We start from the raw sequence: 126,955 nt of genomic DNA, 5'->3' as shown, positions 1-126,955 counted from the left end.
GGAAACGTGCCCAAAGGAGAAGAAACCATTATTCAGCATATAAAGTTTCTAAGCTACATAGCAGGGAAATTGGGACTGAGTATGCTGCAGTCCAGTACTCAGTTTGCAGAAGGGGTTGCATGCCATGGTAGGAATTTCTAGGAGACAGAAAACTCAGTTTGTGTTATGAATCCTTGAATATACGATTTGCTTGGTTCACACACCATGGGGGCATGAAAGAATACTAGAACAGTGTTAACTTTCACTACATTTATGGTCTTAATCCTGTATTGGTTGATTATAGGAGGCCGCAATGTAGTTGTTGGTGTTGTCTGCCTCTGAAACACTGGAGACTGGCCCCATGTGTAGACAGCATGTATGCAGGATGTCGTTCCTAGAAATGTTAAAACTGTGAGGTGCCTGCTTGGTGTGTCCCATCCCGTGCTCGGGGCTAATACAGTCACAGGGACCAAGAGGGGATTTTCTTTCTCCCAGGTCTACCTCATAATTTGACTGCTTCCCCCAGCACCCTATGTTTAGAAAGGGCAATGGTGCCCTTTCCATGATGATTTGGGAGATTTACAGTTTTACCACAGTTCCTGAGAATCCCAGGCCCTGTTTTCTTCCTGTGACTCTTGGTCTTTTGCTCTGCAGGTTCAGACTGAGGATGTAGCAGCCTTAGGAGGCATTTTGCAGCTAACGGGGTGCTGACTCCTCCTAATCCTATCCCCTTTTTCCCAGCTAGGGTGACTATATACTTACCTATTGCCATGCCTAGGATTTGCAAAATATATTTAAGGACATGGAAAGTGGCAGGAAGTCACTGTGTTGAAATTGGTCCCTTCCCCTCTGCTGGACACAGAACTTGCTTGGGGGATGCAAAACACTATGTCAATATAAGGCCTAGTAACCTCTCATAAAGCTTTGTGTTGCTACAGCTAGATCTGCCTCTGCTGGTGCACCAGAAATACCCTCCAGAGAGACAAGCAGTTGGTGCTTTTGGATCTGCTACTTCCAAAGGTCTTGCAAATGACCAAGTCAGCATCGAATGTAGCTGCAAGGTCTGAGATCTAAGGGGGCCAAGTGAGGCAACTTCCTGCAAATGGATTGGGGTCCCCACCAGATGACCGAATGAGCTACAGGGAGGTTGCTCTCATTACTCAGAGACAGAAATTCTTTGAGCAGGGTTTGGCACAAACAGGCTGTCAGGTCCGAGGAAGTTACATGCATTCCCAGCTGCAGGAAATACTTGGAGGATATCTGGCAGCCTCAAAAATGCTAACTCAAATGGTAATGATCTCATTCTCCTCTGGTCTGATGAATCATAACAGGCAGAATAACATAATCTGCTATAGGAAGATTTATGATGATTACTTTAAAATACAAATTAATAATTAATTTAGAAGAACAATGTTAAAACCTCCATCTGTTGTACTTTGTATTGATTCAGGTGAAATTTACTCAATGCTTGTGTATTCATGGTTCAAGAGTTTCTTTTTTTTTTCAATCCCAGCTCAATTGTGCAGTTTTTTTGTTTTACTTTTCAGTTTGGGAAAAAATTCCAAGAACTCACATGGAAAGGAGTAGGGAATTATGTGCTAGAATGATTTGTTGCTAGATAATTTCAGTTACGCCAGAGATTTTAGTTTTCTGCCAGGCCAAAAGACTATTAGCCAACTGTAAAATTTAATTTGGGTTGTTCCAACTGGTTGGATTTTTTTTTCCCCAGATTTTCTGAAAAAGGTGTTTGGTTTGTTTAGCCCTTCTTTAGAAGTGGGACAAAGCTATTACTCTGAAACCTGGAATATTTCCACAGGATGGAAATTCCAGAAAGCCTTACTAAAAAATGCAAAGCATCAGCCTGTGAACAGTTTAAGCAATAAAAGCAACTAGATGAATTGCCACGTTTTATTTCACTCAGTGAGCCTGGTCTCTTCTATCAACCATTAGAGAGAAAGATAAATGCCTTTGCCCCCTTCTAGCTTTGATTTGGGACTTCAATTACCTTGGAGTGCAGAGGTATGTTACAGGCACAGAGCTTGAGCGACTGCAAATCTGCTCAGCTGTTACAAATAGGATATTTTTCTTTCCACCCTTTCTTGCATGTACAGGTTGTCTGGCTTATTCATCTGACACTCTCGAGATTTAGGTGATACTGTGTCATGGTCAATGTTATTCAGATCTATATAGCTAATGGACTGTGCTAAATACCATTAACGAGCTCATGGATTATATATATATTTTTTTTCAGGATATTTTGAATGTTCATTCATGTTGAATGTGTTTTTTAGAAATGATTCTTATGGAAGGAAATAATTTCATGTAATTAATTGCAAAGTGAGTGCTAAAGTAAAGGTTTAATACAGGCTCCAGAATATTTTCCACTGCAAAATACTTTGCATGAATACCATATTCATTTCATGCCAAGAAGACTTCAAAATTACTCTTCTCTAATATCAGCTTTTCCCCACAGCCCAGTTCTCATTGTACTAATATTTATAGAGACATTAGCATACATTTTAAAATACATTTATGCAGCATAAATACAATGGAGCCTTAAGAGCAGTGGCTCTTGACATTTAATGCACCTACAGAATTACTGAGACTAATCCTAAAAACAATAGCACAGTGGCATAGCCAACTGGAAAAGGAAAACACTCTTTCAGGGCATCCCACCATAGACTCATCCTGTCTGCAGACCTGCTAGAGCCCTGGTCAGCTCCACGTTGCATCAGCTATTGGATATTTGTCAGCCTGGCCAGTCAAATAATAGGTGTTTAATGTCTCCTTATGCATTCCTATGCTATTGTCTGTAACCTCACCATTTATGACAGTTACATCACCTTTTATTTCTGAACAAGGTTGTCATAGGGATCTCGGTATACTGGGGCAGCCAGGCTTGGCAAGCACCAGCATTTTAGAGCTCAGACTTCAACAACTTTCCATCTGAAAAGGTCAGATTTTGGCACCCAGGAGCTGCAATCCAACACAAGCTGTTAAGCCCTCCTTGTTCCCCATGCCCAAGTCTGCCCATGGGATTCACGATTTACAGTGTGAGGCAGTTGCTGTCTCCTGCTGGCAAGATGTTTCGTCAAGAAAGCTGTAAATCAGCTCTGTGACCTCCCCCTCTCTTCACCTTCCCAAAAGCGTGGTGGGAGCCCCAGCGCTTCCTGCCTGTCGGCAGCTCTGCTGGTGGTACAGGAATTTGCACAAACGCAGGTTCAGCATGAGTGCACGGGGGCGGCACCGCCATCCTCTGCCCCAGCTGCGACAGCCTCCACAGTGGTCCTGGGAGACCAGAAGCTGGAGAAATTCCTGCGGCAGTCTGGATACTGACTGCTGTCATGTGGCAGGGATATTGAGTCCTCTCACCTCATCTCCCATTGCTTGGCTGTGGTCTGAAAAGAAAAGTTCTGTGGTGCACTCATTCCCCGTTTACTCCACATACTGATATACCTAGTGTCCCTTGGCACTTGCTGAGTATTTTGACACAGGTTGCAACTTCATGGCAGCAAGGAGGCAAAACAGCTGTGAACTGGATAGCACCCAGATCTGAGTCTGGTAGAGCAGTAGTGGCCTTATAGTACCTGAGACAAGGAGAGCTGATTGAAAACACTGGGGAATAAGTAGCTATTTCAGTAATGGCCTGTTTTCCTTAGGAAAATATTTTTTCATCATAAATGATGTTTGTGTTGCCAAGTCATGTTCTTTCTGTCTGTGGTTTGGAAGCCTGGTTTCTTAACCAGCTGGTGTTTAAAACAAGCACTCACAACCCCCCGACAAAAATAGATGTCAGTTCCCACTTTGTCCCTGTTGCTCACCAGAGACCAGAGTCTGTTTGGTTTGTATGGGACCCAAAGAGAGCTGGTCATTGAACTTTCAGTACCGCAATTAAATATTGCCCCATCTTGACAAGGGGAATTTGGGCATGGCTCTCCTTACGAAGTGCAGTCAGGTCCCTTTGAGTGTCTCTGAACTCTGCAGTTACTGCTGCTACTCACAGAGACAGGGAAGACAGGAGGAGAAGCTGGAGGCTGTACTGTAAGCTAGGTACACAAGGGAGGAGTGGTTCCTCCCAACTGCCTGCCTCATCACAGGGGTTATAATACCCTGGTCCAGGGGAGTCATCATGTTAGCTTTTGGATCTACAATGATCAGTGGTAGGATGCTAATTTCTGGATGCAAAAGGCCACCCATGCAGCACTGGCACTGGAAAACAACATCCAAATATGAATGGCCACTGCCCTATGGAAACTCCCTGTGCCAGATGCCCATGAATCTGTGGCACAACAGCTCAGTCCTGGTAAGTTCACTGTTACCATAATAAGATGCAAGGCCATGCCCTCACTGGTGTCCCTTGAGGTGCCTGAGACATTGAGACATCTGCACCAGCATCTGCCAGCATCTGGCATTCAGGAGGCAGAGCCTTACCAGATGTGTTGAGATCATCTACAGACACATATGTACAAGCCCAGACCACAGGTACTGCGACCAGATGAGACCTCATTCCCTCATGCTACAAGGCCTCACCCATAGCCCCAAGCAATTCACCTGCACCAGCATCAGCTACTCCAGCTGTGCGCCTGTTGTCTGCATGGAGAGCGCTGGTCTCTGCCACCCATGCCAGTGGGTGAGACATCACCCTCCTTCTACCACATATCATGGACAAGCTGCTGGATACAAAACTTGGCCTGCAAGGCAGGACCAGGGACATCCTACCTAAGTGGACATCTGTGATTTGCTTTTGTGCCTCTTCTCTTCACCTTCTCCCATTGCTGAAGTCATGCTCAGCTCTCTGCTATGCCCTCAGCTGACAACGGAGAGAGGGGGCGGGGGTAGATCCTGGATTGCCAGAGATAGCATATACTTCACCCAGGCTTGTCAGTGTTTTGTTTGGGTAGATTTTGGCTCTCCAGGGAAGAATCTCACTTGTATACACACAAGCATATATGAGCAAAGCTATGCTCAGTAAGAAAAAGAGCTAGAGAAAGGATTTGCTCTGTGGTGATACCTCCTGTGCTGTGCTGACATGCTGTGCAGTGTGGAGGGACGCCTCAGCACCGGAGATGAGTGGTCCCCCACACCATGGGCAGTGGAGAGATTCGCCAACCTTCCCCCTGGAGGACACCAGAGCTCCCCACAGCTTTGAGAGCAATATGGAAGACCAGTGAGGAAGTTGGAAACAGCAGAACTTCTTCACTTGGGAAAGGTGCTGAAGACAAAGCAGTACCAGAAGTCTGGGCTCTTCTGCTTTTATCCTCAGATAGCTTATTTTCATTTATTTTTCTTATCATTCAGTGTTCTTATCTGGTTGGATTCTCTTGTAGGCTTCTCCCTCTACTGGAAAAACTGAACACAGCATCCTCAACATACGCTTTTGCTGAGTTTGTTTCTTTTCTTTTTTTCTTTAGCTCAAGGAATTTAGGTGATTAATAGTGCTGACAGTTAACTGTATCTCTTCACATTAATCCTCTGCATGGAAGCAGGAAAAAGCTTCTTGTGTTATCCCATGTCTGCTTAATCAGCTGGACTGCAGAACAAATCCTGCCGTAATTCTTCTATAAGATCCAGACATTCCTTGTGCTAAATGTTTTTGTGTGCACATCATGCTTTTCATTAATATTCATCTCCTTTTGAAATTGTTGGCAGTGCATTTCGATTTAATATGGAAGAGTTGCAAAGTTCAACAGTATGCAGGCAGTGACAGACTTGAGGAATGGGATAAAACAAACTACCCTAGAACTATAGCTTAAGCAATTCAATGTTGAATAAAGCAGAAGTGGAAAGTTAGTAAAGATGAAATAACCATAGCAAAAAAAAAGATGAATATAAAAAAAAAATAATTACTGAACTCAGTCGAGTTAATATTCTTAAAAGCTCAGTTCAAAAACAAAAACAATTTTGATTATCTACTTCAGGTAATTGTATTTTATTAGGTCTACAAACTTTTGTGGCATGATAAATGGGTTCTGAAAAGCCCACAAACACACTTTAAGAATAAGATGTTTGAAAAAAGATATTAAAGATGAGAAAAAGCCCTATAGAAAAAGGAATAGGTGTGTAAATTTGACTCAGGATTCATGAGATTAGAGAGGAACTGGGTGTTACATGTAGACATAAGTCAATCATAGGAAGGCTCTACACAGAGAGCAGTAAAAAGGTTATTGTGACAGAATAGAAGAGGAAAAAGGAATAATGAGCTTTTCTTTGGTGAGGGGGAATGAGGGGGAAAAAGAAGAAAAGAAGAGCAAAGGAAAGATGAATGCTAATTTTTCAGGTCTTAACACCTCTTCTGGAGGTCCCTCTGCCAGCTCAGAGAGCAGGCAATGGGAAACACTGTCCTTTTCCCCGAGACCCTTGCAGCTGCAGCCATGCCACCTCCCTCTTGGCACCTTCAGACTCGACCTATTTCAGGCTGTTCTCCCCAGTCATCTCCCTGTGACAGCTTTACCAAGAGGGTGGCCATCCAAAACACGATCGCCGGGGCAACGGTGCAGCAGGGGTGTCCCTGCTGTCCTGAGTGGGGAAGGAGCTGCCCCACGCCATACCCCTGGTCCCCGGCCCAGCCATCCTCCCGATAGGGGCCTTGGGCACCCACGCGGTCTGAGCTGTTCTTTCTTTCATGGCTGAGAACTGTGGGACCTTTTCGGGGGCCTTTGGCAGGTAGCTCAGCCCTAGGTAGGTACAATTAGCTAGCACAAAAGTCTTTTTGATAGACTACAGCTCCATGGGGGTGGCAGCAGCAGGCAGGCAGAGGAGGTCAGTCAGGAGACAACAGAAAGAAAAGGGGCAGCCCCTGGTGAATCCACCCCATTTTCCAGGGTGAGAGGTGGAGATAACCCAGAACATCGTAAATGTGTAAAGATACAGGTACTTCTTTGTACTTGCCCACTTCTGTTGCATGCTTTTGTAATGTTGAATACTCTTTTTAATTTTCCTCCTTTTAAGCAGGGAAGGGAAGGCAAAAGACTTCTTATTTAAAGTTCAGTCCTTTTGGAGGCAACCTTGCCTGGAAATACAGCTGTTTTCACCCTATAAATCTCAGGTTAGTGGTACCTGTGTCTTCTTTAAATTTACATTTCCAAGGCAGGTAAAAGTCATCAGCCACATTAGGACCTAAGTGATATTCATTCCTAGCTTTCAGAGCAGAAAGATCTTAACTTATTCCTCAAAGTCAGTGTCTATTTACCCTGCTGGACTAGGTATTGAAAACAGAAATTGGCAAGAAAAATTAACTGTGGTTTTAGTCACTTGGGTGTTTAAATTTTCCAGACTCTTTTCTGCAAAACATCCTGTCAAACACATTTACTTCATCTGTTTAAAAAAGTGCACACGCAGCCCCAAAACTACAGATGCTGAAGTACATTCTTGTGACATTTATGAGCTTAACTGCTCTCTTTTTCCATGCAGCAGTTCTTTCAGTGGGGTATGTTTACTGAACTTCTGCAGCTCAAAAAATAACAAACTGAAACCGCTTTCTTGATTAAAGAGCGCTAGCTGTTCAGAGCCAGGCAGATACTCCACAGACTCCTGAGAACCTCAAAGCTGTTAGCAGTTCCTGCAAGGCTCAGCCCAGCGTGCTTGTCAGAGCAGCGGTTTCAGGATACAAGCTTGCATGGCAATGGCATCATGTTTGTATCATTATCTCACTCATAAACAGTTCTTGGCACCGGATGAGGACTCCCAGGTAACCTCTGAGCACAAGGCGTGGCAGAAGAGGGATAACCCTGTTTTTTAAAGCATGTGTCAGCCCCGCCTGGCTATTTATCTAGGCAGCAGCCTGGAGATGGGGATGTCACGCTATGAAGGTTTGATAGCAACGACTGAGACAGTAACGTAATAAAAAATATGTTTGTTTCCTCACGCAAGCTCTTGGATTAGTAACATCCATTCAAATAATGCGATTACTAATTTAGAAAGGATAACCCCAAACTGTCATTTACTAATTTAGAAAGGATAACCCAAAACCATCAGTTACTGCGCTATTAATTGGAAGGACTGCTTATCCCTGCTTGAAAGCTTTCTTGTTCACTCTCCTAGTGAGAGGGCTCTCAACCTCGAGGAGTTACCTTAACCCAGCGTCCCAGGAAAAGGGGAGGGGGGGGATACTCACGGTCCAGCCGGCAAGGATGATCAGGTCACGTTCCCGTCCCTGCTCAAACTCTCCTAGCTCCCAAGTCTCTTTTTATATGGCTGGGGCTCTGGGCAAGCACTGCTTTTGCTGACCTCTGCGAGTTGCACAATCACAGGACTGTCTGTTTGTCTGCTTGGGAGGACCCTGCTAGCGAGGCAAGACCACAACACCTCCATATCGCTTCTTCCCTCCCTGCGTGTCCATGCAGATTCCCTGGCCTTGTCAGGCGGCAGAGTTCTTCAGTCCTGTTAGCTCTTCTATTCCACAGCCTTGAGCATATCAGTCCTTGTGCATATCAGTTGGCAGACTTCTTCAGTCCTGCTAACTCTTCACTCGCTCGTCAGGGGTTGTCCTTGCTGGGGGATGGACAGAGTGGAAAGGTCCATGGGAGAGCCCAGGGCAAGGCTGGTGGGAGATGGCACGAAGCAGGTTATCTTCTTTATGCAGGGCAGCAGAGGTGGGCCCCGAGTAGGCATGTTGCAGCAGCTGTGCTGGAAGAGCCTTCCTAGGAAAGCTGTGAGGGCCATGGAGGCTGTGCAACCACTTGCCCAGACATCACATCTGTCCCGTATGCAGGGCAGATGCACGTGAGGTCGCCCTGGCTGGCAATGCTGAGGCAGGAAAGGCACTCCTGGCTGTGATAACCTCACTAGAAGAGCCCTCAGGAGAAATCTCACATACATATGGCTATGCAGGTCTCACTGTGTGTTAGTCTGGAGAATTTTAGTTATTCTCTTCCTAGGCAGCTAATGACTTAATGAACATGTTACAAACAGCCCTGACAGATTTGGTGTATCTTTAGGACTCCAATATGTCTATAAAAAAGCATTAATGGCACTGTAATATTCCTCCTCTTCTCCTTCCTCTGAGGGGTCCCATTGTATCTGTGGGAAATTATGGAGCTGAAGAAGAGTATCAGGTAAAAGTACTGCTTTGACCACCCACTTCTCATGACAACAAACTCCTCATTTCCTGGCAAGTTCCTCCAAGTGGTTCTGTACCTCCCTCTAACTGCATGAGTACAGAGGAGACTCTCTGTAGCTCTCTTTTCAGAATGGCTTTAGGCAGCGCCCCTGGGTCACCCACTGTGTGCCTGTGATGGGGCTGCTGGCCAGCACCAAAGCCCCTGAGAGAAGCACTGCCGGGTATAGCCTCCTCCAAAGGGCTGGTGACATGCAATGGGCTTCCCAGTTGCTGTGAGACCTGACACCATGCTGCTGGCTGAAAATCCAGAGGCTGCAGCTGGGGGCAATGTCAAGTGCATGCTCTTCCCTGGACACCAGCTCTTTTTGTTCTGCTGCGAGACGAGGGCACTCAGCTGCTGGCTGCAACATGTTCTGCAGGGCCTGGGCCTTGCTGTGCTGCTCCCAGGTGCGCAGGTCGTGTGGTTTTATGCCTCTCGCTGCCACACATACTGCACTTTCACATCACCACTGTATAAGAGTCACTGGCTATCCCCACTCAACACCCTCAGGGACTTCATGTTGGATGCCACCTCCAAGGTGCCAGTGGGAGCCATTACCAGAACGCAGCTCACAGCCGTCTGGCTGCAGCTTTCAGGCGCTCTCTGCAAGGACACATAACCTAGGACAGTCCAAGGCAAAGCAGGCCTACAGAGTAAAGCCAGAAAGTGACCTCATCTACATTTAAATTCTCAGCAAACCAATTTAATACATTTTTTCTTTAAGGAGAACAGAGATTGAAGAATGCTTGAAAAATCAAGCCCTTTGAGGCACTGAAATGCTATTTTGACCTGTCAGTGCTGGGACATCTCTATAATAAGTTCCTTGGAAATACCCTGCAAAGCTTAGACAGCATATATTGACTTTGCTTTTAATTTGTAAGACTGAAGAGTCTGCATGTCAATAAATCACAGGTCCCATGAGCAATGCTATCATTCAGCTATTTCCTGACTCCTTTTTGCTAAAGACTGGTTCAGCAGACAACAGCCAGGAAGGACACCTGGGCTGAATCTTGTCCTGCATCACCATAGCTTGCCTCTGACAGCATGTGTGACCTGTGCTGTAACTGGCAGAGATTCTTGCTTGGTTTCCACTGAGCTTGGCTAAATATGCTTGCTCTCATATGTCTACAATCCCTGCTCAAACACAGGCTGAGCTTTCTTTTAGCTGGCTTCAGAAAGGGCTCCCTGCATGAGTAAATTCCTGTCAGCGAGATTTCCACCTACTTCTCTTTCTGTTTGTTTCTGTTTTCCACTACTTATAACACTTCCCCCAACCCGCTTTATTTATCCTCCACTCCCCCTGCTTCTGTCAGAAATTCTCACTTCTTCATATGTACCGTCCTAGGACTTGCAATTAACTTTATCACAGAATCACAGAATGGTTGAGGTTGGAAGGGACCTCTGGAGATCATCTAGTCCAACCCCCCTGCTCAAGCAGGGTCACCTAGAGCATGTTGCACAGGATCGCGTCCAGGCGGGTTTTGAATATCTCCAGAGAAGGAGACTCCACAGCTTCTCTGGGCAACCTGTTCCAGTGCTCTGTCACCCTCACAGTGAAGAAGTTTTTTCTCATGTTGGAAGCGTCTGTGTTTCAGTTTGTGCCCGTTGCCTCGTGTCCTGTCGCTGGGCACCACTGAAAAGAGTCTGGCCCCATCCTCTTGACACCCTCCCTTCAGATACTTGTACACGTTGATAAGATCCCCTCTCAGCCTTCTCTTCTCCAGGCTGAACAGGCCCAGCTCTCTCAGCCTTTCCTCATAAGAGAGATGCTCCAGTCCCCTAATCATCTTTGTAGCCCTTCGCTGGACTTGCTCCAGCAGTGCCACATCCCTCTTGTACTGGGGAGCCCAGAACTGGACGCAGTACTCCAGATGTGGCCTCACCAGGGCTGAGGAGAGGGGGAGAATCACCTCCCTCGACCTGCTGGCAACACTCTTCCTGATGCAGCCCAGGATACCATTGGCCTTCTTGGCCACAAGGGCACATTGCTGCCTCATGCTTAACTTGGTGTCCACCAGCACTCCCAGGTCCTTCTCTGCAGAGCTGCTTTCCAGCAGGTCAACCCCCAACCTCTACTGGTGCATGGGGTTATTCCTCCCCAGGTGCAGGACCCTGCACTTGCCTTTGTTGAACTTCATGAGGTTCCTCTCCGCCCACCTCTCCAGCCTGTCCAAGTCTCTCTGAATGGCAGCACAGCCCTCTGGTGTATCAGCCACTCCTCCCAGTTTTGTATCGTCAGCAAACTTGCTGAGGGTGCACTGTCCCTTCCTCCAGGTCATTGATGAAGAAGTTGAACAAGACTGGACCCAGTACGGACCCCTGGGGGACACCACTAGCTACAGGCCTCCAACTAGACTCTGTGCCAGTGATCACAACCCTCTGAGCTCTGCCATTCAGCCAGTTCTCAATCCACCTCACTGTCCACTCATCTAACCCACACTTCCTGAGCTTGTCTATGAGGATGTTATGGGAGACAGTGTCAAAAGCCTTGCTGAAGTCTAGGTAGACAACATCCACTGCTCTCCCCTCATCTACCCAGCCAGTCATTCCATCATAGAAGGCTATCAGATTGGTTAAGCATGATTTCCCCTTGGTGAAGCCCTGCTGACTACTCCTGGTCACCTTCTTGTCCTCCACATGCTTGGAGATGGCTTCCAGGATGAGCTGCTCCATCACCTTTCCAGGGATGGAGGTGAGGCTGACTGGCCTGTAGTTCCCTGGGTCCTCCTCCTTGCCCTTTTTGAAGACTGGGGTGACATTGGCTCTCTTCCAGTCTTCAGGCACCTCTCCTGTCCTCCATGACCTTTCAAAGATGATGGAGAGTGGCTTAGCAATAAGGTCCGCCAGCTCCCTCAGCACTCGTGGGTGCATCCCATCAGGGCCCATGGATTTGTGGGTGTCAAGTTTGCTTAAATGATCTCTAACCAGATCCTCCCCCACCAAGGGAAAGTCTTCCTTTTTCCAGACTTTCTCTCTTGCCTCCAGGGTCTGGCGTTCCTGAGGGCTGGCCTGAGCAGTAAAGAATGAGGCAAAGAAGGCATTCAGTAACTCGGCCTTCTCTGCATCCTTCGTCACCAGGGCACCCACCCCATTCAGCAGCAGGCCCACATTTTCCCTAGTCTTCCTCTTGCTACTGATGTATTTGAAGAGGCCCTTCTTGTTGTCCTTGACATCTCTTGCCAGATTTAATTCCAAACGGGCCTTAGCCTTCCTCGTCACATCCCTGCATATTTTAACAACATTCCTATATTCCTTCCAAGTGGCCTGTCCCCCTTTCCACTTTCTGTATGCTTCCTTCTTCTGGTTGAGTTTTGCCAGGAGCTCCTTGCTCATCCATGCAGGTCTCCTACCTCCTTTGCTTGACTTCCTACTCATAGGGATGCACCGCTCCTGAGCTTGGAGGAAGTGATGCTTGAATATTAACCAGCTCTCTTGGACCCCCCTTCCTTCTAGGGCCCTAACCCATGGGATTCCTCCAAGTAGGTCCCTGAAGAGGCCAAAGTTTGCTCTCCTGAAGTCCAGGGTTGCGATCCTACTTATTGCCCTGCTTCCTCCTCACAGGATCCTGAACTCCACCATCTCATAGTCACTGCAGCCAAGGCTGCCCCTGACCTTCACATCTTCCACCAGTCCTTCTTTGTTTGTTAGTACGAGGTCCAGCAGCACACCTCTCCTTGTTGGCTCCTCCACCACCTGTGTCAAGAAGCTGTCACCAATGCTCTGCAGGAACCTCCAGGACTGTTTGTGCCTAGCTGTGTTGTCTTTCTAGCAGATGTCAGGGTGGTTGAAGTCCCCCATGAGAACCAGGGCCTGGGATCGTGAGGCTACTTCCAGCTGTCTGTAGAAGGCCTCATCGACTTCCTATCATCAAAAACAGCCCTCTCCACCTTATATAAGCTCTATCTGCCTTCACTGGAATGCTCCAGGGCTTCAGCTTGGCTCATTTGTTTTCTTCAAACACTGCATTAAAGAAAAGCTGTTATGATTCCTCTTTTGGCATGATTAATGTAACCAAGAAAAGGTACTTGTTTCCCCTGGCTCCCCTCAAACAACCTTCTAAGTTGACTCCAATTAAATACCCACATCATATTCTTCAAATGTCTCTCCCTACCCCTCTTGGTTTTTTTTTGCTGGAAGGGAGAAAGGATGGAGGAGCAATCGCAGCTCTGTGGGGTGTCCTTTCTTTGTCCTTTCCTCCTGAGTTGAGTTGTTGAATCTAAAACTCATATCACGGTTAGGTTTTGTGGGAACTGGATTTGCAAATGGGAATGAGCAGACCCAAGCAAGGCCTAAACTAGTTGCTTAAAAGAACATTTGCTTTTTCTAGATGCTTCTGTTAATACCAGTTTTTATGCTGCACTGATGAATCCAATGGTTTCCAGCTGAGTTCAGCACCACGTAGCCCTCAAAGAATAAGGTCCTCAGGTGTATTTAGGTAACTAAATATTTTTGTACATTTGGGTCTGCTCCACTTAAAGTTAGTCGCATGGGTATTGGTTTAACCACCTTCCATGGGGCCTTTCAGCAAAGGGGAACGATGTAAATCCAGCCAAATATCTGAGGAAACAAGAAGAAACCAGTCTGGGATGAGGCCTGACTGGAGGCTGGTGAGGACTTGCAGTTACTGTCAGTAAGAGGTTTGCAGTTGGAGATGTAGTTTGATCGAAGGTCTTTTCCTTCCCATGAGGCTCAGTGGAAGCAAGCGTGACAGCCCCACACTAACAGGAACCATCTAGTCTTGCTTCTTGAAAATAGCCATGTTTTGAAAAAGAGTAGGAACAAACAGAAACAAGAAGGGATCAGCAGACAACAAGGAGATGTGCTGCAAGGGAGCAGGAAAGGTGCTGCTGTGGAAGTCGATCTGGCCTTGCACTGATGCTGTGCCCCAAAGCAAATATAAGGGCCATATCAGCAGCCAAGTCCATTCAGATGGCACCTCTATTACTAAAGCAGTGAGCCTTCCTGGGACTAGAGACACCCAGACCATCCTAGCACAGTTTAGAGCACTGTTTGCTTCAGAAGCAAACAAGCCTTACTAGGGAGTGGGCAAGTGCCCTACTTTAACACCTTTCTTTCAATCCAGTTAAGCAGGGCTGAATACTTTCTGCCTCCTCCATACAATGCTGGGGTGACGAAGCCGTCATGCAAGTCTGTTCCCATTGCACATCTGGGAACTCCACCTTTCTCCATGGAGATGATACTTCAGATCTGTTCCCTCCTCACTAATGATTGGTTACTCATCTGCAACACTTTCAAAGCCTTGCATGAGTGCTGTGAAGTGCTACTTCACGGGGGTTTTGTCACTACCCATTTGTTTTGCTAGGGTTTTCCTGTGTCCTTGTTGTTCAATTGCAGCTGGAGTACTTTGCTCATCTCAGTGTAAGGTGGAGAGAGATCAGCTTTCCTTCAAAGAGAGGGAAGAACTGCTTATTGAAGCCATTTTTACATAAGCATCCTCCCTCACTCTGTGCCACAGCCACTTTTCTTCGCTGACCCCCCAAGGAGGAGCGTGTCACCCTTCAGGCAAGGGCTGGCTTCTCCAGCTCAGAGCAAAACCCTGCGGTCTTCGGGGAGCAGCCTCCAGCCTCCCAAACCTCCCTCCAGCTCCTGCAGCCTCCTTCCTGGCCAGTAACAGTTCCCTCAGCAGGACTCAACACAGTACAGCCCAGTGCACACTCTCTCGCAGCATTTTACATGCCCAGCTGCAGGCCTGCACCAGACTGCCTGCTGAGGCGATACAGGGTTTGCAATTGTTCCACATGAGGCCTGGCTGCAGTGTTGGATGCACCCAAGGAACTTTTGCAGGAGGAGGCACAGCTGAAGGACTCAGGCTGCATGTGAAGCACGAAGCGTTTCTGGGACAACCATTTCCCACGATCTCCCTCCAGGAACATTGTGAGATGTGCCACACTCCATGTCAAACTGCGCTAGGATGGTCTGGGAGCCCCTAGTCCCAGCAAGGCTTGCTGCTTTACTAATACAGGTGCCGTCTGAGTGGACCTGGCAGCTGATACTTCAGCAGAGACTCCAGCCAGCCACGATTCCCTCCCCTGAGTGCCTTCCAGACACCTTGCAGGAGGGGGACATCTGAAGTCTTCCTCCATTCCTCAATATAACCATTGCTGCAAGTGTTTATCTCCGTTTACCCAGGAGGATTTGCATTTCCACTTGAAAGGTAGCATTATCCTTACTTGTGGTGGCTGCAGTATAAGAGAAGAGAGAGTGGAGGATTTTATTGGTTGATAATTGAATGATTGATTTCCAGGGTACAGATGCACTGATAAGTATCTTTCTCGTTCCAAATAATAGGCTGGTGTATGTCACACAAAAGGACTACTTGTGAAAGGCAAGGAACAGCATCACTACAACTTAAATTTTGGCCGGGCCTGGCAGTCGATCCTCATATGCAACAGATTCACTCTTCCCCAGCTCAGTGTTTGTGAGGATCACTGAGAACATGTAAAATATCTAATACTATATGAGCAAATCAGTCCTGGATTTAAGTTACTCCCAGGATTTGACTTCCAGGATACATCCTCAGAAATGAAGGTCCTTCCATGTTCAGTGTAGTCTGCCCTCCAGATGTCACTGCTGCAGCACAAATCCCCACAAAGCAGTCCGGTCCAGGCAGTTTGCATTAATGGAGACTTTGATGAAGTAGCTTCACGTCCATCTCTTTTTCTTTCATTAATTTTTCCTGCTGCCAGACTCTGGACTGGAACAAGGCCTGAGACAATTCCAGCTCTTGGTGGCACACCATGCTTAATTTACTATAGAAGATGACACATGCCTAGGTCTGAGATTAGAAGCTCTCATATTAATATGTGATTTAATGCTTCTTGTAACAGGTCTGTTCCTGGAGACCCAATTTGTAAGCCAATGGGATACACTACCAATTAATCAGGGTTCAGTCAAAGCTAGCAGCAGACCCTGAGATCCGAATGGCATTTTAGGGTTTTTCTGTTGCTGCTGAGGTCTGGGGTTTTCTTTTTGTTTGTTTGATTTCATCCCTGGTGCTATTGCACATGTGATAATATAGCTCCTGCCCTGTGGTCTTTTGTTGCATGCAAGACTGGGATATTGCCTGCCTTTTAACTTGGGGAGGAGTGCAGGGCTCGACCCTTCCTTGGTGACACATGCCCATTGCTAAGAGCTTCCCAGACTGCCAAGCCTAGTCAATTTAACAATTAGAATGTAATTGAAAGTAATCTTTAGAGTTAATGGCCGTGTTAATATTTGTAGCTTTAGTCATGCCCTGCCCTGTCCTTCCTCTGCTGGAGCGCCTCTGGGGCGAAAGGCAAGGGGACACGATTGCTTGGCCACCTGCTTCAAGAGTTAGCACTGACTTTTGTCCGCAGGGCTGGGGAGGAAACACTTGCCACTCTTTCACCTCCAGACCTGAAAATTTTGGGCTGTTTTACCACTGCTCCCTCTGGGCGTTTAGGCCAAGTCTCAGGTCCTTGGATGCCTTCCCAAAAGCTGTTATGGGGCATGCACTAGCCGATGGGAGAGGCATGGTCAGCCTCCCCTCTGCCTGTCCTGTCCCAACCTCCCGGAACAACTCCACAGCGCACCAAATGCTCTCCCGCTTTCTACAGTGGTTTAATCAATCCAGTCTCTGGAGAGGAAGGAGGAGAAACAGGGCAGAGCTGTGATTTCACAGACCCTTAGCCTCTCTGTTTGCTTTCCCAATGTGGTGAATTAGAGACAGTGTTATAGCAAGTCAGCCACTAATGAAGAAGAAAATAATCAAAAATCAAAAAATAAATCTTTTTTTGCTGTGTTGCAGTTCTGTAAGGTCTAATCTGGTGGCTTTCCTTTGGAACACGCAGCAGTTTTTCCAGCGGCTTTCCAGAGTGTGACCCGTGAGCTACCGGTGTGGTGCACTTCTCACCCACTTCTGATGGGCCAGAAATTACAATATGCCTGGGGAGTGACCAGCTGTGTCCCCCCTTCTGAGCATGACCTGCAAAGGTACTCCATGCTGCGCCCAAAGAAACACATGCGTGCAAAATTTTGCTCAGTTCAGGATGTCTGTGTACAACTTCTCGTTTGAATTAGTCAGTTAAAATAAGCCCAAGTGACTGGTGGTGGTTGTTTTTGCTTTTCTCACCACTGGCCACAGACACACCTGAGCAAGGCTAATTGTTCATGAAAAAACCTCAACATTCACCTCTACCAGAGCTGAGAATTGTGGTCACGGAGGTTTATTAGGTTATATTAACTGCCTGGCCATAGTTGGATTAAATATGCCTAAAACATTCCAGACATGAATTTTTCTAAATATTCATAAAGTATCCCAGGTCCACCCTGCCCCCCCCCCCCCAAAAAAAAAGGCTTGGGTTTTAATGGATGTTCCTGTGACTCTGTTGGTCAGTGCAAAGGCAGGGTGGGATAGTCTCACCTTTTATGCGACTGCCCCAGAAACGATGGCTGAAACGATTCTTTTTTACTGCTTGACTTCTTTGCCAAAATACTCTAAAGCTTCGCAAGTGCCATTTGGCTGAACAATGGGGTGACAGAGAATATTAGATGTTCCAAGTGCTTGTTATTAAAATAAATATTAACAGCTCGTAACAACAGAATTTGTTGTGAAAATTTCCGAGCTGCTTGAACTGCCTGATGTTATGGTGTCAGTTTTACAATGTCTAAATGTGCTCCCCCTCAGAGGTATGATTTCTGCTTTTATTTCTCAGAAAATTCAAAGGGATTTCTCCAGCAGGAATATCCTTTGCCACTATGGATCAGTTAAGTCCTTGAAGCAATCTCCTTAGCACACCATAGGGACAGGGAGATGAAAGTAGAAAGTCTTTCCTAGATCATGTGTTGAAGAGATAATAACAACTTTCTATGCATATATACAGAGCCTAGAACGGATGGATAAAGGCTTGTTTTCTGACTTCTGGCTGTATTCACTAACAAGGAAGGAAAGCCACGTGTGACTTGTCTCTGCAGGCATTTCTGATGCAGTGTGCACCAGGGAAATAGGAAGGAGGGCTCGTGTTAAAGGGAGCGTGACTGAAATGCTGCATTTGGGCCCTGCCAGCTCCCACTGAAATCGCTGGTTGTCCTCAGCCTCAGTCCCGCAGAAGAAGAGCGAAAACCTGGGGAGAAGACCAACCGCTCTGACAGCGGGCACAGCAGCCACCGTTTCCCTCCCCTCTGCTGCTGGCAGGGATGCACCTTCCTTCTCCCCGGGGCTCCCCCCGCAGCTGCAGCACCCAGACCACCTCCCGGGGCTGGCGGTCGGCGCTGCCTCGACGCACTGCAGCAGCGTGAAGGAACAGCCGTCTTCATAGAAACACAACACAGGTTTCTGTTTTAATGAGAAAATAATTATATACTTGCATTGTAGGCCTCACAGTCACTAAAAAACAGAAGCAGGATAACATTGAAGTGGTTAACATATACAGAAAGCCAGGTATTGTTGAACTGGTCATGACAAGGATGCCATCTTTTGGTTGCCGAACAAATCAATGTTATTGTATTTTCTGTCAAATTATGTCAATACGGAGCAACATGAAGCCAAAACTGGCGCCTTTTAAAACTAGAATTGTTCAGAAAACCTGCACCATATCCCCAAACTGATTACAATCACAAAAGCTAATGCTTAACTATTTTTCAATACACAGTTTCATTAAAACCAGTCATTGACATGGGAAAGAATTGAGTGTTTCTTTTGTGGAGACAAACTTAATTCTGCAATAGTGCTCCTTTGTTGCATTTGATATATGTATATATAGATAGATATGTATTACTGGCATATACTTATAAACACCTAAGCTTGGTAGCATGCAAATGAAATAACAAAGAGGCGAGTAAACTGCATAGCACTCCCGTTACCACAGCACCGAATGTGTGCTGCTGACAATGAGTCTCCATAATTTCTGGAAGAGAAAAACACTGCTGGGTGGAAAGCTCAGCTGTCCTGAATTGGTCCATGCAAATACTCTTATTGCAGGGGGTGAAGGCAAATGCTTCTAGTGCAAAGGGTTCCCACGTGGCCTCTCCCCACCACCCCATCTGCTTCTGAGGACAGAGATTTAATTCTCACCTCAAACACCGAGCGGCAATGGTGGTGGGAGAGGAGGATGTGGCAAAGCATGAGGAGATGCACCGTGATTAATGATTAACATTAGTGACTTTCAATGAGAGAACGAAAGAAAGAGCAGATCTCCAGGCTAAAGAAAATTAAGAAGAAAGATGCATGTTCCCTACAAGGCAGCCCAGAGCAGCCCCATTTCAGGGAGCAAGGGCCAGGACAAACTGAGGAGAGCATGGTTTGATGCAAGACCATCTCACCATGAATACATGGGCCATCCCCAGCAGGATGCTAGAAGATATTGCTCAAAAAACCCCCCCTTCTCCAGGCTCGCCCATGTCCTTCCCAAGCGTGGAGGGAGCCAGGCTCCTCCTGACACAGATGTGTGAAGCTCATGAATGCTGCTACATGTCAGATGATCCTACTGGACTGCTGCATTGGTGGCATTGCTTTTCCTACAGTTTTATGGTAACATCTACCCAGCTTACAGACATGAATCACAGTTTACTGTTGATCGCCATGTCTTGAACAACGAGCCCCCTTCTTTAGGTAGATAATTCTGCCATATATGTGGTGCACTCCAGTGCACCGTGGTTTAAAGAGTATTCATGAGACAAGCTCGCTGTTTTTTTTCACAGTGAACTCTCATTTCAAAAGGGTTTTCTTTTGTTAAATAGCACTTAGAGAGAAAATTCATGGAACTGTGTCAACAGGTACTTCTAATCACATCTGCTACAGTTCCCTGAAAATAGGCCTCAAATGATAGTGTCAACTGACAGAGAAAAAGGAACATGAAAGATATTCTGCATGTGTGAAAGCACATGCTGGAGGAAACAGGGGTGGGGGGACCCAAGGATCATTTGGTTGCAAGCTCTGACTTGGTTAAGAAAAGCACCAGAAATATGTTCACAGTATTGGTACTCATTTTAAATGAGCTCACTGTTTCAGAATAAACAGCATAGCAGGTCATGAAACCAAGGAAAGGCTTAACAGAGGACCAGCATCTTAGCTGATTTTTAAAAAGAAGTCAAAATAATAATTATTTGTTTATAAAAAAAGATAGAGCATTATATATAGAAAAAGCTCAGTATCTTTTTTTTTCTTGTTCCCTCCCAAACTTGATCATTTCTAGTCCAGAAATTATGATTCCTAGTGTAAAATATTCTTATTGTATTGCTTTGCATGAAAAGAAAGAGTAAACCCACAGCCTCTACACTACATACAAATACAAAGCACAAGAATAAATACCACATTTTTTTTTCTAATTGTCAGGTTACAAAACTGGTGAATACTTTGCAATTGTGACTCATGCAAATACCACGTTGGGTCAAATTTTAATATCACAAATACTGCATCAACTCAGTGCTTTTTTTTTTTAATATCCCCTTTCAGAAAAAAAGAAATTCTCACTCACCCCTACAGCTGGCAAACAGCTTTGGAGAAAATAATCTGTACAACCACCTCCGTACTCTTTCTAGTATGCCAGTCTCACACACCCTCACACCCTCTCACACCTGCTCACACACGAGCACACGCGCACACACACCCACACCCACACTCACACACAGACTCACACTAATCCTTCACTGCTGATCCCAAGCCTATGAAATAACTAAAGGCTCTACGGTTTGCTTGTAGCACTGAAAACACTGGTTGAATGGCAAAAATAATGCTTATTTTCTTCGTGTGCTCTTCCTTGCTCACTCTTTCTCACTCACTACCCCCTTCAACTTTTTTGTTGCCTGGAAACCTGAAGACTTCCATAAAACACTCTACATTAACTCCAAAGGCCTTTTACGTTGTATAAATATAGTTAAAGACGTAACTATCTTTCTTCTTTACTTCATACCTCTTTCTAGGCCAGAGTCTGGCTCAGTTCAATTATTGCCTCATTTAAAAATTAAATGTCCTTTATTTGCATTCATTTCCCACTACATTTCTACTTCAAATTATCCATCTTTATAGCTTTTATGCATACAGCCATGCTTTTCCCTCCCCACCATCAAAAAATAGCTGTCACCCACTAAATACAGATTTTCTATTTAGAAACTTTTCTATGTAAATATGCTCTGAGAACCTGGAGCTCAGGTGATATTGCAAGCATACAGGATCCTAAAGCTAAGGTAATCCATTTGGCTTGGCTCTCATCCCCATCTATTCCACTCCTAAATTATGATGGCTTGTGTTTGCAACACAAGGGACTATTTTACTGAGTCTACTGGATTGTACATTTGCAATAACTGCATCCCCATTTTTTTTTCCTCCTTTTAAACAGATAAATTACTAGAAAGGGGAGCAAAACTCCCATCCCCCCCCTCAAAAAGAACCAAAACAAAACACAGTCCCAAACCCCACCCTTCACTCCCCTAAAAGAAACAGCAACAGGAGGTAATATCGTGGTGCCTCACGGCTGGCTAGAGCACACCAAGGTCACACCGCTGCTCTTGGCGCGGCGCCGGCGGGAGACGAGGACGCGGTGGGCGAGCCCGTGCGCTCCCGCGCGTGCTGCCGCCCGGGGCCACCCCGCGGGCGTCCCGGCCACGCAGCCGCGCCGTAAATCCCCAGGGAAGCGCACGTGCGAGCCCCGGCCGGAGCCTCCGTGGCGCTCCGCGCTGGCCTCGCCGCTCGCCTGCGGCCTCTCCTCCCCGCGGGGACGATGCCTGCTCATCCCTCGCGTGGTCCCGCGCCGCGTGGCCTCCTGGCTGCCGCACTTCACAGGGGGGAAGGGAGGGGGGGGGGCAGGGCGTGTGTTTTCCAGGTGGGATTTCCTGTTGTTTTAGGATTGCTGGGAGATGGATCATTTCTGTGTCTATGTGCATCATTGAGTTTCTTGTATCTTTAATAAATATTGGATTAAAATGCTACTGCTTATTCTTATTCCTTTTTTTCTTTTTTTTTTTTTCCTTTTTTTTTTGGTTTTGCAGTCCCTAGCCGCCTTCTTCACGCTACAGCACGATTATTCGTTCTCCTCCCGGTTGGCATAAATGCCAGCTTCCCAGCGCAGCGCCAGAGCGCTCTTTCTCCGATTCACTCTGGTCGCCTCCAGGACCTGGTAAAGGAAGAAAAGCAGAAAACACCGTGTCACTCAGCTGCCCGCGGCCGCGGCTGCAGCCCCGGCCCAGGCCCCAGCGCTGGGGTGCGCCGTGCATCACGTCCATGTTCGGAGCAGAGAGCCTACCTGCGCCGGGCTCTGCATGCAAACGTGGGGCTGCAAACCGGGGCTGCTCACGTGATGACGTGCTTGCTGGTGGGAAGGCCCCCGAGAAAAGCCGTGGCACTGGGGGGGAGAGGAGGCAGATCGCCTGTCCCTGCACCCTAGGGGACCTTCGGGAGCCGTGGCCGCACAGCCCGGTGCTCGCTTCGGGGCGCCCCATGCTCCTGGTCTCTGGCTTGCGGCCATGCTGGGAGGGGGCCTCAACGCTGCGGCTGCAGCACGCTCAGAGCGAAAAGCCACCCCTGGTGCATGGAAAAGGGGGTTTGCACAAGGAGGGCCTCCGCTGTCTGCAGAGGCTGGTCCAAGGTGGGCACTCATGTACTCGTATGTTTTTCACACACACACACACATAAATATATACATATGTTTTGACACATACATGTATAAATATATACATATGTTTTGATACGTATATATATGTATATATACTTACACATATCTCTCTGTATAAACATACATACCATATATATACTATTCATACGTATACGATGCACACACAAAAACAACTAAAAAGAAAGTTGGAAACAGTTTAAATATATGTTTGAAGCAGGAAAAAGACATTCAGAGTAGAACAACAGGTGTGAGGGTGTGGAGTTTAGGCGTTGCACTCCTCTGCAAACAATGAATGGCAGTGGGGGCACGCACAGGGGCTTGGGACCTTGTCGAAGAAGCACATGGCAGTGGTATTTCCTGACCCACACTGAAGAACAGCCATCTGATCAAACTACCAAGCTGCACCAAAGTCCACTGCCTTAATGGGTTTTAAGCCAGTCCACTCAGAGGAGCAAACTTTGGAGATGTTTAAAGAGTCAAATTAAAAAAAAAAACAAACAACAGAAAACAAAGCTCACTATCTCAGACTGTTCACTGAACAAATGCCTGTCGTTTCAGGCCCCTAATGCTTTGTACAAGCTGCTCTGCAACCCATTTTGTATGACTCCAGATGAGTAACTGGCTTTTTGGGAAAGGATGATGCTATATTTCATGCCTGTGTGTAGAAAGCCAAATGCAGTGAGATCTTAAGTCTTGACTGGAATAAAAATAAAGAAAATAAATAACTTAAGTCTAAAGCTACCAGATCTAATGCACAGCTGAAGGGGGATGGGTGAGCAGAATTTGCCCTTTCAGCTTGTAATAAGCTACGGTTGAAAAAATAGACAGGTACTACAGGCTCTTACACAGGTAACATTGGGAAATCAGCTTTGAACAATATCGGCTCAAATTACAGGCCATAATTTTCCTTGGGAATACAAACATCCTTCTAGATCTAACTTAAGGCCCAAACCTCCATTCAGAAACTGAAGGTAAGGTGAAGTTTGGCAAGCTTTCTTACTTCTTTGCCTTTATTTTCTTTGTCCTCCTAGTTTCTTTCAACTACGGCCATGAAAAAAGACACAGAACTAAAGGTAAAATTCAGCCAACAGAGATAGTTTTGATCTGAAGCTCCAGCTGCTTTCCTACCACTGAGCAGGACTACAAAGCTGGTCCAGGTTACCCAGAGGACTAATTGCTGAAATTTTGCTCAAAATCGCATCTCCACATTTTGCAGAGCCACCACTGGAAAGTGGGAACAGGCTGGAGCAGTTTACATTTCATCCAGCAGAGGGCAAATATGCCTGCAAACCTAACACTTCACTAAAAAACAAGAACAACAACAAAACACTGAAAAAATCCATCTGAGACATCACCTGACAAGCAGTGTACTGAGGCTGCTCCAGGTGCAAGACCAAGGACTGATGGTTTAAATTAAGTATTTGGGATTCTGACTGCCAAAAACAAGAAATGGCAACAGGAACTGACCCTTTGAACAAGAGGCTCAATGGAGAAACAAAATTGGGATTGGACATCAGTGTATGTATCATCTTATTATCTTCTGCAGAAGAAGACAACAGGGTAGCTGCTCCAGGGTTAGCAATGAGCTGGAAAAACACAGTGACTTTTTTAGATGGCAAGCAGGCAAATATGGTTGGGCAGCAGAACAGCAAGGTCAGCATGACATAATGACTAAAGAAAATGAAGAAAATCCATTTTTCCCCTCCATTGGGAACTGAAACATACGTGAAAAAATACCAAATTCAGCACAAATTTCAGACTGAAATTACCGCTGTCACAGAGTAATGACATACTTAAATGTTGTCTGCTGAATTTGGCCTTTAGATTTAGGCTAGCTGAATATAAAATAAATTTTACATAATTTACAGTTTCTGACCACTGTCTACCTTGGTGGAAACCAACATGTTGCAAAGGTCTTTGATGCTGGTTTGAAACAGAAACTGTGCAGACTTCTGCTTTGGATCAGTCAGCATTTCTTTGTTTTAAAAGAGAGCGTGATGGGGAGAACACGCTTTCTTCCATTTATTACCTGTCTGCCCATGTGCCCAAAAGCTTGTCCACTCTGCAAACTTCACCAGTTGCTGCAAAAACAGCTGTTACTCCTCATCCCAACCTTTCCTCTCCCTTCTCCCTAGATCATGATGGCTAAAACACTGCTGTGATCATTTTAATGTTGTGAACATATTATACGGATTTACTTCCCTAAATTTTGTTACTTTCATGCTGAAGGTTCGGGTGAGGTCCACAAGCCCAGGGATGGTGCCACTGCCACCCAAGGGCAGTGCAGCTCGCCCCAGGATGCAGCACCCGTGGGCTGGGGGAGAGAGGCTGCCCACACACGTTGTGTTGCTGCCTGCACCATTTGTCCCCCTGGGCTCTGCGCAGCGCTGACAGCCCAGTGAGAGGGCACTGAACATGGACTTGGCCTTTGCATGAAAACAAGTATTCATATCTGACTTACTATTAAATATTAGAGCAGAGGCTTCTAAGCTAAAGATCCATTTACATTAGCTTCTTTAGCCATTAGCCAGAAGGCTTATTTTAATTTACTGAAAAGAGTTTTTGATCTAAAACAGCCCTCATTTTTACTCTTCCACTTCAGTTTTACATCTTGTACAGAATACAATGTGGTAATTGCAGTACAAGGCTGCAATGACTGAGTGGACGATCAGGTCTCCTCAGCGTAGCATTGCATTCATCATCCAAGAAGCCACTTGCTTACAATAGCACCCTTTGATTTCCCTTGTAAAATATTCTCAGCAGACACCAGGATCGGCTGTAGACCTACCATGAATCCAGCATTCGGTGATTCTCCAAGGCAGGCTGAAGGAAAGTCTTCTGCTTGTTTTGGAGGTCTGTAACATACTCCATTCTGGGCCATGTTGCAAAATGCTACCTCAAGACTTCCTAAATGCCCTCACCGATGATGCCCTGTGTCACCACGCTGAGCACACCAGCCCAGTAGGGCCCCTTCTGGGGTGAAGATTTCCAAATCTGAGCCCCCCCACACCCTGTGACAGCCCTAAGCAGCTTGCACCTTTCTGCCTGTGAGGTTACTGCGGTTTTCATTTGGCATCAACCGCAAAGGCCTGGCCTAAATTCAACACCTGCACGCTGGACCCAAAATCACCTACAGCTTTGTGCACTGTCTGGAGAGTAACACTGCTGCGCCCTGGCAAGGGGAGCAAACAGACTGGACTCACAGACCTGTACATGGAACAAGCGGCTGCCCAATACTCATGCAGCTGCTGAGTCCCAGCCCCTGGCATCAGCCGCACCTCCGCAGCCTCTTTGAAGATACCACCGAGTGGAGGTAGCTGACCACAAAATTATCCCCATCCTGTCAAACCATGGCTTGGGTGGCCAGAGCAACCTAAGGCAGTTAGGCACATAACCACATGCCAAAGGCGTATACTGAAGATCAGAAATGGGAATAGACACCTCATTTATTGCTGCTGTTCTCTGCATTTTATCACTTGTCTAGAATGACTACTAAAATTGGCTTTTAAGCTCAGGAAAGATCCTGAAGTGGATGCTTGACTCATGGTATCTCATAAAGGAAATACTATGTCAGTGAAAAAAGCAACGTGATATAAAATATGTCTCACACAGGAATAACAATTTGACCACCAGCTGCATTAAAAGAAGAATTTGGAGAGCAGAAATAAGTGTGAAGGAGAGACAAATATACCAAAATATACAGAGCTGTAAAAAATGTTCTTTGCCTTCCCCTTGTAAAAGAACTGATGTGTGGATCTCGTGGCTGCAGCTCTGAGTTCTTGCTAGGAATTACAGAGGGCTCTTTCTTGACAGATTTCATTTAAGATACCGAGGATTTGGAAAAAAAAAGAAGAAGACTGAAACAGCTACCATAGTCAGGCTCAAGATTAATCTATCCATTTGAGAGACAGAGACAGAGACCAGTCTTTCCTGAGTTAAGCCATTTCCCTCCAACAGATGCAACCATAGCTACTCTCTTACTAGTAACGAGTTATTAAGAAGCAAAGCAGGGATATGCTTTAGTCCAGAGCATATTTATCCCAAGCACCTGGTGCTCAATGGCACTTAGTACTATGCTGCACAGGCTCATTTTTATTTAATAGTAGCAGCAACACTGATGTGGAAGCAAAATGATGTTTCTGGTGCCTAATGTTTTACTGCTTCTTCCCATTTGGATCTGGAAGAAGCTTTAAGCAAAGAAAAAAAAATGCAAATGTTGGAGTCTCTAAATTCTACCAGTTCCATGCACAAAAACATTGCACAAGGCACCTTCATGGAAGCACACAGTGCACAAAAAAACAGAAACACAAATGCAGGAAGCAAGCTGACTGTTCCTGTAGACATGACCACTCCTTCCCAGTAACGAAAAGCTAAATGCTTTAACAGACAACTAAAACTACTGCAAGACAAATAGTATATATTCCTTCAGTATAAAGACATTTTCTTTACTGTACCTACATAGTGCTAATCCCTGGATATATCAGAAATTTAGTGAGCATAGTGAGGAGCAGGGAATCTGAAAAAAAAATTTATTTATGAAGAAAGAACCTGCTATTGCTACTGCTGGTCACTGTTAGAACATAAACCATGTGTCCTCTGCCACCAAATACGGTCTGTTGTTTTTCTATTTTGTAATCCTTAAATTTTTAGCGGCCACTTTCAAAAATCCCATAAATATCACTTTACTGTAATATCTCCTGCAGCATGGTGGGCATAAAGTAAACTCAGGATAATGCCTGGTAAATTTAAAAGACAAAAGTAGAAGACCTTAAGGATAAATGCAACGTGTACATGTGCGTGCATACAGGTTATCAGCCACCTCTTTAAAACAATAAAAGGATGCGCTTTTAACACGGGCTCTAAGATTTTTAAGGCGATAAACCACATCAGATGAATGAAATAGTAGCAAAGACTTATGCGGTTTGTGGGCATCCAGCTTAACTTCAGAGGCTGCTGTTCATTACTGCTGCTGGGTCACACATATGAGCGGAGCTGTATGAGACTGACCATACGAGAGTCCCTCCCTGCCCACCACCAGCCTCGGGGGCTGCCGACGGTGACTGTGACGAAGCTCGCTAAAACCTGCCTGCGCTGCAGGGGACCAGGGGGGCTCCCGCGAACGAACCAGTGCTCAACCACGGGGTCGATAACGGAGGGGAAGCGGCGGTGTCCTGAGCGTTGCCTCTATGTCTGAAATAACCATCTAACTTAGGTTTGCAGGGAATACTCCCTGTTTAAGAGTGGTAGTGGACTGCCGCAGTGCTGATAAGCCTTTTCTTTCCGGAGATTTCTGATTGCAGCTGAGAACCCTTATCAAAAGGATTGGGACTGAAAAACGGTTTCAGGAGACTGAGGCTTAATAATGGAGATTATGCAGGTGGCATATTTTCATCCCCGTACAAAATCACAGTTTTTTACAACAGCAGTTTTCATCTTTCACACCTTTCCCATTTACACCCATTCTTTTCCAGCTTACCAGTCCCTGTGTCAATATCCATTTTATAAGAAGACATGTAACCGTTCCCAGCAGAAGGGGCTGTGAGTTAGCCATGCAAAATCCACACCTGAGCTTCTGCCTCCTACACCACATCAGATGCTCTGGCCATTACTGACTACTCATAACTGTAACCCAGATTATTTCACAGATATTATGAGGGAGAAGAGGCTCAGCCTATGTTTAACACCAGGTCTCGGAAAATACACTGATCCTGGACTGACTGCAGATTTACTCTGTAGATGTTCTACACAAGATAAATCACTGGATTGTATCAGTGAGACAAACACACACTCACAAACAGGAAATGGGCTAGATTTTACTTTGCTTTACTTTTGAAGACATAAAATGTTCAGACACTTGTCTTGGAGCAGCTCATGTGATCAAAATATGTTAGGGAATTGGAGAAATAGCAGAAAGTATGTGTTTGTAATGAAACTGATTCTGGACAGATGAAAGTCAACATCAGGATCTGTTTGTGTCTCTTAGATGGGTCTGGATTTATGCACACATCTGCATAGATAGAAAATCACAGGTAATTCAAGTGTCCGCATTGTTGGACACATAATCCCTAAAAACATGGCAAAAATGTAGCTGGTATCAACTTCCTGCTCCTAAAGTTGAAGCATTTGGCAGAGTCCAGCTTTGCAGAGATAAAGACTGTGCAAGTTTCTGCCTCACACATTGTGGTAAAACACCAAAGTGTCAGTGAAAACACACTTTCTTTAGTAGGTCTGGGTCTCTTCTAAGCAGAGACCAACATTGGTGCTAAGCTGTGGGACTGTGATCAGTCATCATATGATAACGCACAGGGACAAGGACAAGTACACAAAATTCACCAAATGAAGACTGCAAGCTTGGATTTGACTGCGCTTCCAAAGATGAAAGGTTGGTGTGTTGATTTTCTTACAAAATGCTGTGTATTTTGATACTGTTATATACACTATAATTGCAGATAAAGGAAAGCCACAGCATTTTTCTTCAGCAACTGAGGGTGCTTGAGGTTTAGCTTTGCCAGCTAAATGACAGCAGGGATTAGAGAGCAGAAGAGTTCTCATTTCACATCCCAGGAATGTCCCAGTCCTGGGCAGCAGCTCCCATCCCTCTAATTACAATCCCTCCCACTCCAGAAATTGTAACAAGAATCCAAGGGTTAGAAAACCAGCCACACAAATATTTGTTTATGGGAGATAAGAAGGAATATCCCCCATTTGCATCGCGGTTTTGATATGAAACAGCACTGGCACACAGCATGAAAATGCAAATTGCAGCAACATGCATTTGGAATCACCATGCAAGAGGAAGCAAAAACAAACAAGCAGTTGAAAAGTACCTCAGAAGTAACCTTGCTAGACAGTAATTTACAGGTGTACTGGTAAAAAGGGAAAAGACCAGCATTAGTACATTGAACAAGCATGTTACAACTAGGAAACAAGAACAAAATAAAGAAATTGCAAGGACTGGCACATCCCAGAGTACAGGATTTCAAGCAGCTTGGTGTCATAAAAAAAAAAAGGATTAGTCAGTTCAGCGTTTTTTTAATGACATTGCTTGGCCAGTCTCAGTCTTGTTTACCATTGGTGATTGAACAGCTTTCTTGCTGCTGCTCTCTTATCTTTTTCCTCACCTGCCTTCACCTTTCCTGTAACACATCCTCTTCAGAAGAAATTGCCCCTGGTCTGAGCAGGAGGGCTCTTCCAAGAGCAGATGCAGTTGATTTGCCCTGTCTCTGAAAGGCAGACCCGGGACCCCAGCAGGCACTGCCATGTTGCAACTGCTGGAGCTGGGATGTATGACAGCAGCGGTGGTGTTTACAGCAGAGGCTGGGGTAGACGTCCTGCTGAAACTACTCTCCTGCTTTTTGCTGTGTTTTGTGTAGGAAGAAACCAAAGCTCTAAACGCCAGTACTACTGTTTTGCTCAGCATTTGCTGCAGAATTTCCATGTCAATGGACACTAAACCTCTGGACAATCCCATCTCCGTAACTGCGGCTGCTCACTTCTGCACCTGCAGTGCTGGCTCTGTCCAGCTTTGCATGGTTGCAAGGTGCGGCAGAGCACGGTGGCACAGCGACTGTCTCCTCCTGGTATCTGGGGAAGTCTCTGCTACTCCTCATGAACAAACAGCAATGCTGAGCCACAGTCCAGTTCTCAGGACTTAATGCCCAAAGTGGCGGCTGCCTATCAGGTTGTCAATTATGTTCCTTCCCACACTTTATTTCATACATTTTTAAAACAGGCCAGTGATGCGCTATTCTGTTTCATTTGATCCAGGGATCTTTTTCCTGAGCACATTGTCAAAAGGCCTCTGCTGACGAATCAAAACTACTTATTGTTTAAATAATTATTGCTTAGCCTGGCATGTAAAATACTAGGTTGGTGGTGCGAGTGCAGCAAGGCAAAGCACACTTCTAATTTGATTTCTCTTTTTCCTGTCCATGGTGGGAATTATTTACAAAAGGAGAGAAGAAAAAGACAGGGAAAAGAAAGCAAACATTGCAGCTAGTTTGAAGATGCTGTCCCTGAACTCTGCAGGATACTGTCCCTAATAAGGTTTTGGATAGGCAGCAGCAAGAGTGTCAGTCGTGTTTGGCTACACGTAATGGGCTTAGAGAACAAGAGAATGAAAACAAACTGCAACTCTACAGGATTTCAGTGGGGCTCTGTAAATTCAATGCAGCCTTGACAATTTGTTCCAGAAAATAATCTGGCCCACAAGTTGTCTGACTGGTACTAATGCTCTGGCAGTATACCCTTGGGTAGTTAAGTGCTTGAGTAGTTTTAGCAGCAGTGGACAGCTGAGCTGATACCCACAGCATGCCTTTTCTTCGAGACACTGCCCAGACTGGCATTCTCAGTCAAGACATCAGGGCACGCTTCAAATTGCAAGAAGAGACAAGGCAATTCTGGCCAACTTCTTTTCTAGGAGGCACATGTGCAACTTTGCAAACATCAGCGGAGTTGCACTCATGTAATGGAGAAGAGAGAGTTTAGCCTTTCACACTAATGACATCTTATAATGTCTCATATGTGCTAAAACACGTACAACAAACAGCATGTAACTACATCACAACTGCGCGAAAAGATTTCAACCACAAACCACTGCTTAGCGGGCTGGGTAAGGCACCTTCACTCATCATGACGGTCAAGAAAAAGCACATGATGAGTGTGCAGCTGAGCATTACCTCTTAAGCAAAGCAGCTTCTCCACCGTGCCAAGATATTAAACCAAAAGATTGACCAAAGTCAACTGCAGGGTTCTTGAGGACCAGTTTTTCTTTTGATTACCTAAGTCCTATGCCTCTTACTTTAAAAAAAGTTACTCCTAGTTTCTGCAAAGGGAATGAGAAGGAGCACATGACATGTCTCCCAAATGGCTCTGAGCCACATTCGGTGACACTTCAGGACAGCGGAAACCCAGGGAAATACTGGGGAGGTGTTAATAAAAACTGCCCTTACAGTAGGTGAAATTAGGTGATAGATGACAGAGTGCTCTGGAAAGAGAGGTGAAACTGGAGAGTAACTTATTCGCAAGACATGACCCCACTGTCAGGCAGAATAAGACAAGTTTCTTTGTGTAAGCTTCCTTCTATAGAGAGGCAGGGAGCCTGATCAACAATTTGATCTTGCTCCAGTGAAGCCAGTGGGAATTTTTTCAATTTTCAATTTTCTGGTGTAAGTCAGAAATTAATCTGTTTACACTTCAGATCAGCTCTTCTACTGTGTTTAAGTTAACCAGCAGAAATGCAATGTCATGTCATTCCTTCTGTTTTTAAGTATCTTATGCTACTGCATAATATTCATCAGCAGTGATTAAAAAGTGCCAGACTTATGTGTGCTAGTATTGACATTACACACTTTCACTTCTATAGACCTTGTAAGACTCCACCTCTAAATGAAAGTTATTAGAAAGCAGTTTGTTTGGAGTGTGAGCTCCTTGGAGCTGGGATTGTCATTCTGAAATGTCTGGGAGATACCTGGAAAATTGTGGCTGCTTCAACAAATGCTTAACAACTGTGTGTGTTCAAGGAATTTTATATTTCACTTACACATTCTGCATTCCTTGTCCACAGTATTAATGAGTCTGAATGAGAAACAGCTTGTGCTTTGCTGGGAAACAGGTTGTATAGCGTATGCACCTACATTTTGATACTTTCAGCTCTGAAATTCATAGCTGCTCTTATTATTGCCTCCAGTAAAGAACATCATAATTGGGTTAAACTCTATTACAGTAACCACTAAAATGCAGGCACCCATTTCATAAACTGAAAGCAGAACTTGGGCCAATTTTCCATTTCTGCTTGTGTGGAAGAAAGACAATATTTCCAGTGGGAAACAGCATGCTGTCCATTGAAGAATCCAAGTTAATTCTTGAAACATTCCCCATCCAATACCACCGCAGTGCGTGAGACCATTTGTGGGGAAATTATCCGCTTACACTGAAACCCTGAGCACACTGGGATTGGACTTTGGGAGTCAACAGGCACAGCAGGAACACATGCCTGATTCACAAAGGTCAAAGAACAGCTAAAATGGCTCACTGCAGGGTCTTCATGATGTGTGAATTATAGCAGCTGGCCAATTGCAGGGCAGCTACTCACTGCCCTTATTATTAACTCAAATAAAATCAATTAATTAAAATGAAAATTAATATGATTTGCCTTTTATATTTGCATTAACACTCTTTTTTCCTTCCCATTACCCCTTATCCTTCCATTAAACCCCTGCAAGATGATCTGAGCTGGTTCTAGGTAGCTATATATTTTATTTTCTGAATCTTGGTTCTCATGACCCGTGGTATCTACTGCACAGCAAAGAGTGAAAAGGAAAAGTGTACTTACACTGCTATCATCCATCCTTTCTCGCCTTTTAGTTTTGTGTGTTTCATAATCCTCCATGAGGGTCTGCATCAAATTCTTAGGTCGCTGGGCTCCTGCAGGCTCCTCGGGCAGCAGCTCGGACTGAGAGATGGGGCCCTCGGTGGTTGGAGATGGAGGAGGCTTGATCTTCTCTATCTTTCCTGCAATGACATGAAAAGGAATGATCCTTTCTAAATGAATGGCCTTGCAAGCTGCTTCTAAAAGAATACAACTGGAGAAATATTTTCATCAAGGTCTGAGTAAAGAAACAGTCTGGAATGAAGTTTATGAAGCAATCTGGTAAATCAGAATGGTCAACGGGTGTTTAAAAGGGGCCCCTTCTTCCTGAAATCCACTATATCAACAGATTACAAAATATTTTTATAAAACCTAGCAAAGTTACCAAATTATACCATGCAGATCTAACCTACGACTAGTGCTTACAGTAGTATCTGGCTCCCCGCTCCCTCCCACAGGACTCATGACCTGGAAAATTACAGGGTGATTTTCTTCTGGCTCAGACAATAAAATGCACAGGATCCTGAGCTGTACTTCAGGGAGCACTCATTCAAAAGTCCAAAGAAGGCAGTCTGGTTAAACCCTGCTGACTCTTTTTCTTCTTTTGGTATTCCTTATCTGCTTTTAAGAGCTAAACGGCTTTGGGTAGGTTCCCAGTATCACTATTCCTTGGAACTACTTTCTGCAAGTGCAGAGTGTACTCCGGAAGCGATGATGGAAGGAAAGGACCATGATGCAGAAAGGGATGTGACCTCTGTGCCCCCCCCCTCTGTTGAGACAGAAGAATCTGAGGACCCCCACTCTTCTGGCTGGGGAGAAAGTCATCTATTCACACCAGAATGAAACATACGCTATGATGAGGAAAAGAAATCCTGAAGTAAAATCAGGTTCCTTTTTCCATGACATGGAAGCTCTTGGAAATCAGATTGTCCAAGCAATGGGGAAGGAGGTGGGGGAGATAATGGAAAAAAAAACCATAAATAAGTAAAATAACCAGAAGGATTGTGGTGGATTTTCAATCAAACTTTGTTTTGCTGAGACAAATGAAAAATCCAGCTGCTCCTCAAGAAAGTGTCATAACCGTGGCAACCACTAGAGAGCAGTTTTGAAAGCTCTTGCAACGCTCAGACAGATTTATTTTTGAAGAAGCGAAACTTGAGTGAACACTACAGATGCCTTTTACAAGAAATCCCCTTGTCGGGTTTGTTTCATTTCTGACCAGTATGGAAAATCCCAGTATCATTAGTTTCTTGTTACAACCTTAGGTTAAACTGGCCCATGCAGGGATCAGGCTCGGATTTCATCCCCAAACCCAGCCTTGCTCTTCCAGAGCTGTGGGGTGCATTTCTACAGACCCAGGTTCTTCTTGGTTATACCAGCCTGGCCCCACATATATCTGAGAAGTACACTGCCAAAATAGGGACCAACAAGAGGTCCTGAGCCCTCCAGCTGCATCCATGCATGTTAGCTAAGACTATCCAAAAGAAAAAAGTAAGAACTTTCACGCTGCTGTTCAGATCCAGGGCAAAAAAATCTATTCAAAGTAAGGGGCCTGATTAGGGGCCAGATACATTGCTGCATTATTTTACTTTTACACTAATAAATAACTCTCTTGGACATATGCAGGCAATACGGGAAGAATCAAGCCTCTCAGTTGTCCACCTGCTTTTTTGTTTTCCCCCAAGGACTCAGGCATCATGTCACAGCTGCTCGGAGCCACAGACAAACCCCTCGCCTGAAAAGTGCTCATTCTACCCCTGTTCCCTCTGGAAAACACTGCAAAGTGTAGGCTTCGGGAATCTGCATTTCTGAAAGGGATCTCTCCAAGAGGATCCATCTGCCCTTGATTGGGGGTAGGGTGGGGGGTGGAGATCAATTTTTGTATTGCTACAGCAATCCTGCAGCACTGTGCGCCTGTTTGGGGCATGTTGTGCACAGCGTTGCACTGAACAGTGTCGCAGCTGTCTTTTCAGAAATTGAGAAGCCAAGACAGAAAAAAGATTCCCCCACAGCAAAATGGTAGTTTGTTGGCTTGGATCCAGAAGAAATGAAACTTACACAATCATTTTCTCTGCGTATGTATTTGTATTCCACTAAAAACTTGGCAACTCATGGCCTAATTTCAACTACATTCGACAGAAAAGTTAGTCTCTCTCCTAAGTTCCTAAAAATTTTGTGAAAGAAGGCAAGCAGGTGAAAGAGAGAGGTCCTACCAGTTAAAACACTGGCAGAAGTAACTGGCAAAACCCTTGATGAGGTTGTGGTTAGATGATGGGGTGGCTGAAGCTCCAGGGCTCTCAGAACCACCACAGAAAAACACTATGAAATTGAAGCACAGTTGTGATCCAGCAGAGACTTACTTTGCCAGTTCAGGCTGTGTTGTAAATATTGGTGGGTTAATATTCTTCTGGCAGGTTTGCAGCCAGAAAAGGTGCAGTAGATGTCCTTATGCATCTAGCAAAAAGGCATAAACCCATCATAAGATGCCATGCTAACAGGCTCTTTCTTTTTCTGCGGTCATACACTCACACCTGATCCACATAGACACTGCTGGTGATCCTTGCCCAAATCTAAAATGAATAAACATGGTGCTGCGGTCTAACTCAGAAGGAAATAGGATCACACTTGTGGGATACCAGCAAAACTGCAGCCTGCAAATCGTCATTGCAGTTTAACAGTAGTTATCAGTAGTACCTTCCTCTTCAGGTAGTCCCTTGAAGCCACTTTTAGAGCTATTGCAACATATTGAGTACAAGCTAAAACATCTGAAATCTTCACCTGTAATTTTCACCTTTTTTTTTTTTTCTCTTTTAAAGGGTCTCTGAAAAATGTTCTATGACCTCAGTTCTGGCGAGAGTTCCCTTCACTCTCTGGCCTCAAGAAACTAGGGAATTTGAATTTCCAGGAAGCTCCTGGAATTTGATTTCTCTGCATTTCCTGCCTCTTGTGCTATTTGGGGGCAGGGAACAGCTGTTTTTATAGAGAATGCTCTTCCTTAGCCCTGGGGAGGGGAAGAGAAAGAAGCTCAGAGAAGAGGGAACTCAGAGCTGCTGTTATGTCCCAGTTTGGTGGCTGGAAAACACCTCTGTGCAAAACGAAAGGTGTGGAAGGGCTAGGTCCAGACCAGTTTCGTCCTAAGCAAAACCTCCGCACAGTTCTGGGGAGCAAGAGGAGTTTTGAAGAAAGTGATTTATCCACCCCTTGGAGCCTGACAGGCATCCAAGTGCTCACTGCAATCTGAGGAGTGATAGGCTGTGCATGCCCAGATGGCTGGATGCAAAACCAAGGGCAAAGAAAAGTGGCTGAGGAGAGGCTCTGGGACAAAGGCACTCATCACCATGAAGTAACCTGCAGGTACCAAGTACAAGCATGTAGCAGTAACTACAGTACAGAGGAGAGGGGGGAAATGGGATTTCACACATCTAACAGTTGCAATTATTGTACAGACACTGTCTGCATTTTTAAGACAACTGTACAACAGTGAAAATACCTTAAAAATACCTTTCAAAAGAAGGTATTTCAGCAAGACAGGTTGTTTTAGGAAACTAGTCAGTGCTGGAGCCATGGGATGGTTAAAGTATGTGCAAAAAAACCCCTCTGGTAACGTGGAGCCTCATTACCACTTCAGGTGAAAGGTGGGCCTCTTTCATCTTCTTGAGCACCAAGTGAGCAGCACGAATATGCAAACACACCAGCAGAAGAAAACAACTCTGTTGCCCCACTCTAAGACCTTTCCATTTAATATACCTTTTCCACTAGGTAGGGAATAAGAGAATAACTGACAAATGAGCTGGGGTAGGACGTTGATCCAGCAGGACGCTCTCCTGTAGGTGCTCAGGGGGTAACAGATAAGCACCCTGGAAGAATCCTTGTAGAAGAGAATGAGGAACTTTGCTTTTTTCATACTAATGCTTATGAAGGGGTAAGGAAATGGTTCCTTCCATAAAATCAAAGGCTTCATTTCCTCTCTGTCCTTCCCCAAAATTCTCTTTTTAAAAAGGTGTTCACGCATGGGCATTATACTTGATTCTTATTCTTTACACCTATGCTGCGCATTAGAAATTTTGTACTGCCCACAGACAGTGAAAATACCTTGTCCCAAAGTCTCTGCTTCTCCTCTCACCCCGCAAAAAGTATCTTCAGGCTGTGGTAGAACCTGAGAAGTTTCCTTACAGTAGGCATTTACTGGTGAAAAATGAGAGCAGCAAATGGTTTCAGAAGCAAGTGGCTCTTCTGACAGAGACTTACATCTACAGCTGTTACTGAGGAGAAGAAAGCCAGCACGCACATATTCCTTAGGGAGGAATGGCTATCTGAAATTTAAAGATCAGTGATTACTTGCATCCATAAATTGCAACAACCCCCCCGGGCTTTTGCCATCCACTGAAATTCTCCCATCTAATTAATTAACTGGGAATGACAGAAGATGGCTGCTTGGCCACAAGTGCCCCCTGATGTGCATGCAGACAGTGCTGAGCTCCTGCCCACGAGTGCAGGGAGTGCAACAGGCCTTCTGCCTTGTGAGGCAGAGGTTTATTCACAAATGTCAAAAAAGAAGATGTGGCAGCTTCAGGAAGCTTCTACTAGGCATGGCTTCTCATGTTAGGGACTTCCCATGGCTGGTCACGAGACGGCAAATATTCACAAAGGGTTTCTCTCAAACAAAAAAGCCTTAACTGAACCAAAATCTTGCGTGTAATGATTTTCATAGCTCAAAAATACAGTTCCTATGATGAACAGGATTACCAGGGCCAGGTACTAACTATATCAAGTTAGATGCGAATTCTTCATAGTCTAAGTACTCATAATAAAGGGAACAAGGGACCACACCAGCAAATGTACACTGGAGCATCTCATGTCACATACTCACCATCCTGTTTAAATAAACTATTGAAGGGTCCCTGACATTCTGGCCTGGAGGCAATGTGTGCTGCCTTGCATATGGTAGAGGAAAACCACTGCATTGCTATTTGACTACTCAACACCTTGCCCAGTGCTGCAGGTGCTGCAGCAAAATAGCCTAGGAACTGCTCATATTTAAATACAGTTCCACAGAGTTTTTGGGATGCACAGTATCTCTATGTTTAAGCACCCTGAAGCAAATGTTTTTCCTTTTATTGGGTTTGCTCATGCAAATGTCACTTTTTGCGAAAAGTTCGCAAAGATTCTTTCTTTCTCCTTTCTCACATTACCTTGGAGAGAGGACTGTCCTGTGTATGCACAACACTTAGTCCTCATTCCAATGAAATTACAGTATGTCTTGCTCTGGTGGCTCAAGATGGGTTAAAAGGCTGCTTCTCAACAGCCCAAACAGTTTTAAAGGATGCTTGCTGTCTGATTGCTTTTTTCTCCCTTTGTGTTCCAGTCTTACACTGGTTATACATAAGCATTTTCCTCAATACTCATTGTACCTTCTGACCTTTACTATGGGAAATACCTAAAATGTCAACAGTAAAAAGGTTTATTACTGGGAGCCACCCTGGCTTGCACTGAGCAGTTGGCAGACACAAACTTCAGTGTCACTGTCTGTGATGGAAAGTTGTGTGTCAGGGTGGCAAAAACAGCTTGTTTGTTATCTGAAGTAATTAGCAGCTATTTCACACGTACGCCCACATGAATGCATTAATCCTCCACACTTCAGTCAAAATAGCAGCTCAGTTCACTGCAGTCCTTTTTCTGTGGTTCGCGTTTCTGTTATCCACAGAATGACAGTTCAAAGCAGTGAGATCGGATGGGAATAATAAACAACTGGGGACCACTAGGAGTCCTAGTAAAGCTGCTCTGCCCAGTCTACTGCAGAAAAGCAACCTGATAGGTAGGTCATTTCTAATGACATTAATCACTGCATCTTCTCAAAAGAGTTCTGGTAAATTTATGCCTCCCCATTTTAGGATTAGTTACAGATTTTTCAAATTTAGACATGACCCCTTAATCCCTTTTTGCCTAGGTACCCTGATGTTAAAAGAAGAGTGCTACTTCTTTCTTTAGGAAAGGCACTTTGGTGACAGAAACGCCTGTTTCTTCAATCATCGTTACTTTTTTCTCTGTGAATTTAGATATTACAACATCAGACATGTTTTACATCACACTCTTTATAGTAACTATCACAAGTAGATTTTCGTTTCTGCTCTATAAATCACCTTGTAACTGACAGTCAATGAAGCTTTACAGTCAGATTTTGCAACCTCCACTGAAGCAGCTTTTGCCCCTGCTTTTGTAAATATTAAAAAGGTACTGTAAATATGTATTAAAAAAAGTTGCTGCAGTCTTTAAGGATTACATGGTATCCTTTCTCCCTTTCTTTTATAAAGACTGCAACTTTAGCTGCCATGCAGCTGAATAAAGGGACAGCAAGGACAAGGTGAGCTGAGGCTATTCAATCTGGAAGACCAAGAGAGCCTGGCTAATTTACAACAGCTGAGAACTCTGCATCCACTGTTTAAAACAGCACCAGAAATAGCAGATTTAAGAGCAATGTTGGCAATGTTTATTTATTTATTTTTTTATGGATGCTATGCTTACAGATTGTCACAGACATATCTCCTTAAAAAGTAATTCTTTGAATTGTTACCAGCTGCAAATCGCAGTAGTTTGAGTCATCGGCCAAAGATCCACATTTATTTTCCTGAACATAGAACAATTGGACATTTAAAAGACACTGTCTGGAATGGTTCCTTATGAGTTTAACATTCTCATTAAAATGTAATTTATAATGAACATTTTAACATCAAACTCAAAGCAAATGCTTTGTTACCCAGAGAAATAAGAAGTAGCAGAGGTACACTGTCTTCCCAGATACTCCATTAAAGTAAGCACTGAAGACAAGCAGTCCTTCCAAAATTACTTGCAAGTCAAATGCAACCAATCTAAGTCTCATTTCAAACTAAAGATGAAGCATTTTTTGAAGGCAGGGTTGAGCTTACCTCACAACAAAGAACTATATTAGCTGAGGCCCATGGTCCTATGTCTCTCTCATCTTGCAAGACAACATTACTCAAAACAACCCATTTGTTACAATTTCCAGATATTCCCTTCCAAATATTTTTGTTCTATAGGCATAATAATAATAGCACTTCAAAGAAATTATCACATCTGTTACATGTCTTGGCAAGAAACACAGACTAAAATCATTCCCTTAACAGAAGAAACAAAACCAAGTGTTAGCTATTTATGCACTGCATAACACTCCGAGTTCAAAATCAGGTTGGGCAACAGACTAAACCCAGACCCAACTCAAGCTTGCCATGGCTTTCAAAAGAAAAGGCTCATCCCCCACATTTTCTTTCAAGCATCTCTGGCTCATATTTACATCACCAGAAATAAGGATGGACTTTAAGCACTCTGGCTAATTTTACATTTCTTCATGAAGATCACTGTTGACAAAATCTTTTAAGGACTTCTAAAGTATATGTAGATCTATCTTCACAATAATGACTACGAAGAAACAAGCTGGGCATTTGTCTTTTTCTGTTTTTTATGATGTATTTTTTATGATATATTAAGAAAGCATGAGATCTTGGTTTTATTTATTGAAAGGGACAAGGGAGAGCAATTTACTACTGATTTTTACACTGTAACTGTTGTGAATGCAAGCACATGAACACAACAGCTAATCAGTCAGAAGAAGAGGACTTCCAATGAATCTATTAAGCACTTTCTGATTAACTCCAGTACTCCTATTTAACTCCAGTACTGAATGGCATCTCACAGCTCTGGAGACCTTTTTACCAGAAGTTCATTAGAAAAAACAAGAAATATCAGATAACAGCAAAGCAAAATACAAAAAGAAATCTGATGCAACCCCCCCCCCCCAAATCTGTAGGTCTCAGCAAGCTTTACAGTTCCTTAATGACTTATAAGAGAATATAAAGCCTTAATAAAAAACGTCTTTGTATGCTCACCTTTCAAATAGTCACCTAGCTGTGAAAAATGTTGCTGTCTTTCCAGGTGATGATCCTAAATTTCAGTGGGTGATTTGACCAGCACGGTGACAAACATGACGTTATGAAATGGCATGAGATGAATAGCGCTAAGGTTTTTTATAGACTGATCAGTATAGTAGGTAAGTTCCTTATGTAATACATGTGGGAAAAAGCAAAAATGTCCATATGCATGCTCACAGACAGAAAGCTGGGATTGTCATGGGCCTTCCTCCAGAGGAAATACACCCTTCCCCCCACTCCCCAAATATTTCTGTTTCCAGGAAGAAAAAATCATGGCAACCCTTCTGCCCTTGGCAAAACAAACATGACAGATTCACCTGAAAAGGACAAAGAAAGAATCTGACCTGACCTTAGTGATGTTTCATTTCCCCTTCTACGCTTTGGGCTCTTACCTGGTGCAGTTTTGTAAGACACTGTTCTGGTGGGCAGGGGTGGTGCGCTCTTCACAAGAGGGCTCGGTGCGACCTGTAGACCTTGCCTCTGCCTCTTCAGCTCCTCTTCTCTTTCCTGGGCTGCTCTGATCTCTTCTTCTATCATCGACAATGTCCGCTGCTTCCTCGACCGTAACTTAAAAGGGCCCATGGTCACTTCCGGCTCTTGTGTGGCAAGGATGGAGGCGGTGCTCCTCAACTCAGCTGCCTCCGAATACTTGCTAAAATAGCTGACTTCTTGCCTATTTTCCTCCACAAGGAATGGCTGGCTGGTTGAGGATATGGGTGATGGCTGCAAAGTCTTCCGTTCCCTGAGTCCTGAGTCTTCCTCTTCTGAAGTCTTTGGTATTGTATCCCTTTTTTCTTGAACAGGAGAAGACACCTGGGGTGGCTCAAATGTGGGGCTCTGCTGTTCCTCAGAGCATGGCACTGGCCCAGTGGCTGGCTGCTCTTCGACTGAGATCTCCTGCTCTGCCATGATTTTCTCTTGCTTACGGCTTGTTTTGTCTGCCTGCTCAGCTATGGCTTGTTGGATCGCGTTTTGAACTAGCAGGCCAGCATGATACTCCAGCTGGTCATCGATCAGCATGGAGTCTGCCAAGGTGGAGGAAGGTGAGTCAAAGCCTGGGTCGCTGAATGACTTGGAAACGCCTTCCCCTCTGCACTCTGCGGGAGTGTCGGTCTGGGGGGTCTGTGGCAGGGAGAAATCTGCCAGCGAGCTTTCCTGGAGGGCGCTCATGGTCTCATTGGAGGCGCCACTGTCACTGATGTTGTCCATGCTGAAGTCATTGGAAAGGGTCTCCAAGACAGTGGTATCCTGAGACCTTACAGACAAGTCATCCAAGCCAGAGTCCAATTCCTCTGGAGGGGAAGAGGCGCTGGTTGACTTTGAGAATTGGTCTAGCACACCCTGTCCGTCATCCTTCACCATGGTGAAGACCGCTCTTGCACTCATGAATTCACCATCCTCTGACCACAGTTTTGAGGTCTGACCACCTCTGGAGCTGTCACTACATGGTAACTCTCTTACTGGGTCAGCAGTGTTAGTCTGAGCATTCATATCATCCTCTGAGGTACAGGAGACCTTTTGCGCTTTGACAACAGTGACATCATTATTCTCAAGCTGTCCTGTTTGTCCACAGACAGAAACAGGTCTTGCCATGGAGGACAGTGGCCTGTCTACATGTGAAGAACTGAGGCTCTTGTAAAAGGGTTTGATGGAGAACATTTTGGGTGTCCCTGATCGCCTTGGTGGGACCTGACCCTGAGATGGACCTGAATGCTCCATTAGCTGGAACTGCTTCCTGGCAGCTGAGAAATCAATTTGCTCTGTGACAATATCCTCTTTTTTGATACTGACCGGCTCCGATGGTACAAAGGAGCAGCTGACCTGTTTGGGGGATGTTGGTGTTGCACCTTGCTGCTGCTGCCTCTCCTTGCGCTCCTTGTACTTCTTGTGGGACTCCAGATGCTCTTCATCCAGTTGCTCTTCCAGGGTCTTCTCTTGGGGAGGGTTCCACCATTTGGCGGCAATGCTGGGGTTTTTCTTGACAGCCTGGCTTTTAATAAGTTCCCTTCTTTCCTTTTCAAGTTCCATCATTTCCTCTGATGGTCTCACTTTCCGGACCCTGTATTTTTCCTTCTCATCATCCTCTTCAAAGAGCTTAGATGGCTTTTTGTCTTCATGGAAGGCTCGTAGTTCAAACTTAGCCTCTTTCTTAAGGGTTGTAAAAGTTGTTTCTCCATCCTTAGAAGATCTTCTAGAACTGTTTGAAGAAGCGGGACTCCCTGGCACCCTCAGACTGTCCCTGGTGTCTTCTTTCAATCCCCCTGAAGAATGGCCATTAGATTTCAGATTCTCATCATTTATACTAGCTTCACTCTGTTCAACCACCAAGGGTGTCTGCTTGTCAGCGACATTTTCATCCCTTTCACTGGGTACTGAATCGTTGGTAACATTAACAGATGTTCCTGAACCATCTACAGCAGAGACCGCACTTGGTTCAGGGGAAGATGTCCCATTAAAGGTATTATCTGCAGCAGAATCACAACAATTTGCCTCCAGCACTTCATCTAGATATCTGATCTCTTTAGCAACTTCACTGTCCAGAGATTCATGCCTGTCCTTAAGTCCATTGTGGCTGGCAGCAGGGGAAAAGAAGTGGGTTTGATTGTCTACGGGATGTGGTGAAGCCACTGTGGTGATGCTTTTGTGTTCAGAAACTGGAACTTCAATTTCCATTTTCTCTTCCTTTGTAGCAAGCACACTAGCTGGCTCCAGGAAATTGGCACAGTTTTGGTCTCTGTTTTTTTTCAACCTGATGTCATCCTCAGGGATTCTGGAAGATTTCTAAAATGAAAGAGAACAAAATGATGATAAAGTCCTAAGAAGCAACATTTTATTTTATGCAGAGTAAACACCATCTGGAAAACAAATCCTAGCACTTCTTAAACTTGAAATTAAAGCAGCCCTTCACAGTGTGGGAAAGCAGGGCAAATCATTAATATTTTCTTACAAAAAATAGAAAGTTGCTTTACCTAACCTGGAAAATGCTCTAAAACAACAATAGTCTTTCATTTAAGTATCTCCCATCTGTTTATCATCCACCCTCTCACCTATGCTTGCATTCCGGTTTGCCACTAAAAAAATTAGCTTTGTATTTCCAAGTTATTAATGACTAGAGAGTTTAGGTTCTTCAAAGATTCACACATGCAGCATACCACACCTAGCATCCTGGTATTTAAAAAATGCTTTCCATATCCCAAGGAAATCTCATAATACTTCCACAGATGAAAAGTATTACTGCCCCTGTTTTACAGATACAGGAGCAGGAAGAGTAGGCGATTCATCCCACATTAGATAAAAAGACATGGCAACAGCAGGGGATGTTCATTTCTCAGTGGATCAGTCTTGGTCATTAAACAGGCGTGGAATTGCACCATGTCCTTCTGCAGCCCACACAGAAACCCACGCATAACAGGGCCTGGGAGACAGGATGTGTTCGCAACTCCCACAGCGTGAACAAAGCCACAGCACACACAGCGGGGACCAGCGTCATGGTCTCCTCCCTCCTACAGCTTCAATCTATGCTGCAGACACACTGGATCCATATTCCTCCCTGATGGGTCACCTTTGGTCTCAAGGAGGGTATTGTAACAAATACTGCTTCTGTTTTGGTATGGGGCAGATTTTACCTGTCAAGCAGCCTACTGAATTTCCTGGGAGTAAAGTTGGAAGAAATTTTTGATTAAGCTGATAACAAATTAGTGAATTTCTCAATAATTCTTAATTACTGAAAGGCAGGTAAGAAAGTACCAAAAGAAATGAAATCTCATTTTCTACATTGCTTTTGAAGGAGAACTTGGTGACTCCTCATCAGAACACAGTACAATATGAAAACAACTGAAAGCGGCAGGTCTGTTCGCTTTGCCTAACATTTTAAAACAGCAACTTGATACATTTGTTCCCCTGATTCCTTTTTCCACATGTGTTTTTATGTAGTATGACTGCTGAGGCACGGGTCTGGGAAGCAAACAACACTGAGCAAAACTGTAAAACACAGTGGATACCCAACAATGGCCACCACTGTCTGCTAGTCACACTCCCTTGCTGTCCTTTATTATGCATGTTATTAATAAACTCTACAGCAGAAAATGATCAGCTATGAGCAGAATGGCGTTTACCAGTGACCCGAGCAATCACACTGCCTCTGGGTTTACAAAGGCAATAAAATGCATTTGACAGAGAATTATAGCCAGACAGAAGAGCTCTATTTCTAAACACACTTTGAATGAGCTTTCTGTCAAATTATGCAGTTGTACATGCTTGAAGATAATGCTGGCCTCATCCATTAGACATTTTCCTCTTAATTGTTCTCACAGAGCAGGAAAAAACTTTCCAAACAAAAAAACAATCAATCAACCTGCTTTTGTCTATTTACTTTAGTTGACCTCTTACCTGGTTTCATTTCACTTTCTGTTGAATCTAACAGTTCTCTAACTTAAGTTTCTAGCAGTGCTTTTCTTAAAGGTTGTTATATTTTTCACTATTTAAACATCTAAATGTGGTCATTTTTTTCCTTAGTTCCACTAAGGATGTATGGGAGAAATCACATGTTCTGCAAACAAATATAGGAGAGTCAGTATAAGAAGTCCTGACTCTTGAGTGGGCACAGCAGGCATGAAAGAATAACCATTCTTTTAATGTGAAAGGGCAAAATTGCTCTTGATCAGCCTGCCGAACTCCTGGTGACATGACACAACAGGTACTCAGGTAACAGGACTAACACAGCGAGTCTGATATTAAGGTTTAAACCTGCTCTGGCTGCCTCAATGGTGCAGAACCACGGATGCTGTTACTTGGCGCAGTCTGTGTGAAGGGACATAACAACTGCTTCTAATCAGATGGATCAAAACCACTAGAGACATTTGAAACTACACATCCTCGGCAGCCATGTCTCCAATGGATGCAGAAAACGATGTAATGAAATTATGCATCCCAGACAATACACTCAATCACTAAATCACATCTCCTGCAGAGCTGAACTTGCAGCTGAACCAGACCTGAGGGACCACTGAATGCTGTACTTCTACGCTCCACTGTACAGTGGAGCTAGGAAAACATCTGACTGTCCCAGACACCCCAGGCAATAAAGCAGGTCAATTTTCATCACTGTATTAATGAATGAACCATTTCAGGTCATGTAACACTTGGCTATTCAAGTTACTTTCAGAGAACAGAACCAAAGGTGAAGTACTTTATCAGCCAATTTCTTAATGAGTAAGTCCATCCTCTTATCATGGCTGCAATCCGTAGCTCACAATCAAGGCATACAAGTAACTATCTAATCAGGGCATGCAATTATGACAGAACAAATTCTGAAAGCACATGTGTCTGTGTAATTAGTGTGGCACATGTAATAGAGCAAATATCTATTTAGACAGTAAAACATACCAGGAAAAATTAGTATTTATGGGAAGGAGAATTTTTTTGCCAGAGACTAGGAACGGGGAGCAGGGAGGAGGGCTCTCAGCAGCGGAGAGATGCTGGGGGAATGGTGGAAGAGGGAAAAATATTATTAAAAAAAATGCCAGTTTTTTCCTCAACACATTCTCATAGGATTTGGGGACACGTTCATGAGATCAAGATAACAAGGCAATACTCCATATATTCCTATGAAAAGCAGAAGCCAATCTATTGATTAGTTAGCAGGAGTAGATAACCAAGAAAATCATGAGGATGGGAATAGCTGACAAAACAAACTTTTTTTTAGCCAGTCCAGGCCACAGTTCAGGAGGGTCTAGAAGGGCCTGGGAAAATGGTGCATGTTGGGATGACACTACTGTGGGTGGGAGGAGGCCTGGAGGAGGAAGAAGGCAGCAAGAGGCACATGGACCCCCCGCCTTGGCTGTTTTGCAGAAGGAAGCCAGCCTGCCAGAGGACTGCTTTTGTTCCATGTGCAGTAAATATGTACCAACAGCTTTGTATTTGCTGCCTATAGGGAGGACGCTTTTCAGAGCCTGCATCACTACAAAGGCCTGTAAGTCGGGAAAAGGCCTGCACTCAATCTTAATTGTAGTGAGCAATACAGTGTTAACAGTGATTGGCATACACTGCTAATCTAGATCCAGGCTTTCCAGAAGTCACTGTTACATTTAAACAGTCTCTGAATGCGCATTCATCTCCCTCTGTTTAAGTCAAGATGCAACAGGGTAATTGGTGTCATTTCTATAATGCCACTGCACTTTGGTAAGCTGCAGTTATTAGCAGCTTAGAGAATGATTAGCATATTTCTTTGTGGGTAGAATTCTTCATTTACAAAAGTGTAAGTGTTTGGGCAATCAATTCTTTCAGGAGGAAAAAAATGTGGGTGTACTACGAGCAAGATCCAGCAAATACACTGCCAGTGCCTTCCTTTGTTTCATGCAACAGAAAAAGCATATGACAATAAGTGGGAGGCAGGCCTTCTGAGCTACATCCACATTCTTCTGAAGCAACAGCATGACAAAAAAAGAAAGGGAAAAAAAGAGATTTAATTAAACCCTTAATTAAAAACATTTTGTAGTTTAGGAAAACTAAAACATAGTCTCTTCATTGTGGGTTTCTACCAATTACTCCAGCCATGTTTCAGCACAGATTTTTAACACTGTTGATCTCCTGGCATCGTTAGCATTGTGCACTTCTCATTTTTTCAGATTTTGTTTTCTTCTGCAGAGGTCCTGTGCTGCCCTTGCTTCTCTTCTCACTGCCTGATCACTGTCAGTGCTTTGTTCAAGCCTTTCCCCTCAGTTCTTGGATCTACCCCTTGGGCCCACCATGTCTCTAGGAGTTCACAAGTGTAACGTAAAACCACATTTGTGTATGGTTGACTTGCTAATCTACACCTCCCTGCTGATGTGAATCATCTAATTTCTCCTCACCTACTATCTTGGCCTGCCTTTCCAATGTCCTCTTGCATAGGAGAAGGAACCAAATGATGTATTTGCTTGGGGGTTGACTCTGGCAAAACTTCAAGAAAGCGGCTGTTTTCATTCAACTTCTCCTTTTGAAGAAGGCAGTCACCATCTGCACCACAGATGGAGACAGTTCCAAGCACCGTGAAGATACTGAAGACATCGGCACTGCCATACTCCCAGACAGCCACCCTGTCTAGTGAGAAACTTCCTAGCCAAGTTGGGGGTTGTCCCACTCACTCTCTGAACAGCAAGTATCTCGTCACAGAAGTCTTTTCTGTAGAAGAACAGCACTACAGAAAAGTGCTGCAGTTCTTTACAAGGAAGGAAAGCAAAAGCAAAGTTGTACTAACTCTACCCCAGTGGTGGAGTCAAGGTGTTGGCACTCACAGCTACCATTTACTACTATGCAAAGGAGATGGAGGAAAACCTTTTCTGCAGCTTAGGTAACTTCAGCTACCTGTCTGTGCACCCCAGTCTCTCATCTCTCTGCTCTTCAGCCCAGGGCTCAGAAAGGTGCTGCCATCCCACCATTTCTAGATGAGAATCATGGTCTGAAGCACGGCAGTGCCCGGCCCTGCGGTGCCTCCTCCTCACACACTCCCACAGGGCGCAGCCACCCCATCCAGCTCCAGAAATGCAGTGGTCCCCCTCATCACTGCAGGAACAGGACCACTGCAGGTGGGAGTCTGTGCAGACACTAGTTTGGAGAAATGGGCCGAACACTTGTGTTTTGGAAAGCAGTTGCCGGGAGTTAAGAGAAGGCAGCAGCAAGGGAAAACTCCAATCCTGGAACTGGAAAAGAAAAGAGATGCTGACAGTGATGGGGGAATCAGGGAGAGGAATGGGATTGCTACTGACACTTCCAGCAAGAATCGTGTCTTTTCATTAAAAAGACCCCACAAAAACAAACAAAGTATTGTTTTCTTGCTCCTGTGTGAAAAACTTGCATTTTCTGTAGGACATTTTTATGCTGACTGACTCCTCAATACTTTTGAAAATACTATTGAAATGTTCTCCAAAAAACCCCTAAGATTTTTCACTTAATGAAATTGGATAAAATTCAAATTTCAGAAAAGAAAAATTCCGCAAAATCCTATGGCCAAACTTTTTTGATTTTAAAACATGTCAGACAGAGGCTGGCATTCCCTTGATTAGTAATACTCATAATCCTCCCACTTGCAAAGGAGCAAAACCTGGTCTGTCCCTCTCACAGAGCAGTACACAGTGTCTTCAATACACTGATGAAAACCATTTTGATGACTAAAACCCATTAGCTTTGAGTGTCAAAAGCAATGTTCTTTGTGAGCAACTGGCTACAGTCTGGAGTGACTTGACTGAGCTAGTGAGACAATACTACTGGCAAATTTTCTTTATGAAAAGCAGTTTCATCCCCTTCTAATCACCTCAGAAAAACACATGATACAGCCCCAAGTCAATGCAACCTCACACTATCTCCCAAAACAAAACGATCAGGGCATTCTTTTGGAACAGAGATAGTAATAAAGTATGTGGGGAGACAGGAAATAAGTTGCTACTTGGAGAACTTGCTGTGTGACATTTTCTGAGTGGTTTTCTATATGTCTGTTTTTTGTCTATGTTAGTGAAGAAGTTATGATTGCATTTGCTTGGAAAGCACGTGAAAGGCTTTGCAATATTATTTTTCATTCCAGCTGAGCCACAAACTCCAGCTTCCCCATGTGATACACAATAAGGCTCTTTTATCAAATCAAAATCCAATTTTCTTTTTCTGATGTAATAAATTAAGGATGGAGAAAAGTGGGTCAAAAGAGAAAAAAATGAATACTTTAATCATGAGCATATACTGTATGGCAGGCTATTTTAATGATGAGCATGCATTGAACAATATGCTATTTTTTAAACATTTCTCTATAGCTCAAATATATTCTGTGCCCTCAGTGACAAATGGCTGAAGCTTGTTCTATGCAGCCAGGTTTCCATCTCTGGAATAACCCCAATTACTTTCCACTAAAGCCAAGGTATGTAAATTGGAAGCAGTTTTCTCCAGGTATGAGGTGACCATATCTTTTAAGCCAGTTATTTTCTCTTACTCTAAAAATACAGACCTGGGTTCTGTGAAGAATTTGCAACCCTATCTGTTTGGATTTCCATTATTGCTGCTGGGAAAAGAACAATAGATACCTTCCCTGTTGCAATTAAATGCTTGTGCAGCTGTTGGAAAAAAAAAATTCTGAATGGCCAATTACTTTTTATTAAATACTTTCATTCCTGCAAAGAACTGTAATTGTAAGAAGCACCTGCATGGACAAAATGACTTACATGGAAATGAATATTTAGCAACCAAAAGGCTGCCAACTGCTAAACTAGAAGAAATATCTCCTCTGATTAAAAAAAAAAAGGGGGGTCATACAAGGCATTTAAATGTTTAAGTATGGCTGTTTTAAAGCTGGTGCTAGGCAACGCAGTATATATTCAGGTTGAATAGAGTAGGATTCTACAGTACGTGGGGCCGGTCAGCTTTAATGTGAAAGCCCTTTTTGGCTGTAAAGTAAACAAGATGCAAATCTGAAATTACAGGAAGCTGTGATTAAACTTTCATTCAGAAACTGCAGCACTGTTTCATAATGTCACATTCCACCACCCCCATTTTCTATCAGCACCAGATAACTGGATGCTTTGAAGAGCTCTAGAATAGTGCTTCACAAACTCTGAGGGAACGGAAGCTTCTGGTACACAAGAGATCAGTAAAATGGTGATAACATGATTTCAGATACAAGAACCTGTATTCAAAAGACCATTTTCTTGTTCTCTGTACTGCTCATTTCTTGTAACATAGGTCAGCCTGAAAGTGCAATTAAATTAGAGCAGTAAATGCAGCATAAGAAGGCTTTTCATACAGAAGAATGTTTTTCTCAACTGTCATCATTTTCATCAGTTAAAAATTCCAATGCTGATGCTCCTTTCACTTCCAAATTGATTTCCATCTCAAAAGTAGAACACAGCTAAATATTATCTCTTCGATTGCTTCACTCGCTTCCTCCCCAGAACAGAATAACCACACAGCACATCCTGTCTGAAGGCATGGGAAATAAACCAGTAGAAAAATATTAGCATATTAATTGACAACAGTGGTGTTGACTGGTTATTACTTTCTAGCTCTTACACGTTCTTCTGAAGTCTTACTTTTCATCACCTTGCCTCTAAAATCTGTCTGTGTTCAAACATGAACGAAAATTTCCAAGAGCTGGGATATTTCATTTACATAGCATGTGGTGCTAAGTCACCTACAATGGTAAATGTGATCTCCTGAAGCATATGGTTACCAAAGAAAGTATAACAGTTTGCTGGAAGAAATGAAGAAGCCATATCTTACTAACACATAGGGAGCATTACTCAGTTACTATATAGCAGGGAATACAAAGTATGATACAATTTTTAATGAACAGAAGGAGAATTTCCTCTTCACAATTAAAGGTCACAGATGAGACGTCTTTCACCATGAACTGTTACATTTGCTGAGGCCACTTGGATAGACTCCGCTCAGTCAGCACTAGTGGATCTGAGCTCAGAGCTCTGTTGTTAGGAGTATTCTTTTATGTTCGGCCACCGGTTTGATGTTAAGTGAAGAATGAGAAATCCCAGCTGAATAAGGATAGAAAGATATTCAACTTAATAGTGGGCCCAATACAGATATTGACTTGAGTAGAACATGTATGAATGGAAAATCACAGTTTCACACAATTCTGCAGCTGAAATATATGTAACATATGTCAAAGATGGAACAATTGCTCTGGTAAAGCACGATCTAAACTCAGCAGGGAGTGGAAAGGATGCTAAACTAAGCCTTGCTTTCTATACTCTCTAACACATCAATACAATGCCAGTGCAAGGAAGGGGTGACCTTTTACGGTCACTTGCACAAGAAACAATAAGACAATGGGATTTCCAAAATTCCTTAGTCTTTTGAATCAGGGGCTTCCCATTCCAACTAAAGAATGAAGCTATAACCCTCCTCTGTAAATGTGAGATCTTGAGAAAAATACGAGCTTGTTAATCATTTGGATACATGGGAAAGTCAGAGATGTCCTCAGGAAGGAATTTGGGTTAGGCAGAGGCAGGAGGAGGCACTAAATGGACATAAAAAGCAATACAGTTTTCTTATTTTCCTAGCAGATCTGATGGCTGCAGAGAAAACTGTTTTAATAAATTGGAGGAACAGAGATGAACGTGCAGTAAGTTTGCAAGGAGGCTTTTTGAGATGTATTAGTACAAAATTTAAGTCTTCTGATGATAAAGGTTCTTTCACTGGCGGATACAGTTCTGTAAATCTTTCATAAATGGCCTAAACTGTGTTATCTGAAAGATGATGTGTGAGCTCTCATATATCTGTGTTGAAGTGCTTTCACTGCTTACTTTCAAGGACAATATAGAAGGAACTGAATGTTTTAACTGAAGTAAGTACCCATGAACAATCATAAATGAGGCTAAAGATAGATGTATTTTTCACTTTTGTTCACTTCCCTACTTCATAAACCTGAACTGCTGAAGATCATAGTGCCTTTTACTTACTATTTCCTAAAGCCTAACTAATACTTACCGCACTTCTTAAGGGCAGGACTGTTCAAGACCTGCTGGAGTTTGATAGTAAGGAGTGAAGATGTAGAGAGGGATAAAGCAACAAATTATATTCATAAATGTGGGGAAAGAAGACTAATTCTGTATTTCTCTTTGAAAGTTGAAAAAGGTTTAGAATTATTATTAATGCTTTGGCTCTATCAGTAGGACTTGTTATGGCTGCTCTCACCCGCCAAGTAAGACCAGACACAGCAAAATCTCATCAGCAAAGACAAGCCAAAGTAACTGGTGTTGGACTGGTTGGCAGCCTGGTCTGCCCGGAAGATGAAGAGCAGGACAGTGTTTATTTTACTGCAGGCAGTGAGTCTTGGGAGAATTAGAGTACCAAAGCTGAACCACCCAGCAGGCTTGAGCACCCTGTGGATTACCTTCTCCCCAGCAGTTGAAGGAAATAGTTATCTTAAGGCTAAAGACCCCTAAAATTCTCTGTAATGAGTCATCAGTGCACGCAGCAGCTCAGAAAGGCTCAAATTTATAATTCATCTCTGTCCCAGATGTATTTTAAGCTGTTACCTCCAGACTCAGGCAAAACCAGATCACTAGTATGTTACTGAAGGAAAATTGAGAGGACATTAAGAAAGAACTTTAGCTTAAAAATCTTTTGAATTGGACAAGTGGAAAGTATGAATATATGTTGGTGATGGAATGACTGGCTGGGTAGATGAGGGGAGAGCAGTGGATGTTGCCTACCTTGACTTCAGCAAGGCTTTTGACACTGTCTCCCACAGCACCCTCATAGACAAGCTCAGGAAGTGAGTGGATGAGTGGACAGTGAGGTGGATTGAGAACTGGCTGAATGGCAGAGCTCAGAGGGTTGTGATCAGCAGCACAGAGTCTAGCTGGAGGCCTGTAGCTAGCGGTGTCCCCCAGGGGTCAGTACTGGGTCCAGTCTTGTTCAACTTCTTCATCAGTGACCTGGATGAAGGGACAGAGTGCACCCTCAGCAGGTTTGCTGATGATACCAAACTGGGAGGAGTGGCCGATACACCAGAGGGCTGTGCTGCCATTCAGAGAGACCTGGACAGGCTGGAGAACTGGGCGGAGAGGTCAACAAAGGCAAGTGCAGGGTCCTGCACCTGGGGAGGAATAACCCCATGCACCAGTACAGGTTGGGGGTTGACCTGCTGGAAAGCAGCCCTGCAGAGAAGGACCTGGGAGTGCTGGTGGACACCAAGTTAAGCATGAGGCAGCAATGTGCCCTTGTGGCCAAGAAGGCCAATGGTATCCTGGGCTGCATCAGGAAGAGTGTTGCCAGCAGGTGGAGGGAGGTGATCCTCCCCCTCTACTCAGCCCTGGTGAGGCCACATCTGGAGTACTGCGTCCAGTTCTGGGCTCTCCAGTACAAGAGGGATGTGGCACTACTGGAGCAAGTCCAGCAAAGGGTTACAAAGATGATTAGGGGACTGGAGCATCTCTCTTATGAGGAAAGGCTGAGAGAGCTGGGCCTGTTTAGCCTGGAGAAGAGAAGACGGACAGGGGATCTTATCAATGTGTACAAATATCTGAAGGGAGGGTGTCAAGAGGATGGGGCCAGACTCTTTTCAGTGGTGCCCAGCGACAGGACACGAGGCAATGGGCACAAACTGAAACACAGGAAGTTCCACTGAACATAAGGAAAAAACTTCTTCACTGTGAGGGTGACAGAGCACTGGCACAGGTTGCCCAGAGAGGTTGTGGAGTCTCCTTCTCTGGAGATATTCAAAACCCACCTGGATGCGATCCTGTGCAACGTGCTCTAGGTGACCCTGCTTGAGCAGGGGGGTTGGACTAGATAATCTCCAGAGGTCCCTTCCAACCTCAATCATTCTGTGATTCTGTGATCAAAGGAAATAACTGAAGTCTCAGTCAATAGCTGGGCTATGGAGGAGAAACCATTTCCAACAAGAGTCAGGAATTCCACCTCGCTTGAACCACATGCTCCAATGGGTTCCTGTGCTCCAGAGTGCCTCAGGAAAACAGCACCACACAAAAACACTTTCACTCTAGTGCCCTTTTCTAGAAACATGCAACAGTGAAAACAGCATTTGGGCTACAAGCTACAGACTTTACCAAAGAGCCAAAACCTTGTAACTCTGATGGAATGCAATCCGTGGAGCCCCTTCTTTAAGGGCATGTACATAATTTCACATTCCGGATCACACACACACAAAATACCCATTCAAAAACATACACCCACAAAATGAAAACTGCTATCATGTTAAATCAGTCCAAACTAGCCAAAATAATCAGTGGAGTTTAATGTACCATTTAAAAAAATGGCTAGCAAAAGAACAACATTTAACAGGAAAAGAAGTCAGATTATATAGGTTCTAGAGAACAGTTTTATTAGTAAGAGGCCAAAAGTCTACAGTTTCTTGTAAGGAGGATGTTGGTAAATTCTCCACATGCCATTGCTGTCCCCAGGCTATATAAATGACCTACCATGTGAGTCAGGCATTGTGAGCAGTTAGCAACTTCATCTAAGCTTTGTTCATAGCACAAACTATGCATTACAGTCATCTTACCATCTCCTGTAGAAGAATATTTAATTGGAAGTTCGATTTGGATTTTTTTTTCATAATTCCTTATTTGGAAAAATGACTTGAGAAACCCTGGGGAGGAAGACATTCCCTTTCAGCACCTACTGCTTCCCGTCCCTCTGCCCCTGCACCCCCTCCTCCTTTCAACCAAAGACTCATTATTCCTTCTTTTCCTGTTGAAAAGCCACTGATTAAATGACCTACAGCACATCTGGACTACATTAGGATATTATTTGATTAAGACATTCATCACTTGCTCTTTCAGCAAAGTGGAGAATTAAGATAATGGTGGAGAAAAATGCTGTGAACTGAACTGACTCTATTCCAGCTTAAACAGCTCAGTCTGAAGAGTGTAACTCTGCAATCCCTAAATTGAGTTTTTTTCTTTTTCCTTTATTAGAGAAAAATCAAATAAATAATAATTAATTCATTTAATGTTGAAAAGATCATTATAGTCATGTGAGCTGTTATATGAAGAGTTCATGTCATTAGTACTTTTCAGACTTTTAAACTGATCAGAAATGTTTGCTTGGAGTATTTTAAAACAGTCATAAAAAGGCTCCCCATTAAACAGTAAGCAACACCTCAGATTTCTGTACAAGCAGAAATCTGACACATTCTGGGTCAAGTTGCTTTAGAGGGGAAAGGGAACAGACAAAAATCATTTACCCAAGTAAGCTCAAAACCGCATTGTTTATTAGTCCACTCTTCCATCTGTAACCAAGTTTTCAACATTTGAAGTGATTAAATGACACTGGCACTATGGAGTCTGTGTACGTAAAAAAACCAAAGGAAAACTACAAGAAAAGATCATATTGTCTTGGCTTTCAGTTATTTTATTCTAAAATATCCTTCCTCATTTCTCAAGAGCTAAAGAATGGGCTATCCCGGTTCATGCACAGAGGTATCAACGAAAAGCCACAGTGTGTATCAAGTGCCATAGAAACCAGGAATGTCATCGCTGCTAAATGTGACTGCTCACAGTACTGTGCTGAATTTACCTCAGTACTAAACAGTTAAAAGATGAAGCTGAACAGATACTCTTGAAAGCGTATTTACCAACCAAAGCTTGATTTATGGTGTTAAAGATAATAACACATTTAACTAGTGGGAAACACCCAAACATCCCTCCAGAACAATTAAAGAATTCAGCTAAAAGATGTTGCTAGCAATGTCTAAAGAATACACACACTGAACATGTGGGTGGTTTTCGGTTGTCACATATACAGGAGATATAATAGTATTTCTTATCTCTAGAACCAATATTCTACTGTATTATGTGTAAGTAAAAAGAAAGCTGTAAATTTCAGTAAGCTCTGCCTACTGTCTATAGTGGACAGGCCAGCCAAAGAGCTATGAATTCCACAGCAGTCACAGGGAAAAATGACTGATATTTAAAATATTCCTCCCTCTTTCAAATGATAAAGGCTTAATGAAGATACAAGTTCTTAGGTCAGAAAACTTAGCTTACCCTTTCTCTCTCTTTCTCTCTCTCTCTCTCTCTCTCTCTTCCGGTAAGCTCTGAAGCAAAACCCAAAAGTGTCCTTTCCCACAAAAGCCTTCACTTTTTTTGGCTCGTCAAGTCAAACTCCTTCTCCAGCTCCTTACATGACTGTGATGTCACGGACTGAGGGAGGGCTGGTTTCAAAAAATGAGGCGGCCCACTCCCTTAGCCCATTCACACAAAGAGGCTGTTCTAAGAAGAAAATGCCACTTCGGGCTACTCAAACAGTGCATGACTTCATTTTACCTGTGCAGAGCTACCTCATCAGAGTTCCCTTCAAAAATATCATGTAGATCAGACCCAAAGGCATGTTTTCAACAAGCAGAAGTAAGAGTTTACATTTTTAAGCGTGTGTGTGTGTGGGGGGGAACAACCCAACAACGCAGCATGCGGCTGGCTGCCTTTGTGTGAGCAAAGGAGCAATTACAAGAACGGCTGCTGTGAAAGACACAAGCTCCAAGCAGTAATTTTTACTTACTAGGAGACAAGAAAGAATTGACTATATTCTTTCCATAGGTGAGGCTTAAATGTTAACTGAAATGTTTAGGGCAACTTTGGTAACCTTATGCTTTCAGAAGACCCAGATTAGGGCAATGGTCTTCAGACCTGGAGGAAATATATCAGCCACATGTAACGTATCTGAAGATGAAGATAATTAGGAAATTAGAATAGAGGGTGACAGAAAGTACAATATTTTCTATAGCACAGTATTTGTTCATTACTGCTGCCTGTAGGCTAGTGATATTTGAGTATCCATGGATTAGGTTTCCTGGAGGCTTGATAGTTAAAACTAAAAACACGAGCTTGTTGACCAGACATCCTCTGCCAGCAATGATTAAAAAGAACAGCAGTGGGAATTTCTTCCTTGAGAACCCTTGAAGAACCTGGTAGCTCACTTCATCCTACGCTTGACCACCTATCCAAACCATGGTAAAGGAGGCAAGTCTGACCAACCCTCAGTCTTTACAGTCTTAAAATTGGTAAGTAAGAAGTTTCTTGTCATCTGCTGAATAATTCTATGAAAACAGAATGGAAATAATGTTCTCACAGGAAAAAACAAAAACAAAAACAAAAACCCCACCTGTTCTCATTCAAAATGCCCGTCCTAACATAAAAACAAAACTGTCCTTGGTGAGCTCAGAATGACAGGAAATACTGGGTACTTTCATATACCACACCTCATGCAGAAATATCAGCTATCTGGGCAAGGAACCAAAATCATAATACACAATGACAATTTTTCCATACAGTTTTTTTTTTCCTTTGATCACTCAAGAATTCTACAGAATAATGAGGGATAAATACCTTACAGAGAAACTGAATTCTCTATTCAATTTTACAGGTTTTTAATGCAATTTCTGCAGCTCCATATTGATTTGTTCACTGCTAAATTATGTGACATTTTTCCTCAGAGACAAGGAGAACCAGCTGAGAGTAAAGAAGGGGCATTAAAACTCTACCTAATTTGGTCTGCATGCCCTGTCATTAGGCAAGTGACTATCAGTCACTTTCTACCACCCAAAAAATACAGAGTTCAAGTAAGCCCACTCCACCTTTGGTCACTGAAGGAGCAGAAGGTCACAAGATACATATCTTATATACTGTCCCTGCCACAGACTGTCCAAAGCCCTGTGTGCTCTGGAGGTCATTGGAGGACACTGCTGTAATCGGAGCACTGTCTAGGTATGCAGGAGACAGTACTTAAGTCACTAGTTTGCTATAGACTCCACAAGAGTTGCCCACTTGACATGCAGATACTCAGTTTTCATTAAAATCTACAAGAGCTGCTTTGGGAAATAGTTTTTTTAAAACAGCTGTTACTCATACAACTTAATTCTGTAAAACAAGAATAACAACATTTCCTTAACATATTGGTATGTTGCAAGAATGGACTGGTTATTGATAATGAACACCTTATATATATGGCGGTGTAGCTTAGTAGCTAAGACAGCAGATAAACAATACTCAACCCTCTTTTGCTATAGCTGGCTTCAAAACCAACCAACCAAGCAAAACAGATCATCCAACCACATTTTTCCTCAGGAATTCAGACCCACCATTACTGTCAATTTTAAATAGGTTGCTTTTTGATGTTTTTTTTTTCCCTTTAAAGCCCTAGTCCCCTCCAAGAGAACCTCAGGTTTCTTTCTAATATTATTTCTAGTTCTCTTGGTTGAAGTGAAAAGCTTAGACATAAACTTGAAAAATCTGAATGATAAGGAAACAAATAAAAATACTAAAAGTCTATCTCAGAGTAGTCCAAAAATACTTTAAAATGATCCTTTTTGACTTATTAGAAGTGCAAAGATTCTTGACATGTCCTAGAATCACAGGGCCCTCTAACCACACCTTATTGAAAGGTGGCAAGGGTACGAAGATTAAACTCCAGTAGAGAGTCTACGTAAGTATCACAGATTCACAGAACAATCAACAAGTATTGCCTTCTGGAGATATCAAGGACAAAATTATTAAGGACAGAGTGATGCTGGCCCCAGTGTCTGGGAAAAAAGGAGTATACCTGTATCTTAGTCCCACACTGTGTCATTATGTGTTTTCAAACACTGATCTTTAAACCTGTACCACAAAAGAGGTAGTGTGTTGCTTTCCTTTTGGCAGAAGCAGTTTATACTGCAATGAAATCTCTAACTTACCACATTCTGAGTAAGTGATTCTGTTCTATGTAATGTTTTTGACCTGCATTAACACAGACATTTAAAATAATTAAATGTGGAATATATGTTAAATCAGCCAAGAATAGAGAGTTCCTACATATTGCTGTAATAATAATAAAACTGCAATGCAAAGTGATTTACCAGTTTCAGGCCTCTAGGTCTTCCAAATTTGGATCACAAATGCATATTAAAGCAAGGGATACTCAATTTTGCAGCTGAATCTATGTATACTAAAAACTAACGTGGGACAGGCAGATCCTATTTTTGGCTGCAGATCTGAGGATGCTCGGGTCTGTAGCCAAAAGTGTCTCTCAGCACGGCAGGTCATGTGTAGTTTTAGTGCTCATCTAAAACTTTTCAATGAGAAAGGCTTAAAGATCTCTACCTGGCTGCACAGCTGCCCCTGTCAAGGCCAGGACGAAACCTGTACAGCCAGAAGAAACAAGTAAGCAAGAGGACAACTGATCAAAGAATAAGATGCAGGGCCACGTTCTCTGCAAAGACCCCCTAAACTTGCGGTGCTCCTCTGGGTCACAGCAACCCTCACTGGTGAATCTTCAAGGTACTCCATGAGGCACAAACTATGCTAAGAGTATTTCTGGGAGAAATACTGGTTATAGTTTGTGTTTATGGCTAGGCAAGCTGGGGCCATAAAGTTTTGTAAAATCTGGCAGAAGCAGAGATTTGCACTGTTATACATCCTCATTAAGCAGCACCAAATCTACAGTGCTCACATACACCCAAGATCTTATAGTCATAGGGACACACGTCCTTGGCACCAGTGTAGTTTCTCATGTTCTTTCTCACCAGCTCAAACACCTTTCTACAGGAGAGATACCATGGCATTTGAATTACACTGATAGAGTTACAACCTGTTGCAAAGGGTTAATTCTTAAAACAAACTCGGAACAAAAAAAAAGAGGTGCACCTCTTTACGGAAATTGTATAAAAGCTTAATGTAAACTAAATAAATCCTATTGCAGGTTCCTTTCCTGTTCAGGAAATAAATGCTCTGCGTGACTTTGTGAGACCACTTATTTGACCACTAAATTCAAAATGCACAACAGTGGATGAAAACAAATACCAGAAGTATTGCCTTCCTTTTTTCTGTATCAACAACCTTTTCAGGACATGCATCTCATTAGAGAAGGTGTTATCGCTCTGTTCTGCATCACAACAAAATTGCTTGCACATGAAGGAAGTTCACCATTGCCACCATTGCAGCTTGTTATCTTCAAACTATATCATCTCCACAAATTTCTGTCACAGCCAAATTTTACTGGGGCTATAAAACGAAAAGTGCCCCAGATGGCAGGCTCCTGTAAGTAAGACTGTGGCTTGAGCGTACAACTGCTGAAGATTACTAAACATTTTAAAGATCTCCTTCTCATTTTTCATACCTGCTCTACAAATCCACCTCACCAAGCCAGCAGAGAAGCAAATATGGGTTATGTAGGTCACAGAATATCAGGTCCAAGGGATCCAGAGTGAAAACACAAAGCTACAGGAAATACAGTAAGGTTTCTCCATATTAATGCCATCTCTGTCACTGATAGTTCTGTGGTCTTCCACTGTTCAGGTAATTGCCCCATTCTTTGGGCTTCTCTCCACGTAAAACAGAAATAACCCTGCAGTCCTCCTCTGCCTCCCAGTCTTGGTGTAAGGACTGACAGGCCAATGTTGACATGAACCAGAACTCTGGACTTCTATATTTCTAAGGCTTGTGTCTGTAAGACAGACCTGGGAACCTGAATTTAATCCATGAGTGCCATTTCTAGCTACCACATCTAGCTCCAATTTCTAACTTTCCTGCATAACTAGAAAACAAGTCCCACAGAGTGTGAGGGATGGAGAAAGCACAAGTCAGGCAAGGGGAAACAGTCCTCTGTGCAGGTCTCAATTCATCTGTGATTCTGGTCAGGTCAGGCCTGCTCATGAGCCAATTTTCAGTTTTCGGCAGAAAGCGCAACATATCTGCTTACAGCAGGCAGGGAAGCTAATCTGACAGAATTCTTTCTTGTAACAAATACTTTTCTAAAATAAATAGTTTTCTTGGATGATGCCTCATGTTTAAGTGGCTATTTTATAACCAGCAATTATAAGGAATTTAATCTGGTGAGCAATCTTAATTGTTCTTCCTTCTCCTGCCTCAGAAATCACACACTTTAAATCTAAAGGCCACTTCTATTTATTTTATGAGAACAAATTGGCTCTGTCAGTTTAATTTCCCCTGGTGCTGTAACCAGACCTGCTGTTCTTCTTACAAAGACAACTGGAATTAAGCAGAAATAAAAACAATTTCTGAGACTAGGCTGCATGGGCAGCTCACTTGCATTTCAAAATTCTCCTTTCCAGAACGGATCCCTCAGTGGACACTCATATTTCAGGAGTACGGTCTGTCAGAGGAACTGCACGAGAATAACTGCTCTGAATGAATTATCCCAGAATGGCCACTGAAATAAATTTCTAAGAGGAAGCTGTCACATTAAACCTTGATATGGGAGCACTGGGCTCTTACATTTCACTGGTGCTTTGCATTTGCTGAGCGACTTGAAGTGGGCAGGTGCAGCTCTTGCCGCTCTTGCTCTCACCCACGTTCACAGGGGAGGAGATCAGGGTCAGGTTTTGCCATTGCTTGCTGTCAGGGTTGTGTCTTATTGAGTCAGACAGGGACTGCGGCTCATCAGAAAGAAAATCCCTCCAGCAAGAGCATGTACTTGTGCAGGCAGCTGGGCTTGGTAGTAAAAGCAGCATGGACTCACGCAGCAGAAAACCTTTAATCCTGGCAAAAACTTGAGAGTTTGTGTTCAGCCTGACTCAAAGAATACCTGGAGGCCCTCTCTTAATGCTGTTTGGGTTGAAGTTTATTCCCAAGGGTAAAAAAGGTGTGCGATCACTCTTATTTCCCATGCTAAACAGGAAAAACTTCTTAAAAGATGTATTCACGCTTGACTGCCCTGAAAACTGGGGCTCAGGGGCATTCTGAATTCAGGCGGAAAGCATCACATGACACGGTTCCTACTCCTGCCACAGAAAATATGAAGTATCTTGTCAAAATTACTAGTGCTGGAATCATAAGTGCCAAAGTGCAAGATTTCATGAAAAGATGGTGCTAGAAAAACAAGCTTAGAAAGGCCATACTACATTCCACTTAAGTTGTTTTTCTCATATATTTACAGTAGATATTTGCCTGTTCATCTGTTTATCTAACCTTCTGAGAAAAAAACGAATATGAAGTGACAAACTGCTTATGTTTGTTATAAGCCATATATAGAGGGAGAGACTCCCCCCCTCATTTTTACCCCCCCTTTTTAGCTGCTCTCAAAAGCATTGGCTTATGTACACTCTTTTGCAGCGGGTACCGAGGTGGGTGAAAACTGTGCTCTGCAAGCAGTTACAACCGGCAAGCATTGCTACCCCGTGCAATTCCTGTGGCACACTGTAACAAGTGCTACAGCCACCTCAATCCAAGGTAAAATGTTCCCCTCCAGTCTTTAGAGATTTAAAAATCTTAAGCTTGTCTCAGCATCCCTCGCTAGAGAGGCAGGCAAATAGCTGGGTTTCTACCCTGTGGTACAGGCGAGGTAACTCAGGACAGCCTGGCTCACCCTCTCTGCAGAGGAGTGGGAAGCCGCTGTGCTCTGTGGCGAGGGAAGACCGCACATGCACGGTCACCGTAAAGCGGCAAACAGGCCATGCTGTGCTCACCCTGCTGAAGGAGCGCAGTCTTATCTCACAGCAAACACCAGCTGGCTAACCGCCCTTCCACCGACGGACAAGCCGCCTTCAGCTGCTCCGTGCTCCCGTGTCAGGTCTGCGCAAGGGCAGCGGCAGAGCCCTGTGGGAACCGTCCTCTGCAGGCCCTTGCCTCCTCGTTTTAAGAAGCTTACCGTGAACTGATTTAAATATTGTTAGTACTGGAGATGACTCGCCATCTTACATGCTGAGGCTGTTTTTCAAACGAGTACAAAAGAAAAGGGGGGGGAAAAAACACTAGTTTAAACAAGCTATTTATTATGGTAGCAAGGAGCACGTGCACAGAGTTTGTTTAGATTTGTTTAGATAGGGTGGCTGCAAACAAAGATTTGGGGAAGTTTGAAAAAGCTAGCAGAAAAATGCTTGTTTTCAAACAGAACAAAATGTTTAGGTAACTCCCAGTCTTGCAAGTCGGAGTAATGTCTGTTAATTTCTATTAATTTAATCGAAATCTGAGTGTTTAACTCTGATGCTTTGTTTAGGAGTTCCACATCCTGCACAGGCAGAGAGGGGACAGTTCAGGGTTATGGGAGTTCAGACTTTTTGCATGGAGTTAAACCTTCTTCCACATTTATCAAGAACCTACTGAGTTTATGGGGAGATAGATGTCTGAAGTCAGAGTGAAAATCCTTCAGGCTGTCTTCAGCCTAGCTATGCTTTCAGGACATGCATTTTAAGCCAGATATTACCAGGACACCCTGCCCTTACCCCCTGTTGAATAAATAAAACAGACCTAAGGCATGTTTCTCTAAGCAGAACAAGAGAATGTGTAGGGTTGTTTCAGATGCGGGGTTGCCTTAGCTTTGAACGAATACAGTACTTTAACAAAACGTATGCAGAGAAAATTAGAAAGAAGAAACCCCAGCGCTCGGTAAAGAAAGGAACACCTACTTGCAATAACAGCCCTTACTGCTATCTGCCATCTACTTAAGAAGCACCACTAGCAGTAGGAAGCACAGGGCAAATTACCAATATAAACTGGAGGTGGGTAACCTTTTACAGACAAAGAATCAACAGTACAAAATGTCAAACAGCCATAAGCTTAGAAAAAGTGCATATTTTAAAGTTTTATTTACTGCTTCTTTTACTGTAATTACTCAGCTGTCCTTTCTTCTATACTTAATACTGGTAAATGTCAAAACACACACACGTTTGGTATATTAAAATTGATTTGTTTTCTAATAGCATAGCTGTGCTTTTTATTAAATAACAACAGCAATACAAAATGACTTTCTATGGTAGAGAAAGAGGGTTTGGACTCCTTTTCCCTGGCCTTTCTTCCTCCTAGCACAAATCCTTAGTCCCTGCCCCGCACCATCACTCAGCCTGAGCAGGGTTAGGAGTTCAGTGGGCATCCTGCACAGCAGCAAAATGATGCTGATGGGTCGACTGGCAGTCGGACTGACAGTCTGACTGGCATTACGTCTCTCCTGTGTCAGGCAGCAGTTTCAGAGGCTCAGCGTCAGCCAGAACTCAAAGATTTGCATTTTCCTTGAAAAACAGCCGCATGCAGCTCAGGAGGTGCGGTTGGTTATTCCCAGTCTAAAAACCCAACTCACGATTTTTTAATAAAACCTCTCAGACATCCGTAATCTTGCATTCCTATGACTCCAGAAAGGTGTGGGGGCAAACAAACACAAGAGATAAGATACATGCTGTTTACAGCTTAAATCTGATTCATATTTCTAACCTCAGTGCAGGATGATGCCATCCAGCGAGATGTTAGGGTCCTGTTGAAGGGGACGACCACGGTATTCTTCAACTACAAGTTCCAGATAAAACAGACAGTATCAAGTGCGATGCTGCTTACCAAATCAGGAAGGGCATATCAGGGAAATGTTAAGGAATCTTTAACTGTAAAAGAAACACGAACCTATATTCCCTAGTTGCAATGATTTCCTAGTCTTTAGAGGCAATTATTTAAAATTTTCCAGCAATGCCTCACCGACGAGCTGGTATCAAGGCACTGGCATTTCTTCTGATGATTAGAAATTTCTTAATGCTCCCTGCTATAAAATTAAGCTCCACTAAATTGATGGCACTGTGCAAAAGGGCATAAACATGGTTCCAGTATGACATTCTACAGAAATGCAGTGTTAAAACATAATTAATTCTTAAACTAAGTAATCAATGCATTTTTTTTTCTCTAATCAGATGTAACTGTGGTGTAACATCAATTCCGGGGTTACACAGTCTCCCTGAAGTTCTATCATGTTCTGAGACACAAACTTTAACTACCAAACTGAGTAAGAGAAAACAGCAATGAGTATGCCAACAGTAAATACACTGAAACAAGCACCATGTTCCACTATAAGCATACTCCTCCTGATGCAATAATATTTTCTTATTAAAAAAATGCTGTGTTGGAAATATCTGAACTGCTTTTTGCACTTTGGAGACTGAGGTTAAGAAGAATGCGGAAGGAACATTTCCATTTTGGGGCAGAAGAGTCACACAAAGAAATGCCCAAGTGGCAAAACTTGTCCTAGAAAAAAAAAAAGACCTAGGTCCAGAGTCAGGAAATCATATGCTTAAAATTCAAATAATCGTAAAAAAATAGGCAAGATACTCTGAAAGTCAATATATGTGTAGAGATGCATACAGGTTTGCACATGCTTAATCCTGAAGTGTATCTGAGACCAAGGAAGTATGTGTATTTTAAAGGAAAAAACAACTGCAATAAAAAGATTCATAATCACAAAATCTTGTTAAAGAGAGGGCTACAGATATTTTTTATTGGTATGTGAAATGATTAATTCATGGTGCAAATAAACTTGAATACCTGAGAGAGCCTATTGTTATTACTTAAGAACATTACGACACGATGTCTTTATGACAGGATTTTTTATGAAATTATTCTTTTACAACTCTATTTCTCCTCATTTAAGGACCAAAGGTGAAGAGTTCTCTGTATATCCATATTCATGTGTGAAATGGAGAAAGCTTATGCAACTGTTTCCAATACCCTATTGGACTGTTTTGCCACATTTGTCAACTTCTTTTCACTACAAATTCGACTCAAATATCAAGAATTAGGTCCTAGATGTACAAATTACAAAGTGTTAGATATTGGCAGGCCTCAGCTGTCTCTATATAAATTCTGTGCTTTTGGTTAAAAAAATTTACTAACTCAAGAATTATTTGGGCAACTGTTTATCTTTCTTCCTTCTTTTTTCCAAAAGAGCTAATTCTCCTAAGACTAAGACTTGTCTGTATCACTGTGACAAGATAAAAAGACATTGCAGTGGTTGTGAACGCACTGGAACACTCATCGTGAACATAAAATATTAATTTGAAGACCCTTCACATTGCTTGAGTGGTGTGCTGGGGACATCATGTTTTGAAGAAGTGGTTACACAGAACTCAGCTTGGACATGCTCTTTCTTTAATACATTATAATGGAAAATCAGGGGATTCTGGCCTTACTGACACACAGAGAAGTTTCTTTAAAATGATCCATCAAAAATTCTCATGATGTCAATTTGCAGGGCCGAGCAGCTGCAGCTGCAACAGTTTAGTAGGTGTGACACCTGTGAAGAAACATGATGGCTCCTTAGCTGCTGAAAGCCATAGTCCAAGCACTCTGCTACATCTATGTTGGGCAGGAGTGTTGGATACACTGCGGTGGGTGGTGGTTTCTTCAAGCCATACTTTTTAATGAAGGTAATCACCACTGTCAGAAGACCTGCCAACCGCACAAGAGACTGTGAAACCACAGTTCGTGAAATGAGACCTCCCATCGTTCCTGTTTCTTAGAATAAGCTTTCTCTTGGGCAGTGGTGAGTGTAGTTCCATGGGGGAAGTTGGAGACCTTTGCTGCTCAATCGCTACGAACAAATAAACGGCAGCTGCTGCCTCTTGGGAGTTTGCAGAACTTGGAATGACAACTACTCGTATAAACATACCCCTCTGCAATTTCTCTTTTCTGAGTTTTTCCAAAATGATTTCTCTTCCTCTTTTTGGTCTTTATTTTCCCTCAGCTTTCTCTTCAGTGTCAGCTCTTCCTCTTTCCCCCCTCTAGCTTCCTGCATCCACCACCTACTCTTGGCTGGTGCAGGAGTTCATGTTTAGTGCATCAAGTTTAGTTATTTTCACCCAGAATCTTGCAAGAGTGGGGACTGTGGTTTGAGTCAGCTTCTCTCATCTCTATGTAAATTGGCTCCTGTTGAGATTCTGTGTATAGATCCCACTCAGAAGGTAACACCGAAACATGTCTCATAAACTGCTCAACACTCCTCCGGGCTTATATCTTTAAGTGTTCACATACAGTCTGGGGAAATGTATTGGTCTCTAAAGCAATGTGTTGTCTCACACTCCAGGCAAACATCAGCACGGAAACATTTGCTTTTAATCCCCTCCTCATATTCCAACAATAGCAACAACAACAGTAAAATCAACCCATAATGATTTCTTGGGCCTGACCCAGCTGCTGTGCAAATCAAGGTTCTAACAATGACAAGGCTGCAGGGTTTTGGAAAGCAATTGTAAACAATGTGTGTCCTGTCTGCAGCTATCTTTAGGAGCAGTGAAAAGCTCTCCCCAACAGGGATACACCTGGGAGTCACAGTGATCATACTTGTGTAGGGAAAGGAGCTAATCTCTTCCTCCTCCTGCCATCTTGACATAGCTAGAAGAAATAGGGAATAGCACCCACAGGGGTAGCTACTGTGGGTTCAGAGGATGTCTTTACGCTGGACTTTGTCTCATACATCTGTGCAAGGCTCTATTTATGCCACCTCATGCCAATTTTAGGTCTGGGAAGGCAGACTGTCTGAGACTGCCTTCCCAACCTATATTCCTGTATGATTAATGTAACAATCTGCACAGAGGCAGCTGGAGAAATATCGGATGGCACTGCAATTTCAGGTAGTAAAGGCTGCAATCTGGAAAAGAGCAGGCACAACAAAAAAAACATGTTGCCCATTTGTATTTCTTTTTCTGTTACAGGGATGATGGACAGAGCAACACCTTGCATTTCTCTAGTCCCTCCATACAAGGACCTCAAACCACATGGTAAGCACTAAGGTGCTTCACAACACTCCCGGATGTTGCCTCCGTTTTACAAAGCGTTCTACGTCAATGTTTTAAAAAATGTCTTCTTTTCTTAGGAGACCATCTCCTGGTACTTTTTACCAGGATTGCGTATGCTTAGCCCCTGAATCTCTCAAGTAAGGCAGCCACCAAACCGGGATACCTAAAACTTGTGGGGTACTTGAAAAAATAGCAGCTTAAGCAGTTTGCCAAATGGCAAGTCCGAGTCATGGCAAGGTACCACACTTGTGTGTTAGACTCCCAGGTGTTAAAGCTTTAGCTATGAGACTGCACCCAAGATACTGGAAAAGCTCTGAGATATCTCCACTCCATTCTATCAGAGAGCTGCTGGCAAACGGCTCTATGCTAATGCCTCATCTCCCTCCAATGTGAGAAATCCTTTCCAGTAATAGGATAAAGAGAACCAAAATATCACCACAAAATTGCAACATGGAACAGGGAGGCAGGCAGAGCAGCAGCAAAGGCAGGCAGGAAGGGGCGGATTACTATCTTGTCAATTGCTGGTGGAGTACCACCAAGTGAAACACAGTCATCGAAGGGGCCTGCAATCACAGAGAAGGGGAAAACACATGATTCATGTCTCTGCTCCTACATTTTTGCTCCAGCAAAAAATTTGGACATAACTTGTCCATTCCAGGGCCTCCCACCTCCCTAAAACACAGTGAATCATAGCAAGGGCAAGTATGGGTGGTCAGTAAAATGGAGTGTGGTGTTCCTGAGAAATTTTTCATGACAGGAGAGCATTTTTGAGCAAAACTATAAAGGTTTTAAATAAAGCACTTCAGCCATGTGCTGTACAGGTATTCTGCTAAAGGTTTTTGTTTTATAGATGTTGTCCACAGTGTATGCACAGGTCTTCAGTGTCTCCCCTTCTACCTGTCGTTCAGAACATTTTTTATTGATTCTTTGGCATGTTCTCTCCACCAAAGGAAAACTGAAGTGCCCATGCTAGCATCAGTCCTTTTTTAGGATTTTGTATTGGTCCTTCTCCCTGCAACATCTGGGCAAAAATCCTTGTAAAAGGGCAATAGTAGCCACCCTAGTGGACTCCATGGAGTTTCTGGCACTGTCTACCTTTCTAGAGTCATAACTTAGCCTGAGTATTAATTTCATTTTTATGTTACACATTTTCTCAGTGCCCTGTTTAGATTGATTGACTGGCTTCAGGATTCGGGAAGGGGTTAACAATAAGAGTTCTTGGGCACAAATAATAGTCACTGTAAACATACTGGAACTGTAATCAATTTTAGGCTGAAAGCCTTTTGGAGCAGGAACTGTCTATTTGTTAGGTGTTTGACTAGCTCTTGTCACAGCAGGGTTCTCTCTGGTCATACAGGAGAGTTGGGACAAATCTTAACTGTTTACTTTCTTAAATAAACAACTGCAGGGAGCAGGCAACAGGCAAGGGCAGTGCAAGCTGTGAGTTGAAGCAGTGATGTGTGCCTTTGGAGTCTGCAGGTCAAAACTCCTTCCTCTTGGTTTAGACTCCTGAAAAATGTGTAAGCACCTGTCTAACTCTGTTGCCCATAAGTGGCTTATCTGGTTTTGATATAGGAACCTAGGAGCTCAGGACACTGGAAAGAAATCAAGCTGATTTTCACAGAACAAAAAGAATCAATGCAGGACATTTCTTTTTTCCAAGTAAGAGTTAGTCTTGATGGTTTCCCTGAGTGATGGACAGGCCAACAAAAAGCTTGCTGATTCAAAAGGGACTTTTATGAGGAGTATAAATGTGCATTTTATTCTTCTCTGAATATGTTGTGCAACTCAGTAAATGACAGATAGCAAAGCTGCATGTACTCTATGAACTGAGTATCATTTTTCAAAATTGAAACATATTCAAAATAAGGCAGGGACCTAAAGTATTTATAATACCTAAAACAATAAATACAACAGCTAATCCCAGAACTCAGTTTATGTTCTTTGGGATGACTTATATCTGGCAGACTCCATTACGTGAGATCTGTGGGCTATAAATAAACTTAGAACAAATGAACATTTTTTACATGCAGGATTTAATGCATTACAGTTTTCTAGCTGAACAAAAAATAACAGACCAAAACCACGTCTCATTTTTAATGAAAAAAGAAGCCAGTAAAACAGACCTCCAAAAAAGGAAATCTCTAATCTAGAAATGCAAGTATCCAAGCATGTCTCCAATTCTTCTCATTCAGTTTAAGGAGAAAGGAAACCAGGCCACCAGAAGTTTACAGACTAATGCAATTACAGGGTGGCTAAATGACCACTGGTTTGTCTGTTATCTATAATGCAAGATAAAGCTATACTAACAAATCTGGTTCTCCTTTTCACAAAGCTGGATTCTCACCAATCAATTAATCAGAATGGATGCTTTTTACGGGAGAAAATAGCAGTAGGTTGAAAATATATGAAGGACCATTTCTTGTAGCTAATTTTAAAATCCATTAACTAACTGAGTAATTGGATTTAGCTATAAATAACAAATGCATTTTCACCAGATAGTGTTTAACATTTCTTACATCACAGATGAAAAAAAGAGAATCCTCTTAGTAGGTCTAGTACTAAAAATCAAATAAAATTAAGCTCATAATCATAGCACCACTTCAAAATTGCCATGAAATGTTAACAGTTCTGTGAAGATAAGGATAAAAATGTACCATTAATAAGTCCCTCACTGAAAAAGCTACTTGAAGAAAACAAAGTTGTTTTCCAGTCTTTAAATGGACTGAATGTGGGAAGCAGCCCCTCTTCTGGAATGGTGAGCAGCAGCTTGTACACTGACCAACATAGCAGAGAGCAATGAGGGGAAAAGCTGGACCAGATCCAAAGGTATTGAAAGCAGAGATCATTGTTTTTTGGAACCACAAAGAGTACACACCAGGCCCTTGAAAAAAACGCTGGAACCCTGATGCCCAAAAGCGAAACTCCTAAATTCAGGTCCTGCCACCTTAAAAAGTGCTTTCCGAAGGTGATACAGTTAGACCTTATTTATAAGTATACACTCAGATTTAGTTGCTGAACTTCAAGTGTTTTGTTTGGGATTTGCCAAGGTCCTATCCAAAGGAAAAATAAAATATGTGCCAGAAGGCCAGTCTGATTATTCATGTAACTTCTAATGTCTAAGAATTCAGAGATTCTGGAAGGAAAGGTCTACTGCGCTACTTAATTTTTATTACCACCTCAATGGGGAAGTTACACAAATTATTTCAGAAAGTGTGCTGATGGCTTAGTTTAAAACACACCACACAACAGTCCAAGGGTTGACACTTTGCTGAACCAAGGACAATCATTATTCACCTTGCCAGGTAGGAGGGGAAGTACTCAGCCTGCAGAACGAAACACCAACTTGACTTAGTCGCTAGGTGGGTCCTTTGGATTGCTTTGTCAGAGCATGGGAAGAGTGTGTTGTTATTCCACCCAGAAACGGTTTTCACAGCATCCTGGTATTCTGCTCCACGGGCACCACCTTCTCTGGAAACACCTTCTCACTTTGGACCCTTTGTACAGACATTTATAAAGAAGTATTTCATATAATGTCAGCTGGTAACTTCCAAAAACAAATCCGCACACAGCCCTGTTGAGTACATCACTTAAGCAGAATTCACTTGAAGGCAATATATACTTTTAAATAGGGAACTACTGCTTTCCATGTCTCAGCCACTGGCTAAGAAACAACCTGGCTAATGTGCTTATCTAGCTCTTAGCACTGACATCTCTTCTTATCTCTTACAGGGTTTCAAAAAGGAGAAAGAAAAGATCATCACATCTATGAGGTGACATGACAGCCAGCTATTACAGAAGGATAGCAGAAACCTGCTGCTTAATTAAGGATGCATCTTCAAGGCTGAGCTAGCCCAGACTCCTTGCTGCTTGTTGCATCCTGTCACCACTCTGGTTCATACTGAGAAACCTCATTCTTGTGTTTGGCAGAAACTCCATCCTGGGCTTGATAACACTGGTTGAGGTCAGTGGTGTTGCCAGGTTGATTGTAAAACTGCCCGTTCTGCTGTGAGGATTTGAGTGTGGATGGTCCACCAGCACCATCTCCTATTTGGCCACAGTGCCTGAAGGACAGGCAAGTCTCTCGCAACATGCTGATGAAGCATACAACACCCTGTGAGACACGATGGCCCTACAAGTCCCAGTACGCAGACATGGCAGCATGTGCAGCACTACCCAGGATGCAGGCAGTGACTCCATAGCATGGCCACTTGCATCCAGGGTGGGCGGGTTGGCTATCCTCAGCTAACTTTACAAGTGACGGCATTACCAGTGGTCTTTCCGGCAGTTTTCTCCTGATTTTGGCTTAAGGAGGTTAACAGACTGCTAGGTAGAGACATCAGCTTTTCAGGAAGCCTTATGAACACTACAAGTTTTGTGATGAGGAGAGTCCCTGATGATAAGACACGTTTCACTTTGTATTGCAAGCCATACAGTAAACATAGCCCCAAACTCTGCCAAAACAGCAAACAGAACTGTAACTGGGACATCTCACCTCGATCACTGCATCAGGGAATGTGATGAATGCACAGCAGCTCTGGGCACAGCCCAGATGTGGACCTCAGCATACTAGACACTATCCTAGTCTTAACAACAAAAGCCTGGTCACTGCCTCCAATCAGAGATAAGCGAAGAGGTAGATACATGCAGGTAAGGTACAATACCGGGTAACACAAAGTGAAATTAGTATGCACGAAAAGCAGAGGCCACAGTACGCACCCACAGCATTACAATTTCCAGCCAGGGCTGTAAGTGTGTTGGCATCACAGCAAAGGTAAGAATTAAAGGAAGACACTGAGAATGTTTTCTAGATAGGTAGACAGACTGTAATTAAAGTCATAAAACAAAACTTCTCCAAAGCCCACAGATCATGCAAGAAGAAAAGGAACCCCCCCAACAATCTTCAGACAGAGCCAACTCCTCACAGGAAAAAAGGAGCACAAGACATTTCTGCCTGCACTGGGGAGCGTTCAGGGTGACCAAGACCAAAATAATATGTATCTTCTAGCAGGGAGTTTTTAGCAGTGAGTATAATTAATCAATGGAACAACTTAATCCAGGGCTGTGATGAATGCTCCCTTGCTGGACATGTGGAATCAAAACTAGATGTTTTTCTAGAAGATAAGCACTAATCCAAACAGGAGCTAATTTGGGGATATCCAGTGGTCTATGTCATAATAATGGTCACAATATGTGATCACAGCTGGCTCTTCAAGCCTTATAACCCATGAATATAATGAGTCATGAATACCAACTGTACTGTTCCTTCCTCCAGCAATGTGTCTGGTGATTTGGAGCCTGGGTGTGGGTGGGTTATGATTAATCACGTATATTACTATGACTTTGCTAAAGAACTTTTTTCCTTGCTGATTGCTATGGCTTGAAAAAGTTTTTCTTCCAGGAATTATGATTAAAAAAACCCTGACTTCAGCTTTTTTGTCCATAAGTCCAGATATTATTTTGCTTTCCTGGCACAAGATGAGCAAGAATCTTCTAATGGGAACTTGAGCCAAGTTTTAATTAATTAGAATTTTTTTCAAAATGGGCCCAGAAAAAATTATGAACACATTACTAGAACCAGGTTCTTATTACTACCTAAAAATGGCAGTGAAGTTGCACAGAAATATGGTTTAACCTATAGTTGCAATCATCTTGAGAAGAGGCCTTGAAAGTCTGTCTCACTGAATGAGGACAGAAATCATGATAATCAGCTAAAACCAAATTAGACACTTTGCTTCTGTTGGCCAGCTTATGGTTGCACAGCAGGAAACATGCTTACACCACCATTACTTCTTCTCCCCCACTTTATTATTACCTTTCTTCTGCCCCCTCCAGTCTCTAACATCAAGGGCACATGGACCTCCATTTTCTTTTCATTTCATGACAGGACTTTCATACACATACTGTTTTCAGATGGATAGGTCTGTTTATCCCCCATCTTTTCCTTCCTTCATTTCAGGTTCTTCCAATTTTCCATCATTTCTAGGGTCTTCTGCCATGTTTATTTCTTTTCTGCCCCATTGACAGACAAGTGATTAGGAATCTGACATCCAGGGTGTCAAGATTTAAAACTTGAAACCCAGGGTGAGCTGAACTGAGATGGATGCATGCTATTCTGGAACATATTAATCAATTCTTTGATCTTTGTAGCAAGTTCTAGCAACGCCTGGAGCTCCCATTTCCTGCCTTCTGGTTTCTGTATTTTTCTAATATCTACAGGATTCTGTCTTGTGGTGTGTAGACTGGATGTGCTCTCATGTTGCATTCAGAAATTACATAGCAACCTTCAAGCAGACCAATGTCTATATACAGGGGGCAGTATTTCTCATTTGGCCAACAGAGATGTTAAATATCGAGGCAGATACTTTACACACACAAAAAAAAGGTGATTGTAAAGTATTGGAAACATGTAGAAATGTCAAAGGAAATACAGGCCAGCAATGGAATACAAGTCTAGGGTCTGATGCACATATTTAAGGTATGGTGCTCAATTTTTTACAGGAAGTATTACTACAATCCAGACAGTAAAGAACTAAGCAGAGAATCAGGCTTTCTGGTTGCTGCAAGATACTTCTATAAATTAGATATTGGAACTCTTGTATTTGTTAATACCAATTAATGTGTTGTGCTCATCCACATCCCCTGAATTTTGGAACTGGGTTTCTTGGTTAAAAGTTGCTGGGCTACACAAAGGAAATCAGACATGTATCACCGGACAGACTTTAGTGCAGGACCTCACTTCCTCTATCCAGTAAATAACCTTTCATTTAAAGTATTCATGCTTGTATTTTTGCTTTGAAACCACACAAAAATTCCTACTTTTAAAATTTTGATTCCCATGTGATTTAGGTTGCAAGATATGAAAAATACCACAAAATAGTACTCACTAAAGAACTCATTTTTTTACAAAAAGGGAAGTGTTTACTAAATAACATTTGTAGTTTTCAGCTGAAAATGTCTTCCTCTGAACATGCAGCCTGAAAACATCACTCTCAAATCCTTAAAGAACAACCATTCAAATCCCTTTCCCACAAGCCTTATCTCCAATCCATGAAAAGCATAATTATTTGTTCTAATTATGTTACTGTGTCTACTTCAACACTTAATACCTGGATTAGAGATGGGTGATTAACAAAATACATCAGAATGGAATAAATCGTTATCTCTGCACAATTGCAGCCATATCAGGGAAAAAGGTTTTTAACTTTCTAAACTGTTTATAGGGTAAATCATTCTTCTACAACACTACATTAACAGAGCTTATAAAACCACTCATAAATTGCCAGAGGATCCTGCAGATTTGTGTATTTATTAACCAGGCAGAATGGGATCAGCTGTATTAGATGGACTTAATATAACACCCATACGTACTCTGGTTTAGTTGCTCACTGGTGAAAATTAGAGACACTAACTTAATACTATATTGACAGAATTTGCCACTTCTAAGCACAAAATGCCAAGACTACTACTGATAGTATCTGTTACTCTTTTCAAATGGAAAATTTTTATTTCAGTGTTGAGATGTTTGAAACTTTGACGACTAAACTATACATGTCTTTAAATATACCCTATCATTAATCTGAGTGAGTAGAACTAACCGCATACCAGTTAACAGATTGCTAACTCTCTCAAATCCCCTTCATTTACACAGAGTAGTTTTGCTCCTAGATAATGAAAATGAAGAGGAGAGAATGAAAGCCCAGGTCTTCAAAGCGGCCAAGTGCCCAACCTGTATGAAAAATAATGGGCAGTGAGCGCTTCTGTACCTTGGGTAGACCTGTGTCTCATGGGGTCAGCACCAAAAGACTTTGCTAGAGACTAAGAGGAAAAATGAAAGTTGAACAGAACTGGAAGTACTTTAGAAAGGCAGTGGAAATAAGGGCATCACATTGCAAAATAAATAACAAGCTAGAAAGGGTTTAAGTGCAGTTCGTAACAAAGCGATTACCAATAGCTGGAAAGGACCCATGTTACTACCCTAATTTGCACAAACCGGGAGGGCTGGCATTTGGTGGTCCTAAAGCTCCCTGCTCATACAGCAAGAATACTAATTCCATTTGCTCAGTTATCGTTACTAGAGTCCCAGAAAGCCAAGAAATTCTTTAAAAGCACAAGATTAAAAAAAAGAGTACAATCAAAAATCTAACTAAAAAGTCATTTTTATTTTCCTCATCTTTTTAAGCCTTCAGAAGTTAGTCAGACATATTTTCAAGCTTGCTTTTCTCTCCAACCTGAAAAGGCTAGAAGCTTCCCTTAAATTGTTTCGAAAGCAAGTTTAAATTCTTATACATCTAATTAATTGCATAAATTGAGAGTTTAAGAGAAATACTAACTGTTAAAAGACTCAGAATAGAGCCAAGAAAATTGACAACAGGAAGAAGGCAACCACTTACTTGCAAGCAAATATCATTCGTCCATGTCGGGTGTTTGCTGCCCCTTCCTCTGTTTTAAGTAGTATTTTGTTGGACCTGAGGTGCTTCACTTGGGCCCTGTATACTGGGAAGAGGATTAGCACTACCTGATCCAAACCTACTGTAATCAAAGAGTCATCTCCTACTGCCTAGCTTTAAGCCTAAGTCAGCTCTTCCTGGGATGTTTTTGTATTTACTTGTTACCAAGACAAACTACTGATCTGAAACACTACTTCAGTTCTGAGACCATATGATTATTTTTCACTGTGAATGGATATTTATTTGTCTGGGAACAGAGATTCTTATAACGTCTGGAGAGTTATGTTAGATACCAATTTCAAGAGCCTCCTTCCTGAAAAATGTCAGGAAATTGTATCAGCTCTGTACTCTGAAGAGAACAAGTCATGAGTTCATTCATCTGAATCACTGAAGATATAATGAGAACAGCTTTGATTACCTACAAAAATGTACTTGCTTATAGTGCCAGAGTTAATATGCTGTAGTTAGAATCTGAGAACTGTCACCTAGAAACAGATTGTTTGAATGTAATCATAATTAGAGTATTTTTTCCAAATCTTGCCTTTACCATATCACCTAAAAAGGTACTAAAATCTAGAGATAATATAACAAATAGCTGTATGTATGAAGAAAAAACATCTCAGTGACTGCCCAGCCAAGAGAAACGTACTTCAATGAAATGAAAGGATCACATCTACCTTTACAGGTAGTTTACCTTTTCAGTTTTATCTGACCTTAAATTAAAAATAATTTATTGCAAACATGTAACACTCAAGAGTAAAGTCAAATTCAGAATACCAAACCTGACAGAGCAACTGCAGCACTCTAATAACTTAAGATGATTATTTGTTTCTGGTAAGGCTTATGATGTGCTCTAGTCAAACATCTAGGAAGGCTGCACATCTGCCTTGGGGAATTCATGTTCCTGCAGCTCCTCCTTACTTTCTAATGGCTGAGCACAAATTACAGCTTTTCAAAATCTGCATTCATTAAATCAAATTACTAGTCAAACTGTGCTGCCTCAATGTGTCTCTAATTAGTCTTAGAACAGTTTTGCTACATACCAAGAGACCAGAGATGGCCTTGCCTTTTCATTAATTGTATTTGTGCTGACTCCGAAGCCCCTAGCGATAATGTTTCAGCAAAACTTCTCCACTTCTGGTATCATTATAAATAGTACCTTCAAACTATTGTCATATTGTCTCTGTACACCCAATCCTGCATCAATTGAAGTCAGTGAGAATTTTGCTGTTGATTTCAGTGGGAGCATGTTGTGCGTCTTAATGTTGATGATAGCCTTCATGCATGTCAACAGTGAGTAGGACATTCTTCCAAGTATAAAATGCTAAATGGCAATTTAGCTGTACAATGGGCTTATGACAGAAGATAGGAAGTATTTCAGCATTTCTCCAGAAAGGTCAACTGTGTACTTTCATCAGCTCTCTGACTGAATAGCATTTAGTGAATATTAATGTTCAAAAATGACTGAACAGGCAAAATATATGCAGAATGTATCACTGGCTAGACTTAGTTCATTACAATATAGAGATGAATGTAACTTACAGAAATAATTAAATACTTATACAAAATGATATTTTACATTTTCAACATGCATATGGCAGAACTGCAATCCAAGGGCTATGGACCACATTGAGAGGGCTTAAATTTCAACAAAGTACCTATGACTTATGTGCATTTTTGGCTGGATTTATGCAGCTTCCCCATCTGTGCGATACTTAAGCTTTCAAATCTTCCTAGCACTCTCTGTTAACTATCCAGAGAAACTTCTGTGGAGATTAGGTCTTCTGAGTACAGCTGTACAACACACCTTCCGATTCGATCCTGGACTGCAGTCTATGCCCAGGTTTAATGAACATAGCATGTGTATGAATTCATGCATTTAGGACTGCAGTACTCTTATTAGGCAGAAGCAACCTCTGTCTGTTTCTGAGTAAGCAACAAGGGAAAGTAAGCTGAAGGCACCACCAACTCCTATAAAGTGGTTATCAGCCAAGTAGTTTTCAATTAGACCAGAAACACACGTTCTTGTTTGAGCTAATATCGCAATCACAAGATCATAGTGCAAGGATAGTAGAGGTTTTAAATCTTTTAATCTTTTTGACAGAGAGTGGGCACTTGATTTCATTTGATGAGAGTGTTCCCCAGGCATCCTATTTAATTTTTGGCTCAGTCTGTATCCTGAACTGAGGCCTAGAGACTGAACTGCTGCCAACACTGGCATGCTGCTTGCTGACACCTTAATGCAGTTCAATTCAAACATCCTAAATTCATTGTCATTGCTTTATTACTTGAAGAGCTCTGCACTGCACAGAGTTCAGTGAAGGATATTGTGCCTTCAGGGGTCCACTGGACACAAGGCCAAATTTTCTTTTCATCAACAGCGTCTGATAATATACTGGGTGTCTCATACTCCTCATAACTTACAACTGCAGAACTGTTTATGTTAAAACAGAACCAGCACAAAAAGCATTACATGAAACTTTGTGATTTTTTTTTTTAATGCCAAATTAAGACACTAGGGGAAAAAGGAGGGAAGTGCTTCTACAGAAAAATTAATGTTTAGAGCCTTGCTAATTGTGAAAGCCAGGAGTACATATATTGCAGACAAATTTCTCCAGAATAAGTTGTTATAATATAGCAGGGCATAGTGAATGCTTCTAAAGGTTACTCTGCACCGTTGGTATATTCAAATGGGTGAACTCCCACAAGCATCTATAAATGCGTATCCTACAGAGTACCTTGGAATTAAAGAGGGCTTGGGCAGCAAATGAGATCGGATGACTGAGACAAACTATACTAGATTTCATTGACATGATAGGACGGAAAGGCCCTTGAGCAGTTCCCGTGCTTATCCCTCTGCTCTAAATATATCTTAGATCATCCCTGGCAGAACTTTTGTCAAACATGGTCTCAAACCTGCTACTGAAGGAGATCCCACCACCATCCCAGAGAGCCTGCTCTGGGGCTGGCTTTGCATGGAAAACAGACAGGGGAAGAGCATTTCGGAAGTCCTGGCACTGCCTCCCATCAGGAAGGCTGGACACGCTAGAGGCACCCACGGGGCCAGGGCTGCCACCATCACCCTGCCCTGGGGAACGCCACACACAACAAGCCCGTCGTACAAACAGTGCACAGCACACCCTGTTTGTGTATTGCAAGTAGGCAGGAAAACATACACCAATGGTATTTTTCTGGATATTTTTCTGGCCTGTTGTTAAGGCAAGACACTGGACGTTTTCAAGGTCAGCAGGTAGATAAGGACATTATCTTGTTTTATATTTATGGAACTATATAAATCCAGTCAAATTCAGAATGGGATTTTAAAATCTGATTTAACCAAATTAAAACAGAGAGGTTCTTTCTTTTCATCTGGAAGACTGTTGTACAGATGCTGATAGCGCAAAATCCTGAGTTCATTCCAGAGATGATTAAATAATGACTGATAAATGATCGATACAATCTGTATAGTTTGAATCCCTTAAGGTGAAAAGGATTAGAAAGGGAAAAGTCAAAATGGACTTAGTAATAACAAAAGCAAGCTATTTTTGTACAAAATAACAATTCCATATGCAGACCTTGACCATTTGGTTTCCAAGTATTCACTTTCTGATAAAAAAAGGCCAGTCTGAAAATCTTGACACGACACCTAAAAGCTAGTAAGAAACAATCCTTCAAAGTTCTAAGAACAAAATGATACAAACAGCATTTTAATTTTTATTTGCCTTTTACTGGGAGTCACGATAGTTTTATTTGCCTCTTACGGGGGTGTATGGCATTTAGAAGCCATGTTTCTCAACATTTCTTTGCAACTTTTGAGGCTACAAACCTATTTTTTGAAAATCAAAGCTACTTCTGGCACTTGGCACTTTTGAGAAAGAAAAAAAACACCAAATATTTCAAGAGTATTGACAAAATCAGGGGAGTTGATGACATGCAGTAAGTATTTCTGCAATGCAATATAAGACTTTCATATAGAAGGCTATCATATCTAATAGACTGCTTCCAAGGAAAAGAATATTACAATGTGCTATGAGAATCGGTATACAAATAATGTATGCCAAGGCCAAGTTATTTTAAATTTATACTTTTCAGATGTCCATCTTGCCAATATTTGTTTTACTGCTACAGTTTATTGTACTTTCATGAGTCCTCAAGGCTAGCAGTCTTGAAGAGAATATAATTTAGAAGACAACTAGCAAGTATTAAGCAACTGGAGGGACTTGGAATCAGAAAACAGGAATTTCATTCTCCTATCCGTTGCTGACTTGCTGCACGACCTTGAATAAAATACTTGACTTATCCGGGCTTCAGCACTCCTTTAGCATGCATCTCCTAAGAATGCTGTGAGGTTTCATTAATTAATTCATGCTTATCAAACTGTCAAAAGCCCAGGGATAGAAGGGGCTATGCAAATGAAAACCACTATTAATATTTTGCTACATATAGGTGTACAGAGAGTGACATATGCGCCCCTCTCCTGTATCCATACATATGAATATAAATGCAGAGACATAAACATGTACACACACTTATGTTTTCACGTAATTAATTCTGACTCCTTCTCTCAATTAACAGCAACATGGGAATACACAATGAAGGAATAAATGCTACACATCCCTACAGAGGCAGGAAGGAGCTTTCTTTCATTTACTATGTGTATAGCCCTGATATTGCTTCCCTTCTGCAACACATTCTTAAGGCTACAGATTATGCTTGTTAAGCAATATTATGAAAATAAATGTTCTTACCCTCAGCCCTTGCTCCATGGACAAGCAGAGGACCTGCCAAGGTGCTGTGTACCTGAACATGTTTGGCCGCTTCTGCAGACAGGCTAAATAGCAAAAGGCACACAAGTCTCTCAGGTTTCCTGGTTGCTTTTCATTTGAGGGATGCTTAAATTGAGAGAAATCCTTTAGTTCTGCTCTTCAATGGCCTCTTGAGTAGATTCTAAGATACAGTTACAGCCATTCCACTTGCACCCTGAGGAACTGAATAACTAATTCAGTAAGAGGCTTTTTTCCTTGGGAAGAGCTTAGCTCAAACTCAATTAGCATAAATAGGATGATAACCTTTGAACCTCCCACTCCTCTTGGAGGAGCTGACAGTGGGCAGTATGTCACTGACTGTTCCCTCCCCTGTAAATCGTGAGTTTATTTCTATTACTGGTATTTGATTCTGCTCCAAAAGTCTAGGAGCAGCCATCAGAGACCATCATCTCAGCTATTTCTGACATATGCAAGGAACCTGTAGCTTTGCCTTTTTTATTTTTGTATTACATTTTGTCCTGGCTCAAAAGAACTCCCATGTCTTCCTGTTATGTCTCAGGGAACATGATCTCTGTTATGCAATCTGCAGAATTTTGCTGAAGAGATTTACACAGGAACTGCTATGAACACTCTCATGCTAAAACCACTGGACTAGAAGAAATTTAAATTGAAATGTTTTCCCCAAATATAGAGAAAGGAACTCTTTGAAACATCAGAAATCTAATATGCTGAAGTCTTGCCTGTGATAAGCATTCCTTTTTTAATGGAATTAAAGTTTTTCAGTCAGATACCAATGCCTAGTCTCCAAGAGATTAAACAAAGTGAAAGAGTAAAGCTCTTCTATTTTATTCATTTCTCTGATTTCAGTGATGAACTGAAATGGTACTTCTCTATCCTGCTGTTTCCTAGAAAACATAAGTGGAATGCTGTATGCACATCATGGCAATGTCTGTTTTCCTTTTATGGCAGTAGTTTGCATTAACAAACCATTATCGATGCAAATCCAACCATGTAGATCAAGTAATTAACTTATTCTGGCTTTCTGCTTTCAACAGAGGAAGAAAAAGAAATTTAACATTTATACTGCCTTAAATCTGACTCTATGATTTTTATTATTTTATCTCAAGTACCTGTATTTCTGCAAGCCAACCCAAACAAATTACAAGGATGCAAAAAGAATTATACAAGACTCATCTTTACATCTACTTGTATTAGAGAACTGAGATTCCTGTGCACCAAGCTGCTCCCAGATCAGCTCAGCATACTTAAAATGAAATCAAAGGAGCCCACAGGAATGCAATAATAATAAAAATCTTAGAGGTGAGATTCAGATGTCATTCTACAGCACAAATAGCAACAGAAACACTTTTAAAAACAATTTTTAAAAATTCTCTGAGAAAATATATCTCTTCATAATTTTTTTTGTCTTCCTTGATGGTGCAATGATAGATACCATCAAAAAACAATGGACAAATGCTTAAGTGATGATTTCACCAGGTACTTGGCAAACAACAGACAAATATACGAGCTCCTCCTCAACTGAAATATTAGTTGTTATACTCATATTTGTTGCATATACATAATTACTGGGGAAGTGACACCAATTCCAGAAATGTAAAAGTGAAGATCTGTTTCAAATCAGGAAAAGCGTATAGTACACACATCAGTTACTGTAGCTTTAATAATGTTTATACACCCTTTATGGCGCAGTACATAAAGCCCCAACTTCCACTTATCTTATGGAGGCTGTTTTGCTCAGTAGCAGCCATACGAAGACCTCTCTTTTCTTTCACGTCTCTGTATTTTGACCTCTTGCTTTGACATTTCTCAAATTCATTTTGGAAACAATATATGACTACCGGTATTTCTTCAGTAGCTGAAAGTGATTTAAGCCAGAATACACTCAGGTACTGAAGTTAATATTTTACCAATTAAAATGTTTTTATAACAATCAGAACAACAAGAGTAAATGGCAAATCCCGTCCTGAAGAAAGAGTCCAGACTTGACTCTAACACGGAATACACCAGGAACTTATGTTACAAATGCAGAAAAGAAGAACTGCCTTGTGCTAAAGTAACATCAACTGCTTTGTAGACTGGGAGTATGGCCACAGGCAGAAATGCAGCTTTTGGTGAGAAAGGGCCATTCCACACATCCTTTGAACGTTCCCATGCCCAGATATGCAAACAATTGCTATTCATGGAATGGAAACAAGCCTGTCCCTACATACCATCATGCTTTAGCCTCTTAATAGCTTCCTTTATTTTTAGTTAAAGGTTGTGTATCATCTTGTTCATTACCTACATGTTGATGCTAACACCACAGAATTTAATTCTGTAGGCAAATGGGAATATAAATACAGAATAGATCAGTTTAAGCGCTAAGATACAATTCTACAGAATCAACAGTGAACTAAGTCTGACAAAACACCTGAAACGAAGGAGATCCAAAGGAAAATCATAATGTCAAAATGTTTTTGGCCCAATATAGAATATTAAACAAACATCTTACAGAGAAGGCCTTTGATGAACTGAATGCCCTTGAATAGCGTAAGAACTGTTAGCCAGAAATACTGAGATATATCAACATTGGATAGTCGCTTATTTTTTGCAAAAGTTAGCCCTCTTTTTCCTTTTGCATTTTGGGCTTTTTCTTCCCTCTCTTTCTAACAGAAAAACAGAACTGTTAAACAGCTTCCCCCCATAACCTATTCTAAATGAGAGATCACAGAGCTGCTGATGTCAGGAAATTAATATAAACACACCCACACCACGATCAAAAAGTTAATACAATTGTTGACTTGTCTTCAAGGAAAAACAGTGAACAAGCAGAGGCTAAACAGTAACCACGAAGAAATATTACTGCATCATCTAAGCGGGGGTCTGTTTACACTGATGGTACATACTAATGAATGCTCACAGTGTTTGAGAGCCCATCTTTTTTTCCTCTTGCCAGAAATCATTAACACCAGGGGAGAGCTTTCCAGGAATCAGTCAGTAGTAAAATTTAGTATATTTAGTATTTAGTATTAGTCAGTACTAAAATTTACAGCACTTCTTTCCAAAGGGTCTTTTCCAGAAGAGTTTGTTTTGAAAATTTCTTGGAAAAGGTAGTAAGAATTCACAGAAGCAATGCAAAATGCAGTCAGTCCTCGCAGGAGAATGCAAAGCACATACCAATAAATATCACACCCACATTTTGTGGTTTGTGTTTCTTAAGCAAGGGTCATTCTATTTCCTGTGAGTCTCTGACAGCACAGGATTTACCAGTGCTGCCTTTCCACACCTCCTTTTTATTTCCCAATAAAGACAAAGCGTTTGCATAAATTTAAGGACTTATTCAAGCTGATGGAGCCGTAAGGGCTGTTTGTCTTCCAGCTGTCCATGAGTAAAGAAGATGAGACATAATGTAGAAGAGATGAAATCTCCCACTGTGAAAAACTTATACTAGACTGAAATTTATGAGACCAAATCCAATCCCAGGCTGAAATGTCTTGGGAAAATCACTTAATCTCACTGTGTCTTTTATCAGAAAGGTGTTTATAACATATTTTGTGAGTGAGTTGTGTGCAAAAAGTATGCTTATGAGGATACTTGGAGGTTTATATTCTTCTTTGAAGACTGTAGGAAAAATAAACTTTCACATAAAATCAGTGTGTGAAAGAAGTATATCAATATTGTATCTTCTTTGATTTTGCTATTCAATGATCCCAAGAGAAAAAGTAAGCCAAGATTTTAAATGCATTTTTCATTTTCCTCCACGTCAAAATGGTTAAGCAGCTTCAGTCTTCCTGTCCTCTAAGTGCTCATGTCTCATGCAACAGCGTGTACTGGGGACACAGTCCCACAGGAGCCGAGCAAAACCTCAGCTCAGCTTCCTCAGGTTACCACTTAAAACTTTCCTTATTCTAAGTGCAACACCAGGACATCTGAAATTTCATGAAATGCCTTTGATGTTGTCCATTCTGCAGGCAATGTGCAAACACAAACCTGGTGGGAGAACTAATGTACCATGGTGCTCTGCTCTTCCCTTAAGAAGGGTAGCAAACTGCCTTCATACCTGTTGTACAGAATGTAGCCTGGCTGTCCAAGCACACTTCTTTTAGGAATCTGGGACTCTCTCAGTCTTGGAAATAAGCAGTTAAAGACTTAAAGTAATTGCAAGGTTTGGCAGCAGCTGAATAAGGGCTTTGATGGTCTAAAATTTGGAGAGAGGTATCTAGAGTGGCATTTAGGACCCTAATCCTGCCTAGTACTGCCCAGATCTACTCCTCAGTCTGTCATTTCTGAACTTCAGGAGTACAATATTACATTAACAGTAACTAGCCTGCAGGACTGAATAAAAAAGCCCAAGAATTCAGCCTGGTGAGCTCTCCAGGAAAGAGTGACAGGTATTTATAGTAGCTGTTGCTCTTTATTATTATTTATTATTATTACGATTGTTACTATGGCTCTGCTATACCGCTCTTCCCTCCAGATGGCAAGAGTCCTCTGACGGGAACATAGACCTGTTTTTCCATCCCTACTTTCTAATGGGAAAGGAATGAACTGCAATTTTAGAGGCAAATATCTGTATGTCTCCCAATTTAAATCTGTCACTTTGTACATCTCACCTATGCTATTCTGTCACACACCATTTTATTATCTCCATTTTATACATAACACAAAAGACCAGGTTCTGAGTTATCTGCACCAACTGACAACCTGTGTAAGACCTCAGACCTTATATCAAAAAAAATACAATGGCAGCAATATGAGCAGCCTGTCTTTTCCAATCACATGCCATATTGGCTAAGTATATTTCTATTAGGCGAAAGAAAATGGTTGGAAAAATAGTGAAGTTTCATCCATGACCTGGGTAGGAAGACTGGAGAATACAAACCTGGAGAGCATCCAGTGGAAAAGCAGAATAAAGTCAAGATATCATGCATATGAACTGATGACTGTGTGCTGAGCCCAGAACTTTGTTCTTTTTTCCTATTTCTTTCACCTGGTCTAATAAAAGATATGGTTTCTTTCTACAAAGCTCTCTCTCTTATACCTGGGTAAACCTCTGTAGATATAACACTGCTACTATTACTAAATATCCATCCTCCTAATACAAAAAAATGCCACGCATGGGAAAACACAGTGTGTGCTAATCACAGTATCAGCTGATACTTGGTGCTCCTTTATATTGCACTGAGTATTTAAGAGTGTATAAGGAGTTGCTCAGTACCAATTTTCTCAGTACTTAGAAAAGTTTATCCCAGCTAGAAAAAAGGCTAAGTAGATGTCTGTGGGCTAGACTAACATTGTCTGGAAAGGTGAATTTACATAAACAACTGAAACTCGAGGAGCACAATTTTCCACCCTCTATCTGAAAGGAAAAGCAGTAAGAAAGAAGGTCTATAAGAATGGCTGCACAGCACAGCCGCTGCAGATGGCCGTAGCATTTTTAACTGTGTTTCTCAGAAGGAATGCATGCCGATCATGAACACCAAGACCTTAGCAGCCACTGGAGGCAAGCCCTCCCTTGCAAACATCGTTCTCTGCTCTGCACATGTGATGATACAGAGGCATGAATTATTTTCAAACCATACAGAAAATGGGTTGTCTTAATGAATCTCTGTAAGGGCTCACCGACATGTTGTCAGATAAATCCTACCATCAAAAATGCAGGAAGAAAACACTTTGCACACCACAGTCTAACTCTAGGATTTCAGCAATCCACTGCTGTATGCTTTTAAGGCAAAACACACTGAACTGTGAGGGAATCTAAAGGAATCTAAACTTACAGTGCAATGAGCTTCAGATTGGGTTCATTCACTTGCAGTCATATGGCTCTCTGTAAGCAGGAAATCCTGAATTCTCACTCATATTCTTTTCAAATCAGATCCAACTGCTGCTTGCTCACCTTTCAACCTCCCAAAGACCAAAAGTCAAACATGTTTACAAGTGGGAGGGATGACAAAAATCCTGAAACAATCAGCCAAAGAGGAAACTCCCTTAAAATTTTCACTGTAACCAGGACATATATAGCTTTCTATCACAGTGCTTCTGACATCCCCAGTATAAAAAGAACACACCTATGTCAGAAAGTGGTGTGGGATAGGCGGAAACTGGATATCCTGGAAGATACTGAATGACTGTGTAATGATGCTTGTTCTTAACTTTTGTAGGGTGTCTCTCCTTTGGTAGTATGCCAAAGTTGTCCCTGAGCTACCCACACAAGCAATTACACACTAACCATGGAAGTGCAACCTCTTGTGGTTTGAAAAATATGTAGGAAATAGCACAAGCACTTAAACAGCCATGGATGATCAAGATCTTATGTAGCACCCCTCCAGGAAGACAGCCTTTTCATTAGCCCGACAGCACTTGTAGTGACACAGGCACTGTGGTTCAATACTGACACGAAGAGAGCTGGCAGTCACCTAACATGGTCCCATGGCCACGCAACCCAGTCCAAAGTAGGAGCTGCCGTAATCCTGCTCACCTCCCTGGCCTCTCCTTCCTGGCCTTGCCGGTCTCGACTAAAGGAAAAAATAGTGGTTAATGTGTATAGCTAGATTCAGGTCCCTGCTGAACAAACACAAACTTCACCCCAGCACAAATTGTTACTGTAATTTCCTAAGGATAATGTTTATCTTGGGGGGGTCAACTATCAAGCCACCGACTAGATGTCCCCCTCTTAATCTTGTGAAACTTGCTGAGCTCATAGCTTGACACAGTATTTGTGCACAGTTCAAATCCATGAATGCATTTTCCATTCGTAGTATCTCAGGTTCCACAAAACTGCCGCAGGAACTTTAACAGATGCATATTGTGAGTATACTGACATAAGAAGAAAACAAGATCTCCTTTGCCATCTAGTTCCATTACCTCTTATCGCAGGACAGCATGTCAGGTAATCCTCCTCATAAACTTATTCAAGCTCTGTCTTAAAGCAGCTAGGAATATTTGTCCTCAGTGTTGCCATAGGAGCATCATTAGTCTCATCCTTAATGACTGACTTCTAATTTGTAGTCTACATTTACTAATAGCTAGTTTATCTCTGTTCTTTTGCGAGGACCAAACATTTGCTTTAGTAGCCTATTGCCTGTCTTGGTGTTTCCTTTCCTGAAGCATTTATAAAGCTCAGCTGTATCTCAGTCTGCATTTTTCTAGACTAAACAAGTAAAGCTCCCTTAATCTCAGATTGCATGGCAGGCTTTCCATCTGCCCACTGTCCAAGCAGACCTCTCTGCATCCAGTCCAGTGTGAAGTCACATTTTTGGAGCACGGGTGAAGAGAATCGCACATGGACTTCCAGATACAATCTTACCAGCAGTTTCCACAATGATGTTCACATTTCTCTGCCTCTACTGGAAATGCCTTGACTGACAAGAAATCGTCTTTGAATGGCTGTATAAGCAAAGATGGTCCTCACGGGAATCCCTGGGTACAAAGGAAGGAATTTATATACAACACATACTGACGAAAAGAGTATGTGATACATAGATGCTGGAGGCTGGTCATAATGCAGGCCTCTGTCTCGCAGTTGTGTTGCTCTTTTCTCACAGTGTTATGCTAATTAAAAGATGACAACAGCTGCAAGCAGATGAGCAAAGCAAATACAGATAAACACAAGTTTCTCCAAAACTGATAGCAGCAGCAAACAGCTGTGCTCCAAAGGCAGTGAGGTAGTGCACAAAGCAGCCTAGAAAGTATGTCACCCTTCCCAATTCATCTTATATCCTCTCCTCTCAGTCAGGCTGACACAATTTCTTACCCTCTATTTGTCTTCCAAGCACAAACTACACTGTGCTAATGAGTGAATGATTAAGCACTAGCCCATGCTACTCTATGCGCTGGATACGATTACCAAAGTTACAGTGCCAAGCAAAACACTTGCAGCTCATTTCCTTTGCATGAAATGGCATCAGAGGGGAAAAATGAAACAGAGGATGCTCACACAACGGCTTTGTTTACAGGACAGAAAGCTTCAACAACGCAATGGCGAACTCAGGGAGAAAATCCCTTCTCCCTTCACATCGTGTCCTTCTTAATTCTCCGTGGCAGAGCACTCAGTACCACCACAGCCACAGAATAAATCATCTCTCAGACCACCAGTTCCCACGCATTACCCTGCCAAGCTTTATTTGAGAAAACAGACCCTTTCCAAGCCTCCCTGGATCCAGCACTGCACCCTCCCTATTCCTACTGCTGCCTTCCGACCCCTGCCAGCCCCGGGCTTCCTCATGCCCTGCTGCCTCTGCCATGCCCTCGCCCACCTGCCAGCACCTCCCCTCTGCCAGCCGGCACCGTGCGGGCACTGCTGGCACCGAGGCAGTTGTGGGTGACTCCATCTGCAGGCGTGCAAAGGCTCTGTACCGTGTTGCTTTCAGGGCTGTGAAGCAGAGAAACACAGACTGGACCTGCAAAGGCTTAACAGAGCTTATTCATGCATGGGCAGATGGGCCTCAGCGCTTGCAAAACAACGCCCACCAACTTGCTTTCTGCTAGGAGTGGAAACCTGGTTCAGAGGAAAATTCCTGGTCTTGTCATATGAGGTCAGGACCCAGAAAGTGCTGGCTTCCTCCCTTGTAAAACTTCCCATAAATTCTAAATTTGAATCCTATGCATATTGACTTTTTCACTACAAGAGATCAGGCTGTCCAGGAATGGAAAGAGGGAAAAGGGAAAGATACAATCCCAACCGGAAAGTCCCTGGCAATTGTGACTGTGTGAAGAAATTCCTGAACCATTGCCCACCACAGATGATGGAAGCCTATTTCAGCTCTGAAGCCGGTGCTTTGTGGAGCAGACCCTGGTCTCATTTTACAGGGATGCCAATTGCCTGCATTAACACCGGTTCGGACGCTTCAGGTATAAACATGTTTGAGTCAGGGCCTCTGAATGTAAAAAGGATAACCAGTTCCCAGTCTTTCAGGGGATACTATCAGAACAAACATGACTTTGGCCATTTAGGCCACTACGAAGAGCACTTTAAAGTAATTCAAATAAAGTAAATAAAAGACAGCTGGAAGAAAGACACACTGAGGAGGGGAAAAGAACAACTGTGTGAGGACAGAGGAAGGGATGGCTTTGAAGTTAGTATTTCTTTGGCTTTTAAATGTCAGAAGAAGTTGAGCTACAGAGGGGAATAAAGAGGCACTATCAGGTACATTTTGAAAGCACAGCTATCCTAAGCCAGACAGCTGTGTTACTACTGCAGACAGTGTTTTACCCTCCCAATGAGAGTGCAATTCCAGCACAGCCTTTCTTCCTCTGCACCCAGTGCTGATATATCTGATGAATAAAAGGTAAGAGCAAGCCACATGGCAGCAATGAACCCAGTACTAACAAGTGTCCTTCGGATGGGGCTGCATTGCTAGCAGAGCAACGTACTACTGCTCAGAGCAGTATGTGGGATTTCTTTGCTGGTATTTTTACAGACGACCCTGTCCACATCAACAGGGCAGCCCAAAGAGTGCCAGTATTAAGAGGAGAAGGTAATAAGCCTTAGAGAAAGAAAAAGAAATGTGGAATTAACAGGTGCAAGTTTAAAAAATTATGAAGGCTTTCTCTTCTTCGTCAATACTGCACTTTCCCCACAAAACTCCAGTGCTACTAGACAACTCAAAGAAACTTCTCTTGACAGTGTGGCTAATTGCCATTATGGTTTTACTATGGCTTCAATGTTATTTTCTCTTTCTCCTGGCGCACAGGTGTAATACCATACATATTTGTGCCAAGCAACGGATTGGATCGCACAGTCCCTTGGAAAAAAATTTGCAGGGTGAAACACTAGCCAGAGACTGATCTGCTTTTCCTTGGGGCAGGTAGAGTTTGCATCTCTATGCAAAAAACCTGAAGTGAATCATCTCTAAACATAATTTGGATAAGTCTGGAGAGCTGGGACCAGCTCCACTCATTCCCAAATTTGGCATGTATTAGCCTCACACCCCCCTAACTTCTTCATAGCATCCTCCTAGCTTGTTTTGATCTTTCTGACTATTGAAAAACTGTGTTTTTTCTTGCCTAGATCCTATTCTTTCTACAGTGAACGGCCACAACTAATGGTCTATGTCCTGCTTAGGACTCTTTGGATGATAGACTCTCCAAAGGGCAAGTGGATATATTCAGGCAGCCACATTCCCAGATAACACCATTGCAGAACAGTGCAGAACTAGTGGATAAGAAACAAGAAGCCTCAATTTCACCAAATGAAAAGCCTGCATGTAAAATTATGTCTCAATAAGAACAGTTAAAATGACAACACAATGGTTTGCGCAGTTTGGTTTTCACAAAGGTGTAACATGTAGGTAAAAATCAGCCAATCATACATCTATACAAATTCAGCCATGTCTAGCTAAATTTTCCCCTGTCATTTGAATTAAGAAATATTCAATGTGCTCAACTCCAGTCAAATTTTGCTCCAAGTCTGTGACATATTTTATCCAGGGTTTTGAACCATGCTCAGCATTGCACTAGCCCTGCTGTCATTTTTTCATCCATTATCAATACATGAAGTTTCATCTTATTTTATATCTCAACAGGAAAAGCAATCTCCCGCCATGCACAAAGCACTCAAGTGCCTCAGGGAACATGCTTTTCATCTAACTCTCCAGTACAATGATTCTTTTCTTCTGCCTTTTAGTTCAATCGCTATAAAACAGGGAGAGATTTCATAATGGGATTTGTACAAATCCCCCCATTTTCTGTTCACTAATTAGTTATAATGAAGCATCATGTATATAAGCTATGAAAAGTTACTGCACTGCCTCCTGAACCCCTAGAGAAATTCTTCAAATGAAGTCTTTCTACTAAAAGATCTTTTGAATGATAAGTATGGCCTCATGTGCATACCCCTCCTGCTCCCATCAGATAACAGGTGTTACACAGTTGCTCCATTTCCGCATTAATAAGTAGCTTCAGCCATTGACAGTGTTTCCAGCATGCAGTCAGACCTCTGTTTTCTTTATGGCAACTATTTTTTTTCCCTCCTGACACTAATTGTGCTTAATGAGGGTCTGTCCAAAGCAGACGGAGGCTGAACGAGGTGGAGCTTTCTCTTATGCCAGATGTCACTGTCGTAAGGTACAGTTAAGTGAAATAACCTTTGCAGGGGCAGAGGAAGAGGCAGAGCACTGCTTTTGTGTCCATACCCAATAATATACAGATGTCTGTGCACGCATGCGCACACACACACGCACATACACACATATATATATATATTTGTGTGTGTGTGTGTGTGTGTACCTGTCTGCAAACAGATACATTCATGCTGTGTGTGTGCACATGTGGGTGTTTTTTGTGGTGGCATGTCTTTTAATAATGACTTTTCATGTCGCTTCTGTCTGCTCAACATCTTCATTCAGTCCCTGCCAGGACTGATAAAGGCTGCGTTTGCACAAGATGCTGAATTAAGATATGGAGTATTTGCAAGGATGGAAGCATTTGAGGCATTAGCAACAGCCTGGAAACCCAGTAATGAGAGTAATTCCCTGAGTTGTACCACATCTACAGCTACCTTTGTGGCATCAATTGTTGTGTCCTGCTTGTTTGCCTTTGCTGAATAGTCACTGTGCATTAAGACAAAATATCTGCTAGTGGTATTTAACTGGCAGCCATATGGTTATTGCACCAGTACCTCTGTCTGGCTGCCTGGGTGTGCTGTATGGATACTAAAAGTGGCTATTCATTGCGCAGCTACAAAGGCTCCCTTGGCTCAAGATACTGAGACCAGCTGTTCCTTCCACAGATGACTGTTACTGCTGAAACACTATCATCTGAGTACATGTAAAGAGAGATGTATCTGATTGAAAAAACAGTGTAAAGTCCCAGATACAGTCCAAGAATGTGCCTGTGTGCACGCAACAGCTTTTGACTCAGGGATGATGTTGCTTGCAAAAATAAAGCGTGCAGGCATTTTTGTAGCGCTGCTTGCAGTTGTCATTCACAGTGATGGGCATAATACCAAAAGAAGAAAGACCTGCTACCTCAGAGCAACTCAGATGGAAAGATTGATCTTGTCTGTCTTTCACAGGCTCCAACCATTAACATTAAGCTAAGATCCAAACTACTCAGAATTGGGTGATACTGGATAGAGAGTAGTATGGAGAGATACTCATTTTCCTTGGGAATAGCTACATTCCTCTTTGAGGTATTTTCAAAGGTGTAGGAATAAGCAACTGCTAAAGAGCAAATCTGTGAAAGTTAAGGTTCAAGCAGCTAAACAATCAGCTAGCAGTATACTCTTATTCAAAGCCCAACAAATACATTTTTAGCTTTGGCAGTTAATACTATAATCATAAGGCACTGATAAGTATGATGTAAATATGAAGTATGTGATCTGGTTTTTAACTGAAGGGTTACAAAGAAAAGTCAGTTCACTGATTTCTTTCCATTAATCTTAAATGCAGTATTGCAGTTTTTCAGCTACATATCCATCCAGTTAAGGTCCAGTTTACTGACACTTCTAGCCTCATAGAGAGAGTCTTGTAAATTCCTACTAGTGCTGTCATTGGCAAGGAAAAGCAAAACACAGTCTCCCTACCCTTTGTAATTTACAAACCAAAGCAAAGTAAAGGAGAACATGAAGGTTGCATGGAAACAGATCCTTGGAGTAACTGGAATATCCTTCTGATATAACAAGCCATGGTGCTGGCTAAGTGCAGCAGCTTACTTCCTTGGAGAGTCAGGAGCAACATTTAAAGGAAACCCTGACACTGTTTGATTAGTATTGTTTAAGACTGCCTTGTTGAGCCAGAAAGGAAGCCGTCATTTGGTTTCTAAGGAGTACCACCAGCAAAATACCATCAAAACAAGATAAACTTTGCCGTCTGAGCAAATTTCTCAGCACGTAACTCCACCTAGGAATTTCTCTTAGGAAATAGCATTCTGCTGTCCCTTTGGGTCCAACCACTGGGAGCGACCGAGCTTGAAAACTGCACTTCCACAGTTCATTTTAATGTGCCTTACAAAGGTATGTGCTACTTGATATTTATTGTAAAGCTCCCACACTGGGCTCTGACAACCATGCAGAGCCTCAGCAGGCTTTGCAAGCTCAGGAGAGGACAGAGTGACCTTGGGGCCACAAAGCCTTTCCCTCCACAGGGACTATAAGAAGATCCCTTCTCTCCCCCTGCTGCTCCACAAGCAGTCAGGGTCACTCTTTAATTTCCAAGCATCGGGCATGAACAAAGCATGGGCAGCCTGGCACCGAGGTGTGCCCAGCTCATGGTGGTTTCTGAAGGCATAGCAACAATTTCACTGCCCCTCAGGCCTACCCAATTTCTGCTCCCTGCCTGGCAGGTCACAGGTGACCTCCACACTGCCTCCCTGCTGCTTTAAGCAATATATTCTCCACAACACACTTCTTACTAATGGTGCTGCACACAGTCCAGGCAGAATGCACCCTTTTTGTTGCTTAGCAAATCTCTGGTGTGAGCAGATGCACAGAAAGGAGCCGTAACATATAGCACAGGCTACCAAAGCCAGCATGGGAACAAGACTGTGAACAGCAAGCAGCAGGGAACCACAGCATCTTCAGAGACAGTAAAATTACTTTATTTTACTATATGTCCTCTCTCTGTGAAGCCATTTCCCAATTCTGTGTTTCCAATGGTTTATCTTTTAATTTGGGAAACAAGACCATCCCTGAAAGATTGTCCAATGCCATTTTACACACCCTACCAGCAGGAGGTCTGATTTTGGCTCATCTCTCCAATTGTATCAGACAAGGACCATGCTCAAACCATTAGTCTGTCATTTCCTTTTCCATCTAGATTTGGTCTTTACCCAGTTGTGGCTTGTTTTTAATATTGTTTTGACTCCTGTGCATTTTGTATCAAGTGAGGAAAAAGAAAGTCAAGGTGCAAGGCTTCTTCATATAGTTAATTAAAACTCTTCTGTGACAGTCAAGCAAAGTGTCGGCCTTCTAACTGTGCTGGTGAGGAAGAGCAAGAAATAGAGACACATGGAAGAAAGTTGCTGGTTGCATTTTTCTTGGAGCACATTCTCCATGGCTGCCACTGCACCTGGCTTATTTCCTTATCTCTACTAGATTGAGCATGGAAATCTTCCTGGGAAGGAAGGCTGCAAGAATGGTTCCTTGAGACCTTTCTTTAAGGTTTGCACCTTTCTCCATGGAAGAACAGCTTCAGCGCTCTGGGATGCTGTGAATGTGCTGCTAACACATTCTCTCTGGAGCTTCAGTTTGACTGATGGAGGCAGACGGAGGGAACTGAGACCGGAGTGAGCACCACAGGTGTGGGAAGAGCCAAAACATAAGAGAAACAGAAAAATGAAAAACAGGCAGCAATTTCTCTTCAGAGACAAAGACTGAAAGACAGTAAGACTGTGGAGATGTACAAGAAGGGAAAAAGGGAGTAAGACTAATCAAAAGATGACATTTTGAACATTCAGTTTTGTCACTGCATGTAGTTTTCAGTAAGATATTAAAAAATTCCAACCAGCTGGAGAGAAGCATTTGCCATTGCGCAAGTCAAGCTAAAACCAAATAAAAAGTGGAGAACATATTTCACTTTATTTTTCTTGGCTGAGCCTTATCTATTTGTGGGTTTTATAAATTTCTCTGACAGTCCCACTGTGGTTTTCCCTGATAACTGCAGGGGCTGAGAAGACAATTGTTTATGGCCAGAAGGAAAAGAAATAGAGGACAGATCAGCATAAATGCTTACTCTGAAGAAGACTAGTAAAGAGTAACTAGTTGTGCCTGGACTTCAAAGATTTTAGGAAAAAGAAACCCCCAAAATATCTGCTTGCCTACAGCAGACTCCTGAATTTCTTCCCTGAAGTACGAGATAGGATTATTAGCATAATTAGATTATACATAGTTTCGCTGTGCTGTCGGACTGCTTGGCATCCTTTCCTCTCATTAAAGAGGACTGTTCACAACGCAGCACGGCACCACTTTCAGCAAAGCACCCAGTTTGGGGCATCCCACTTCCTTGTGCTGTCTGACTGCTGGGAAGGGTTAACCAAGCCGAGGCAAATGCCAAATACGGCCATGCTGCAGGCAGATAGTGGCACTGCCCAAGCCACTGGAAAAAGGAGGGTTTACAGTTCATGGGCAGAGCGGGCATCGAGCAGACACAGGAAGGTGTTAAGTCCTTAAGAAGGTGCAGGCACATTCATTCTTTCTCTCTTGTCCTTCGGGGCTCATGAAGAGCTGGGGTGGGATGTTGAGGCCCCCTGTTTAGCTCATTTCCTCTCCTGCACGATGGCTAATCAGCTGTACATGAACAGTGGTGGCCTCTTGTCCAGCTGCTCTGTGGTTGAAAAGGGCCTTATGGCACCACGCTATTTATAATGTCAGGGATTCATGAGATGCTTTACAAGTAGCTCAGCCACCTGCTTAGGAGGGGCAGAAGACACTTGAAATTGTAACCTATCAGCCACACAATGTAGGTCATCCCCATCTGTTCGTCAGAGCCCCAATTCTTCCTGATTCTTTACTTATTACACCATTGTTACCTCTTCAGAACTGGCTTATCGGGATGAAGGACTCTGGAGAGCAAGTTATCACACTTGATAATGATTATTATCACCTCATGTTGAGCTCAACCAGGCCTGTTGGCTGAGTCAAGAGGAAAGCCATTCTAAAGGGTAATTACAGCAGAAATGTTCCTTCCAAGGGTGAAGCAGTTATTCGCACTGCACGTAGGTCCCCAGCTGAAAGTGCAGAATACTGCTCCACATTTAGAGTCAGCAACTGGAATTTTTGTTATTCCTCTCAGCAGGCAAGCTAAGTTGTGAACAGGCACAGGGATTTTCTCCAAGCAAGGGCTGAACTTCAGCAGGGAACTACACTGAACAGGGATGGCAGCATGCAGCTGTCTGACCGAAACCTGTCTAAGGGAGAAACACCAAATGCTGCATGCCAGGACTGTCAGCCAAGCTCAACTTAGTACAGTACCTGATAGCCCATCCCCATTTTTCTCATTCTTTCCTCTTCTCCTTACCAGAATTGATAATCCCTGTAGTTTCACTGATCTTTTCTCACTGCTGAGGCTGAGAGCGCCTTTGTTGCCAGAGGTAAGAGAAACTGCCCTGTATATTCTGGAAGCAGTACGGGAGGAGTTTTGAAAAGCACCAACATCGCCCAGTTTTGCTTAATCCATTAATCACAGCTTATCTCACTGAAATCAGGAGCAGAACTCCAGTGACTTCAATAGGAACAAAGCAAAGATACTGGTAAAATGTTAATAAACACCTTTGTTAAACCCACACCCCACTTTACACAGGAGAAACGTGCAAAGCTCAGAATGGCAATATAAATTCCAGAGCACTTGTGATGCTCCTGGGGCAGATCCACCCCATGTTTTTTTCCATATGAAATAAATACCTAATAAATACCTAAAGCAATGCTAAAAGTCATGCCTGAAGACCTAACAGAAAAAGTGAAGAGAGCATCCATGCAGCCCTATCTCCCTTTACTTGCCTGCTTTTGGAGGTCAAGATCTGGAGAATACCAATTTGTTATATTGCAAAAGCACAGCCACCTGGTCAGCATGCATGATTTGCTCTCTAGTTTTTTTCAGTCTCCTCCTCCCCACTTCTTCATGCAAAACCCAGTTGTGTGCACTGAATTCTCCTCAAAGTGTATGCAGTGTAAAATTGTGAACCCTTCCCTCAATTCACTGGCATGTGACTGACCTGTGTGACTAACTCCAAGGTCAAAAGAAACTAGGGAAACATTTTTACAGTGTTATTAAGACATTTTAATAGGTTAATTACAAAGTAAGTGTGTTTCAACACACAAGGGCCATTCTTATAGCAACTGCTCTAGTGTTCACTGTTCTCATGGTACGTTTAACCTTCAGCATCCTGATTCCTTAAGCTCCATTGAGAGAGTTTAACACACTAGTTACATTAGTCAAACAGGATATCTTTTCCTGCATCTTTCTACGGAAAAAGTATACTTTTTTTTTAAGTGTATGTTCAAGGGTATTGGTATGAAAAAGGGAAAGGGATGTTCTTGAAAAGTGATATGAAATAAATGGAAGTTCTTACTTAAAAGAATAACCCTGTGCAGAAAAATCTGAATTTTGACTTTGTTTGTATTAAGCTCATTCATGGATGCTTTGTGCTAAAAATAAACTAGGAAAAGGGTGGGTCTTCTTGAGACCATTACTGCTTTGAAGACACAGAACAGTACTGACTAAAATTAAGTGATCTTGCAGAAAAAACTTACGCGTTTTCCCAGACATGTTTAGGATCTTGAACCAGTTAAATTAAGAAGAACCTTAAATCATTAGATCCATTCATTTTGCTTCTCAAAAACTCCACAGTTAGGGTTAGGTCTACGAAAACACCTTCATGCTTTTAATTTTTTTTTCCTCTCTTTTCTCTGGGGTCATATCAGTGTAATATTTAGATCTAAGAAAATTTCATCTCATTTTCTCTGCCCCACTTCTAATCCCCATCTTAGCAACACTGCCTTAGGAGAGGAAAATGAACTTAAGTCCAAAAAAAGATAGGAAAAATCTACCTGTCTTTAAAGTGTGCTACTGATTCTTTCTGCCTGCCCAATTATTTTTACGTGCTCTTTTTGAAGCTTGTTGACACTGATATGAAACAACTGATTTTCTTCTATTTCTTTATTTTCCTCCTTGCTTATTTTACAATTTTCATTTGCTTTAAACCATACACTTGTCTTTGATAATGAAATGCATGCTTTAAAGCAAACATCATTTTGAATTACAAGGGAAGCAAAAGCGTGTGTGATTAAAGTGAGTGACTTAAGCATGGCATCATGTCCAGGTGAATAAGGTAGGAAAATGGTATGGCCTAAACCTTTGTGTCTCAGAGGAACGTCTACCAAGACAGACTCAGATCAATATTCCTCAAAATGGCTCTCTTGCTTTGAAGGGCCTTTCACCAAGGCAGAGGTAACCAACGAGCCTTCTCCATGCTTCAGTGCTGGCATGTGAGTAGCTTCTGTAAACAATTTTTATTATTTCTTCTGGCACATTCGTATTCAAATCCTTTACCTACTACTGTTTACTTCTTGCCAGGCTCTTTCTACTCAGCGTCTCCACTTGTTCAGAAATTGGCTCTGAACTATTTAGTTTGCTTTTTTCCATTACTACAGTGCAAAGCAGTACGTAGATACTCATTTCATGTGCAAAGCATTTTATCTGAGGTGAAATTAAGACAGCAAAGAAGGATTTAAGCTAAATCAAAATAAGACATCCTTCACTGTTACCGAAAGTCTCAAAATGCAAAAACGCACTAAAAGTACAGAAGGTGCAGACTGAAACTGACTGCAGACTGATTTACACGTGTGCCAGTCTATTCAAAGACAAACTCTGAAATTGTTAAACACAGATGATGTTCTTGTCAGGGGGAGACTGAGATAGAGGACATTTCTGACCTCAATTTATAAGGAAGGCATGAGGGAGAAGAAAAAGAATGGAATGAGTGTTCATTTGGATGGAAGGAAACCCATAAAGTGTTATGGAAGTCACCTAAAATGACTGTTCAAAGCTGAATTTTGCAACTTGAAATTGAGAGAAGATTCAGTCCACCAGTCAGTTCAGGGCCAGAAGGGATTTTGTGGGAGAAATGTAAAGTGAAAAGATCAAAGTTGCTGTGACATGAGACCCTGGAAATGAGGTGTGTCTGATATTTCAAAACATAGAGTAGAAGGCACCAGAAACTTATATCCTTGCATGCTGTTTCTGAGGAGTTCACAGTACTGTACTACAAAACATATGCATGCACTGAAATGGAAAACATACATTTCTGGGGTTTTATTAAGCTCACCTACTAGAAAAGAACATGTGATCTGAAGCAAATGGATGACAATTAGCTCAGCCTAAAGGACTCAAATTTCCTAAACAATTTTTCTAGGAATCTGAAAACAATCTGCAATAGCATTGGGAATAAAATGCAGGAAGTTGAGCGGGGGGGGGGGGGGTGGGAGGGGGGATTAGAACAAAACAATGCACTTAAATGATTGCAAAACACAGTCCATTTTGTTTTTGCAGGGAGGACTTAGTGTCAGAATAAATGGTACAGGGCTTTAAAAGTGAGAGGTTGCCCAAGGTTCGCAAGGAAGTGAACTGTCTTTTAATGCACTTTTTAATCCTGCAGAATGAGGGGCGCATACACCCCTCCAGATGAGGAGGAAGCATGAAGCCCAGCTCTTACTTGTACTAGGTGAGCTTTGTGAGTATCTCCTTCCTCCAGGGTGAGGGGATAATGGAAGCATTTGCCCCACAGTTTTTTTCCACTGTTTTCAATGAAACAGTGCCTTTTTAAATCTCTAAACGAGCCACAAGCTTGAGATGCAAAAAGGTGAGCTCAGTGCTGGGAACGATCAAAGGCTGAAATGAATGGCTGGCTGCGATACAGCTGCCTTGCTCACAAGTCCCCTGGAGAGGACTACTCTGTATGAATTAAAAGCTTGGCAATTTGGTTTAATAGCTCAGCATGGTGTTTTTGAACTCTCACTTAGCTTCTTCCGTACTCAGACACATTATATTAAAAATAATAATAATATGGGCAATGACAAGAAAGCTAAGAAGCTCATAGAAGAGATTCCAGAGGATTAAAAGGTTACATAAAGCCATCCAGACAACCTTCCACTTCTCCTTTGCTTGAGCTCTCTGACAGCAATCCAAAGCATTTTTAAAGTTTCTAAATCATTGTCAGCTTGGCAGTTTTCTTGCTGGTTTAATTTTTACAAGACGTGGGAAGACGAGCTTCACGTGGAAAAGTAATGTTTATGCCAGTATCAACCAAATTCAGCAAACCCCTCCTTCTTCTTGGCTGAGACGTTGCTGGCAAGTTGGCTTCCTCCCAGACCTCTCCTACAAAACAGCACTTCACACATCTTTCTGGAAAGGGCAGCCAGAGCAGAGCCAGCATACCATCCCCGACCTGCACAGCGCTGCTCCCACCACGCCTTTGAGTCTCACACAGAAGGCTGAATTTGCTTGACAGAGGTCTTTGAGTATGTACACCTTGACACGTCTTGCACTACTGAAGCCATTAGCTTAATATGACCTTTAGTCCCAGCAGCTCCTTTCATCTCCTCTAGTCTCTGCTATCACTGTAGCTTATTTTATGCTGCCTTTCACACTTTGAACAATCTTCCAACAAAGTATAATACCCAAAGTGCTATTCACTTCAAAAGCTCCTGGAAATTTCACTTCTGCAACGATCATTTGAAATAAAGAGACATTTCCCTCGTATTTCTGCCTGTTCTGTGTGAACCCTTAGTGCTGGTAAGCACCCAGGCATGGTGATGACACATATTCTCTGTTTAATGTTCTGCCTGGAAAGCATCCCCCCACATGCCTATGCACCATGTAAACATGCAAAACATGGCCTTTAGCCTCAGTCAGCCCTGCTAGTCCTGAACCCTTGCATGACCAGAACAGCACGCATCGCATAGCCAATGTGCATTCTCCTCTGCAGTGCAAGGGGGGTGCACACTTGGTCATATAGGAAAGAATGCCTACATTTTGGCCATGTGATGGATAGACTTCCAGTTATGTGGTAGGATATAAAACTTTCATGTGATCAACATAAAGCCATTCATATTAGTTAACTTGTCTCCCCCCACACCCTCCCCTATTGCATTCTTACCCCATTCACATTTTGGATTAAAATCTGGGCATGTGAGAGAATGACTATACAAGCATCTCCTGTCCAAAAGATCAAAGGGACAAATGTGCATGCAGAACTGAAAGATACCTGCGTTTTGTCACATGAGGTGTGCTTAGAGTCATGTGAGAGGGAAACAGTCTGCGGGGCCCTTGGGAAAGAGGACGACAGGGCACAAATTGCCAGAACAGTTTACCTATTTGAAGGGGAGGTGCTGGGCAGCAGGGTGCCACAAGCGTCTCAGAAAGAGGCATCACACCCCGTCCTTGCTGGAGCCACCGGCGCGCTGGGGCAGGCCTTGACTCTTCCTCCTCCTCCACTTTCTCGTGAATGAGGAACATTCAAGCTCTTCCTATTCAATATGCTTGGCCTGTCTTGAGCTGCATCCTTGGCAGAAAGGGTCAGCTGTGGGTTAGATAGCTTATACTAGCAATTGCCCTAACTGATGATGGTATTTAGTCAACCCTGAACTTGTTCTAAGGCAACAACTGAACTTGATTTAAGGCCTCCTTTCAGAACTGCTCCACAGCACTGGAAGCAGGCACTGGAAAAGCACAGCTCTTGGTCTGCCACGAACAGGTATCATATTTATTGAAAAGAACTCAAAGGCAAAAGATCCATTAACATTCTTGTGCAAATCCAACAGTTTGCTCTAACAGACTTATAAAATCCTTAAAAAATAAATAAATAAAGCAACCCAATGCTATAGGCGATTAAGTCCTGCCATAGGAGACATTTCCATTGCTGCATTTTTTGAGTGATGTAAGAAAAGCAGAACACTGAACAATTTAATGGATTTTATGATTTATAGGTGTAAATCTAGTGTAATAATCAAATCATAAATCCTGGGGCACTCAGGGAGCAACTAAGGAGACACATTTCACATGAAGAGTCCGAACTTACCTTCTACTATGAAGTGCAGGCAGCTTTATTTTCAAAGTCACCTTAAGGGTAAATTATTCTGTTCTATTAAGAATATCCTGCTTGCTCCTAACCACTTTCAGGTAGAGGGAAAACCTTCTGCAAGGCATGTGCTTTTAGTGTACCTTCAATTAGAGAAAACTCTGCATGGGCATTAGGACTGCTTCACAAGAACCCTGAAATCAACAGCATGCTGACATCGGTGCCCTCTGGATGGACTAGTTTAGCCCTTACAGACCAAAGTGCATAGCTCTCAAGGATGTTAACAGGAGCTGTGCATACTTTATGTAGGAGCAGAATATGACCCACAGGCTCAAAGGATAATATTGTGGAAAAAATACTGAAAACTTCATACAAAGTTTAGGCTCAGTATCACATTTTTCACAAGTGCATAGCACATCTCCTTTGTCCTTCACTAAATATTATTTAATGCATTGGAACTAACATTAACAGTTAGGTTCGTCAAATTCTCTTGGATGGCTTAAAGTGATGCAGAAATTACTGCTGTGGCACAGAAAACTTCATTTATTTTAAAAAATAATTTTGTTTTGGTGTTGAGTCTTGAAATCCTGAATTCTCTGTGCTTCCAAAGCTAATGTGAATGCAGGGGAAAATTAAGTGGGAAAAAAGATAGCTTTCAAACCTGTTTCTGGCACCTAAGTACTTTTACTGGCAATATACCACCCAGGTGACAATCCCTCATCAATCAGCAGGCAAAGGGCAGTTTAACAGTCTTTTCTGCATGAAATGACTTAAGCCCTTATTTCGTAATTAAAGAACCAAAGAAGGCAGTGGTCAATTTTATAATATTACACATATGCAACTAAATGATCATGGGAAAGCCCAAAGGCAAAACGTTTTGTCTTGACCTTTGTTCTCAAATGTATATCAAAAGCACCTTCTGCCTGTTATCTGTTTTAAGCAAATTTGCAGATCTTAGCCATAAACCATAGCTCTGGGTCTCCTGTTTCAAAGACAAAGCAAAATGTGCATGACAGAACTTGTTCTGAAAGCACCTCAACAGCAATTCCCACCTTGAAATGGTGCATAATAGTGTGTTTTAACAAAGTTTACCTCCTGGGTTTAGTAAGACAAAGCTAATGAGCAGGAATAACCTGGAAGGTCTGTCTAATGGCCTAAAACAATGATAATCCCTTGCTGCTAAATTCAGCTCCATAATCAGACTGAAAATCTCCAGTATATGTTCTGCATTTGTCCTATGTGAACAGCTGCCCTTACTTCAAGTACCCTTATATAAGAAACATGGTCCAATTCGATGTGTATGAGGGACACTTGCAACCACAAGACAGAAACTAATATTTCACTAAAAGAAAGCAAAGCTAGCTGAAGATACTTAGTGTACGCTAGGTTCATTTTGGAAACACTTTTACAGCAGCATGCCAAATTGGTCAGATGTAAATCCTTTCTGCTGCAGTCTCTCCTCTGCGTACCTGTGTGTTTCCGTGAACACCAAGGCGTAAACCCCAGCAGGGGAAAGCTGATACAAAAACAGTATCTCACATGGGACTTTGAACACAGAATAATCAATGCCATGTAAGTATCTAAATGTGCTGAGATGAGAGCTTCTGTCGCTTGACTGGTGAGAGCAGATTAGCAGCTGAGACTGCAAGAGAGAGAGACATATCTCAGTAGTTATTGATTCCCCCCCCCCTTGCTTTCATTTAGCTTTTTTCACAAACTAATTGGCATTTTGGTGAAGAGTGAGGTATACAGAATCTGAATTAGTGAAACCACCAACAGTACATGGGATTATCACAGTAGTCACACGTAAAATGAAAGCACAATTCAATTATTCTCCTAGCCATCAAAGGAACCTAGTTAACACCTAGTTTGTTCTTGCTACTGAATTAAAAATGGAAAATACAAAACCAGTTTCTGATCAGATTTTAGTTTCTAAAAATCCAAATTGAAGTAGTTCTAATCCTGATTTCTTCTTATTCAAAATCCTGAAGTTTATAAGGTTCAGACAGACATCCTACCTATTTCACTGTCAAATACAAAGTAATTTTGAAATGATTTGGGACTCGTAAAGACTAAGTGATTGGGGTGCTGCTATACAAGATGAAAGTCAGATTGTGAATCACAGCATGTCTTACTTTTGCCTGAGTCCTTCAGAAAATGGGCACCTGAGATAAGTATCCCTAAACCAGTAAAATAAAAATGTTTTAGTATTTGGCAAGCATTTTCTAAGTCTTAACCTTTATTAAAAAAAGAAAAAGGGGGAAAGAAAAAAGATGGCAAGCTGTGCAGGAAGACAGCAAACACTGTTTTGTGTTTGGACAATACAAAACATTGCTTTGAGCCTAACAAAAACATAATATAATTTCCTCTGACAGGTTTTATCTTTCATTTTCCCATATATGTAAGTTGATATTTTCCCTTTTATCTAATAAAAAAAAAACATTATTTTTATAAGCTTAGAATAGGTCTTCTTCTGGGAATCAGAGATGAACAATGTAAGCAGTACACAACACCAGAGAGGCCCATAATAATAAAAACAAATAGCCAGAAAAATGCAACAGGTGAAAACCTGGTCACAGTGGAATTAATTAGATATTTACCACTAACTTAACGAGGGTCAAGATTTTAGCCAGTGCTTTTACTGGTCTTTAGGGTTGCTCAGCAAATCATTGACACAGAGTTCATAAGCGTGGGCCATAACGGGGGTCATGTTCCTCAGACTCTGGGCTTGTCTGTTTCTTGCCTATCTTCCTCTTGAAAACGAAGGAATGATATTTTCAGAGAAAAAGGAAAAAAAAAAAGAAATTTTGGGCCTGATTCCATACTTCCACTGCACGGGATCTCACGGCAGTAAATACAGGCAGTTAACATATGGTTTGGCCCTGTTCTCCTAGGGCAGGGTTTTCAGTGGTTTTCATACAAACACAGATTTATGTCCAGGGAATAAGAAACAGAGGCTTAGACTTGGCAGACTTGCCTTTGGTCTGGGACTGAAAAGATATCCTAGCATTTAAATTCTCCCTAATAACAAAGGCCATTAGCTTTAATTTTAGTTTCTTCCCTCATGAACCACTACATCCACCATCCTTGCTATATTTAGCTGCCTTTATCTTCTCTCATAAAAGACACATCAGGATGGAGAAGGGTCTCTCAGTCTCAGACGTTTTTAGAGCAAGACTGTGTTATCATTATGCCTTGCTGATAATCCCCCAAATTTTTCCTGGCAGCTCTGTTAATGGAAGAACATCCTATTTGTATGAGGGCAGTTTTCAGCAAAAGCAGGATCTCCCCTCTGGGATTCACAAGCTCTCACTTTAATCAAAAAGAAATCCTATTAAAACTTGCCATCGCCACAAGTGAATCAAATTAATTTGAAAAACAAAACAAAACAAAACAAAACAAAAAAACCCCCAGAAGACAAGAACAAAACTGTTTGCAAGAGGAAACAACTGCAGCTTACACCAGCACACTTGTTTTAATAATATAAATTGATACTTATGACTTGGAAACATTTTATTCACAATTGCCTTTTCCTACTGTGCCTTTTCTAAGCCTTGTTACATAAACACCCTAATTCCAGTTACATTCACCTCTGAGGAAATTCACTGCAGCTAAGTGGTATAACAATGAGCAAAAACTGGGCCCATCAAATACACCCCAGGAAACAAAACATTCTTGCTTGCTTATTCTCAGGTCCAGTCCACTCAAAACTGCACACATACTAATGATGGTCATAACAATTTTACTTTTGATAGGGAAACTGTTTAAATATTTACTTCCTAAAAAAACAAACAACAACAAAAAAACCCTTCAATGAAATTACTCCACTTACAAATGAAATCACATTTGTGACATCTTTGTTTTAAAGCTTTCAATAACTGCAGCAGGATGTGTTTGCTTTTAATTTCCTACTATTGAGAAATATGGCTTTGACCTACTATTGCAACTGAACTTTGCAAGAATGTGCAATGGGACTAGGTGAATGATGGCAGAAGATTAAACACAAATTACGGTCCTGGTGACCCTGCTGATTAGATGGTCCTGTCACTTATGGCTGAAGAGCAGATTGCAGAGAGGGAACAAAAGAAAGTATGGCCAAGTGACTTTTGAGGAGTAGGGAGAGCATGGCAGAGGCAGAGGCTGCAAAAGTAACTTCTGCATTACTGGAAATGGATGTTTGAGATGGAAGGACACGGTTCATGCCACAGGAGAGATCTGGAGCTCCAGCAGTGCTCTCCAAGCTGGCTTCAGCATTTGCCTACTCAGTAACTCCTCATTTATGTTTCCAAGTCCCTCTCAAAACTGTTGTTTCCCATTACCACAGCTTCATCTCTCACTGTTCTGCACAGGTTGCCAAAGCATCACAAACCAGCCCCACCTCCAAACCACAGTGGCCTCTTCCACTGTGGGAACACTAGGACTGCCACAACCCAACCATCTTTTCTCCAGCTGTCAAGCCAAGGATGGAGATACCATCCTTGAAAAAATGAGTATGTACAGGAGTATTCCAAAGAAAAACTGCAGTATACACGTGGGGAGAGATTTGGTGACACTGAGAAAGGGTGCCACTTGCAATTTTTATCTTGGCTAAGTAGGAAGTGTTCTTCAGATCAGTCAGAAATCTTAAAAGACTCCGAATGTTACGCCAGTCCCATTTGAAAGTTTGTCCAGCCTTCCTTTCCTTTAGCTGGAAGACTTCTTTCTACCTGTTTCTCTTCCAAAACCTATGCAAACTACTCTTCCTTGACACTTTTTGGACAGCAGTTTTCCTCTTGGACAGCTAGTGTAGCATCATTAATGATACAATAGGATGGTTAGGTAAGATCCGCTCTCATCAGTGCATCCCTGACAGGAATGTTGGTCCGCTTAAGAATGGAAGGCTGGACTTTGGCTCGAGTAATGTGAGTATAATGGAGGGCAAAATTTGACCTGAAGAATCTTCATTAATGGCAGAAAAAGAATGCTGTCTGCTTTGCAAGTCCCAGAGAATGCTTAAAGGGAGAAAAGAATTGCTTATTGTAAACTTATAGAAGTTGGACAGAGCCATACAAAGGATTCCTGCTTATTTTCAGAGTAGTACCACCTTTTATGGTACATCATCCTTCTTCCCTTTCTGACCTTTGTCTAAAAGTAGCATTAGCAAGGTAGAGAGGAAAGTAGAGGGGGTCTGTTCCTGCTTGCCAGGAGGCATAATCAAGAAAATCCTATGAACAGCAAAAGAAACATGTTATTATCAATAACTAAGGGATTAGAGACACATACAATCATTTTTGCAGAAACTGTAGATTATGGACCATCTGTTAATCTGTTTCACGCTAGGCAACACATGTCAGCACTTCTGATCTGCCTAACTCTGGACAGTGTGGTCAGACTGCATTCCCCAGCTGCCTTGCCCTCCACGGACATGTGGCTCATTCGAAGTGTGGGACATTTCCTCTTATTCTGTGAAAATCATTTTTCATTGTAGGTCAACCATCCCTGGACTGTTTGAGATGAGAGCAAGCTTGGAGGAGAAAGTGTGAGCTTCAATCCTAAGGATTAAAACTTGGTCATTGTAGTACCTGAGGGCTAAATTTCACAAGTGCACAGTAGCATAAGCAAGCACCACCTCAGTGAAGATTTTATCTTCTGCCTTCTCCAGGTGAAGGACCATCAACTGCAAAACACATTTTCAAAGCAGCTGGCTCTTAACAACATCTCATTACTCTCTTTCAAAACATTGACTCGAGTAAGTAAGTGCTTCTTTCTGTTACCCTGGTGCTCAAGTCTACCGCTACACAGGTATTTCAATGATATTCTAATTTTAGGTACTGTGTACAGGTGACTTAATTCAGACCCAGAGTCAGGTGTCATGCCAAGATGATGCTAATTAGTGGGCTGAGAAGGAGTATGTTAGCCTTATGCCTCAGCTACAGAACTAATTGTACCAACATCAAAATGCTATCATGCATGTTCAAAGTTGAAAAGTGTGCACACTAAGAAATCAGCTTGTAAAAAAGAGCAACACAGAATAATCCACTGATTAGAAAGATTCTCAGATGATGGTGACTGTGCAAAATCAGGGTTTTATTACAAATGGATTCTGACCAAGATACTCTTTACCATCTTGAACTACAGAGAACAATTTGAAATTCAAGTGAACAGAAAGTGAGATCAGACTTCAAGGAGAATTTCCATATGGAAAGAATGTGAAGAAGAACTGCTTGCAAGTAATGGAAATATCAAGGACTGGTAAGATTCTGAGTTGGAAAAAGTACGCGTGACAGTGATGAAATTCGTAAATTTCCAAACCACACAGGATTAAATCTGATTAGAATGGAAGTTTCTGACAAAAAACCTGAAGCTTCAAGCCCAGTAAAAACACATTTGTGTAGGATCCTCTCCATAATTGCATTATTTCCCTAAACAAGATAACTGCTGAGGCTATGACATGTTTATGAGCTCTTACTAATTTAAACATATCATTTACTGTTGTACTCAGGGATTTTCAGCCATTTTTGTGCAATGCTGTCCCACATATTTTCCATTTAGCTTCTGTTGACGGATGTCAACCTTTAAGATTTTTTTTTTCTCCAGCACGTTCATTACTGTCCCAGTTCTGCTTCACCAGGGAAATTTCACAAATTTTCCAGTAAGTTGTTTTAATTGACTAAAAAATAGTAAGGACTACATGACACAGCATTTTCTCCTAGCTTTAGATTCTTCCTATAAACCTTATCAGTCATATTTTCTGATCTCAAGCACTGACAAGTTGTTCAAAAAGCAGTGGAATAGCCCTAATCAGATTTTAGACTAGGCTGTCTCTCTCTTGCTCTAAGTTCAGCTTCTTATCTTATAGCAGTCATGACGTCTGTAGGGAAATGTCAATTAAATATAAATCTACCTGAATTCAATGGAAAAACTTCTACTGGCTTCAAAGTTTCTGTATAGCCTCTACGTCCTAGCAAGACTGCCAGAAATGCTTCTAGAATCAGACATACACAGTTGTTGGGTAACACACAAAAAGCTTTCCTTTAATACGAAACAGGCTTTAACGGAAAAATACACTGAAATGAGTATCAAATCAAGAAAGCTATGAATGCTGCTGTTTTGTTGACCAAATGTTCAGAATACATATTTCTGTTAGTACACTAGTGTTCTGAAGAGTAAGCTAAATGGTACACCATACACACATGCTCTCAAATCAGATACTCATTTGCACCTTTCCAATTAAAAAGCCTGTAGCAACAACAGACACAATTGAAAACAGCTGGATGAAAGAGACACACAAACTTTGAAATCCCTTTAAAAATCTGTTTAATATAGTCAGTTTTATGAAGATGATGATTTGATATGGGTGCCAAACTTTTGGGAAAGAGACAGAAGCTGCTCACATTTTGGGACAGTTAGCCTCTAACTAGGAGATTAAGAGGAAATTTATTTTGAAATTAGCAACCTGTGCCCTCCACTTGCAGAATGTCTTGCAAATTTCTCTAGCTAAATTTTATCTGAGTTTGATCCCAGCCTCGAAATCCCTATGTATGAAAATCCCTGTGTACTAAAGTCTATTTTAGTCTAAATATCAGTACACATAAATAAAGTAAAAAAAAAAAAACCCACAGATCTGAGAGTAACATATTTCAAAGGCTAGTTTCTGTTGTCTTTTACTGAAATATGTTCAGATTTTTAACAAGATATAGGTAATGTTCTACAATTTCTATACAGAAACCAATGCCAGGAACTTAGTGTGCCACATTTCTTTAAACTTTTCTTCAATAGATCAAAGCATCTGGTAGACAACAGACATGCTTCAGGACATGCTTCAGGACAGCTGGAAGAACTAAGTACAAGGTCTTTTTAAGCCATTATTATCCAGTGTGCCTCTAGAGAAACCACTGCAGATTTGAAAATTTGCCCTACTATAGCTCTGCCGAAACAGCATAAAACAGTGAACTCCCTTTCTACTTTGCTTATCATCCCATATGGCAACTCAGTCACAGTCCAAAGTAACAGCTTGAAGGGGCTTTGGATCTGGCCCATCTTATCCTCTTATATCATCCTTGCACCTTTCATGCTAAGCCAAAAAGCAGCGAGTATGCAGATGGCTACTGCCTCATTAGTCAGTGCAGCTGTGGCACACTGCATTCTCACTATTTCCCCACCCATGTCATGGGGTGACATGATTCAAACTGGTAATTGTAAGTACAAAACAATTATTTTTCCTGATATCATCTCAGCCCCAGACCGTGAGAGCTTTCCTTCACGCTGCCTCTGCCTTGCTGCTCCCTCCTACACTTCCCAGGCTTCAGCTTAGGATGATTTCAGAGATGTGTAACTTAAGCCCAGAATCACCAGAAACACTACAAGTTTGAAAACTATTACTATTTGTTCCACCTAAAACTAAGGCTGGCTGCATTACCATTATAAGCAGTAACCCTGATCATGCCTGGCCACCAGGTACAAAGTTGTTAATCTATGAAGGTTCCCTTTAACTTCCTTGACTGGCTGGTCCTGCAGGGATACAGTTATGACTACAGATCTGACTTCTCAAAATATGTCCAGAAACAGTGAGAATTAATCTAAGAGGCTGAAATTAAGAACATATCCCGCATTTTGCTTTCTTCTCCTCTCTGTCCATTCTAGAAAAGCTGATTTTGCTTTTCTAGTCAAACCAAGACTTTCAGAAACCACAGGCTGTCAATCACAATCATTGAAAGTGTTTTCAGTGTGAATTATACTGGGACTGGCATGCAAAAAAACAACACGATCTTGTTCTTTGCTGGGACATAGCAGCCCACTGGACTCTATTGTTAGCACTGCTGTTTACTAACCCGGGAGCCATACCCACTTTCCTCATTCTCTATCTTGGCAACTTAGATTTTGGGAGAGAAGCTGTCTCTTATAACAGGTTTTTGTAATCTCATAATTTTAAATCTTAATTAGAGATGCTACAATGAACCATTCACTTGAATGGTAACAGGAAGTTAGAACATCAGGGAAGGAAATTAAACAAAATTTCAGTTTCAAGAGAAATGCCAGAACAAGAGCTTGAGCTCTGCATTCCTGCAACAGCTTGTGTCTGTGGGAAATCCCACAGGGACCAAAGAAAACAGGAAAAGGTGGGTGATAGGCCTACTCATAGTCTGGTAAAGTAAAATAAATCCACAGGACATCACAGGACTCCCTGGTGCAGTGTATGTGCTTTAAGCAAAATGACTTCAGTATTGTTTCAAACCTGATTTTAGGCACCATGTCTAATAAATACAGAAATGGAATATGTCCCAGCCCCTTCTACACTTAAAGAGATTTCTTCTATTCCCTCAATGTGAGTCAGATTAGACAAGGAACGAATTTCTTTATGAGATGTCAGAACCTAATGATGCTTTATTTGGTTAAGGAGCCGTTAATAAAAAAACCAAAATGCTAAATACATAACTGCTACAGATTGACAAAACATCAGGTTTTATTTATACTCTTGAGAAAAAATAGAAGACTCTACGCTGAGTAGCCTCAGTATTTTCCCAGAGCAAACTCCTATTATCTGTTGGAATAATTGTCAGACTGCTTCAAAAGCAGCACCATAAAAAAGATTTCATTTTTTACTGAACTATAAAATCAGCCAGTGGACTCTTTGAATCTTCAGGAGTATGTGTCTTTCGTGTTAATTTAACTGAATTAAGTATGCTTTAAATTAAAAACACACAGAAAATTGTTTTTGATTTTGAATGGAATTGCTGAAACCTTTAAAGTGACAGTTGTATCTTTAGGAATTTTCACTGAAATCACATATCCTGAGGAAAATTGAGGCCTTGCTACTTTTTTCCTACCCAGCAATATCAGTTTACAGCTCAACAGCACAAGGGTGGAGGAGGAAATTCATTTATTCTCACCTTCCCCCCACTCCCCCCTCCAAAGTTCCTTTTCAACAAACTTTAGTACAATGCATTTGTCATCAATTGTTTGCAGGAAACATCTCACATTTTTTCCTTCTATGCAATGAGTTTGATCCCAGCAGGTTGACTTAATTTTAGAAAGAAAAAAAAGTCACATACATATGAAAGGGAAAGCACAAGCAAGAACCACAGTCACATAAGAAATCAGGACTCCCACTGACCTCAGTAAAAGTAGTCACACAATGCTCACACAAGATCAATGAAATGTATAAACATAAGACCAGAGCAATTTGGCCACAGAAATAAGAAAAGGCATGTGTAACTTCACCAAATAACACTAGCAAAAGTAATGAGTACAAAGACCTGATTCCAGTCTGACAACTGGCAAATTTAAAAATAACAATAAAGAAAATTATTCTTTAGTTATTATTAAATTATTATTAAGAATACTAATAAAGAAAATAACAGCACATTGGCAAAATTCCCATTATGAGACTGAATTAATAGGGATTGCTAAATAACTTTTTAATTTTGTTTGTAGAAAGGTGCCATGAATAACCTGTTTGCCTTGCAGCAACAATACTGCAGCATACAAGAGTAAGCATTTAAAAACAAAAATGAAATTGTTCCTCTTACTAATTTCTTTTAAGAGGCTTTCTCCAGTGAAACATTTACAGACTGATCACTTTCTGATGTTGCTCCTCTTAGTAACTTCCACGAATAATGAAAAAAACAACTGTTGATCTTGCCTGGAAAGTTCTGAGCTTTCTTTGAAATAAATATTCAACGGTAATGCAGTAGTGCACAGCTGTTTCCCAGAGAAAGTAACAGTCTAGTAAAAAGCAGAAAGGTATGGCTGGATTGTGCTTTTTAGTTCTTTATAAATACCCTTTACATTAACCATTGCAGAAATTTGTGTCAGACAATATCTGTAATATATCCTGAAACTGTCCTCCACAAAGCCAGGGTACCACTGCTGTTTTACCATTTCTAAGTGGAAGGATCACTGCAGGAAGAGACCAGGAATATGGTCAAACCTGTAAGGTCTCCCTGTGGCTTCATCTTCTAGATGGACTTTGTATTATTTATAAGTATCTGATGTCGAAAAAACAGATATAGGAATTAGCAGCAAAGTGCAAAGATTTGCATGGTGATTACATTCCAAGAAGGCTTTTGTAAACAAAGGCAAGATCTTAGGAGAAAAATAGTCATTTGGAATAGCTGGCCTATGGTAAAACTGGAAAAACTCCATGATGAATCAGGTTGAAGGGCTGTCAGGGGGACAAGGATGGGAGCAGGGCAAAATCTTTTTCTCTGCCACACCATTAAATCCATGTTGACTTTCCAACAGCTTGGGGAGTTACCAACTTTTACTGGTGCACAACCAGCAGCAGAATTTGGTTCAGCTGATATTAACATACATAACCCCCCTCCCCCCCCACCAAACCTCTATATTAGCAATGACAGAAAGCTAGTCTCTTTCTCACTTTTAAACTAGATTCAGTTAATACAGGCACCTCTGGTTTTCACCGTTGTTACCATCCTTCTGATTTATATCACAATTTTGAGCTGTTATGGATGGAAACAGGTAAAATAAATCTTCTTGTGAGTTCTCCTATTGCTCACGTCATATACTGTGTCACTCCTTTTGACAAGCTGGCTTATGCAAGCAAGAAACTTCCACTTTCATGTGAATGTTCAAGCACTTCCCTGAACAAAATGGGTCAAATTTCTTTTCAGCCTCACACGAATCAGCAAGTGAACAGAGCTGGTAGGGGCTTAGGACACAGTATGCTTTATTCTTGTTTAGACCCTTCACACCCAGTGTCACTGAAGACTTCAAAGAGAAAGTCATAAAATAATGGAAGAAGGAAAGTTTAAAGGTGGCTGCAGGACCAGAAATAGGTTAAACGTGTAGGGAGGTGAGAGTCTCCCCTACAGAAGAGGAGACTGTGCATATTCGTGTTCAGGAAGGGAAGGGGAGACTGCGCCCAGAATGGAAACAGGCTGGTGCAAGAGCTGTTGGTGATCTCCGCCTCCAGCCGCGCGAGCGGTGACGTGAACTCAAGGATTGCTCCAACCAAGCCGACCCATGCGGCCCCCCAAGCAGCTCTGAACCTCCCCGTGCCGCTTTCCCACCGCTGACCTCAGGGCAGGTAGGACTCACCTGCAGCTCCTAGGACAATTCTTTTTTTCTTTTTTTTTTTGTTATCTTTGTCACAGCCAAACCCAAGAGTTGTACTCTGGCAACACTGTCATAGAGTGCAAGGGAAATACTGACGGAGAAACTAATAGTGCATTTTTCTGTTCATCTGCGTTTGTCAGCAGAGAGAAAAATCTTCACATCTTCTCTGGTCAAACCATACCCATTGGCATTACTGAACACCAGAAAGCTTGAGCTTAGGTTTCAGGTGCCTGGGTTTCTGGAGGAGGGGGGCTTGTATACGAGCCTTTTTTGAGAATGGTATAACAAAAATAACAAAGGCTCCAGAAAGGTCATTCTTTCAGACTCTTCTGATCTTTACAAAACAGTATAAATCTGAATGTTTTTATTATTTTTTAAACTCATCAGCTGAGGAAACATTCTGAAACCTTGAAGATTCAAACAAAGAAAAATTACAGATACTGAGCCAAAACTTGTTATCGCTGAAGCTGAAGTTATACAGAGAGGACTTCACTCATTCTTTAGGGCTCCTTGTAAGAGGAAGACAAGAATTAGGGTTTAGACACGAATGAAAATGTCTCTTTCTGAGACATGTACTCTTCCTCCGCGGAAAAATTTGCATCACCTATAGCAAGCTCCAGATCAAGCCCACATAATCCAAGTAAACACACTTCAAGTAGATGAAGTTTTAGAGGTTATGGAACTGAAATTGCTGTCTTTATTCCCTGAACACTGGCCATATTTATTGTTGACACAGGCCTGGAAAGCCCCATATCTTCTTTAGTAGAGTGGTCACTGAAGTCACAGTCATCTTGAACTACAAGACGGAGTCTCGGATATCTTCTACTCCATTGGGGGGTAATCCCAAGAGTCACTTTGCAGCCTTATGTCTGATCGCTCCCATTGTAGCCAAATACATTTATCTAGTATGGCCCTTCTCCACATGATGAGATACTTCATATACAGCCAGACTGATGCCTGATCCAAAGCTCTGAATTTATTAGAAAAAGTAAACTTTCAATACTGGTCTACACCATGATTTATTACTATCTGCTGTTTTTCAGCTCACTGATACCCAGCAACAGAGTATACACATAAAATCCATCACATCAGTCCAAAGCTAACTACATCCTCCAGCCTCCAGTCCCATACAATGCAGCAGTAGGTGTCTGTTTCCACCCTGCCCAGCTACTTAAAATGCTCAGGGTCCTTACCATGGGAAGGAGACTGAGAAGCTTCGACAGCGTTTCACCCTCCTCAGTGGATTTCATCTAGTACTGGAGCCCGTCACCACTTTCTCAGAGAATGAAACTGTCAAGTCACTATAAAATTGTGGCACCATGCCTAACAAAATGACATCCTCCTGCCATGAAAGTGGGTTGCCTTTTTTTCTTTTAAAAATTCATGTATCCTATTTCAAACACACATTTGCCACAATAAGAACTGTCAGCCCTACAAAGTTGCCTTTTTTTATTTTTCCCCCTCCCTTCTGTCTCCCAAGGAAATTAAAGTATTCATTAGAGCCACAAGCTAGAGTGAAGATTTAAACGGCATGATTCATTATCTGGTGCAGAAACACTCTGTCAGACGGCTGATGCTGGAGGAACGTTAGTTTCAAGAGGCAAAGCATGAATGTACGTGCAGGCATTTTACTAAGGACTCAGTCACAATCCATAAACCATATCATCTGTCCTGTTGTTGCACTGCTGCTATACTCCAATTAAAATCACAGATCCTCAGTACCTTCAAATAAGGGAGCATAGCTGAAAAGAGCTGATAGAGCACTTGCATAGGTAACTGAACATTTTGGTACTCGCATGAGTAAAGCTCACTTCTCCAGTGCCTATTACCAGCTATATAAACAGCTACACCAATGCTTGGTGAACACAAATCCTCTCAGGCAGAGGGGAGGAGCAGAGACTTCTGCTTTGATGTTGTATGCTTTTTCTGTAGACATGTGTCTGTAATGGATGAAGCACTGAAGAATCTGCCCTTTTGGAGAAACTGAGAGGGGGACACAGCCTGAGCCCAACCCTACCATTCTCCAGAGGCCACGTAATTTGGTGCGAGTGTTGTCAAGGCATCACAAAGCTGAGGTGAGAGCAAGGGGGCACATGTTACTTGCATTCAGGGAAGTCTTTGGAGAACCCTTTTAATTACCTCAGATTCTCTGCATGACTGCAGATTGCATTGCATGCATTGCATGATTGATGGTTTATGTCTCTGCATCCTCTGCAGATTAATACACCTGCTGACGCAACGTGGCTATGGCTTTAAATGCCATCTGACTCTCGACTTAATGAGCACTGGTATAAGTAACTGTTTCTCTTCTTCTTCCATGCTCACCATTTCTTTTTCTTTTTTAAATACAAATGGGCTTGTTGACATTACAAGAGACTTTTTAACATAATTTTTCTGTTTTTTTGCCTCTGGGTTGTTATACTAGTACCTAACGTGACAACAGAGATGCACTCACTGTAACATCTGCACTTTCAGCATCCTAGTTTTGTTTTCTGTTCTGCAGGAACATAGAAACGTGCCCCACAGTCACGCAGAGGAATGCTTTAAAAATAGCACGTATGTTTCTTCTGCTTACAGATTTACATGCCAGGTAGTTTGTGCTGAGTCTGCAGTACCCTCCCGGGCTATCCTGGAAAATCCCCTTTTCTGACAGCTCACACGGTTAAGAACACAGGGTGTTGACTTGGCTTGATTTCCCTTCACATAGCTTGTGATAATCCAGAGTCTTAGAGCACCCAAGAGAACAGTCCTATCATCCTTGTCTTAAAGAAAGAAAACAGGGTTCCAGCAGGAGATGGCTTCATACAAACCCTACCCAGCTAGTTGCAGAGAAGTCATGTCCTTTCTCCAGGTCAGCAGGATATACTAACTTGCCAGAGTCAACAAGAACAGTAGGCAAGAAACGTCTGAAAGCTGAACTTCTGGGTTTCCCACATATCCCACGAGAAGCAGAGAAGAACAAAGACATTCTCCTCTCAAATCATTTGATCTTATATAAATGAAACCTCTGAATTATGGAAAGGCCTGGGGAATGGAGAGGCAAAATAGCTTAAAAAGTTTATTCAGAGTAGAAGGAATCTGATGACATCTGACAAAAAGATTTGAGCTAGAAACTCCACAAAAGAAACAACCAGTAATCCTACTGAAGGCTGTTATTTTCCAGCTAACTCTGAAAGACTGCATTATGTACCAAACACTCAGCTAGAATCCAACTGTGACACTCCTCACCCTCATACCTTTACCTATCTCAAAGAAATCAGCAAAACATCTGTGGAATAAGCTGTTCCTCAAACCTAAATTCTGGAAAGTCCTTCTTATGTGATAACAGTTTCAGAAACTGGCTCCAGGACTCGGTAAGCTGTTGCCAGCCTTCTAATGACACCTCCAAATGTGAAATTTCTTCCCTAAGCCCATCCCTCCTAGAAATTTCAAAACTACCCGAGCTCCCTACTGATGTCTCTAAATGAATTAAATGGAAAAAGATTTTCAAGAAATTTAAGGACTTAATGTGCATCCTGGTCAAAACTGTCAACTAATTATGACATGTTTTTAATTTAAAGCTAGAAATATTCACTAGAAATCTTTGGCAATAAACAGTTGTCCTGATCTGCTGTACCATGCCACTTCTGTCTTGGTTAACCAAGCCGATAATCACATTTTATAAACCATGATGAGCATATACCTGGGCCTTACAGACATATTATCCCAGGAACCACAAACGGCAGCAGGGATTACAAGCCCAAATGGGGTAGTGAAAGTGCCCACAAAAAAACACTGTAAAAAGGCCTGACTTGCAACATCTTCTGTCTATGCTGGATTCCGTTAAAGCATTTCAGGTAGAACAACTTAAATTACAAAAAACTCCCCAAAAGTTTGGCTACTGCTCTGCTGCCTCAGAGCTGCTGTTCGCCAGGGATTAAGAGGAGACTCACACTGACTCCGAAATTGTACAGGAACAATCTTGCCCTGGCAAAAAGATATATGAAGGAAGCTAATATATCTTTCTTTGCCACTTCTAAACTAAACAACGTCAAGAGCTGAACCAAATCTGAATAATATAGGTAAAAATACAAAATACAGGCAGTTCAAAAATACAGTTACATGAAGCAGCTTGGAGACTGGGAGCATCAAATGCATGCAGGCACAAACCCAGGCTCCTAGCAAAGGAAACAACAGCATCTGAAATGAGAAGAGGTACTTTTATGCTTTTCCTTAGATCTGAATGAATGATTAAAAAAATGTTTTAAGTCAGTTTTGGTATATTCAGTATATCCATTCCTCTCACAATAGAAGAATATCGACATGTCTTAAATAGTTTGAATATTTATAAGATACCACCAGATAAACAGAGATAGGAAAAAGACTTAAAAAAAATAATGCAATCAGGTCACAACTTTGCCTGAATTTCTTCACCTTTTTGATGAAGGAAACAAGCAGCAGGAGCAAGGAACAAAAGAGGACTGGATCGGTCTTTATTTAGGAAGGGCTAGTACTCCTTTACTGGTGTACACATTGCTTGGCTGAATGCAATCGAGCAGCATAATGCTGTTGAGCATTTGTCCAGTTGTGTCTCAGCCATGGGCCATAAACATCTCAAACAATACCACTTGGAAACCGGAATGCACAGAGCTGAGAATTTGTTTGAACTTTTGTTGTTATGTTTCCTCTTCACACATCTGATCTTCCTGCAAGTGAGTCACAGACCTTTCTTGAGACTTTTGCTTGCCACTCTTTCCCTCTTTAATGAATATAAACTGTGCCAATAAAACTCAATTTAAAAAGCATACAAACAGTTGGAACTTCAAACTGTGACACACACCCCAATGGGCCCCTCACTTTGCAAGCACTTTTAATGTTCTAAAATCAGGTTAAGTGACTCCATGGATTTATTGATAGTAGTTTCCAGACCAACATGTGAGTTCTCAAGAGTATTACAGGCAAAAACCTTTTCTTATGTTCACTCTTGGGGCAGGGTAATAGATAATAGGGAACTCTAAAATTGGAAATAAAATGACCTATTTACAAGAAAAGGTGATAGAACAGCATTTAAAAAATTGAGATTGTCTTCACATTGTCTTTCTTAAAAAGCTAAGGAGCACTGTGATAAATTCCAATAGACCAAAAAAAGAAAGGGAAAAGGTTTGTACAAAAACTACTGGCTGAAACACACCTTTTTTGACAAAAATAATCTTCTCTTTTTTTACTGCAGAAGCCCCCCAACTTTTATTAAAAGGTTACTCATTAATATGCTCTTTATTAGTTTGACAGTGGGGTTTGGTGAAAGATGCTAATGCAGGTGTGCATTTCAGCTGGCACCTATTTCTAGTGTAATGTCTTCCTGAAGACTGCCAAGGAAGAGTTATTAAAAAAAGGAGTAAAAATGAAGTTTTTTAAAAGACAGATGTGGGTTGTATCTCAGCGATCTTGTGCAGAAATTATCCTAAACTGGCACTACTAAACTTGCTCCAGTTTCAACAAGACACAGAAACAGGGCAATTCAAGTGTGTATACAGATGGATCTGTATTTTCCCCCAAAGCACCAGGTAAAAAAAAGGCTGTTAAAAAGCTCAACTCAAACTTAATGCTGGTGCTACTGTCCCAGAGTTATGAGGCACAAGATGACCACTTGAATTCTTGGAATTACTGGATAAAACACAACAGCTGTGATGTCCAATATCAGTCCCTGAAGGAAGCTACATATGCCTGTGTATACATTTGTGTATGAACTCAGACCTCCTCAAGAAATCTGTTGCACTTAGTTACTGTGGTTGAGGCAGTGGTAGTGGTTTTTTTGTTATGTTTAAATCCTACAGTCCTGTTGCCAGTGTGAAGGTGTATTGACCCTGTTCAGGCAGAAAATTACTCCCCTCACTACTTTGGTAAACAGTTAAGCTTCAGTTCCTAAAAAGGGAGTAAACTACACAGATTTAAGTCACCTTTTACTGGCAGTATTACACCCACTACACTGCTATACCCTTAAAAAGTTTTCCTGCTTCACGCAAACATTTTATAAACAGATGCTACATAAAGCTATACAAAAACATATGCAAAAAAAAGTTGGCAAAACATGGATAACTTTTCATTTGTGAAGCACGCATCACTGAAGTGAATTTAAAAAAATTACACACAGGAAATTTTCTGCCTTTTTTCCTGTTTTACACATAGAAAATTGGAGAAGAGGGAAATTATGATGCTCAAAGCCACAAAAGAAATCAGTAGAATTATCAAATTCTGAAAAAAAAAAAAATCCAATCTCTAAAAGTATCCTTCTTTACTGCATGAAGATTCATCTCTTTAGTCAATTAGATAAAACTGAAAAGAAAATTCCCAAAGGAACAGAACACACTTTCATTATTCAGCAGCATATAACAAGTTTTCCCAAGAGCTAATGCAGGTCTTTCAAAGTAACTTTCCTAACCCCCTGAAGAGGTATTTGCATTATTTGAAGGGAATTTGCTCTGTCTTAAGTGCATTATTGGTTTTCTCTGTTATTAATAAGGGACTAAGGAAAACATTCTCTCTGCTAAACAATACCTAGGGAAAACTCTTATTTTTGCGGTGTATTACATGAAAGTATCATATCAAGCAATGTAACAACTGAGTCCTATTATTCTCAAGTATTTCTACCACTTTTCTGAAGAATTACTCTCAAGGCACAGTTCTGCTTTCTCCTGTAAACCCAGTATCTTACCACATGCAATGCATTTTTTTTAAAGCTCCGTATGCAATTCCGTACTGATTTGTCATAATCTTCACTTGATTATATAGAGAATAGTGTTGGAAAAGCCCTGAGATACCATCTCAGTCAACCCCTGGATTCTTGCAATCAACCTAGATGGCTACAAAGACAGGTTGCTGTTAAGGCATTTTAAAAAATCATCCCAATCTGAAATATAGTAGATGACTTATTCTCTGGAAGCACTTTCCACTGTTCTTGGACCACAGAGGAGTTTACAGAACCAACTCAAACTGGACACCTAATTTTTAGATGGCTGAGATGAAAACCTACCCCGGGATAGAGGAAAAATGCAAGGTTTACAGCCTCAGTAAAGACTTAACTGCAGAATTATTCTTCAGTTTCCCCCTCTATCATGGTGTACTCTGAAGTATATTCTATAACAGTAGAACAATCCCAGGTAGGAGAGCGCATATTTTCTATAACCGCTTTCTATTTGCTCACTATGAGCTGTTCACAGTTTAGAAGACTCTGAACTTTGCTCAGCTGCATTTGTCTTGTCACAAATAATTAGCAATTTATCCTTTGCAAGGATGAAATAGACTGATGTGGAATACTAATTTACCAGAGTGATGCAGCCTGAAGTCAGGTGACACACACATCCTGTTTTAAAATTATTTCTGCAGACATAACTTATAATGTGCAGATGCAGAACAAAAAAAAAAAAAATCGACCATTTTGGCATACAGCTAAACAAGAATTATGTAGATTAGAAATATAACTGCATTTGCTGGCATTCATTCAGTGCTGCTGTTATATTTCATAATTAAACTTAATTTTATAGAGCTGTGCTCTAGTGGTCTAGGTCAGTACTCAATTAAAGAACAGACCTCTACAGGACAAATCAATACTCAGACAAGTGCGAGCATCGTAAGTCAGCAGGCCAACTTCTTCTCTCACATAATGTGGTTACTAAGACTACCTATATCCATTTCATCAGACTTGCTCCTAACAGGCGGTAGTATGGGAAGGGACTTCTCCACAATGAATCTGGGCCCAGAATTTGGCTAGGGCGCATTCACTAACTTTTGGCATTTAAACAAATACAAGAATCAAGTGTAAATGGCACGGCTTACAGACCACAGGAGCTACTGCCCCGTCAATGCGGTGCCTCGTACCACAGCACTCAGTTCAACGCAGGCAAGCACGCCTCCACCAGCAAGGCTGAATAACCCAGTAATCCACCTGTCTCACCTTAAACCAGTGAAGAAATTAGGTGTTCTCTTGGAAGCTGGGATAAGACCCAAGCTGGGCTGATACCTGTGAATGGAAATCAAAACTGGGCATCTGCTCAAATACAAACTCAATGCACAGATACTTTGGCATGAGCTAAAGGAAATCAAGCACCTTTCCCAGGGAGGGGAGAAGAACTAACCCAGTTTTGGAGAGTCCTGCACCTTCCTCCTAGGGTTTGTGGTCCTGGCTGGGACCATGGGGCTGGGGAAAACCCGTCACCTCTCTGCTCTGGTATAATAGCTGCTACCACACTCAAGGGAAAACCGATTTCGTTCCCTTTCAAAAGGGAGGGCAGTCCATGGAGGGTATTGTTATAACTTAGAAACTGGACATAAGCAATGAAAAGTTGTATCTAAGTAACACAGAATTTAAGATCAACTCTATGTAATTAAACATCCTGTGCACACGAAAACCAAGAAGTGCCCCTTCATCACAGATTGCTAGAGGAGAAACAGCCACCAAAGCCTGTTTTGGTTTTTTTTTTTAAGAAAAAAAGAAAATTCTGGCAGCTTGAAACTGTTTATACTACTACTGCAAATGAACTAATTGCTGGTCAGTTGAAGTCAGAACTGCCTATCTGAGAATCAGTACTGCAGTGTGTTGACAAGAGAAAATCACAGTGTGAATGGAAATAGTGGGGATAGTTCTAGATGTCTCATTATGTAGCTCTTCATGTCTTGCTATAAATACAGTATCAATAGACCTCACTAAATCAGCAGGTGTTTCCAGTGGCAAAAATGAGTTCTGCAGTTTAGACAAGTCAAATCAGGCATAAATTAGTTTATGCCACGATCTACGCTAATATATGCTGAATTGCTTGGGATTCTACTGGATGTACTACTCATGCTATACAGCATATGATCTTGTATTCTTTACTGAGGCAAAACTCTTGCTAAAGCCAATAGATATTTTGAGTAACATAAACAGAAGTTATACACAAATCTCTCAGTACTGATGCTGCTCATCCACCAAGAAGGAAAATAACCACCGGCTACCACAAAAGCTACTACTTAACTGCACAATCAGAAGACACCTATAAATATGGCTTAATTTGCTTAAGAGCTCACCCAGGACCTATAAAACCTTGGACAGGCATTTGAAAACTAACATGAAAAACAACCTACCAGTTATCTAAAAGCAGTATCTGTATGTAATATTTTAAATTTGTGCAGAAATAATTTTGGCAGAGGCTATCGAAGGGAAGCAAATGGGCTGGCATTCAGTTATAAAATGAAAATAAACTGAATAAAACCCACCCGTTATTGACTTTTCAGATATACTTACACTTCAATTTCAGTTCCAACTTCATTCTCTGCTGTGTGCAGGGACATAAAAACTATGATCTAACAACAGACGAAATAACTTGCAGTCCTTAGGAAAAAAAGGCTATGTAATACCACAAATACTGATGTATACCTTGATGGGTTCCTAAGGCTAGTCAAACCAGAAAATGTACTTGTGAAAGTGAAATAAATCCCTGTCAGATAGAAAACCTCTGCAAAACACTTACACAGCATGAATACCAATTGACATACCAGAGCTATGAGACAATGCTAGAATCAGAGGATATCATTACAATGCTGAACTGTTAATCACAGCTCAAAATAAAACATGCTTATTTCTTTACTACAGTCAGAACTGGGGGATCTATTCTACCTCTTTTAACATTAGGAAGGTACTCACTGCCCTAATGTATGTCTTCTGGGAGCTCATATGCAATTCATCTGAAGATAAAAAACAAAGTTCAATATTATGACTGCTCTTTTATGGCTAATGATTAATGACATCAGGTGCTCAAACATTCGTATCCACAGTAGCTGTCCGCCTGCCCACCTTAGTAATAATTTCAGTAACATTTTAGAAAGAGGCACCAGTATTTCAGAAGTTTATACTGCAGTGGTCCTAAGTGGAAAACGAATAAAAAATAAAATAAAATATTTAAAACTCATGCTCTGTTATGTCAGAGTGGCCTAAAAATAGAAAGACTTGGAACAAAGACGAGGGAGATTTTCAGTTCAAAAAGGGAAGTCCGGGAAAAACTGAGATAGCAATGAAAAAAACATGCTGATTAAAAAATAATTGCGTCACAGGTTTCTCAGGACGTACCGAGCCCCCGGCTACCAGCTCCCCCCACGGCCGCCCGCAGCCCTGCCCGGCCGCGGGGGCCCCGACACGCCGCTCCGGGCCCCCCCGCGGCATCGCCGCCCCCCCGCGGCGGGGCCCCACGGGGCGCGGGGGCCCCGGTGGCCTCGCGCGTGGGCGAGGGAAGGGCAGCCCTCACCCACCCTTCCTCGCGGGGTGCTAGCCACCTTCTCCCTTCCCTCCTCGCCTTCTCCCCTCCCCTCCTTGCATTTTCGCCTTCTCTCCTTGCCTTCTCCCTTCTCCTCCTTGCATTTCTGTCTTCCCTCCTGGCTTTTCCTCCTCTCCTTGCATTTCTGTCTTCCTTCCATGCATTTTCCTCTTCTCATCCTTGCATTTCTGTCTTCCTTCCTTGCATCTTCCCTTTTCCTCCTCGCATTTCCATCGTCCCTCCATGCATTTTCCCTTCTTCTCCTTACATTTCTATCTTCCCTCCTCGCATTTTCCCTTCTTCTCCTTACACTTCTATCTTCCCTGCTTGCATTTTCCCTTCTTCTCCTTGCATTTTCCCTTCTCCTCCTTGCATTTCTATCTTTCCTCCTTGCCTTTCCGTCTCCCCTCCTTGCATTTCCATCTCCCCTCCTTCCCTTCTCCGCTTGCCTTTCCATCTTCCCTTCCTCTCCCTGCATTCCCTTCTTGCCTTTCCCCCTCGCTACGCTGCCCTCCCCTCCTTGCATTTTCACCTTGCCTCCCCCCCGCCAGCAGCCCGCCGAGGGCGAGACAACTTCCAGGAGCCGCAGCGCCCGCTGCCTCCCTCTGCTCCGCTCCCCTCCGCGCACACACACACCGCGCACACACCGCGCACACACCGCGCCCGCGCACAGGTACCTCTCCACAGCGCGCCCGCTCCGCCGGCGCCCAGCGTGCGCCGCCAGCTCCGCGCGCAGCCCCGGCACGTCGGGTCCCCCTTCCTCCTCCTCCTACTCCTCCTCCTCCTCCTCCTCCCCTTTCTCCTCCCTGCCCGCCCCCTTCGCCGACGCGAGGAAGAGGGGGCAAAGCCACCCCGTCCGTCCCGTCCCGTCGTGTCCCGTCGTGTCCCGTCGGTCCCGTGCCGCCGGGGCGCTGCGCCCTGCGCGGAGGCTCCGCGGGGCCCGGCGGGACGTGCCGCCCCCGGCCCCCCCCCCCCGGCCCGGCGCGGTCGGGTTACCGCAGCCTGCCTGCCTGCCTGCCTGCCTGCCTGCCTGCCTGCAAGCCCTCTCCTGTTACGGCCGGCCGGGCCGGGCTGCAGGTGCCGTCGGGGGGGTGCGAGCCCCGCCGTGGGGCCGGGCCTGCCCCCCTTCGCGGCGGGAGCTCCCCGTGGTGCTCGCCCGGCCTCCTGCTGCGCGCGGTCCTGGGGGTTTCCTCAGCTGGATGTCTGGGGCTTGGGGCTGGGGTTCTGTTTCTACCTATTTATCTATTTTGCCTGTGCGGTTTGGCTCCCCCCCCCCCCCCCCCCAAGCTGCGGAGCTGCCTTCCGTGGACTTGTTCAGTGTCCTCTTGAATCCACGTGCACTTGCAGCGTCCACAGTAGGCTTGGGCAAGGATTCCCACAGGTCTGCCACCACTCTCATGAAGAACCTCTGCCTTTTGTTTGTTCTGAATACTTTATTACCCTCTCACCTCTTGTACTGGAGATAATGAACAGCTCCCAACCCTCCCTTCCTGCTGCTCACGGGTTTGTAGACCTGTACCATAGTCCTTTCACATCATTCCTTCTCCTGGCTGAAGACCTGTGGGGCTTTGTCCTGATACTGTTCTGTACCTATGATCATCCTTGATGCCCTCCTGCCCTGTTCGAATAGATCCTTTTCAACATGAAAGAGGCATGCAGTATTGCAGGTGCGGGCAAACCATGGGTTCGTACAGTGGCACAACAGTGTTTTTCTCTTAATAATTTTTAATGTTTTATGAGGACTTTTGAGCATTGGAGATCATGTTTTTGTGGAACTATCTTTCATAGCCCAAAGATTTTATTCCTGGACTGTAACGGCCAGTTCAGAGCCCATAATTTTAGATGTGATTCAGGATTGTTTTCTTCGTGTGTATCATTTCACATTTATCTACATGGAATTTCATTTATTGCCTAGGCAGCCTCATAATGTCCTTGTGGTAGTTCTTCAC

General features: G+C 42.3%; 1 protein-coding gene and 1 long non-coding RNA gene across 3 annotated transcripts; both read right to left on the bottom strand.

Annotated features, from left to right (window-relative positions):
• Positions 1-18,373: 18,373 nt before the first annotated feature.
• Positions 18,374-43,689, bottom strand: LOC106485132 (PALM2-AKAP2 fusion protein-like). Of its 2 annotated transcripts, XM_067316726.1 has the most exons (4): positions 41,371-43,689; positions 33,000-33,178; positions 29,494-29,532; positions 18,374-22,168 (listed from the first exon to the last, which is right to left on the bottom strand). In XM_067316726.1, exons 1-4 carry the CDS (start codon positions 43,649-43,651, stop codon positions 22,076-22,078), a joined length of 2,592 nt encoding a protein of 863 aa, XP_067172827.1. In that variant the 5' UTR covers positions 43,652-43,689; the 3' UTR covers positions 18,374-22,075. The 2 variants fall into 2 exon arrangements, with proteins under 2 accessions (XP_067172827.1, XP_067172829.1); XM_067316728.1 differs by lacking the exon at positions 29,494-29,532 and having other exon boundaries at positions 41,371-43,688.
• A 7,737-nt stretch (positions 43,690-51,426) lies between these two features.
• Positions 51,427-125,709, bottom strand: LOC136995455 (uncharacterized). Its single transcript, XR_010887044.1, has 3 exons — positions 125,684-125,709; positions 64,621-64,692; positions 51,427-51,486 (listed from the first exon to the last, which is right to left on the bottom strand). It is a non-coding gene; the product is annotated as an uncharacterized lncRNA (long non-coding RNA).
• Between the last annotated feature and the right edge of the window lie 1,246 nt (positions 125,710-126,955).

Source organism: Apteryx mantelli, chromosome Z (genome assembly GCF_036417845.1).
Source record: "Apteryx mantelli isolate bAptMan1 chromosome Z, bAptMan1.hap1, whole genome shotgun sequence".
NCBI classification, from domain to species: domain Eukaryota; kingdom Metazoa; phylum Chordata; class Aves; order Apterygiformes; family Apterygidae; genus Apteryx; species Apteryx mantelli.
The sequence above is the reverse complement of the archived record's forward strand: the minus strand, read 5'-3'. Positions and strand labels throughout refer to the sequence as shown.

Bases quoted from the DNA above. Each gene is read 5' to 3' on its own strand.
- LOC106485132 (XM_067316726.1), bottom strand. From the start codon at position 43,651: ATGGAAATTGAAGTTCCAGTTTCTGAACACAAAAGCATCACCACAGTG. The intron at 29,533-32,999 runs GTAAGTACACTT...CCTTTTTACCAG, and splicing joins AAAGGATGGATGATAGCAGT to TACACCTGTAAATTACTGTC. The intron at 22,169-29,493 runs GTACTTTTCAAC...TTCCTTTACCAG, and splicing joins CTAGCAAGGTTACTTCTGAG to GTCCTGGAGGCGACCAGAGT.